At 35.1% G+C, this 144,179-nt stretch overlaps 2 protein-coding genes across 4 annotated transcripts in view; both read right to left on the bottom strand.

The window, feature by feature from the left end:
* Positions 1 to 6,309, bottom strand: part of spin (lysolipid transporter protein spinster) — a 69,519-nt gene extending 63,210 nt beyond the window's left edge. The window contains exon 1 of one of the 2 annotated variants that reach the window (XM_089098324.1): positions 6,061 to 6,308. Coding sequence is in view for 1 of the 2 variants with exons in the window: in XM_089098323.1 (XP_088954449.1) it covers positions 6,130 to 6,217 (88 nt within the window). In the remaining variant the exon portion in view is untranslated. Of the gene's footprint in view, positions 1 to 6,060 lie in introns of both variants that reach the window. The other variant, XM_089098323.1, reaches the window with a different exon arrangement.
* Positions 6,310 to 28,391: 22,082 nt separating this feature from the next.
* On the bottom strand, positions 28,392 to 103,554 carry LOC148946255 (transport and Golgi organization protein 6 homolog). 2 transcript variants are annotated; one of them, XM_089097884.1, is made up of 11 exons: positions 103,465 to 103,554; positions 92,429 to 92,626; positions 88,881 to 89,040; positions 83,179 to 83,339; positions 71,039 to 71,266; positions 58,411 to 59,292; positions 55,907 to 56,464; positions 54,069 to 54,252; positions 35,174 to 35,325; positions 33,617 to 33,730; positions 28,392 to 29,780 (listed from the first exon to the last, which is right to left on the bottom strand). In XM_089097884.1, exons 4-11 carry the CDS (start codon positions 83,302 to 83,304, stop codon positions 29,592 to 29,594), a joined length of 2,433 nt encoding a protein of 810 aa, XP_088954010.1. In that variant the 5' UTR covers positions 83,305 to 83,339; positions 88,881 to 89,040; positions 92,429 to 92,626; positions 103,465 to 103,554; the 3' UTR covers positions 28,392 to 29,591. The 2 variants fall into 2 exon arrangements, with proteins under 2 accessions (XP_088954010.1, XP_088954011.1); XM_089097885.1 differs by lacking the exon at positions 92,429 to 92,626 and having other exon boundaries at positions 103,465 to 103,553.
* Positions 103,555 to 144,179: the final 40,625 nt, after the last annotated feature.

Genomic DNA, 144,179 nt, shown 5'->3' on the forward strand with positions numbered 1-144,179 from the left:
ATGCTTTCTCCCTCCCAATTTTGGGTTTGAACCTATGTCATACCAACAAGGTTGAATCTATCCATGTAGTTTAGTAGGTTTCCCATAACACAAACAGGCATTGTTATGACTCTTTTGTCCACAAACTTCATTTTGTGAAGGACAAATCTTACAGACAAAAACCCTGTCACAACTTTGCTCAATCCCAATTTATGAGGTTTCAAAGATCTCTAAAAACATTTCCTAAATTTAGAAACAACCGATTGACATGGCTTTATATTTTACTCAAATAACAGGAATTTGATTTTCCAGAAATAAAGCCAGAAAAAAACAACTGAAAATTAAGGTATAGACATCATGTTATTTTTCTGAATTCCAATAGGTATAGCCAAGACCTGCCAAGTACCCTAGGCAAATTTCTATGACACACAAATCAGGGGTAAAGGTTAATATTAACTGATTATCTAGACAGCTAAGAAACAAACTTACCTCTATAGTTGGAATTGCATTCTGAACCCAAATTTAACATTTATTTGCATCGAAAATGAGCTTTATCCCCATCCCTATATATACCAGTTCAGGGTATGTATTTGCACATTAGGGAGGGAGGGGAGGGGGTAAATTTCATTTCCAATGCAAAGTAATGTTAAATTTGGATTAAGGATGCAACCCTAACTATAAAGGTAAGTTTGTTTCTTAGCTTAATTATCTGAATAATCTGTTTGATCTACTCCTGCCATTTACCAAAAGGTATAGATGTATGAGCAGTCCACCACATAAGGAGATATGTTAAAAAAAAAAATTCTAGCTTCATAAGGTGCACAATAATCCTAGTTAATATATTTTGCAGTGAGAGAACCTTTATCTTTGCTTCTTTATTGTCTTTCTAAGAAATTCACGAATTTCTAAGAACCAAGGGGGAAACCAGTCCACATTGGGATACCAAAATTCAAAAGTCCATTACTTCACCATTAATTGACCTTTTCTTCATATCTTTAGCTCAATATAATCATATTCAGCACATTTTGTCCCAGTCTTCTTAACCCTCTTTAAGAGTCTCTTTCTTACATTTTCTTCCAGTTTTATTTTTTCAGGGGCATCAGTAGCTATGAGGCTGCAAGCCTTTTGCAACAAAATTATGCAGTGTCCCAACGTGGGCCTATGGTGATGCCTTGAATTTCTTACAAATTACCAGTGTCAACAAAGGAATACAAACAAGTTGGAGGTTACAAATTTTAGTGAGTATATATATATACAATTATGAACTTACATGAGCACTGAATGAACTCAGAAAAGATGTTACATTTCTAGAAAACCAAATTTTCAGGCTAAAGAAACAAACTTTTAGTATGTCAGGAGCATGAAGTCAACAGTGGCTGAAACAATGATGTCTGCAAATAAGATATAGAACTACTAGTTGGACAGTGTTACCACTGCAAACCTTCACTGATTTTCCAAAACTGAAATTGTCCCAACATGGGCTGGTTTTCTCTATATATTAGTGGAGTATATACCCCTACCCTCCTAATGTGCAAATATATATCCACAATTGCATTCTGAATCTAAATGTAACCTTCATTTGCATCACAAATGAACTTTACCCCCATCCCTAAATATATCCAAATCAGGGTATATATTTGCATATCATGGGGGTGGGGGTAAAGTTCATTTGTGATGCAAATAAAGGTTGTATTTAGATTCAGAATGTAATTGTGGGTATATATTTGCACATTAAGGGAGTGGTGTATATGCTCTGTTAATATATAGGTTCTAAGAAATTCATGAATTTTTTAGAAAAACAAGGAGAGAAGTGAAGGTAAAGGTTCTCCTGCTGCAAAATATATTAACTAGGATCACTGTGCACATTATGAAGTAAGAATTATTTTTTTTTAACATGTCCCCTTATGTGATACTGCTCATACATCTATATCTAACAAAAAACTTGGAAAACTAAAGATCTCCCTGTTCACCTGCCAGTCCAGGGGACTTGTCTGTCATGAGTCAATCCTAAATATGGTAGTATGCCTGAGACTCTAAGCAGGAAAGCCTAATAGGCTTAGGTCATTTGTTGGCCTGTGAGTCCAAGCAAATTCATTTCCCCTCCTGCCCCCCTTGCATACAAGTCCAAGTCCCCTGGACTTGCAGGCAAACATGGATATGAACCTTTACTAAAATCAGAAGAGGGTTAAAATAAGCTCCATTTCCAGGCCACCAATACCCAACATGGGTTGTGCAGATCACTGGTTTGAGTTATGTGTTCCACATAGGTTTGCATCTTCTCAGAACATGTTTTCAACCATGCTATTCTGGCACATTGCAATTTAAAGGAACCTGTGTCCAACATGCTACAAACTTGTAAGATGAAAATGCTTTAAAGTTTGCCTGGGCTAAACAAAGAGAACTAGTGTTTGAAAACAACTATAGAAAGCTTGGCAATACCTTCCCAGAGTATGTTTTAGGCCCTGGATTCATTACTGAAAGTTTTATTTTCCTAACCTAGCCACTTTTCAAGATAGCAAAAAGGGTAAATACTTTGCAATTCATATTATTGACTTACAAATAAAGTGAACATACCACTCAATGCCTTTTGGTAAATTTCTAGGTGGCCCTGTAATTTAGCTAGGATGAAAGTGAAAACATCATTTGATGCCTTTTTTTATGCTTTTTCATAATTCAATAATTGCTTCTGGTGCTAATGTCATCTTAAGCCCTTAAAGGGGCCCCAAAGGTATTTTATATGAATTATGAAAGAGCATAAAAAAGCATCAAATGATGTTTCACTTTCATCCTAGCTAAATTATATGGCCTACAGCAAATTTACCATGAGCTACCCCACCACCCCCCTAATGTGCAAATATATACCCTGAATTGGAATATATCATGAAATGTTAACAGCAAAGTTCAGTGCTATTTTTGTCAATGGCACTTGAAAAACTTGAAATAGTAAGAAAATGGCTTGAATTGAAAATCAAGTATTTTGCAGGTTAGATTATAACTTCTTTGTGTGGTTACAAAATGAAATACCATTGGTACCCCTTCAAGGGGCTATGCAATTTACAAAAGAAGCAATTATTGAATTATGAAAGAGCATAAAAAAGGCATCAAATGATGTTTTCACTTTCTTCCTAGTTAAATTATAGGGCCACCTAGAGATTTACTGCCTCTTTTTATGCTCTTTCCAAATATAATAATCATTTTTGTCACAAATGAATTTTACCCCCAACCCTATATATACCAATTCAGGGTATATACTTGGGTAAATTTCTAGGTGGCACTATAATCTAGCTAGGATGAAAGTGAAAACACCACTTGATGCTTTTTTTATGCTCTTTCATAATTCAATAATTACTTCTGGGGATTATTGCATCTTGAGCCCTCAAAGGGCCCCAAAGGTATTTCATTTTTGTAACCACACAAAAAAGCTATCAACACTACTTAAGTTATTGAAAAGTTGTTAAAAACATATCACTAGTTTATAAATAAGTTGTTCAAGAGTAATATATTCTAAAAATACTTATTTATGACAATTCAAACCTCTTTTATTAGGCATCTACGATATAAACTGTTTTCCTACTGTTTCAAGTTTTTCAAATGCTGCCAACAAAATAGCATTGAATTTTGTAATTCAAAACTTTACCATCAACAATTCAGGATATATATTTGCACATGAGGGGGGGGGGGGGGTAAAGTTCATGGTAAATCTGCAGTTGGGCATAAAATTTATTCAGGAGGAAAGTGAAAACAATATTTAATGGTTTTTTATTTTCTTTCATTATCTATATAAATATCTTGTGAATCCAACTAAGGCCCTAAAATGCAATATGTACCAGAAGCAATTGAGCAATGAAAGGGCATCAAATGATGTTTTCACTTTCATCCTAGCCAATTTATAGTGCCAACTAGAAATTTACCTATATTTGTAAATAAGTGGAGGGGGGGGGGGTTAAGTTAATTTCTAATGCAAATGAGAGGTAAGTTTAAACTTTACCCAACTCTCTCCCTAATGTGCAAATATTGGTAAAATTCTACTTTAGCTACTTTTGGCTATCTTTAAAAGGGTTAGGTTAGGAATTTGGAACTTTTAGCAATGGATCTACAGGCTAAAGTATGGGTAAAGTTCTACAAAATCATATTATTGAGTTAGGACTAAAGTGAATACATAATTGGATCCTTTTTTTATTTCTGCTTACGAATATAAATCCATGTTCTATCGCTAAATAATTTCAGCCCCCCCCTATAGCGGCTATACCTACCCTACCCCGGACGGGACATATATCGGGGGGGGGGGCAGAAATCAATTTACAATAGAAATGCTTATTATATTTGTAATCAGCATAAAAAAAGGCATCAAATGGTGGATTCACTTTAGTCCTAACTCAATAGGCCTAATAAGATTTTGTAGAACTTTACCAAAGTATGTCTTGGGAAGGTATTTTGGTCAATATATACCAAATCATATTATTGAGTTTCAATATTATTCAGTTTACAATGGTCAATATATACCAAATCATATTATTGAGTTAAGACTAAAGTGAATACACCATTTAATGCCTTTTTTTTATGCTTATTATAAATTTAATAAGATTTTCTATCGGAGATGTATTTCAGCCCCCCCCCCTATTTAGGTCCTATATGTGGTTGGGTAGTTATATCCGTTATAGGGGGGGGGGGCTGAAATTCATTTACGATAGAAATTCTTATTAGGGTAAGACACCCAGTAGTCGGACACTTTAATCACTTTGAAAACTTTTTGACATTTAAACTGCTCTAATTACTGTATTATACCACCTAGAAATTAATTTTTGTATCAAAAAATTTCTGAAAAATTTCTGAACAAGTAGATTATTAATTCAAATAGTTTCACTTGTACAGCGCCTCCTATTTTCGAATTTACTAACAAGTGACAGTTCTGCCTAAACTTGGACATACAAATGGCTCATTGCAAATAGTGATTAAAATAGTATAAAAGATTATGTCCAAGAATAGGCAGGTGGCCGACTACTGGGTGTCTTACCTTATATTTGTAATCAGCATAAAAAAAGGCATCAAATGGTGTATTCACTTTATTTGAAACTCAATAATATGATTTGGTATATATTGACCAATCATATTATTGAGTTTACAAATATAATAAGCATTTCTATCGGAAATGAATTTCAGCCCCCCCCCTATATAGGCTATACCTAGCCTAACCTAACCCAACCTAACCCTGAATTGGCATATATTAGGGGGGGGGCTGTAATTCATTTCCAATAGAAATGCTTATTATATTCGTAATCAGCATAAAAAAAGGCATTGAATCGTGTATTCACTTTAGTCCTAACTCAATAATATGATTTGGTATATATTGACCATTTTTTTGAAGTAGGCTATCTACCTCCACTCTTCTTCTCTAAAGAGTCCTGAAATTTGCCTATATGACTGGTCTATACCTATTGAAATTGGACAAAACAACATTTTACCTTAATTTTCTGTTGTCAGTTTCTTTTCCTCTGGCCTTAGTTCTGAAAATGCAATTCCTGTTACTTCAGTAGAATTTTCAGCCATATCAATGCTTTTTTTCAAAATTTAGGAAATGTATTTGCATATCTTTAAAACTTTATAAATTGGGATTGAGTAAAGTTGTGAAACTGAAAACAATTTTGTTGTACTTCATTTAAGCAGAAGATCTATTTTGCAAGGTTTCACTTTTATAACACACAGATTTTTAAAGGTAATCAAAGGTTAGGACCCTCTAGAGGGAGAAGGAGCAGAGGTAGGTACTTCAAAATACCTTCCCAGGACATACTTTAGCCTTTAGACCCATCCCTGAAAGTTTGATTTTCCTAATCTAACCCCTTTTGAAGATAGCCAAAAGTAGCTAAAGTAGAATTTTACCCAAATATTTACCCTGAATTGGTATATAGGGATGTGGGTAAAATTCATTTGTGACAAAAATGATTATTATATTCATAAAGAGCATAAAAAAAGGCATCAATTGGTATGCTCACTTTATTTGCAAGTCAATGATATGAACAGCAAAACATTTACAGCAAAAAGTAACTTTTCTAGATTTTAATCGGGGGAATATAGCACTAATACCTTCAGAACACCTTGATTAATTCAAGGATGCTTTCCCCTCCCAATTTTGGGCTTGAACCTATATCATACCAGCAAGGCTGAATCTATCCATGTAGTTCAGTAGGTTTCCTAAGACATACACAGCCATTGTTATGACTCTTTTGTCCACAAACTTCATTTTGCTGGACAAATCTAACAGACAGATCCAATTGACTATTTTTTAATAAAGAGAATATTAAATTCTGTTCTTTTTCTTCACTATGGTTTACTGATCATAGAAAATAGAAATGTTGCCTTGGTTTTTGCCTTTTAATCGACGTCCAATCCTCGGTTTCACTAATAATGCTCGTTTGTATAACCTTGGTTTCACTTTGTGCTTATAAGCCGTTCTTTGAAATGCCATCCAATCGTCGTTCAAATGCTGTTCTAAGAGTGACGAACTGAGCTCCATATGCCGTTTCACTACTTTAACTTAACTTTTAACTGCAAAGTTTTAAAATCATACAACATGCAAAGTAAAACTGCTCTTATCATTTTTTATCTGAAGAATAAACTTTTCAGTAACATATTTTTTAATCATATTTGCCGCTTCGCTTACTATTTTTAAAGCATTTTTTTGCCAACAAAATATAAAATCTCATCACTTCACACCTTTTTTAATAAATTGTTCGCACAATTTGAATTTTAACTGCATATGCTCGTCATCTGACATGCCACTGATCATGGTTGTATTTGCCTTTTTTCGAATATCAGACTAAATTTTTATAATAAGATCCGTATCTCTACGCTATGTAATTAATGTAAGTCTTAGGGGAAGGCGCATTCTGTCACATTTGCCCCGGGTGCCCGAAAAGCTAGCTGAAAAATGAAGTAATTTTTTATGTTGATTCAACCGAAATTCATTACTGTTTAGGCATGGGTTTCCATTGCTATGGAGCCAGGCCATAATGTGACCTCAAAGACCTTTGTTCACCCCTACCGCATCCTGACGTTCTGAAGCCGGCTTTAAACAAGATTATGAAAGAAGAGAATTACGAAAGAAAGGGATAATTCTTCATGCTCAAATAGAAAATTTTCTTCCCCACCAGCAGCAACTGCTAAACATAACTACAAGGCTATTGATGTGACATAGTCTGCTCCAGCTTTCAACTGAAGTTTATTGAAGAGTAACTTTTTTCCTTCAGCAAAATAATCCTTTTAGAAGTATTATTGTCAAATTTATATACGGCTGATGAACACTTATAAGGTGTTTTTTTCAGTGTAGAATAACATTTCTAGAACGACGAAATAAAATACAATAGAGTAAAACCAAAAATATCTTAGTTGAACTAAGAACGACGGATGGCAAAAAAAACGCAGCTAATGTTATCGAGCAAAAACAAATTTATACCTGCAAATCAGTATATCTAAAGCACAGACATAAGGTATTAGCTTTATATGTACATTTTTTTTTGTTCTGTAACTGTAGCGCTTCAGAGACTATTTTTCGATTTATTCTGTTTCTGAAAATCATCTAGATCTATTCAGAAGTGACGATTTGAAAAATTAATCAAGGAAAAATCCGTAATTATAATAAAATGATATAGGTAATTATTCGATGAGAGAAAATAAAACTAGGTTTTAGCCCTACTCACTTATTCAATCATCTAGGACGAGGGTGCCACTAAGGAGGGATGGGGGGACCCCCCTCCTTCAAAGGGTCCTCAGAATCTTTTGAACGAAAAAAAATCAAATGCATTTACTGAAAAAATGTGCATTGTCAGTTTAATATATATATATGCTGATATTTATTTCTTAAAATCCTAATCAATTTTTCATTTCTTAAAGTTCTATAAGTGAAAACACTTAAAAGAGCATAAAGGTTTTGAACCCTACTCATATTAATTTCTGTTTTTAGTTTAACTCTGTTATTTATTCTATTTTCTGTTAGTTTTGGGTTTCATTTATTTATTGATACGGATTTGTGGTAGTTGTGTGCTTGGTAGACTGTTTTATTCTATTTTGTTCATTTTTGGTTTGATGGAGCTTTTTACTTTTTTTGAAAAAATTATTTTGTGGAAAAAGTTTTCTTAATTAATTTCCGTTCGTTTTATATTGACGTTGTCTTTTTCAGGGAAAAAGAAAATAATAGTTTGAATCTTTCAGGTTTTCTTTTAAAAATTTATAGTTTGGCCTACTTCTTATATGCTGCAGATAATTTTTCAGCTATTTTTACCAACAAAAACTCGTTTGAAAATCATGACACAAATAGTTTAATTTAGTTATATACGTCCTCTAGTTGACTTGATAAATGGAAGTTAATACCTTTCCCAAAAAATTATATTTATGCTCTTTCACAGCCTGGATACATTTAAGCTCTTTTGATTTAGAAAAATTTTAAGAGAAGAAGTAGTAATAGAAGTAGCCCCGAAAAATTTGAACTTAATATCCTCAGTCGTTTTTGGTATATTGCTGAGATGTCTTATTGGCAACAAACATACAAACAGTGTGTTTTGATTTAATTTTAAAGCAACATTTAGTTTTTAAGCATAATGGGCAAATTACCTAATTATGGGGGGTTGACCTACCCAATAACCCTAAAGATATATTTACTAGATCATTCATCTATGCTGAACAAAATGACTTTTTTAAAATTTTGATTGGAAGTGTCTGAAAAATTATGAGCTAAACAAGAGGGCTGATTGCCCTCCAATCACTTTTGACTCTTAAGAGGGTACTCAAACTTTTTATTTTACAATCAAATTAGCTCCTTTAAAATATCAAAAATACTACTAGCTATGGTATAGCATCGCTGCCTATGTCTTTATTTGCCCTATAGTGCTTATATGCCCTTTTAATACCTGTATGCATATAGGTTTTTCGTTTAATTGAAACTCCTCCTAGACGTTCATTAAAAGTGTCAATTTAATGCCATTAGTGTCTTTAGTTACAATAACAGTAGACGCAGCATTAAATGAATACACACAGTGTCTTCTAGCTAGCTCAAAATCCACAACCTATGAAGGTATGAAGGTGAAATTTTCAGAGAATTAACTAGAAAAAAAAACTTTCAGAAAAATAATTTTTTCAAAGAAAAGTAAAGGCCATTTTAAACTTACGCTCAGCAGATACAAATACCTGTTAAAACTGAAAACGACCAGAAATTACTATTAAAGAATAAATGAAACCCAAAACGAACAGAAGTTAAATAAACAATCATAGCAAAAAACATACAACAAGTAATAATGTAAAGGAATAAATAGATCTGAAAGCGAGTAATGCTTAGATTGGATATGAAAATCAAGCTTAAAAAAAAAAAATGTTTTGCTATTGAAGTATAAATGAAACTTAAAACGAACAGAAATTAAAAAAACAATCAATGCGAACAAACATACAATAGATATTAATGTAAATGCATAAATAAATCTTAAAACGAGTGAAACTTAAATTGAATATGCAAATCAAGCTTGAATCGAATAAAAATAACTTCAAACAAGAGTTTGGGTATCGCCTCCTTTCACTGCAGAAGCCTAAAACCTACTGCGTCATTGGCGCTTTAATTAAAACTATATGAGTCTTGAACAGTCTTGGAAAGCATAAACAAAATGAAATTGAATATTAGATATATGATGATATTAATTGTTGAAAGATCCATCAGTTCAAGATTTTTTTTTAACTGTAATTTTTATTTTCATTCTCAATGCTGTGAGAACTGGAAAAGAATAAATTTGTAATATAATTCGTTTTCAGTGAAGCGCCAATGACGCAACAGGCTTTAGGTTTTTACAGTTAAAGAAGGGGGCAGTGTCCAAATTTCATTTGTAGTGAAACTATATTTGTCTTGAACAATGTTGAAAAGAACTAATAAATTAAACTGAATATTTGATGTATAATAACATTAATTGCTGAAAGCTCATCAGTTCAAAATTTTACTGTAATTTTAATATTTATTTTCAATATTAAGTACAAAAGAAAATATTTGTAATATAATTTGTTTTCAATTTCCAATCAAATTAGCCCTCTTTGAAGTTAATACGAGCATCCCTTCCATAAGGCCCATATATGCCCCAGGGCATAACTTACAACACCTGCCCCCGGGCCCTAAGGGGTCGTGTCGACACCGGAATTTTTGTTATATGATCTTTGAACTATTTTTAAAAAAATAGCCATCTCAATATTTTTATCAAATGCATGTGGGAATAAAGGGTTTGGGGGAGGGGAAGCTGGTTACCCTCCGACATCTTTTGACGCTTAAAAAATGAACTAGAACTTTCAATTTCCAATCAAATGAGCCCTCTCTGAAGTTTATACGAGTATTCCTTCCATAAGAACCATATATGCCCCCATGGCATAACTTATAATCCTTGCCCATAAGACTGTGGTAGGAGGGTCCTACTCAAACATATAATTTCCAGAACTTTCAACTACGTTGAACAAAATGGCTATATCAAAATTTGGATTGGATGTGTTTGGGGAAATGGTGGGCGTGGTTGGGGTGTGAGTTGCCATCCAATCACTTTCGACTATTAAAAAGGGAACTAGCCATTTAAAATTCCAATCGAATGAGCCCTTTCTGAAGTTTATAAGACAACGCTTTCTATAAAAACCTTATATGCCCCCAGGACACAACCTACAAGCCTTGCTCTAAGGGCTCTGGGGGGTTGTTATTTTTAAAATCCTAATTTTCAGAACTGTCCACTATGTTTTACACAATGTCTCTATGAAAATTTGTAGCGTATGCGTTTGGGGATAACATTGCCGTGAGAGGGGGTTTAGTTGGTGTCAAATTACTTATGACTAGGAAAACTGGCACTAGCCCTCTGGATTCCCAACTTAAATAGCCCTTTTTGAAGTTTCTACGACAAAACTTTCTATAAGAACCCTATATGGCCCAAGGGCATAAATTACAACCCTTGCCCTGAGGGTTGTGGGGGAGTCTCCTCCTCAAAAAGATAATTTCTATTTGGGAATCAACTACGCTGAACAAAATCGCTATCTCAAAATTTTCATTGGATGGGTTTGGGGAAGTGATGGGCGTGGAAGGGGTGTTAATTGCCTTCCAATTACTTTTGACCCTTAAAAAGAGAAATAGAACTCTCAATTTCCAATTGAATGAGCCCCTTCTAAGTTTCTACGATGACCCCTTCCATATGAAGTGCCTCTGGGAGAAAATAAATAAATAAATAATAAATAATAATAATAAAACATTGGAACCGTATGGCCTTTACTATAGGCAACGCTATAGCATTGCCTCTGATATTTTTGTTTTAAGGATGACAACCTGCCCTGTAGGTTGTCAAAAGGGCATATCAGCAATTTCCTAGGAACAGTTTCGTGTGTGAAATTAAAACTTACAACGCTTGTTGTGGTGGATGTTGAACTAACCAAAAGACAATATTTGCATCATAATATTATTGCTTCTACTCCTACAATTAGTGCTATTATTACTATTGCTGCTACTAAAGCTAAGACTACTACTATTAACTGTACTCCTACTGCTACTAAAAACCTTATATGCCCCAGGGCATAATTTACAGCCCCTGCCCTGAGGGCTGTGGGGGGTTGTCATCCTCAAACACCTAATTTCCAGAACTTCTAACTACGTTGAACAAAATGACTATCTAAAAATTTTGATTGAATGTGCTTGGGAAAATGGTGGGTGTGAGAGGAGGGCTAGTTGCCCTCCAATCACTTTTGACTATTAAAAAGGGCACTAGTACTTTCACTTTCCAATCGAATGAGACCTTTTTGAAGTTTCTACGACTACTCCTTCGATACGAAGTGACCTGGTCTAAAAAAAAAAATAATGCATTGTACGAACATCGTTCTTTACTTAGGCAGCGCTATTACACTACCTATGATAAATCATTGCCAAGCTTAGTTAACACAGAGAAACTAATGAAAAACATAGAGTAAAAAAACGGAAGCAAAAGAGGGCATTGCAGTATATATATGTTGCTAGATGTTACCACCACTCTAGGTAAACAAGGGCTGGCATTTCATGGGAAGAATCATGACGGGGAAAATCCCGTTGAGCTAGCCAATCCTCTTTTGAGACACAACATCGAAATGGGCCATTGGATAAAAAAAACAGAACAAGCCGAATTTCACCAGCTATCTGTCGGGTAGTGGCCAAAATAAATTAATTATGATTGTCGGAACAAAACCAGTTCAAAAAATTGTAGCAGAGGTTAATGGAACTGACTTTTCTGGCGTCTTTGCAGACGAAACCTCCGCTTTCAGCCATGAAGACTGTTTGGCTGTAAGTACGAGCTGTAGGTAAAGAGCGTTTACTCGTCATTAGAGATTCTGAGTCAAAGAAAGGAGCCGATATTACAGAAGAAATTTGAAGAGTTTGGCGGAAGGCTTGTATAAACAACGGAAAACTGGTATTTCAACGCTACAATTTTGCAAGTAACATGAGTGGGCGCTTCGAGGGAACACAAAATCACATTTTCAAGAAATTAGGAAGATATATTCAGTACCTCAGATGCCTAGCCCGCAGAGGGATCATTATCATTATTTTTGCACAGATTTGCAAAAGCGCTGGAAGCATCATTGAGTTTTCCGAGTTTTTCTCTCTAGGGAAAAAGAAAAGACGAGGGTTGACTTTAGTTTACAGAGCATTCAATTTTGCAAAAATTATTCCAGTGGCATTGGCCAAAGGTGAACGAATATTTAGCAATATGAAAATCGTCAAGAACCGATTGAAGTCAACTATGGGAAACGATTGACTTGACCATCTCATGCTCATAATGTCAGAAAAAGGCCTACTGGAAAACAATGACCCAGGCTACTTGTAGAAAAGTGGAAAGTTGAAAAACCGCGCAGCCTTAAAGTTTATCTTGGTTTTACTTTTATACCTGAGTTTTTCTCTACAATATATGACAATTATCCGCAACTAATAAACATTATTTTAACCCAATAAAAATGAAGTAAAAAATGTCTGTTGTCGTCAGCACGTACCCTAATTCGTCTGCACATTTCGATGTCCCCCCCCCCCACAAAAGGTAAAAGGCTAGTGACATCCCTGCCTAAGAAAAACAGTACAGCGAAACACATTCAACCAAAAAGAACAATCCATAGACATATAACATTGTCGCTACAAAATGTAAGCCATAATAATCTCAAAAGTAAAAACACCTCAAATCTAATGAGTTATTCCCAATTGACCACCTTTCATCAGGGCTCTTCAGAGGAATGCACGCTTTCCTACAAGGGTTTTGGCACTTCAAATTCCTGACACAGGAAGAGCGGCATTCGTATCACGAGATCTTTAAACTCTGTAATAGGGGAGGCTTGGGAAATCCAGGAATATTACCAAAATCATCCAAAAATACATACAAATTAGATTAGATCCATCTGTGTTAGAAACCAACAAAGAAAGGAGCCCGAAAAACATTTTAAAGCTTTTTTACGTCCCAGAAACCCCATTGAGGATTAGAAGATAAAATGCTTTACTGGTCTCTGTAATCCATTATAATTTAACAGCTTCCAAGCTGGCACCGATACCATATACTTAAAACAACCCCAATAAAAATAAGAGAAATTACATAAAAATTCTATTTTAATATTACTTGGTTACTTTTTGAATATTTACTTAAAAGTAAATCATATTAAAAGCTTACTTTTCAGAATGGCCAAGTTGTTTTATCGGAGTTTTGAATGACCCCCCATTTTTACCATTCGACATGATTTTGGGTTGATCGATTAAAAGGAATTATTAGCCACATTCGAAATTCTGCTTCTTTTCCAACTGAATTCCAGAGATTACTTGAAGTAGTCAAGGAGTTTAGTATTATTATTATTATCGATTTTGATTGTGGTTAGCTCTTCCATCCTCTGCTGGCCTGCTGAGCCAACAACTAAGTCGATCCGTAAACCTTGTCTGTAGAAAAAATATTATTACAGGAGAAGCAAATAATTTATTTTAGCCTTTCCCACCATTCATGGTTATAAATGAGCCATTAAAAAGTTGGAAATTATCATATGAATATTTTAATTTAAAGGTTGATTGAAAAGGCATAAACCTTATAAACAGTCTCATGCGACATGTAATAGTATTTCCTATATTTGAAATAAAAGCAAGGGCTATTTTTTCGGTAATATTCTCTTTAGCTAAATCTCAGAAATATTTTGAGCTTTACAAATCACAACTCAACGCAGCTTGAAAAGTTTGTCTAGAAAAAGCCTGAAACAAATCATAGGCAGTGCAATAGAGCTGCCTAAGTAAACAACGATGTTGACACAATGTATTATTATTATTTTTTTTCTTTTTTCATACCAGGGCTCTTCGTATCGAAGGAGTTGTCGTAGAAACTTCGGAAAGGGCTCATTCAATTGGAATTTGGAGTGCTAGTGCCCTTTTTAATAGTCGAAAGTGATTGGAGGGCAACTAGCCCCCCACGCCCATCATTCCTCTAAACACATCCAATCAATTTTGAGATAGCCATTTTGTTCAGCGTAGTTGATTTCCAGATAGAAAATATGTTTTTGAGGAGGACACTCCCCCACAGCCCTCAGGGCAAGGGTTTTAAGCACTGGGGTCATATAAGAACGATGTTGGCACAATATATTATTTATTATTTTTTCCTTTGAGCAGGGCACTTCGTATCGAAGAGATTGTCGTAGAAAGTTCGAAAAGGGCTCCTTCTATTGGAAATTGGAATGGCTTGTGCCCTTTTTAATAGTCGAAAGTGATTGGAAGGCAACTAACACCCATTCCAAGCCCACCGTTTCTCGAAACACATCCAATAAAAAATTTGAGATAGCCATTTTGTTCAGCGTAGTTGATTTCCAGATAGAACTTACATTTTTGAGGAGGACAATCTCCCACAGCCCTCAGGGCAAGGGTTGTAAGTTAAGCCCTGGGGGCATTTAAGGTTTTTATAAAAGACGTTGTCGTAGAAACTTCAAAAAAGGCTCATTCGATAGGACATTCAAAGGGCTAGTGCCCTTTTTAATAGTCGAAACTGATTGGAGGGCAACTAACCTCTCACGCCCAACTTTTTCCCAAACACATCCAATCAAAATTTTAAGATAGCCATTTTATTAAACGCAGTTTTGAATTCTGGAACTTAGGTCTTTGAGGATGATAACCCCCTCACAGCCCTCAGGGCAAGGGTTGTAAGTTTTGCCCTGGGGGCATATAAGGTTTTTCTAGAACGTGTTGTTGTAGAAACTTCAAAAAGAGCTTATTCGATTGGAAATTGAAATGGCTAGTGCCCTTTTTAATAGTCGAAAGTGATTGGAAGGCAACTAACACCCCGTCCACACCCATGATTTCCCCAAAAACATATAATCAAAATTTTGAGATAGCCATTTTGTTCCACGCAGTTTAAAGTTCAGGAAATTATACCTTTGAGCAGGACAAATTTTGAGATAGCCATTTTGTTCCACGCAGTTTAAAGTTCAGGAAATTATACCTTTGAGCAGGACAATCGGCCCACAGTCTTCAGGGCAAGGGTTATAAGTTATTCTCTGGGGGCACATAAGGTTTTTAATGAAGTCTTTGTCATAGGAACTTGAAATAGGGCTCATTCGGTTGGAAATTTAAAGGGATAGTGCCCTTTTTAATAGTCAAAAGTGATTTGAGGGCAACTATCCTCCCTCTCACGCCCACCTTTACCTCAAACAAATCCAATCAAAATTTTTAAATAGCCATTTTATTCAACGTAGTTGAAAGTTTTGGAAATGAGATCTTTAAGGATGACAACCCCTCCCCCCCCCACATCCCTCAGGGCAAGGGTTGTAAGTTATGCCCTGCGGGCATATTAGGTTTTTATTGAAAGCGTTGTCGTAGAAACTTCAAAAGGGCTCATTCAGTTGAAAATTGAAATGGCAAGTGCTTTTTTTAATAAATGAAAGTGATTGGAGAGTGACTAATGCCCCTCTCACGCCCACCATTTTCCCAAACACATCCAATCAAAATTTTTAGACATACATTTTGTTCAAAGTAGTTGAAAGTTCTAGAAATTAGGTCTTTTAGGATGATAACCCCCTCAGAGCCCTCAGTGCAAGGGTTGTAAGTTGTGCCCTGGGGGCATATAAGGTTTACATAGAAATTTGTTGTAGAAATTTCAAAAAGGGCTCATTTGATTGGAAATTGAAATTGCCCTTTTTAATAGTCGAAAGTGAGTGGAGAGTGTTTACCCCCCCCCCCTTTCACACCCACCATTTCCCCAAAAACACTCAATCAAAGTTTAGAGACACTCATTTTGTTCAACGCAGTTGAAAGTTCTGGAAATTATGTATTTAAGGATGACAAACCCCCAGAGCCCCCAGGGCAAAGTTTGTAAGTTATGCCCTGGGGGCATATAAGGTTTTTATAGATAGAGTTCTCGTGAAACTTCAAAAGAGGCTCATTCAACTGGAAATTGTAAGAGCTAGTGCCCTTTTTAATAGTCAAAAGTGATTGGAGGGTAACTAACCCCCCTCTCACGGACACCATTCCTCCAAACATATCCAATCAAAATTTTCAGATAGTAATTTTGTTCAACGTAGAAAAAAGTTCTCGAAATTTGGTCTTTGAGAATAACAACACCCCCCCCCCCCAGTCCTCAGGGCAAGGGTTGTAAGTTTCGCCCTGGGTGTATATAAGGTTTTTTTTTAAAGTGTTGTCGTAGAAAATTCAAAAGGGCTCAATTGATTGGAAATTGAAAGGGCTAGTGCCATTTTTAACAGTTGAAAGTGACTAGAGAGTGACTAACGCCCCTCTCACACCCACCATTTCTCCCAAAACATCTAATCAAAATTTTGAGATGGCGATTTTGTTTAACGTAGTTGAAAGTTCTGGAAATTAGGTCTTAGAGAATGACAGCCTCCCTAACAGCCCTTAGGGTAAGGGTTGTAATTTATGCCCTGGGGCCATATAAGGTGTTTATAGATAGCGTTGTCGTTTCCAAAAGGGCTCATTCGATTGGAAATTGAAAGTCCTAGTACCTTTTTAAATAGTCGAAAGTGATTGGAAGGCTTGACACTTTTATAGTAAAGATCGATGTGGGTATAATGTATTATTTTTGTTGTTGTTGTTTAGACCAGGGCACTTCATATCGAAGGAGTTGTTATGGGAACTTCGAAAAGGGCTCATTCGATTGAAAATAGAAAGGGTTGATGCCCTTTTTAATAGTCGAGAGTGATTGGAGTGCAACTAATCCCCCTCCCACGCCCACCCTCCCATTTGCCCATTATGTTTAAAAACTAAATGTTGCCTTAGAATTAAATCAAATGCACTGTGACAATGCTAATTCCCAATAAGGCATCTCAGCAGTATCCCAAGAACGACTGAGAGTATTATGTTCAAACTTTCGGGGCTACTTCTGCTCTGAAAATTTAACCAAGTCAAAATAGCGTAAGTACATCCAAGCTATCAAAGAAAGTAAACTGATTTTTTGCGAATGTTATCAAGTTTTCCATTTCAGGTCAACTAGAGGAGGTATAAACTGAAATTAAATCCTTCTATTTTGTGTCCGGATTTTTAAACGGTGTATTCTGTTAAAAATTGCGGAAAGTTATTTTATATCATACAAATAGAAGGCCTAATTGTAAATTCTTAAAAAAACTAAAACATTTGAATAATTACTTTCTTTTTCCCTGAAAAGACTATAACAATATAAAACGAACAGAAATTAATTAAAAAAACTTTTTCCACAAAATAAGTTTTTCAAAGAAAAGTAAAGAACTCCATTATACAAAAAATGAGCAAAAATCAAATAATCTACCAAGTGTGAAACTACCACAAATCAGCATCGATAAATAAATGAAACCCAAAACGAACAGAAATTACAATAGATAACCAAGACAAACTCAAAACTAGCAGAAATCAACATAAGTTGGGCTCAAAACCCCTATGCCTTCTCAAGGCCAGAACAAAATTTGCACTTTGCTGAAAAAAATACAAACGAATGTGCATTGCCAGTTTAATATACATATACTGATATTTAGTAATCAAAATGTTAATATTATTTGATTTATTAAAGTTATAAAAGTAAAAACATTTATATTTTTTTCAGTAAAGTGCAAATTTTGTTCTGGCCTTGGGAAGGCTTAGATGTTAATTTCTACTCATTTTGAGTTTGACTCGGTTATTTATTGTAATTTTTGTTGGTTTTGGGTTTCATCTATTTATCGATGCTGATTTGTGGTAGTTTCACGCATGGTAGATTATTTGATTTTTTCTCATTTTTGGTTTACTAGGTCTTTTTTCTTTTCTTTGAAAAACTTATTTTGTGGAAAACAGTACAGCTTACTGTTTGAAATATGATCAGTCAGTCGGATACTCAAGAAAAATTCATAGGCTTTTTCTCTGGAAAACATATATATATATATATATATATATATATATATATATATATATATATATATATATATATATATATATATATATATATATATATATATATATATATATATATATATATATATATATATATATATATATATATATATATATATATATATATATATATATATATATATATATATATATATATATATATATATATATATATATATATATATATATATATAATATATATATATATACATATACATATATATATATATATATATATATATATATATATATATATATATATATATATATATATATATATATATATATATATATATATATATATATATATATATATATATATATATATATATATATATATATATATATAGTATATCTGTCTATTCTCTTTAAGCGAGCAATAATTGTGCGTGTATTTTTTTTATGTTTTTTTTTCGGAAACTACTCGATAATCTTTTCGGACAATTCAATCACTAGCATTTTTTGGCCTGAATAAACAATCTAGATTGGTCAAGACTTAGTAAAAACTCGTTTAGAGTCTTAATTTTGGAAAAATATTTTCGTATAAAATATTGCCATGGTGTTATGCAAAGTTTCCATTAAAAAAAAAATTGGATAAATCAGTATGACTTAGGAGAAATTGCAAATGATTTTTTTTTCAGTCGAACGTTCTGAATTAGACTTATAGAACGTCAATCAACTAAAAAAAAGAATTAGAAAAAAAATGTTATCTTTGTAATTAGGTTTGAATTAATGTGTTGAGTGTGTGAAGGAAAGAGCACTATAAGAAAAACAAGGACTCTGTCAAATGAAGAGCTAAAAACCGAAAATGAAGCACAATGAAATCTACGGTTAGAAGACATGCGAAAACAAGCATCACCACAAATTACAAACGGAAATGAAGCACAACCAAATTTGTGGTTAGAAGGCTTGTGACAATAACTATTTGCAAATTGCTGGAACGTGTTATTTTAGCGCCGCTCAACGAAGAAGTAAGTAAAACTAATGCTGAGACTGTCGATCATCTCCCAAGAGTATACAAAACTCATAAAATTTATGTTTCTGTGAAGGGGGAGAATTGAATCCACGGTTGGTGAAACTCATTCTATTCTCTAAGCATTTCACACCATGTGACAAACTTATGAGGCTCATACCAAGTGGCATGTATGCTTGCAATATCCTTATACTTAGCTTCTATTTAGACATTAAATTAAAAAAAGAAAAAAATTCAACTGAAAGTAAGGAGCAGCATTAAAACTTAAAACGAACAGAAATTATTTCGTACATGAGGGGGTAGCCCCGTCCTCAATCCTCTTTACGCTAAAGTTTGAGTTTTTGTTCCAATTATTTAAGAATAAATATTAGAATAATAAGCTTTTTTAAAAGTTCTAAAAAAAACTTTTGCGTAAACAGTGAGGTATTGAGGAGGGGACACCCCCCCTCATATACATAATAATTTCTGTTCGTTTCAAGTTTTAATATTGCTCCTTACTTTCAGTTGAAAAACTTTTTTTTATTTAATTTCTGACCGTTTTTTAAATAATACTGGGAAATTCGGCTCCCCCTCGTTAAAAAATTCCCTTTCCCCTCGAAAATTCATCCGCACAAAGATCCTCCCACGTATTCCACCCACTAGAAAAATCCACCCCAAAAAATATCTGCATATTTCCCGATAACCAATACTATATATAAACAATGGGCAAAGTTCTTAGCTTGCAGTCGGTCCACGGAGACTATGGAGGGGGAGGGTCAAGTCGCCCTCAAAAATATAGTTTCTAGACCTTTCGACTATGCTGAACTAAATGGTTATCTCAAAATTTTCGATTATATGACTTTGGGGAAAATAGGGACGTGGAAGGGCGTCTAGGTGCTCTCCAATATTTGTGGTCACTTAAAAAGGGATCTAGAACTTTTGATTTCCGATCAAATGAGCCCTCTCCAGACCCTCTAGGAACACTGGTTCGATACGATCACCCTTGGGAAAAACAAACAAATAAACACGCTCCGCGATCATTCTTCTGGCAAAAATGCAAAATCGTACATTTTTGTATATAGGAGCCTAAAGCCTCTACAGTATGATTCTCTGATATGCGGAATATGATGGTGTGATTTTCATTAAGATCACTTTATGTTTCGGGGGTGTTTCTTCTCTTTTTCGAAAATTGGGCAAATCTTGTCTGGCTCGTAGCTTTTGATGGGTGACACCAAACTGATGAGTTTTTCCCATTTTGAATAAGCATCAAAGTTTCATTGTTTCGATGTATCTATTGTTATCAAGACTCTGTTTCTTAGAGTTTCGGTTACTATTAAGTTTCTGTCTGGAAATCAACTATGCTGAGCGAAATGGCTATCTCAAAATTTTTATCTGATGCATTTAGGGCTTGGAGGAGGGGGGGTAGTTACCCTCCAATCTCTTTTGACTCTTAAAAAGTGAACAAGAACTTTCAATTTTCAGTCCAATGAGCCCTATCTAAAGTTTATACGAGCATCCCTTCCATAAGAAATAATGGGAAGGATTCGAAGAATCCTTAACTTACAACCCTTGCCCTGAGGGCTGTGGGGGAGTTGTCATCCTCAAAGACCTAATTTCCAGAACTTAAAACTACGTTTAATAAAATGGCTGTCTCAAAATTTTGATTGTATGTGTTTAAGGAAATGATGGGCGTGAGAGGGGGGTTAGTTGCCCTCAAATCACTTTCAACTATTAAAAAGGGCACCAGCCCTTTGAATTTTCAATTGAATGAGCCTGTTTTGAAGTTTCTACGACACCGCCTTCTATAAAAACCTCATATGCCCCCAGGGTATAACTTAAAACCCTTGCCTTGAGGGTTGTGGGGGAGTGTCCCCTCCTCTGGATCCTGCCTTACACTCTCAGTTTCTCTCCTTGCTAGAGAGGAGAGCAGATGCCTATTAAGTGTTTGTTAATATTAAAACATTCTAACTCTCATTGGGCCTTTCAGGTATAAACAGAATTAGTTCAAAGAGATGTGTGGGGAAAAAGGGCGTGTTGGGGGGTTATTTGCCTTTAGATCGATTTTGACTCTTAAGAGCTCGACTAGAACTTCCAATTTCCAATCAAACGAGCCCTCTCTGAAGTTTATACGAGAATCCCTTCCTGCCCCCGGGCCCTGGGGGGTTTAGTCGACGCCAGAGTTTTGTTACTTAACCTTTCAACTAATTTTAACAAAATGGTATTTTTAACCCTTGCATATAAAGCAGCTCTGAGGGGAAAGTAATAAAAAAATATTGAAGCTATATAAGATTTATTCATTTATTTATGTTTGCACCGGTTATCTTTACGTTTGTAAGATAGTTAATTTTAATTACTGTTCGTTGGTTTGGCCCAAATAATATCACTTTCGACTATTAAAAAGGGCACTAACCCTTTGAATTTCTAATCAAATGAGCCTTTTTTGAAGTTTCTACGACAATGCCTTCAATAAAAACCTTATATGCCAACAGGGCTTAACTTAAAACCCTTGCCCTGAGGGTTGCGGGGGATTGTCCTCCTCAAAAATATATTTTCTATCTGGAAATCAACTATGCTGAACGAAATGGCTATCTCGAAATTTTGATTGGGGGAATCATTAGCGTGGGAAGGGGGGGGGCTAATTGCCCTCCAATCACTTTCGACTATTAAAAAGGGCACTATCCCTTTTAATTTCCAATCGAATGAGCCTTTTTTGAAGTTTCTACGACAACGCCTTCTATAAAAACCTTATAAGCCCCCAGGGCATAACTTAAAACCCTTGCCCTGAGGGTTTTGGGGAATTGTCCTCCTCAAAAACATATTTTCTACCTGGAAATCAACTACTACTTGAACTTGAAGTAATGATGTTAGGGCTGTTTTAAAACATTTTTAAAAAAACCTTTTAGTTTTAATGAGTGAATTTTAATGTAAGTTTCTTTCATATTGTTTTTATTCTCTTCGTCTGTTTTGCTGAGGACGGCCCTTGGATATAGGGTCGAAATATTCATTTAAAGTTGCGTTCCACTGTCTTATATAAAAATTTCCCTTTTGTTCTACTTATTTGTTTATTATGGAAAGGCAGTGTGGTCTTCGTCGCTATTTATGAAATCAACTACGCTGAACAAAATGGCTATCTCAAAATTTTGGCTATCGCTGAACAAAATGGCTATCTCAAAATTTTTATTTGATGTGTTTGGGGAATGATGGGCGTGGGGGGGGGGCTAGTTGCCCTCCAATCACTTTCGACTATTAAAAAGGGCACTATCCCTTTAGAATTTCCAATCGAATGAGCCTTTTTTGAAGTTTCTATGACAACGCCTTCAATAAAAACCTTATATGCCCCCAGGGCATAACTTAAAACCCTGGCCCTGAGGGTTGTGGGGGATTGTCATCCTCAAAAACATGTTTTCTATGTGAAAATCAACTACGCTGAACAAAATGGCTATCTCAAAATTTTGATTGGATGTGTTTGGGGGAATGATGGGCATGTGGGGGGTTCTAGTTCCCCTCCTATCACTTTCGACTATTAAAAAGGGCACTATCCCTTTGAATTTCCAATCGAATGAGCCTTTTTGAAGTTTCTACGACAACGTCTTCTATAAAAACCTTATCTGCCCCCAGGGCATATCTTAAAACCCTTGCCCTGAAGGTTCTGGGTGAGTGTCCTCCTCAAAAACACATTTTATATTTGGAAATCAACTACGCTGAACAAAATGGCTATCTCAAAATTTTGATTGGATGTGTTTGGGGAAATGATGGGCATGGGGGGGGGGGTAGTTGCACTCCAATCACTTTCGACTATTAAAAAGGGCACTAGCCCTTTAATTTCCAATCGAATGAGCCTGTTTTGAAGTTTCTACGACAACGCCTTCTATAAAAACCTTTTATGCCCCCAGGGTATAACTTAAAACCCTTGCCCTGAGAGTTGTGGGGGAGTGTCATCCTCAAAAATATATTTTCTATCTGGAAATCAACTACGCTGAACAAAATGGCTATCTCAAAATTTTGATTCGATGTGTTTGGGGAAATGATGGGCGTGGGGGGGGGAAGAGCTAGTTGCGCTCCAATCACTTTCGACTATTAAAAGGGCAGTAGCCCTTTAATTTCCAATCAAATGAGCCTGTTTTGAAGTTTCTATGACAACGCCTTCTATAAAAACCTTATATGCCCCCAAGGCATAACTTAAAACCCTTGCCCTGAGGGTTGAGGGGGAGTGTCCTCCTCAGAAATATATTTTCTATTTGAAAATCAACTACGCTGAACAAAATGGCTATCTCTAAACTTGGATTGAATGTTTTTGGGGGAATGACGGGCGTAGGGGGGCTTGCTCCCCTCCAATCACTTTCGACTATTTAAAAAGGCACTAGCTTTTTGAATTTCCAGTTGAATGAGCCTTTTTTGAAGTTTCTACGACAACGCTTTCTATAAAAACCTTATATGCCCCCAGGGCATAACTTAAAACCCTTGCCCTGAGGGTCGCGGGGGAGTGTCCTCCTCAAAAATATATTTTCTATGTGCAAATCAACTCCGCTTAACAAAATGGCTATCTCAAAATTCTGATCGGATGTGTTGGGGGGACGGAGGGGCGTGGGGGGAGGGGGCTAGTTGACCTCAAATCACTTTAGACTACTAAAAAGAACACTAGAACTCTCAATTTCCAATCGAATGATCCCCCTTTGAAGTTTCTACGACAACCCCTTCCGTATGAAGTGCCTCTGGGAAAAAAAAAAAAAAAAAAATAATAAAACATTGGAGCCGTATGGCCTTTACTATAGGCAACGCTACAGCGTTGCCTTTGATGAAAAACATAATGCCGAACCTTTGTTTTTTTTAACAGAGCTGATGCAGTATCAGGTTCTTGGCCTATGTCCTTATAAACTGTAGTGTCGCTATTTATAGCTATTTCATAACTTGGAGCTTTAGTAAAATATTGAACGTCGACTTTTGCCTCGGCTTGTCTTTTGTCATTATGAAATACGTGTCGCCAGAACTTAATTTTTTAACAAAGACATGGTAAGCATTGATGACTTTATCCATGTCAAAATCCCAAACCCAATTATTATAACTACCATTTTCAATTTTGGCACTTTTTAACTCCTCTGTCGCTTATCTTCTAACCCTATTTTTGTTTATTCTTCATTTTGGATTTTAATTAATTCAGACAGTTTGCCAATGCCCTTCACTTTAGATGCCCTTATTTGTCTAGTTTTAAACTACGGTCCAGGTTGTAGATCTGTTAATTGTTCAGGTGGTGGGACTAAAGCTTTTTTTTCTTCCAACAAATTATTATTTATAACACTTGTAAATTTTTGTTTTTTGGGTCATATCTCATTTCATAGTCCAGGTTGTTGATTTTCACCCGTTGTGAATCTAATTTGTTTGGGATGTACTCTTGGTCTTATCACGGTTGCAAGTTGTGGTTCCAAAGAATCACAATTTTAATTCTCATCGCTATCATTTTCAATTTTGACACATTTGGTTCTCGCTGTCGCTTATCTTCTAACCCCATTTTTCTTTCTTCTTCATTTTTGATTCTCATTACTTCAGACAATTTACCAATGCCCTTTACTTTAGCTGCCCTCTTCGGTCTAGTCTTACAAAGTCATGTAAGTAGTCAAGTAAGTCATGACTAGACTTACATAACTTTGCTTGTGTATTTCTTTTTTATTTGCTATTTTACTTCAACTCCATTAATATTCTTCCCACCTTCCTGCTACCAAATTTTTTAGCTTATTTTGTTCAATATTTTATGGCCTCTTCTTACCCTTATATGCAACTTAATGTATATTTAATGAAAATACTTGAGATAATTGCCCCATAATTAGGTGATAATTTGAAACTTTGTGAGCCTGTTCTTCAAGATTTCCTTATTAGACATCCATTAATTTACTCAATATTTTTCAGTTTGTTACAACCTGCTGCAGTTGCAAATCACTGGTCTGTATTGTTTATCTAAAGTTAATACAATAGTTCATTTCTTTTCTTTAATCTTGCTTTTACTTCATTGTCTCTTTCTTTTCAGTGTTTCATCCCAAATTCTACTATTTTCCCTTCTACCTGCCTCCCGACCAGTTTTCTTTTTATATCTTCTGTTTGAATCATCTTGGCTATCTCTTTGGACCTGAACACAATTTATAACTTTCATTTCTCATTATTGTTATTTACCCTTTGCTGTTGTTTTTTTCTTCAAGCATCTCATATTTATTATTTTTCTTTTTCTTCTTAATATTTTATTCTTGGTTTCCTTTTGTTTCCCTATTCTTATTGTTTTTTAAACTATGCTACTTTATTTCTTATTTTTCTGTATACAATGGATCAACTATAGTAAATTCTCTCTCTTTCTTTTATCATCGTACTTCGTGACCTAATATCACACGGGTAGCTCGTTCCTGCACATTCTCAAGGTCATTTCTTTGCTCTTTACTTAGCCCCGGATGCCACACAGGGCAAGCATACTCTAAAATACTCCGAATGTAGGCTACAGTGTATAAAAATTCAACAGCGAAAAACGACTAAAACCAAATCGCCGCATTGTGACTAGATTACGCAACGCTATATTCGCCTTCTTAGTACAATTATTTAGATGATCCATCCATGACATTTTTGAGTTAAAAGTCAAACATAAAATTGTCATATTATTTACAATTGGCACATTTATATAAGTTTTACTAGGAACTTTTGACTTGCACTTTGACTTATAAACACAGTTCTTCATCCCAATTCCAAAAGAAATAACTTGCCAAATAAATTTATTTATAAGGGGGAGTAATAACTAATAGTAAGGTCATAATGGATGAATTTTGCTCTCACTGCATCCATAGGGAAATCAATTTCTGAAGATGTTTTTATTAGTGCTTCTTCTACCAGTGACTTTAAAAAGTACATAGGTCCGTCTTGTCAGAAATCGATGGCTTTAGATTCTGTTTCCGAGTTTGAAGTCCAAAAAATCGTCTCTGAGCTAACAGGATCTTCCTCTTGTGGACCTGACGAAATTCCTGCCAAGGCTTTAAAGTTTATATTACCCTCTATTCTATCTCCTCTCACCATTCTTGTGAACTTATCATTTTTTAATGAAACTTTTCCTAGTGCCCTAAAACCTTCCAGATTAGTTGTTCTCCATAGGGTGGTTCTAGAAATGATCGCTCTAATTATCGATCAATTTCTCTTTTATCAGCCTTTAGTAAAATTTTTGAAAAATGTATGTACTCTAGACTTTTTTCGTTTCTTGATAAAAAAAAAACAATTTTTCCATTACAATCAGTTTGGTTTTCGCCCTAAACACTCAACAGAACATGCTTGCATGGCCTTGCTGAAGTTCATTCACAAGGCACTTGATGAGGGTAGAACTCCAGCTGCAATTTTGCTTGATGCCAGAAAAGCGTTTGACAGCATATCACATACTATCCTACTCTCCAAAATGGAACACATAGGGATACGGGGAAACAGTTATCTGTGGTTTGAAACTTATTTATCTGAAAGGTCTATCAGTATTGACCCTAAGCTTCAAGATCAATTCCGTGTTGATTTTGGTGTCCCTCAAGGGTCTATCCTAGGACCTGTTTTATTCCTTATATTCATCATTTATCTTTTCACTGCTGTATCTGAAGAAACTAAACGAAGTTGTAGTATTTGTGATCACAATTTTGTTCCACCTAATGATTTAGCTCAAGACCCACTGCTATTTGCATTTGCAGATGATAGTACTCTTGGGTTTTCAGAAATTAAGGATTCTTCGCTTATCAAGAAAGTGCATTCTGTTCTAGAAAGATCCTTTGCTTGGTTCGATGCAAATCGCCTTGCCCTAAGTCTAGCTAAATCTAGTCTACTTTTTTTTTTTGCAGATCAGGTACTTCTTGTCCTTTGGTTCAAATTATTTCTACCGCTCATGGTGATATAACTCTTCCCCCTGATAGACATGTTCGATTCCTGGGTATTTATTGGACAAAAATCTTTCCTTAAAACATCACTGTGCTCTTGTGAAACTTCAGCTCTCAAGAAACCTAGGACTCTTTTCGGAAGCTTCGTCATTGTGAATGTGGTAAAAATATATATATATATATATATATATATATATATATATATATATATATATATATATATATATATATATATATATATATATATATATATATATATATATATATATATATATATATATATATATATTTTTTTTTTAAATCAGAGGGTCAATATATGTATAACATTGATTTATTTTCTTTTCAACTCTACATTTGTAAACATTCCCAAACAGTCCGAAAGGCACAAAATAATAGGTGCAGTTAGCAACTTACTATTATAGCAATCACAACTTACTACAATAGCAATCTCAGAAATAGGCCAAATTATGTTCATTACAATTGTTTTTTGATGTTTCCCAGCAGCTACAAACTTCGTGGGAAAACGAGCAAGAGCATAATCAGTTTATAGTAACCTACAACCGACCAAACAGGAGCGGCTATGGACCTTATAAATAAGTAGCCATTTTTTTCATAAAAAAAATCCAGTCAAAATCTGTGGACACACATTATAGACTAAATGGCATACCTTGTACATCTACAATATTCCTCTCTCCCCGTAAAATAATATAATTATATTAAGTATCTTCCCTTCTGTCCACTCAATTTGTAGAAGAACTATTCAAGCTAGAATCGTGAAGACCTATGCAGGATCATTTTAAAACCATGATAATGACACAAAAAAATAATGAAATGGGACGCTGTGATAACAACCGTGCAAGGACCAGTGACAATTGGCGACCATAGCTAGCAAAGCATGAGGAGAGAGGCCAAACGAGGTTATAACTGCTACATATATATATATATATATATATATATATATATATATATATATATATATATATATATATATATATATATATATATATATATATATATATATATATATATATATATATATATATATATATATATATATATATATTTTTTTTTTTATAGACTATAGCTAGCAAAGCATGAGGAGAGAGGCGAAATGAGGTTATAACAGCTATATATATATATATATATATATATATATATATATATATATATATATATATATATATATATATATATATATCAATCATAAAAGACATCAATAATAAATTTTTTTCCTGTTTTCTTAGAAAAAACATAAATTTAATTCAGGAGGGCCGTCGATTTCTCATAACTTGTACTCTGGAATTTTTAAAATTTGAATTCATCGAAAGGAAGAAACATTTTTTTTCCAGTTGGGAGGGACATTTTCCTAATTATTATTATTTCCCATATGCAGATATTTTTTACAAATGTCCCAATTTATGAAATTTTAAATTTCACGATCTACGATTTTTTGTAGATTTTATTTTGCTTGTTTATACTAAAATTTGTAATGTTTATTAAACAAATCTAATAAAGTATCTTACAGATGATTAGGTTTATGGACTTTGTTATTATTTTTATTTTTTTCTATATTGTATATGGCCAGTTGGTTGATTTCATTTTTCTTTATGGTTTCCAATTTTGGAAGTCATTTAAATGTCTGAATTTTGAATTGGATTATTTTATTTTCAATGACGAAATTGAGGAAACATAGAAACACAATTTAGATCTATTTAAGCTTAAAAAATTGAGAGTTCTACAATTAAAATCTGTTTAGTATCTATTTCTAATAAGTGTATAAATACAAGACAAATTACAACTCTGTCATTCAAAAGTACAAGACTTGCCACAGAAAGGATTTTTGAAACCCTCGTTTATCAAATTAGTCAACATTTTTAAAGTCTATAATTTTTATCCTGAAAAATTAAAAAAGATGCTAAACGCGACAAATCTGGTACAGAATTAAACAACTAGAAACTTGTCAAGCTAAGAATTTATAACATTAAAAATTATGAGATAATATTGTCATCGAACATTAGGGTGCTGAGTTGGAAGGCTGCAGACAATGGTTCATCTAAGGAATGAACATGTTGAAACTAGTGAATAATGGACAAACCTGGTTGGTCTTTATTTGTGGCTTCTATTCTATATTAACTATGTTTTGGCATAACTATTCGGTTTTTTATGCGCTACAAACTATTTATCTAGATCATAACTCTTTGTTTTTGAAAAATACATTCAATATGGCAATACCAAAAAAAATTTTTTTACTTATGAGTTACACTGAACTAAGTAATGTCAAAAAGGTTTAAAGAAATAGTGTTAAGAAAACCACTATAGTATAGTAATACTTTTCACTTGAGGAAACGGGTATACTGAATTCTCGACAACTTTTGAAATGTATACCCTGTAGACTAGTCTCAGATTCATGGTATCACTTAGGTAAACTAGAGATAAAAATGTCCTTTTTCATTGGTTGTTGACTAAGGTCCATAAAGGACTTCATGATAGTATCCACTTCATCCAGCGCTAGATTGGTGTGCATTATAAGTTGATTATCCTTTTCAGTAGCAAGAAGTCGGCGAAGTTCACGATGAATTTCTCCAATACTGTTTTTCAGAACCTACAAAACAGATTATAAGCGGATATGCAGATTTAATGAGGCATATATCCCAGTGGTTAAGCCAGCATCAAGCATGAAGTTACACAAAAGTAAAAATGAGTAACAAGCAACATCTGAGGAGGAATTAAAAACATTTGAATACGGAATTAAATTCCGTATATATCTTATATCTTTGGTAACGTAATTGGATTGAAAAGAGACAAAACCAGAAATATATCACTGAATACCAGGATCAACAGTAAATTATACACAAAAATAACCAACATAGTTTCCCCGTAAAATACTATGGCCAGGAAAAAACCGGGGAGAAACAAAACTAAAAAAACAAAAAAAAACAAATGCATTCATCAAACATTTTTTAAATAATAAACTCACATCATCAAACCAAACAATACCCCCCCCCCCCTCAAAAAAAATTCAAGCTAGGCAAGGGAGTAATACTTGATTCCCCCCACACAAATAAAGTGCAGAACCAATCCAGAGACATCAACTCATCAGAGAACCGGGGAAAAAATTAATTATTTGCAATACAATCTCTAATATACTTTTTGAAGATACCAAACGAGTAGCAGCCCCGTGCAGACTCCGGAAGAGTGTTCCAAATCCTGTTACAAGTAATCAGAGGATTAAAGTCAGACCGTATTGACGGAGTATAAGGTATCTGTAAATTATAAGAAGTGCGGAAATAATAAGTCGACTGCTCAGAAATAAAAAATATACTATTACATAGGCAGCAGGAAGCTGGCCATGCAACCTCAAAAAATTAAAAGAAGCACAAGACAGAAAATAGAGAGATCTCAAGTCAAGCAAGTGTTTAAGTAGGGAACAGTTAGTATCCTGTACAAGAGTCCTTGCCTTATCATACAGTTTTGAAAGTGGCTTTAGTGATGAGGGAAAAGTTGACATCAAAATAATAGAAAAGCATAAAACATAAGGCTGGACTAGGCTGTAAAATGGGAGTCTAAGAATTGACCCTGGAAGAATGTATTTCAATTTTTTAAGGATCCCAAGGCTTCTGGTGACTTTCATTTTAATGAGGTCAATACGAGGCTTGAAGGAGAGATTTTGATCAAGTAAGATGCCTAGGAATCGAATGCAACGATCTTTAGGCCTATTAAGGGAATCCCTCGATATCTGTATTTCATGTAAGCCAGAGCAAGCCCTGGAAACTCTTTATAAAATCAGAAAACATGACTTTCCAACATTTAAGGCAAGATAATTAACATCAAAACACTGAGTAATTCTTTCAAAAAGGGCAATCATGCTTGAACGGAGATCAGACTCAGTTCTACCGGCTGTGCTAAGATTACTGTCATCTGCAAAAGCTCGGAGAACGAGTTCTTGTCACAACTAGTGACAGATGCAGGTTGACAAAGATTTTTAACCGCATTTATGAGATCACTAGCATAAATTAAAAAGAGTATCGGCCCAATCACAGATTCTTGTGGAACATCAAACTATTTCAGACGGGTTAAAAAAAGAGAGAATCAACCGAGATAACTCCACCAGATAAATATGATAGAAACCAAGAATAACTACTCTATCGTATTCCAGTATGTGATAATTTCCAAAAAATTAAAGTGTAATTTCGTAAAATTCCTGCAGCAACATTTGCTGCCAGCCCTGATTACAGAATAAATTACTGCTTCACTCATTCTGCCATTGCTGTGTCCTTCAAAACAACAGATAACGAAAGTATCCAAAATCAACAAAAATTCGTGTTTATTTTTAGGTTATACAAATTTAAATTATGGTAATTTCCTTTAATTTTAAATTTGAATTCTTATATTAGTTAATTTCCTTGGTTTAAAATTTTTAATTTCTCTCCTTCTCATCATTAAAAAATAGAATTTTTGTTTAATTTTCTTAGTTTTAATTGGCATACTTTTATGACAAGAGCACTAGCGACGCATTAGCGCTTCCTCAGTAAAGCAAAATAGTATTTTTCCTTGGTAGTAATTCCTTACAATTTTTATGCTCGATGAGATGCTTCTAACATCTGTACAATAAAATATACGACAAAATTTGCGTATCAAAAACTGCAGCAAAATTTCTGTCCCACTATATAAAATATTGTAGAGGCGTTTGGTTACTTTTCTTCCCCCCCACCGAGCTTTGACTACAATTAATGCAGAAATTCACTACTTGGTTAGCACCAAGACAAAATTGGATTACAACCAAATACTTGATTAGCACCGAGACAAAATTGGATTACAACCAAATACTTTAATAAGTAGCTTTCCGAGTAAGGCTTCGACATTCTTTACTTCTTGGCTTGCAGAAATTCACTACTTGGTTAGAACCAAGACAAAGTTAGATTAAAACCAAATACTTGGTTAGCACCAAGACAAAATTACATTACAACCAAATACTTTAATAAGTAGCTTTCTGAGTAAGGCTTCGACATTCTTTACTTCTTGGCTCATTTACATCGACAAATTAACTTCTTAACATTCCTTACTGGACTATATCGATTTTTACCTCACTATATCGCTACAGTGATAGGTCTCTATAATCTTCCTACAGTCACCATGGTAATGAGTAGTTTTTGTTACGTTCGTAAGAAATGTGAATAGTCACAAGATTAAAACACTCACTGACAAAGGGTTAAAACATACACAGAATTAGATATAAGCCCCATTGACCAGAGCCGTTCCTAGGGTTAGTGGTGTCCGGTGAAAAATTTATTACAGCGTCCCCCTCCCGTCTCAAATACAAGCAAAAAAACCGAATCAAAGCGAAAAATTTAAACAAAGTGGGCAATTCCCGGTATTAGCAAAAATGTCGTTGTGAATTGGCCTATAGTGTTTAAATCTAGGATATCTGGAGATCCATCAAGAAAACCTTTTGAAGAAATAGCTGGGCTTTAGCAGAAAAACGAAGGTTGTTTTCCGTCAAAGTCTCTCAATTTTGCAGGAAGTTCATGTGTCATTGGCAAGGCCAACTATGGCGTCAAACTATGGCTATGGTGGCTGTGTCAACTATGAATGTGTGATTAAAGGCTTGACGAGTCAGTTTTAATATTTCAACCACGCCACTGAAAAACGAAAGCGTTAAAAAATAAATGGATTTCTATCCAGTTCCATGTATTTAATTCTTTTATATCATGATTTAAAAGATAGAATGAACCGATTTGATGCCAACAGTTTTTGCACTTTTGCGGCCTCTACTGTTTTTCAGGCGCATTGCATCAGAAAAAACGTAGTTTCATCAACCCAGGGTTAAACCAATGTTTTGTAATTCCTTGCTCATTTTGTAGACTCCTTTTGGTAGGAGTTAACAACATAGTGGATCTTTGGGAATTTAAACAGAAGTTTAAATGAGTTTTTCTCCTTTCTTTTTTGTCCTGAAAGTGATAACAGTTGGAGGTACACTTGTTAAAATTTTGTCCGTGTGACTCCACATTTTTCACTTTTAAGCTTCTTATCTTTCTGCATTGATTCTAATTTTACTCTGAATTTATTTTTAGTCTTTATTAGATTTATACCGATTTGCCCTGGAAATCCCTTATTTTGAGGCTTATGAGAATTGGTCTAGACTTCCTCAGTTTTTCTTCTTTTTATTTTTCCTCTATTTATTTTCTTATATTTATTTTTTTGTAGTTATTTGTTTATGAATAAATATTTCGTTTTCTATTTCTCAAAATCATCACCCTTGAAGTTTACTGTACCTTTCAGTTTGTACAGTTTACTAAAGACACAGAGGATTTATTTTCCTTTTATTTTGGCTCTAAGGCACATCGTATTTCCAATTTTTGAATTCTTTTTGACCTATCGACTTTAAATCGAATCACTTATGTGTCACTATATGTTGAACAAGAGCGTTGAGCTACTCACCTCCAAAGCACTAGCACCCTGTCCCTGTAGTAGGTATGTAATGCAGAAAACTGCAGCAGATTTGACAGAGGATTCATCAAATGACCGTAAAACACCAAGCAAGCAGGTCGTTATCTGAAAAATAAAGATATTCAAAGTTGGTGAAAAACAAAGAACGGCAGAAAACAAAAATGCTTAGCAGCTACAAATATCTCGCTCAAAGGTGTCAACTGTTATTCTCAGATTACAAAAATAAACTTTGCAAAAGTTGTATCAATTTCAGAACAGACCGTATCAAACGGATAACCTAGGTGTGGCTCCCAGAACCGACAAAGTTTGACAAAAAAAAATTGGCAAAGTTGAGCCAATTTAAAAAAGAAAGAAAAAAAAATATCCTAATACAACTCAGTTTGTTTAACGGTTCAAACAATATTAGATACATAAGATTTTATTAGACCCCCTCCACCTCCCAAAAAACGACGAAAAAGGTCCAGAGATGGATAAAGTACAGAGATGGTTAAAAAAGATCAACAGGTTTAAAGTACAAAGGACAGTGAAATGAAATCTAATTGTGAACTTACACAACTATACAACTATACACAACTCGGTGGTAATTACGTTTTATCATATAGTGGTAAGTGGTTTTATCGAATACCACATTTTAAGCCTCTCTTTCTCTCTCTTACTGCTTCAATAACTGACTTAGTCACTCCTCACAGACTCACACTCTCTCGGTCTTTAAATATTTCTCGAATCTATCTTAGACAAAGCCACAACAAAAAAACTTTTATAAATACCATGCCATGCTAATCCAAACCAGTTCTTGTAACTCTTAAAAATCACTCTTGCGATTTTCCTTTAAAAAAAACAAACACACAAATAATACACTATGCAGTAACCAGCGTTCATTTCTTCAACAACAAACCGTGTTAAATTTCAATGAGGAGATAATATTTTGCAGACCCTTTGGATTCGTATATCTCATTTAATGGTTTGAGGCTACCATTCTTTTTAAACACATCTACGGTATAAGCTTATCACATCCTCTTTAGATACCTTCTTCGCCAAATCATATATTTTTATATAGCGACATCTACTTTCAAACTAAATTTTGTCGCGACTGGAATAAAAATTGGACTCTATTTCAAAGACTATAATACAGTTACCCCGTCTGCCTGAAAGTATTTGCCAATAGATCGCTAACTAGTAAACCAATCACCAAGGTAATTAAAATAAAAGTAATCAGAGAATTGTACAGCCTGCCAACTCAGTGCCGTGAGATAACATTATTTGGATTGCGTACATAAACTAAGAAAGAATTCCATTTTTATTTTTAACCTCATATCATGGATTACTTACGTTTACTAGACTTATCAAGAGCTAAAAAAAATCACTACGAACAAAAATTATTGTGAAGCTAAAGAATACCTAAACAAGGGTAATAGCTACCCAAGGGTAATAGCTGGGTATAGCTACCCAGTAGCAGAATATAAGACCTCGTTTCAGTTTTAGCAGTAACGGAACGTCAATAGGTATAAAACATTGATTCCGTATAAATAAGTATAAAATAAATCTTACCTCTTGGCAAATGGAGCCAACTGAATCTTTTAAATTTTTCAGAGCTTCCCCAAGGGCTGACAGCGATGAAACACGCACCGAGACTGATTTGTCCCGAACTCCAGCTAACAACAGGTTCAGAATTCTATCTTTAAACTTCGGAGTTAATTCACCTAAAAGATTTTTCTTTGTAAATCCTAAAAGAATTCACCCAATTATCAAAATTAAATTTGTTGAAGAATGTCTTCAATCCAAAAGTTTGTTTAATTTTGAGCAGTGCTGCACCATTAGAACAGACATTGTCTTGATGAATTAGCACACAGCTCTTACAATGAGCTGGGCTCCGTCCGTCCACCCTTTTTCGAGCCGTCCTAGAGAAGTGGTTAGCCCATTGGAATTTAAATCCAGAGAACAGGGGTTCGAGTCCTGGTGTCGTTGGTTATTTGGTTTGGAACGGCGATTAATGGTGTGACTCTGTAAACTCAGCCAGAGTGTACCCAGTTCTAAATGGGTACCTGGAGAAATCACGGGGAAAAACACGGGAAGCGTCGGATGATTTGCCCCCAACCACGTATTGCACTCCCAGTCGAAGGCAGTGAATCAAGAGATCGGCACCTGCGCAACGCCGACCATTGGTCAGCATGCAAAAAAAGTTTAAAAGTAAGTTCTTAAAATTACGATGGGTTCAAGTTATAACATTAGGGTAGAAGGTTTTCAAAGTGAATGATTTCTAATGAGTGTCATTTTAAACATACGAGGGTTTTTTGAAATTTTTCTGGCACAACAAAGATGCAAGAAATATTTTCTTCAAATTATCTTCATTTTCTACACTGTCTATTTGCAAGCCTACATACTTTTCTCATCAATGTTTCCATCTCTTTAACCCGTCCAAATAGAACCCGGTACCTTCACCTGCAAAATGACTGTTTACGAAGGTGGTGGATTCCTCTTTTAGCTAAAATCTTTGTCCTTTAGGCACTGTTTTTAGATTAGTGAACAAAAGAACAAAATGTGCATTGTCTCGGTAGAACAGACTTTAGTTTCTTGAAATCTGACCGTGTCTCTGCAGTTTGTCAATTAAAGATGCATATTATGTTCCTGCAGCAGTTTTTCCCGTTTGAATCAATTAATGTAATTCATGGCAATCCCATAAAGGAGTTTCGACGGGGGTCTCCGTCTCTTTCCCAACCGAGAAAAAGAAGTTTTTGCAGCTTTTAGAGGTGATTCTCCCTTTGCAGTCCATTATTTTGACAGTATCTTTGTTTTGGGTGCAAAGTAATGTAAATAAGTGTCATCCAAAGTATCAATCGACGTTAAAAAAATGATTGATTGTACCTAAACTGTTCCAAAGAGATGGAAATCTTCAATCAGACACGTTTTTGGTCTAAAGTGAGCAAACGCGACACCCAACATAAGGAAAGCTTTTTGCGCCAAAATCTTGACTGATATGGAGTAAACAAGTTCTTTGGACGTTTGCATAACCTCTGTTATTTCTTACTTTAATTCAACGGTCATTTAGCACCATTTCTGTGAATTTTGGTAACATTATTGCCACTGGTTGCAATTTTAGGCGTCCTGAACGTTCATCGTCTAAAAAGCTGGTAAGGCCAAATTTGAACTTGTGCTGCGTAAAATTAAGGCTGGTCAACGAGGGGACAGAGTCCCTGCTGGCAGCATCAACCCCCCCCTTTTTATTTGTCTAATCGTATTGTCTTTGGAAAACAAATATTTGATAGCAGCTCAATAATCGACTATATCTATTTTCAAGGAAATATGACATCCGATTTATTATAGAGAAACATCGCGTCCAGAATGGCAAAAAATTTTGGTCAGTAGTTGTCAGAAGTTGTGCAGCCGAATTGATCAAACTTTATTGACAATTTTTGCCATCTTTATGTTAAGACTGGAACTTTTGAGACATACCTCGTAGATCCTGTGAGACCAGTGTAAGGAGTACAAGAAGGATATTTGTCCACAAGAAATACCCAAGGACTATCCCTAATGGAAAATTCGAGAAAAAAGTTGGAACTATCAACATTGGAATTTTTAAGCTTAAAATCCTACTTTTATGGTGAAGTAAGAAAAATAAAACCTCCATCCCTGTTTCTCGAAGTTAGAACTGAGTGAAGATATAGGTAATATCGTCTTAAGTTGAACCTAATTTATACGCCACGGATTAGATTGGAGTGAAAAAGATATGATTGCGGGTTAAACGACAGTTGCAGTTATTTTTAAATTGCACTTTGGGATCAATTTTTTTTTATCTAAAAATTGATTTAATTACCTCATCCCCTTCTATTAAAACTTATCTAAGTTTTGATCAAACACAAAACTTTCCTGGTTAAAACTTAAAGGAGGAAATAAAAACCTTTCTTAGAATAAATTTACTAACTGTATGCTTAGAGGTTTGCAGAAAAATTTCTCAATTATTTTCCAAAATTCAGCTGGCTATAGCAATTGAAAGTAAAATAGCCTTTCATTCAGTTGGTATGACAGACGTCACAGCTGACAAGCTTGCAGGAACAAGGTTGACAATTTCTCTACGCCAAATACAAGGTGAAAGGTGATACATTTTATTTTCAAGGTTACCTAAACAGCATTCAAATACTGCGACTTTAATTATGAATAATCTAAATTACAATAGAAATTAATTCCAAATGTTAATTTATATGGTATAGAGATTCTCCAATTTCCCCACTTAAGTTAGCTCTAATACTTGCTTCAACCACACTTTAAACACTACTAGATTATGTACATGTCAAGATCTAGGTTTAAATTATCGCAAGATTAGTTCCGACGAATATCACAAAGTCACACAAATATTTGAAAAACTCTAGCACCAACTGCACTTACACAGCTTTGCTAAGTAGCATAAATATCATTTTCACTAAGTATATCTCAAGGCATATTTTTTTTACCTAAACTAGTGATTAAAGTAGGCAAAAGAAAGACCAATTCACTGAATGTCGCTTTCTTTATGTTTTGTTGAAAAAAAACTTATTTTTTTAAGAGAAATCAATTTATAAAACATAAAAACATCCGGACATGCTACTTGATAAGTTAGTCAGCTGTGACGACCCGCGTTATTCTATATAATTAAAATAACAAAAAGCAAGTAGTTCACAAATAATTTTTTTTTCTATGTTTAAGCAGCAAGGGCTAGAAGGATTCAATGAAATGAATACCACCCCTACCCTTACTATCTGTCGCCTAGAATTTTATCTAGAAAAACACAGATATTTCATTTATTTTTCACACTATGGTTTGAGAAAAGCAGGCATTCAGAACAAAGTTATATTGAGCACCACTTTCCTTGTCATTAATTAGAAGACCCATTTATTGAAGATAAAGAAACATTTTGAATGATTTTTTACTGCTTCCATCTTAATCAAATACTTAGCTTCCGCTAGACCAGGTTGGCCGATTCAGGACTTCTCCTCTAATGGCACCATAAAAATATTTTCGGTATGCCCTGTTTGTTGCAATCCTCAGCAGTACTGGGATGGGGTGGTCAGAAAACTGTCTCCTCCAGTGCTTTCGAGGTCGTCCTCAGTAGAGTAGTACCTACCATTTTGCGTAGACGTATAGCCACTACTCTTTTCTTCCTCATTGGTTTAATATCATGAAGAAGGTTTAACGGCGATTCCGTAAATATGACAGTTTGAATTCTATGGAAGCTCTACACCTTTTCAAAGAGAGTGATTACTACGCTGTACTTCGTCGGTGTGTTCTGTATAAAACGCAAGTGGCGTTTGAACAGTGTTGTCAATTTAAAATAGTGTATAACATTATAGTATTCTAAAAAGTTGATACTAAGAGAGATGTAGATGGCAAGAAAAGAATTTTAATAATGGATAGCTTTACTTCTTCGATGTGTTCTGTATAATACACAAGTGAGGTTTGAACAGTGTTGTCAATTTAAAATAGAGTTTAATAATATAGTATTCTAAAAAGTTCATGCTAAGAGAGATGTAGATGGATAGAAAAGAATTTTAATAATGGATAGCTTTACTTCTTCGATGTGTTATGTATAATACACAAGATGCGTTTGAACAGTGTTGTCAGTATGAAATATGGTCTAACGTTCTAGTATACTAAAAAGTTGATACTAAGAGAGATGAATATGGCAAGAAAAGAATTTTAATATAGAAATTCAGAACAATCCATAGAAATCCTTACAGATCAAGTAGTGAGGTATACATTAGTATGAACCATCATGGATAATAAGCACCAACGACCCTAACCACCAGGGACTTCAACCCTCCAAAGGTCCCCTATCCCCAAACTCCAAGGGGCCCCTCCCCTCCAACTTTTTACCCCCCCCCCCTTCTTTTTTCTTTTTTTTTAACATGATATATTTTTTTTCATTTTTTTTTTTGAATTGCAAGAGTTGGAATATTTCAGTAGTGTTTTGTTATGCTTTACCTTGTCAAAGTTACATTCTCTTGATTTTTCAAAGTTCATTTTGAATTTATTTCGTGAAATGCAAGAGTTAAAATATTTCAGTAGTGTTTTGTCGTGGTTTACCATGTCACGGTTACATTCTCTTGATTTTTCAAAGTTCATTTTGAATTTTTTTCGTGAAATTCAAGAGTTGGAATATTTCAGTAGTGTTTCATCGTGGTTTACCTTGTCACAGTTACATTCTCTTGATTTTTCAAAGTTCATTTTGGATTTCTTTCCTTGAAATGACAGTTGGAATATTTCAGTAGTGTTTTGTCGTGGTTTACCATGTCACAGTTACATTCTCTTGATTTTTCAAAGTTCATTTTGAATTTCTTTCATTGAAATGTAAGAGTTGGATTATTTCAGTAGTGTTTTGTCGTGGTTTACCTTGTCACAGTTACATTCTCTTAATTTTTTAAAGTTCATTTTGAATTTCTCTCGTTGAAATGCAAGAGTTGGAATTTTCAGTAGTTTCTTGTTGTGCTTTACCTTGTCACAGTTACATTCTCTTGATTTTTCAAAGTTCATTTAGGATTCCTTTCGTTAAAATGCAAGAGTTGGAATATTTCAGTAGTGTTTCGTCGTGGTTTACCTTGTCACAGTTACATTCTCTTGATTTTTCAAAGTTCATTTTTGGATTTCTTTCGCTGAAATGCAAGTTGGAATATTTCAGTAGTGTTTTGTTATGGTTTACCTTGTCACAGTTACATTCTCATGATTTTTCAAAGTTCATTTTGAATTTCTTTCGTTGAAATGCAAGAGTTGGAATATTTCAGTAGTGGTTTGTCATGGTTTACCATGTCACAATTACATTTTCGTGATTTTTCAAAGTTCATTTTGAATTTCTTTCGTTGAAATGCAAGAGTTGGAATATTTCAGTAGTGTTTTGTTTTGGTTTACCTTGTCACAGTTACATTCTCTTAATTTTTCAAAGTTCATTTTGAATTTCTCAAGTTGAAATGCAAGAGTTGGATTATTTCAGTAGTGTTTTGTCGTGGTTTACCTTGTCACAGTTACATTCTCATGATTTTTCAAAGATCATTTTGAATTTCATTCATTGAAATGAAGAGTTGGATTATTTCAGTAGTGTTTTGATGTGGTTTACCTTACCACACTTACATTCTCTTGATTTTTCAAAGTTCATTTTGGATTTCTTTCGTTGAAATGCAAGAGTTGGAATATTTCAGTAGTGTATTGTCATGGTTTACCTTGTCACAGTTACATTCTCTTAACTTTTCAAAGTTCATTTTGAATTTCTTTCGTTGAAATGCAAGAGTTGGAATATTTAAGTAGTGTTTAGTTGTGCTTTACCTTGTCACAGTTACATTCTCTTAATTTTTCCAAGTTCATTTAGGATTTCTTTCCTTGAAATGCAAGAGTTGGAATATTTCAGTAGTGTTTTGTCGTGGTTTACCTTGTCACAGTTACATTCTCTTGATTTTTCAAAGTTCATTTTCGATTTCTTTCCTTGAAATGCAAGAGCTGGAATATTTCAGTAGTGTCTCGTTGAGCTTTACCTTGTCACAGTTACATTCTCTTGATTTTTCAAAGTTCATTTTGTATTTCTTTCGTTGAAATGCAAGAGTTGGAATATTTCAGTAGTGTTTTGTTGTGCTTTACCTTGTCACAGTTACATTCTCTTGATTTTTCAAAGTTCATTTTGAATTTCTTTCGTGAAATGCAAGAGTTGGTATATTTAAGTAGTGTTTTGTCGTGGTTTACCATGTCAAAGTTACATTCTCTTGATTTTTCAAAGTTCCTTTTGAATTTTTTTCGCGAAATGCAAGAGTTGGAATATTTCAGTAGTGTTTTGTCGTGGTTTACCTTGTCACAGTTACATTCTCTTAATTTTTCAAAGTTCATTTTGGATTTCTTTCCTTGAAATGCAAGAGTTTGAATATTTTAGGCGTGGTTTTTCTTGTTTTACCTTGTCACAGCTATATTCTCTTCATTTTTCAAAGTTCATTTAAGATTTCTTTCCTTAAAATGCAAGAGTTGGAATAATTCGGTTGTGTCGTGTCGTGGTTTAAACTGTCACAGTTACATTATCGTGATTTTTCAAAATTCATTTTCGGATTTCTTTCGTTGAAATGCAAGAGTTGGAATATTTCAGTAGTGTTTTGTTATGATTTACCTTGTCAAGGTTACATTCTCTTGATTTTTCAAAGTTCATTTTGAATTTCTTTCGTTGAAATGCAAGAGTTGGAATATTTCAGTACTGTTTCTTCATGGTTTACATTGTCACAGTTACATTCTCTTAATTTTTCAAAGTTCATTTGAATTTCTTTCGTTGAAATGCAAGAGTTGAAATATTTTAGTAGTGTTTTGTTGTGCTTTACCTTGTCACAGCTACATTCTCTTGATTTTTCAAAGTTCATTTTGGATTTCTTTCCTTGAAATGCAAGAGTTGGAATATTTTAGTAGTGTTTTGTCGTGGTTTACCTTGTCACAGTTACATGCTCTTGATTTTTCAAAGTTCATTTTCGATTTCTTTCGTTGAAATGCAAGAGCTGGAATATTTCAGTAGTGTCTTATTGAGCTTTACCTTGTCACAGTTACATTCTCTTGATTTTTCAAATTCGTTTTGAATTTCTTTCGTGAAATAAAAGAGTTGAAATATTTCAGTAGTTTTTTTTTGTGCTTTACCTTGTAACAGTTACATTCTCTTGATTTTTCAAAGTTCATTTTGAATTTCTTTCGTGAAATGCAAGAGTTTAAATATTTCAGTAGTGTTTTGTCGTGGTTTACCATGTCAAAGTTACATTCTCTTGATTTTTCAAAGTTCCTTTTGAATTTCTTTCGTGAAATACAAGAGTTGGAATATTTCAGTAGTGTTTTGTCGTGGTTTACCATGTCACAGTTACATTCTCATAATTTTTTAAAGTTCATTTTGGATTTCTTTCCTTGAAATGCAAGAGTTGGAATATTTCAGTAGTGTTTTGTCGTGGTTTACCTTGTCACAGCTACATTCTCTTGATTTTTCAAAGTTCCTTTTGAATTTCTTTCGTGAAATGCAAGAATTGGAATATTTCAGTAGTGTTTTGTCGTGGTTTACCTTGTCAGTTACATTCTCTTAATTTTTTAAAGTTCATTTTGGATTTCTTTCCTTGAAATGCAAGAGTTGGAATATTTCAATAGTGTTTTGTCATGGTTTACCTTGTCACAGCTACATTCTCTCGATTTTTCAAAGTTCATTTTGAATTTCTTTCGTTGAAATGCAAGATTTGGAATATTTCAGTAGTGTTTCGTCATGGTTTACCTTGTCACAGTTACATTCTCTTATGTTTTAAAAGTTCATTTTGAATTTCCTTTATTGAAAAGCAAGATTTCGAATATTTCAGAAGTTTTTTGTTATGATTTACCTTTTCACATTTACATTCTCTTAATTTTTCCAAGTTCATTTTGGATTTCTTTCGTTGAAATGCAAGAGTTGGAATATTTCAGTAGTGTCTTGTTGTGCTTTACCTTGTCACAGTTACATTTTCTTAATTTTTCAAAGTTCATTTTGAATTTCTTTCGTTGAAATGCAAGAGTTGGAATATTTTAGTAGTGTCTTGTCGTGGTTTACCTTGTCACAGTTACATTCTCTTGATTTTTCAAAGTTAATTTTGGATTTCTGTCGTTGAAATGCAAGAGTTGGAATATTTTAGTAGTGTTTTGTCGTGGTTTACCTTGTCATAGTTACATTCTCTTTATTTTTCAAAGTTCATTTTGAATTTCTTTCTTTAAATGCAAAAGTTGGAATATTTCGGTAGTGTTTTGTCGTGGTTTACCTTGTCACAGTGACATTCTCTTGATTTTTCAAAGTTCATCTTGAATTTCTTTCATTGAAATGCAAGAGTTGGATTATTTCAAAAGTGTTTTGTCGTGGTTTACCGTGTCACAGTTACACTCTCTTGATTTTTTAAAGTTCTTTGTGGATTTCTTCGGCGCACCGAAGGGGGTCATTAAACAGTGGAATTTATGAAGAAACTAACTCTTGCATTTCAATGAAAGAAACCCAAAATGAACTTTTAAAAATCAAGAGAATGTAACTGTGACAATGTAAACCACGACAAAACACTACTGAAATATTCCAACTCTTGCATTTCAAGGAAAAAAATCCAAAATGAATTTTGAAAAATCAAGAGAATGTAACTGTGACAAGGTAAACCATGACAAAACACTACTGAAATATTTGCAACTCATGCATTTCAATGAAAGAAATCCAAAATGAACTTTGAAAAATCAAGAGAATGTAACTGTGACAAGGTAAACCACGACAAAACACTACTGAAATATTCCAATTCTTGCATTTCACGAAAGAAATTCAAAATGAACTTTGAAAAATCAAGAGAATGTAACTGTGACATTGCAAACTACGACAAAACACTACTGAAATATTCCAACTCTTGCATTTCAGGAAAGGAATCCAAAATAAACATTGTAAAATCAAAAGAGTGTAGCTTTGACAAGATAAAGCTCAACAAAACACTACTGAAATATTCCAGATCTTGCATTTCAACGAAATAAATCCAAAATGAACTTTGAAAAATCAAGAGAATGTAACTGTGACAAGGTAAAGCACAACAAAACACATTTCAACGAAAGAAATCCACAAAGAACTTTGAAAATCAAGAGAGTGTAACTGTGACACGGTAAACCACGACAAAACACTATTGAAATATTCCAACTCTTGCATTTCAACGAAAGAAATTCAAGATGAACTTTGAAAAATCAAGAGAATGTCACTGTGACAAGGTAAACCATGACAAAACACTACTGAAATATTCAAACTCTTGCATTTCACGAAAGAAATTCAAAATGAACTTTGAAAAATAAAGAGAATGTAACTATGACAAGGTAAACCACGACAAAACACTACTTAAATATTCCAACTCTTGCATTTCAACGACAGAAATCCAAAATGAACTTTGAAAAATCAAGAGAATGTATAACTGTGACAAGGTAAACCACGACAAGACACTACTGAAATATTCGAACTCTTGCATTTCAACGAAAGAAATTCAAAATGAACTTTGAAAAATTAAGAGAATGTAACTGTGACATGGTAAAGCACAACAAGACACTACTGAAATATTCCAACTCTTGCATTTCAACGAAAGAAATCCAAAATGAACTTTGAAAAATCAAGAGAATGTAACTGTGAAAAGGTAAATCATAACAAAACACTACTGAAATATTCCAACTCTTGCATTTCAACGAAAGAAATTCAAAATGAACTTTGAAAAATTAAGAGAATGTAACTGTGACAAGGTAAACCATGACAAAACACTACTGAAATATTCCAAATCTTGCATTTCAACGAATGAAATGCAAAATGAACTTTGAAAAATCAAGAGAATGTAGCTGTGACAAGGTAAACCACGACAAAACACTACTGAAATATTCCAACTCTTGCATTTCAACGAAAGAAATTCAAAATGAACTTTGAAAAATAAAGAAAATGTAACTGTGACAATATAAACCATTACAAAAAACTACTGAAATATTCCAACTCATACATTCCAACGAAAGAAATCCAAAATGAACTTTGAAAAATCAAGAGAATGTAAGTGTGATAAGGTAAACCACAACAAAACACTAGTGAAATAATCCAACTCTTACATTTTAATGAAAGAAATTCAAAATGAACTTTGAAAAATCATGAGAATGTAACTGTGACAAGGTAAACCACAACAAAACACTACTGAAATAATCAGACTCTTACATTTCAGTGAAAGAAATTCAAAATGAACTTTGAAAAATTAAGAGAATGTAACTGTGACAAGGTAAACCACAACAAAACACTACTGAAATATTCCAACTCTTGCATTTCAACGAAGAAATTCGAAATGAACTTTGAAAAATCACGAAAATGTAATTGTGACATGGTAAACCATGACAAAACACAACTAAAATATTCCAACTCTTGCATTTCAATTAAAGAAAATCAAAATGAACTTTGAAAAATCATGAGAATGTAACTGTGACAAGGTAAACCATGACAAGACACTACTGAAATATTCCAACTATTACATTTCAAGGACAGAAATTCAAAAGTAGCTCTGAAAAATCGTAAGAATGTAACAGTGTTAAGGTAAATCCCAACAAAACACTAGTAAAATATTCTCACTCTTGTATATCCTGAAAGAAATTCAAAATGAAATTTGAAAAATCAGGCGCATGTAGCTGTGACAAGGTAAACCACGACAAAACACTACTAAAATATTCAAACTCTTGCATTTCATGAAATAAATTCAAAATGAGCTTTGAAAAATCAATAGAATGTAACTGTGACATGTTAAACCACAACAAAACACTACTGAACTATTCCAACTCTTGAATTTCAACGAAAAAAATCCAAAAGGAACTTTGGAAAAATCAAGAGAATTTAACTGTGACAAGGTAAAGCTCAACAAGACACTATTGAAATATTCCAGCTCTTGCATTTCAACGAAAGAAATACAAAATGAACTTTGAAAAATCAAGAGAATGTAACTGTGACAAGGTAAACCACGACAAGACACTAGTGAAATGTTCCAACACTTGCATTTCAAGGAAAGGAATCCAAAATGAACTTTGAAAAATTAAGAGAATGTAACTGTGAAAAGGTAAAGCACAACAAAACACTACTGAAATATTCCAACTCTTGCATTTCAACGAAAGAAATTCAAATGAACTTTGAAAAATTAAGAGAATGTAACTGTGACAAGGTAAACCATGAAGAAACAGCACTGAAATATTCCAACTCTTGCATTTCAACGAAAGAAATTCAAAATAAACTTTGAAAAATCAAGAGAATGTAACTCTGACAAGGTAAACCATAACAAAACACTATTGAAATATTCCAACTCTTGCATTTCAACGAAAGAAATCCAAAAATGAATTTTGAAAAATCATGAGAATGTAGCTGTGACAAGGTAAACCACGACAAAACACTACTGAAATACTCCAACTCTTGCATTTCAAGGAAAGAAATCCAAAATGAACTTTGAAAAATTAAGAGAATGTAACTGTGACAAGGTAAACCACAACAAAACACTACTGAAATATTCCAACTCTTGCATTTCACGAAAAAAATTCAAAAGGAACTTTGAAAAATCAAGAGAATGTAACTTTGACATGGTAAACCACCACAAAACACTACTGAAATATATCCAACTCTTGAATTCAATGAAAGAAATTCAAAATGAAAATTGAAAAATCAAGAGAATCTAACTGTGACAATGTAAAGCACAACAAAACACTACCGAAATATTCCAACTCTTGCATTTCAAGGAAAGAAATCCAAAATGAACTTGGAAAAATCAAGAGAATGTAAATGTGACAAGGTAAATCACGACAAGACACTACTGAAATATTCCAACTCTTGCATTTTAAGGAAAGAAATCGAAAATGAACTTTGAAAAATTAAGAGAATGTAACTGTGACAAGGTAAAGCACAACAAAACACAACTGAAATATTCCAACTCTTGCATTTCAACGAAAGAAATTCAAAATGAACTTTGAAAAATTAAGAGAATGTAGCTGTGACAAGGTAAACCATGACAAAACACTACTGAAATATTCCAACTCTTGCATTTCAACGAAAGAAATCCAAAATGAACTTTGAAAAATCAAGAGAATGTAAGTGTGATAAGGTAAACCACAACAAAACACTACTGAAATAATCCAACTCTTGCATTTCAATGAAAGAAATTCAAAATGAACTTTGAAAAATCATGAGAATGTAACTGTGACAAGGTAAACCCCGACAAAACCCTACTGAAATAATCCAACTCTTGCATTTAAATGAAAGAAATTCAAAATGAACTTTGAAAAATCAAGAGAATGTAACTGTGACAAGGTAAACCACAACAAAACACTACTGAAATATTCCAACTCTTGCATTTCAACGAAAGAAATTCAAAATGAACTTTGAAAAATCACGAAAATGTAATTGTGACATGGTAAACCATGACAAAACACAACTAAAATATTCCAACTCTTGCATTTCAACTAAAGAAAATCAGAATTAACTTTGAAAAATCAAGAGAATGTAACTGTGACAAGGTAAACCATAACAAAACACTACTAAAATATTCCAACTCTTGCATTTCAACGAAAGAAATCCAAAAATGAACTTTGAAAAATCAAGAAAATGTAACTGTGACAAGGTAAACCACGACAAAACACTACTGAAATATTCCAACTCTTGCATTTTAACGAAAGAAATCCTAAATGAACTTTGAAAAATCAAGAGAATGTAACTGTGACAAGGTAAAGCACAACAAGAAACTACTGAAATATTCCAACTCTTGCATTTCAACGAGAGAAATTCAAAATGAACTTTGAAAAATTAAGAGAATGTAACTGTGACAAGGTAAACCACGACAAAACACTACTGAAATAATCCAACTCTTACATTTCAATGAAAGAAATTCAAAATGAACTTTGAAAAATCAAGAGAATGTAACTGTGACATGGTAAAGCATAACGAAACACTAATGAAATATTCCAACTCTTGCATTTCAAAAAAAGAGAAAAAAATATATCATGTTAAAAAAAAGGGGGGGGCGCAAAAAGTTGGAGGGGAGGGGCCCAGTGGAGTTTGGGGATAGGGGATCTTGGGAGGGTTGAAGGCCCTTGTGGTTATGGTCGTTGGTGCTTATTATCCATGATGGCTAATAATCAATCGTAACTCTCTATTTTATCTGTACTGATTTATATGGATTTTTATGATTTTATAGTTGAAAATTCTTTTCTTTCCATATTCATTTCTCTTAGTATCAACTTTTAGTATACTAGAACGTTAGACCATATTTCATACTGACAACACTATTCAAACGCCACTTGTGTATTATACATAACACATCGAAGAAGCAAGGCTGTCCATTATTAAAATTATTTTCTATCCATCTACATCTCTCTTAGCATGAACTTTTTAGTATACTATAATATTAAACTCTATTTTAAATTGACAACACTGTTCAAACGCCACTTGTGTATTATACAGAACACATCGAAGAAGTAAAGCTATCCATTATTAAAATTCTTTTCTTGCCATCTACATCTCTCTTAGTATCAACTTTTTAGCATACTATAATGTTAAACTCTATTTTAAATTGACAACACTGTTCAAACGCCACTTGCGCATTATTCAGAACACATCGAAAAAGTAAAGCGTAGTACTCACTCTCTTTGAAAAGGTGTAGAGCTTCCATAGAATTCAAACTATCATATCTACGGAATCACCGTTAAACCTTCTTCATGATATTAAACTAATAAGGAAGAAAAGAGTAGTGGCTATACGTCTACGCAAAATGGTAGGTACTACTCTACTGTCCTCTTGGGTGAGAGGCATTTATTCTTCCTTCAAAGGATATTTTGGGCAGTTGGGTTGGGGACAAACGCTGAACGTGTCCTAATTATCGAAGCTATTGGAGCTGGATGGTCTGCATGATGGTTTGAGGGTAGTTCAGGCACGGCAGTAGTCGCTTGTTTGATACTCGGTTAAGGCAAGTGATGCCAGTGAGCTTTCGGATCGATTTAGTTTAAAGGGCCACCAGTTGGTGCTTGTCATCGGCAATACGGCTCTTGAATCATAGTTAGCCTTAACGCTCCGAGTTTTCAATCATAGGCAGCACGCTAGCGCTGCCTAAGTAAAGAACGATGTGGGCAAAATGTGTTTTTTTTTCTTCAACTGGGCACTTCGTATCGAAGGAGTTGTCATAGAAACTTCGAAAAGGGCTCATCCGATTGGAAATTGGAGTGGCTAGTGCCCTTTTTAATAGTCGAAAGTGATTGGAGGGCAACTAGCCCCCCACCACGCCCATCAATCCCCCAAACACAACCAAACAAAAATTTGAGATAGCTAATTTGTTCAGCGTAGTTGATTTACAGATAGAAAATATGTTTTTGATGAGGACACTCCCCCACAGCCCTCGGGACAAGGGTTTTAAGTTATGCCCTGAGAGCATATAAGAACGATGTTGGCACAATGTACGATGTATTATTTTTCTTCGTTTAGAGCAGGGCACTTCATATGGAAGGGGTCGTCGTAGAAACTTCAAAAGGGGCTCATTCTATTGGAAATTGAGAGTTCTAGTGCCCTTTTTAATAGTCGAAAGTTATTGGAGGGCACTTGCCCCCCTTCCCACGCCCATCCTTCCCCCAAACACATCCAATCAACATTTTGAGATGGCCATTTTGTTTAGCCTAGTTGATTTCCAGATAGAAAACATGTTTTGAGGAGGACACTCCCCCACAACCCTCAGGGCAAGGGTTTTAAGTTGTGCCCTGGGGGGATAGAAGGTTTTTATAGAAGGTGTTGTCGTAGAAACTTCAAAAAAAAGGCTCATTCGATTGGAAATTCAAAGGGATAGTGCCCTTTTCAATAGTCGAAAGTGATTGGAGGGCACCTAGCCCCCCCCCCACGCTATTCATTTCCCCAAAGACATCCAATCAAAATTTTGAGATAGCCATTTTGTTCAGCGGAGTTGATTTCCTGATAGAAAAAATGTTTTGAGGAGGACACTCCCCCACAACCCTCGGGGCAAGGGTTTTAAGTTATGCCCCGAGGGTAAACAAGAACGATGTTGGTATAATGTACTATTTATTATTTTTTTCCTTTACAGCTGGGCACTTCATATGGAAGGGGTCGTCGTAGAAACTTCAAAAAGGGCTCATTCGATTGGAAATTGAGAGTTCTAGTTCCTTTTTTAATAGTCGAAAGTTATTGGAGGGCAACTAGCCCCCCCCCACGCCCCTCCTTTCCCCAAATAACTCCAAGCAAAATTTTGATATAGTTATTTCATTAATCATAGTTTATTTCAAGATAGAAAATATGTTCTGAGGAGGACACTCCCCCACAACCCTCAGGGCAAGGGTTTTAAGTTATGCTCTGGGGGCATATAAGGTTTTTATAGATGGCGTTGTCGTAGAAACTTCAAAACAGGCTCATTTGATTGGGAATTCGAAGGGCTAGTACCCTTTCTAATCGTCGAAAGTGATTGGAGGGCAACTAGCCCCCCACCCCCAAGCCCATCATTCCCTCAAACACATCCAATCAAAATTTTGAGATAGCCATTTTGTTCAGCTTATTTGATTTTCAGATAGAAACTATGTCTTTAAGGAGGACACTCCCCCACAATCCTCAGGGCAAGGGTTTTAAGTTATGCCCTGGGGGCATATAAGGTTTTTATTGAAGGTGTTGTCGTAGAAACTTCAAAAGGCTCATTTAATTGGAAATTCAAAGGGCTAGTGCCCTTTTTAATAGTCGGAATAGATTGGAGGGCAACTAGCCCCCCCCCCACGCCCATCATTTCCCCAACCACATCCAATCAAAATTTTGAGATAGCCATTTTGTTCAGCGTTATTGATTTCCGGATATAAAATTTTTTTGAGGAGGACACTCCCCCACAGCCCTCAGGGCAAGGGTTTTAAGTTATGCCCTGGGGGCATATAAGGTTTTTAAAGAAGGCATTGCGTAGAAACTTCAAAAAAAGCTCATTTGATTGGAAATTCAAAGGGCTAGTGCCCCTTTTAATAGTCGAAAGTGATTGGAGGGCAACTAGCCACCCCAAGCCCATCATTCCCCCAAACACATCTAATAAAAATTTTGAGATAGCCATTTTGTTCAGAGTAGTGGATTTCCAGATAGAAAATATATTTTTGAGGAGGACACCCTTCAAAACCCTCAGGGCAAGGATTATAAGTTATGCCCTGGGGGCATATAAGGTTTTTATTGAAATCTTTGTCGTAGAAACTTGAAAAAGGGCTCATTCGATTTGGGATTCAAAGGGATAGTACCCTTTTTAATAGTCGAAAGTGATTTGAGGGCAACTAACCCCCCCCCCCGCCCCTCATTCCCCCACACATCCAATCAAAATTTTGAGATAGCCATTTTGTTCAGAGTAGTTGATTTCCAGATAGAAAATATATTTTTGAGGAGGACACTCCCCAGCGAACCTCAGGGCATGGGTTTTAAGTTATGTCCTGGGGTATATGAGGTTTTTATAGAAGGCGTTGTCGTAGAAACTTCAAAAGCGGCTCATTTGATTGGAAATTCAAATCGCTAGTGCCCTTTTTAATAGTCGAAAGTGATTGGAGGGCAACTAGCCCACCCCCGCGCCCATCGTTCCTCCAAACACATCCAATCAAAATTTTAAGAAAGCCATTTTGTTCAGCGTATTTGAGATCCAGATAGAAAATATGTATTTGAGGAGGACACTCCCCTACAAACCCCAGGGCATGGGTTTTCAGTTATGCCCTGGGGGCAAATAAGGTTTTTATAGAAGGCGTTGTCGTAGAAACTTCAAAACAGGCTCATTCGATTGGAAATTCAAAGGGCTAGAGCCCTTTTTAATAGTCGAAAGTGATTGGAGGACAACTAGCCACCCCCCCCCCCCCCCCCCCCACGCCCATCATTCCTTCAAACACATTCCAATCAAAATTTTAGAGATAGCTATTTTGTTCAGCGTCGCTGATTTCCAGACAGAAAATATATTTTTGAGGAGGACACTCCCCCACAACCCTCAGGGCAAGGATTATGAGTAATGCCCTGGGGGCATATAAGGTTTTTATTGAAGGCGTTGTCGAAGAAACTTCAAAAGGGGCTCATTCGATTGGAAATTCAAAGGGCTAGTGCCCTTTTTAATAGTCGAAAGTGATTAGTGATATTTTTTGTTGTTGTTGTTTAGACCAGGGCACTTCATATCGAAGGAGTTGTCGCGGGAACTTTGAAAGGGGCTCATTCGATTAAAAATAGAAAGGGCTGGTGCCCTTTTTAATAGTCGAAAGTGATTGGAGGCAACTAATCCCCCTTCACTTCCACCCTCCCATTTACCCATTATTTTTAAAAACTAAATGTTGCCTTAAGATTAAATCAAGATGCACTGTGATAATGCTTTTTCCCAATAAGGCATCTCGGGAGTATCTTAAGAACAATTGAGGGTATTATGTTCAGACTTTCAGGGCTAGTTTTGCTCTTGAAACTTAAACAAATCAAAATAGTGTAAGTGTATCCAAGCTATCAAAGAAAGTAAAAAGATTTTTTTGCGAATGGTATCAAGTTTTTCATTTCATGTCAACTAGAGGAGGTATGAAACTAAATTAAACAGAACTATTTGTGTCCGGATTTTTAAAAGAGTATATGTTGTTAAAAATTGCTGAAAATTTTTCTCCAGCATACAAATAGCAGGCCAAACTAGAAAGTCGTAAAAAACAAAAGGATTTAAACTGTTATTTTCTTTCCTGAAAATACTTTGTAAATATAATACGAACAGAAATTAATTAAAAAAAAAAACTTTTTCCACAAAAAAGGTTTTCAAAAAAAAGTAAACAACTCCATTTAGTAAAAAATGAGCAAAAATAAAATCAAATAATCTACCAAGCTTGAAACTACCACAAATCAGCATCGATAAATAAATGAAACCCAAAACGAACAGAAATTACAATAAATAAGCGAGTCAAACTCAAAACGAGCAGAAATTAACATAAGTTGGGCTCAAAACCCCTGTGCCTTCCCAAGGCCAAAACAAAATTTGCACTTTACTTAAAAAAATACAAATGAATGTGCATTGTCAGTTTAATATACATATACTGGTATTTAGTAATCAAAATGTTAAAATTATTTGATTTATTAAAGTTATAAAAGTAAAAACATTTATTTTTTTTTCAGTAAAGTGCAATTAGTCCATCAACTTGCTTTAATTATGGCCATAAATTTATATCCGTTTCGCTAAAGACTGCCCTGTTGGGCACAAACCGCCTCTTCTTTTCCGCATTCTCTAGACTTCAAATTGGGTAGTGCAGAAGAATATAGACGTGATATTTTTTATAGTTATATCGGAAAATATTTTCCCTTTTTGTGCACCTCCTTCCCATCCATAGCTTGGGTCTACGGCCCTCGCAGATCGATGATCATCACGCGATTTGTTTGCTTCGCTTGTAGTGATTGGCAGCTTGGGTCTCCCTCATATAAATAAAGATATCCCTAAGAAAAATTACACATACAATTGAAAAAAAGCTTAATTCAAGGAAGTCAGCAGAGTTGACAGCAGCAGAATACACATAAGACACTAAATGTTGAACAATTAGAACATAAATTTTTTCAATTATAATCGTTGATGTTTTCGGCCAAGTTTTTAGTGTTTTTTTCTGATTCTTGTAGCCCACTAAGTACATACCTTATAATCTAGTATATGTATGCAATATACCTACTTAACTTTGTAAGGACATATCAATCCAAATAGGCGTAAGCCCGTTTCCAAAACCTGCAACCTTCCGCACTATTATATGTAAAATTTGAAGCTGTTTTAACACTACTGCTAAGATCTTAAATTTTCAAAATAAAAAAACCTTTTGCAGCTTTAATTTAGTGTTTTTGTCGTGTGTGCGGAGTCCATAAACAAGCAGTAGCAACCCCTCAAATCAAAAACTGGAAGGGGGACAGGGTAATTAAGCATAAACAGAGGAAAAGGCTGTTTTACTGAAATTCTCGAATTACCTAATGATCGCAGTACTCCAACCAGAGCCTCAGCAAATTTTGCCCTGACGTCTTCTGGTCTTTTCGAGTTACTAGCTTCTTGTGAGATGGTTGATATAACATCATCAGGACACTGGTCGCCCAATACTACTAACCCACGAATTGCAGCTAGATATATATATGAATCCTCGTGTGATAAGTGTTCCTACAATCAAAGCAATATATCGTTATATTACTAGTCATGAATGTAACATTGTAACAACTCACGATATCACCATTCAACGTTAGTAAAACTCAGCCACATATTAAAAAAAAAACACTCTTTTAATAATAAAAAAGTATGTATTACATAATACTGGAAAAAAAGCTAATGATAAACGATCTGCATTTTCGAATTTGTTGGGCTAATTTCAAAATTCAGAGGGTACTAGTAATCGATGATAGTTATTATTGTTGTAACTTATAGGGATTACAAAAATGTTTAGTTTTTTTTGCTACTACTGCAGTTGCTACTGTTTTTAGAACAGAACATTTTTCGAAGATTCAAAAAGAGGAATAGCCCTGGAAATAAACTTGGTGAAATTTTACTATAAATGCTGATGATATTCCTAATGGTAATACAATTAAACTACAGAAGTTGTTTGAAACACTTCCTCCTCAATTTGCACGCTGAGGTAAAAAGAACGAAAATACTTCATTCACAACTAACTATTATTCACATTCTTTGCAATAAATTTGAATGTTCCCCTAAGCCACATTATCCTAAATTTGAATGTAGGATAAAGCAAAATTATCCTAAATACCTTTATGACTAAGATCGAAGGACACTCGAGCGAATTTATCAAAATATGGGGGGGGGGGGGGTAAATTAAAAGGCGAAAAAGGAATTTTAGGCTGAAGAGCGTGGTTGTTGCTATAATATCTCAATCTGACTAAGGGCTCAATCATATACTAGCTTTATCATTTCCCTTAAGACGCTACTTTGGCCAAATGAACTGGGACGAGTTATTACTACTAGGCTACTGTATCTGCTCACTGATGATGTTCTAAGGGTTTCTAGGATTACACTCCCCCCCCCCCCCGGTGGAAATTCTTTTAAACCGGGTTAAATGTGCAAAATCCGAGTGATTGGTACCGAAAAACAAACCATCATTCCAGCTTAAAAATGAAAACTATAATAGTTCAATTTGAATAATAATGATTATCATAATACAATTCAAAAAATATTTGTTAGCGAAATAGCCACACTGGACAAGTATTCCATGGTGGGAAGAAAAAAAAACCAAAGATAAAAAAAATTAACATTGGAAAATGTTTTGGAAAGGCTAGACCCCATCGGTGTTTCAAGGGGGGCGGGGGGGGGGGAGGGGAGTCAAAAACCCATATTAATTATTATTTTGATAACAATTCTTCCCTAGAAATGTTTGCCTTTGGAAGCGCCCTTCCATTACTACAAAACAACAAAAACTACTTATGTTAATGATTGGTTACAATTAGAAATTGCAGTTTTTTTTAGAGTTTAAATCATTTGACAAAAAAAGCACAAAAACGGACTTTTCGACTTAGCGCTGTAATTTTGTTTTCGCGCATCTTTGTCGAAATTTTAGCCTAAAATTTTACGAGTTCATTCAATAACCTTCTCTTGTTTCATCTTACACAATACTTGCAAACAAGGAAAGAGAGAGAAGAGGGAGGGGGTCCCCACGAGTTGAGTACGACGGACTAGTCCCCCACCCCAATGCAAACCTTTCGGTCTCACCCATGTTAAGGTCATACTTACATACATACACTTCTGTATGCATCATAGGTCTATGAAGCCGATCAAGAGAGGGGTTTGCATAAATTAACAGTTCCCTTACCTTGAAAATATTTAACACTTTTTCTTTATCCTCTATAGTAGGCGTATCTTTGTTCTGTACAAGTTTTGAGAGGAGTATCAAGCCATGTCCTTTAACAGGTATCATTGGGTCATTCAGATGCTCCAATGCTTCTTTAAATCCCTCTTTGGTTGGTTCATCGCCCTTTTTGTTGGGATACAAGTTCATTACTTCTTCTTTCAACTTCATTGCAGGATCAATTACCACTTTTTTCATATCTTCAAACACAGCCTCCTTATTACTCAGTTCTTCAACTAATTTCTTTTCCCTCTCTGATTTTGTCTTCTCCTTCCTCATTCTTTTAGCCATTTCGTTAGTATAAATTCCACGTGAAGCTATAACAATTTTTAAATCTTCTGCACATTCTCGAACTTCTAGGTCTGGATGCCTGTTCGTAAGATTATCAAGGTCTGGTATCACTGTTTGAAGCTGATCCCACAGTGAGTTCTTGACCTTCGAAGCACTTGAGGTTAAAGACGCTAAAACTCCTATAGCTAGACAGACGGATTCCTTATCTATTAGCTGACGCTGTGCTGATTCCTAGAAGAAAGAAAAATGGTTGAATGTTGTTGAATACCATGAAAATTTTATTGCAATGTACTTTTCCACAACCATTGTACGTGGACGAATTTTGGTCCCCAGAATAACAAGAATATTCAGCCTTGGTATACCTAGTATCTGCCGAGGGATAACTGCCTAGGAGAGGCTAGGATAACCTACCGCTTTTCAGCCGTCCCATCTAGTATTATAGTTTCTGTTGATGGCGAGGTCTTGCCACCTATGCAATAAACAGAGTATTTTTTCTAAGGAAAAACACAGATTTTTCGGCGTTTATTCAGAGATAAAAAGAAAACCTTATTTGTTACTTTTTGTGTGCGGATATATACAAAAATGATATTTCGTTTTATTTGATACCTGGATAATAGGATATCTGAGGTTTTTACCTTTTCTTACCACTTTTAGTGTAGAGATACATATTTTTAGACTACGGACAACGAATTAAGGACTACGAAGTTGCTACAAACAAACTACGGACTACAAATTTACCTATTCAAAAAGAAACGCATCAGCCACCACAGACCGTCTGTGCTCAAGGCTTAGCGCTCAAAAATAAATGAAAATGCAAAAAAAGGAAAAAAAATGCTTACTATCAAATCATACACAAAGAAACTAGACATATATCTCCTTCTGCTAACAGGGCAAACAAGAGAATCTGAGAGAAGTCTACGATCTCAAAATAACTGTAAATAGGACAAGCCCAATGATAGCAAAACAAATAGCGGATATTTCAAAAAAGGATGAGCTTCGAAAAACAAATAGCAGATATTTCAAAAAAGGATGAGCTGCGAATTTTGATCCAAAATATTTTCGTTTTGGTTCACTATTATTCACCAGGTCTCGCTGATCTTTACTCTAGATTTCTTCTTTTCTGTTTATTCGTCATAAGTTTGATGAAGGCATAACTCGCCCAAATACTAATAAGATATTTCTTATATAAGCTAAAAAATCTATTCTTATTTTGTTTTTTTTTTTAGGTCACTGAGATATAGTTGGATTTTTATGACCAACAACGGTACCTTACATTTGTTTCTGGCATGTCAACAGTCTAGATTCTCATGGGCGTCAAAAATGAACCTGAATAAAATCAAACCTGAATCCAAGAAATATAATATTTTCAATGACAATGTTGACGTAAGGAGTAATTAAAGAGGAACAACTCCCCGTTAGGAGTAACTAAAATCCGGAGCAGTACAAAAGGTGAACAGAAACTGGGAATTATTTTTATAAGGCCGTCATCAGAAAAAGAGACATTCCTGCTTCCAAACTTTTTGAACTCAAGATTTAAAATAACAAACTAAGCTATTTAGTATATAATTAGCTAAAACGTGGTACAGCCAAATATTTTAGTTTATCAATTTAAAAAATTTTAAGATTGTGCCTATCTATAAATCAATTTTTATCCACAGAGCTACTTTATAGGCCAAATTTAAGCTATAAACTACCAAAATCCTGAGCTAGTAGTTTTGTTAGAAAGAATTTGATAAAGAAATTTTTTTTTTTCAAAATTCAATTTAATTTAAAATTAGAATAAATAAAAATGTATAACCAAACTTATGTATTTGGACAGTCGACTGTACAACGATAACACAGGACTAGAACATATTAATAGATTGCCAGGATCTATGGGTATTGATTTTTCTGGCATCAAAGATTTTCGGTGATCGATTCAAGTTTAATGTTAATACATTTAGTTCATCGTCCCCCTTAATTCATTTGCTATCAGAAAAGAGGGAAGCAAGTGAGAAAGCCTGCTAATTAAAAAAAAAAGTAAGTTTTGACTCTTTTTTTCTGACGGTCTTTTCAGATGTCTCTTCTGACGCTGGGATCCGTATTAAATATCTTTTATTAATTTAATCCTGTTTTAATATCTTTACAAATAATATTAATAGATAAGATAGAAATTATTCAATAGAAAAAAAAGTTACCTCTATCTGGATAACGACTCTTTGCAGGGTCATTTTCGTAAATTCAATGACTTTCAATTGATCTTTCATGATCACATCTTGAATTCCATCTGATTCAGACAGAAGGCTTATGAGTCGAACAACCATCAGCGACTCTTTCAGTTTAAGCATTTTGTCATCCAATTGTTTCTCAATTCTAAGCAGCTTTGATTCAAAGTCATCCCCTTCCGAATCCGAATCTTCCTCCAACGGGTCAATTATTGATCCCAGCCTCTTCAGTAGATGTAAGAAGAACTGACTCAGTGTTTCACTATCACCCTGTTTTGTCATGAGATCAACAATCATAATAGCCTTTTCATCATCACTAACAAGCCAATTTTCTTCATTTTCATCAAAAGTGGCTACAATACCTCCCTCTTCACCAGATTTAAAAGTCAGTCCTTTTTTAAGAGGGAACATCTTATTTTCTAATCGGTTGAACGCAAGTAGTTCGAAAACCTCAATATTTTCAGCAGCTGAATTATTCTGGAGTGAACGAAGCAATATTGCTTCGACTATTGACCGCAAATATGAGGCACCATAAAAAACACATGAATAGATTTTAAACAGAACTATCAAGATTGACTTGAGATAAACTTGGACTGCTTCCCCTGGCTGAGCACTGTCCACAAAAACCTTTTTCACCTCTGCAAGGCACTGTGAAAGCTGAAATTCATCCGGGATTTCACATTTTCCACTCTCTGTGTTTTCTAAACATTTTAGAAGAGGCATAAATATCGGCTTTAAAAGAAATGCATAAGCTAGTTCACTATTTTTTTCCATCATAAATTGAATAATACGAAAACCTAGCTGCAAAAAAGCCGGCCTTGTCTGCGGATTCGAGGTTTTCAGTAAAGAGACGACCTGAAAGAAATAACACACCGTAAAAACAAATACTATTAAATGATGTTCGTTAAAAAAAGAAACAGAAGAAATTGAAAAACAGGAATTAGATGGCGTATCTAGCTTGGCATGCTTGATTGATATGGATCTAAACTGGCATCAAAATTCAAGACTGATTGTAAAAAAGGAAAACAATGCTAACGAGTTGCTAAAAACGCTAAAGAAATTCCGGGTTCCAGAGGATAACCTAAAATTAATTTTATGCATGTTCATCCACCCACTATTAGATTATGCATGTCCTGTTTGGCATTTCGCTCTGAAAAAAGTGACAAAATTGAACGGGTTCAGAAGAGATCTCTACAAATCATATAAGGAGGAACCCTGTTGCCTCACTCTTTTTATCTAAAAGCATTTGATCCCTTTTTTGTTCGTCGTGAGAAACTGTGCCTGTAATTTGGCTCAGCGTACTGCTCCATCGTATCTGCAGAACTTCATCCAGCCTCCCTTTGTCCCTCTTAGATCCCTAGCTCCCAGAGAAGCGGCTGCGAAAGTTCACAGTTTTATTCTTGGAAATTTCAGCCGAGTTTTGCTCGTGCTTTAAACTGTAACTTGTGCGTTTTGACAAATGTAGTCGTAAATTTTGTGCTCGTTGACGAATTTCTCTTGTGGTGACTGAATTTTAATTATTATAGCATTTTTTTTTACTTTAAAATTAATTGATTGACTAAAAGATACCGAATTTGGTCCATGCCTATGAGACTGTACCTTGTTTACAGTAAATAATTTCATTAGATTTTTGATTTGAAGTTATTTTCAATAGAGGCTAATTTCTAATGGTAATCATAAGTTTTTTTTTAAATAATCTTCAATTGTCAATAGTAATCAATAAAATCTGTGACTCAACTGTCAAAAAATTTCTTCAGATAAAGGACTACTTTACAACCCACGAACAGCTGGGCACCATCCCTGAAAATTGTCTGGTATTTTTTTCAAGAGTGATTTTAGAAATTAATCTTCGCGAAGGGTTGTCAAATGCTATTCTCTGATGAACAGAATAGTTCGATCCCATTCTGTAAATGTTTCACGAAATTGCGGTTTAATTGGCTTAGACATTCCTTAGAATGGCAAAAAAAAGTTTGCCAACTTAATTTTTATTAATTAGCCTTTTACTAGAAAGGTTTTACTAAGAGATAGCAAGAGATTGGAGGAAATTTCAAAAAGTAGTGGTTTTTACGATTTTAAAAGGGTGGGTAAATTTATTAGAATGGGTATGGCGCATAGAAATTTTTTTATTTTGACAAATTATGAATAGTTTTAGGTTAGTGAAGTTTTGAGTTGTTAATATTTTTGTTATCATTTTTGTTATTTTCTGTAAGAGTATCGTGTGTTATTAAGGCATTATGTGTCTTATTACGTGTGTTCTGTTATGCTGTGTTATTATTACGCTACGGAAATCGGTAGGGACAAAGGTAAGTCCGTAAAAGTTTTTTTTTTCGCTTTTGCCATGGCCCGATGAGGCTTTTTTAGCAATAAATATCTATCTATCTATTTATAAATGCCAGTTAACCGGTATTTGACTTCGACGAAACTATAAAAATGGTTTAAGTTGTTTGGAGAAAAATTACAAAAATTCTCAGGAAATTTCTTGGAAGCTGAACAAAGCAAAATCTAAGGATAGGATCCCAGTATTTCGGTCTCAGACAGCTTAGCACTCCAGCAACTTTATAGCAAAATACGTACTCTTTCTAATTATAAGAAAATCTGTAGATTTACTTCTTGCTGTTTTAGTTTCATTAAAGTGCTGGATTCATTATGACCAAAACAAACTTGAAAAATCAAAATTCCGAAACTATTTACTAAAGTATAATAGTAATTAACCATAGCAAGCTTTATTTCAGAAATGGTGCAACTACTAATTACAGCAAAAAGAAACAGAGCATACAAGTAAAAAATAGATAATTAAGCTCAAATTATATTTTATTACAAGAGGTTTTTTGTGACTAACACTATTTTTTATAAATTGGAGGGAGGGGATTCAAAGATAAAACAGATAATTAGACTTGAATTAGTATTCACTATTTGTGAGTCTTGAAGTGACTAACTCCAGCTTTATCGATTAGGAGGGGGAAGTAATAAAATAGATAATTAACCTTGAAATACTATACATTATATGAGGATCGTGAGGGGACTGACATTCTTTTTCGACTGTCAGCGAGGGAGTCACGACACTAAAAAGGATGGTAAATGATGCTCTAGCAACTCCTTATCTTCCAGTTCATGCTTACTGAGGCATCCTTACTTTATGGGGCGTATGGGGACTAACAAGGACAGAGGGGAAAAATCTTCCGGCCTCACTCTCTTGTTCAACATCAATTATAATTCAAAACACTATATACCAATGTGAAGCTGAATTATTCTGAGGTTAAAGCAATATAAAATTATGCAGCTACAAAATTTTGAGAAAAAAAAAACCATTCCCTGAACAATCAGCTGTTTCTGTTAAATGCTTAAAGACTTCATTTTAATTCTCAGCTCATTTCACTTCATTTAAAACACAAAAATGAGGGGAACAACCCTTGACTTTTGACATGAAGCTTAAACACTACTTAGCACTTAAACATTAACACAAGCTAACACAAGCTTGCACACATCATTATGGCTCTCATATAACATCACGAAACTGAGAGACATACCCTTTGGTTTTTGCCATGAAGCTTAAACACTAGTTAGCACTTAAAGCTTAACACAAGCTAGCACAAGCTTACCCACGTCATTATGGCTCTCATATAAAATCATAAAACTGAGAGATATACCCTTTGGTTTTTGCCATGACGATGTGTAGCCAACACTCAACCTTTCATCTGAGTAACCCTACCTAAATATCACGGGAGTGTAAGCAAATATTTAATATAGTACGCGTCAGCCTAGTACGTTTCAGAATTAATCTGAGCTAATGGCAATTGCGATAGCAATGAATAAATCACAGCGCTGGTATATAAAAAATGTCAATACACGTTGGTTGAAGTTTCATTTAATCTTCTTACTGTTCTCTTTGTCAAAGATGAAAAGAGTCCCCAGAAGCGGGGGGCTGAAACATCAGGCATTGTTTTTCTTTATCGCTGGCTATAAACATTCTTTTTTTCGGTGTGCTAGCTTTACATTAAACAAAACAGAATACTCGACACCAGTCAATTTGGACCATTCAGTTCATACTTAGAAAAAATTACTCGAGCATAGGCTAGTTTTTGGATCATTGATGTCTATTCAGAGTTCTGTCATATGGTATAATAGAAACAGGAGAAAAATGGGGTAGACCTTCACCAACTTGCAAATTTTTTTTTATACTATTCAATACAGACAAAAAAGCGCTTATTAGCACATCCAAAACCGATATCGATTTTGCGAAATGAGCCAAATTCACCCTTACACTGCGGAGGAGGGGGTTAAAAGCCATAAATTCAATATGCGAAAACACATAGAAAAAGATGTCTTCTATGGGGTTATTGAAGTAGTAGATAAAAGAAGTAAAAGTAAAATAAGTCATCATCAGTATAACGGGGATCTTTTTAGAAATTCATCTTTAGTATTTACGTGTGAGGGGTTATCTCCAAAAAAAAACAACGACATAGCCTATTTTAGCAAGTATGGTGCTCTTTCTATGGTTTACTTGTTTATTGATGACGAATAAGGGGAAGAAAGGACTTGGAACCTACAAAAACGAACACCTATGCTATGTAATAGCAAAAACAAAAATAGAAATCGTAATAATAATAATAATAATAAGAATAATAAGAAAAAAGTATTTTCTGTGAGTACAGGGATTGGTAACAGGTAACAGATTTTGTTACCAAACATGTAAAGGCTGCTCTCAAACTGCATGAAAGAAGGGTGAAAAAATATATAAATGGGGAAACTTGTTGGAAGAAATCACTTTTATGGAGTTATCGGAGTCGCAAAAAAGGTGAAAGAGACATGAAAACAATACTTTTGAATAAATTAGCATGTGCTTTAAATTCTAAAGATCAGTCTTAAATTCTATAACTGAAACGTTAGTTAATCTTCCCGGTTATAAGTTCGTGTGTAAGACCCACCAGAATAATAAGCAAGGAGGACATGGACTTTTTGTCAAGTCCTCAATACCTGTTACATATTATTAGTGATGTGGAGCATTTGAACGTGGAGATTCTGTTTGAAATATTAGCGATAGAAATTGAGATTAACGATGAGCAAATAGTTTGTTGTATGTGATATCGTCCTCCCCGTGGAAGCTCGAAAAGGCGTACTGAAATTTTACAGGAATGTCTTGATATATTGTCCCGTAAATACCGTAAGTCTATCATTATGGGTGATTTTAATGTTGATATATATTTACTACGTAGCCGTAGTACGAGTAATTTACACACTTAAGACGTAGCATCGGAAATTATGTCTACGTTTTTAGCCGTCTGATGTTTCCCTGCATGTCGTATACCGACTAAAGCTACCGAAACTTCCCAGTCTCTTATTGACAATATTTTTACGAACATTCAAGTTCGAACATGTAAGGTCGTCGTAGACGATCATTTTATGGTGGTGTGTGATCTAATTATCGGTTATTACGCCATCTACTACCAGGCAACAGCGAAAAGTAAGAGTTATGGATACCGCTAAACTAAAGGAGATGCTAAGGGACGCCGATTTTTTACCCTGTTATGAGTCTGAAGACCCGGATGAGGCTGCAATGAGGTTTATAGAAATCTTCAAAAATGTGTTTGACCAAGCGTGTCCTTACCATCTCATTACAAACAGAAGACGTAAACACCCTCCAAAACCTAGGATTGCATTAAGGATACTTAAGTCTACAATTGTAAAGAATAAGTTGTATCGGAAATACTTTTTCAAATTCGACCGAAGAAAATGAGCAAAATTTTAAGAATTATAAAAATGAATTAACAAAATTAATTCGGGCATCAAAGCAGAGTTATTACAACGAAACATTCCTGGAGGCGGAAGGGTCACCGAGAAAGACATGGAAATTAATTAATGATTGTCTAAATCGGACGAAACAAAATGAAATCCCCGAAGAAATTTCAGCAAAAGATGGGACAACTGTGAAAGTGAAAAAAGAAGCGATTACACCACTTAACCACCACTTTGCTACTATGAGTAAAATGACTTCAGCGCCAACACTGTATTGCAGTCAGCTGTAGATACTGATTTCAAGAAGTATTTACCTCCATCGAATGACCTATCAATATTTCTTTCTCGTGTATTGGCTTCATAATTATTGGTAATTTCCAGGCTTTTGAAAAACGCAAAGTCAGAAGGGCCGGATGGATCTAGTACAAATTTACTGAAGACGATTATCCTAAGCACTCCTGCGGAGTGCTTTGCTCTTACTATTAACCTTTGTTTTAAGTACGACAAATTCCCTGATTGCTTTAAAGCTGCTAGAATAGTTGCGTTACATAAGGGAGGTGATTCAAAAGATCCAAATAATTATCGTCCAATTTCGATTTTATCGGCTTTTCTAAACTTATTGAACGTTGTTTATATAATCGTCTGGTTTCGTTTCTAGGGAAAATTAATTTCTTTCTCGTCACAATTTGGTTTCAGGAGAAACCATTCTGCCCAACATGCGTTTTAGTTGTTACTCAGTTTATTCATGACGTTTTAGATAAAGGTGACATTCCAGCAACTGTGTTTTTTAACATAAAAAAAGCATTCGACACAATTTCCCATCGTATTTTGTAACATAAACTGCATCATTATGGGATAAGAGGGCCAGCCTGCTCTTTAATTATGTCGTACTTATATGACTGGACATAATTCGTTGCCGACGGTGACTCCACATCAAGAACAGTGCAGCAGTCGAACAACGTTGGGGTCCCTTAAGAATCTGTACTTGGCCCCCTGCTTTTCTTGGTTTATATCAATGACTTGGGTGAGTCGTCAAAGGATCTCGGACTTATTGTGTTGTATGCTGATGATACGGGGTGTAGTGTCTCTGGACCCAATGATCTGATACTTCGGCAAAATTTACGTCAGTTAATTGATAGAATTATGTTGTGGTTTAAGTCTAATCGTCTGACAGCAAATTCCAAGAAGATGAAACTTATTATTTACTCTCGGACTTCAACTTCTTGTCCTGGACTCCAGTCAGTTGAGGCTTCAAACAACGTGCGTATTAAGCGTGCTAGCTTTGTACGTTACTTAGAAATTATCATTGACGAAAGCCTGTCATACAAGCACCCTATTAGCCATCTTCAGTTGAAACTAAGCACAAATGTTGGAATGATGCGTCACCTGAAGTTTAGTTTACCTTATAATGCATTGAGGTCCGTCTATTTTAGCTTAGTATATTCTTATGATAATTATTGCCCACTCGTTTATTCCAATATATCTAGTAGCCATATACTGCCACTCCAGAGACAACAGAATACAAGTACTGAAAGAATATGTTCCATCTCCTGTTTCGTCACCAAACAAATAAAACAATCTGAACATGTATGTTATATTGAATATTCTTCCAATTAACTAATTTTTAAAATTTCAGTCAGTTCTATCTGTTTTTCAGTTTCGTAAGAAGGTATTGGCTGTGTACTTTTATGAATCTGAGCTGTTACAGGTATTGGATGGGGTGGATTCATGTCGGCAGTCCAGGAGGCGGTGGATGGTCCGTCAGCCACTAATTAAATCTGAGAGATCACGTTTTCACTAAGAAATAGTTTAGTTACAGCATGGAAAAAGTTTGGTAAAAATTGTAATCTATCTCTTCCACTATCCACACTAAAAAGTAAAACTAACAAATGCTTAATGAGGATGTAATTTGTTAATATGTGTATGCGTACATATATGTATGTGTATATTGGTAAATATATGGGTATGTGTTTGTACATACATCTGTACGCCTCATTTTGTATGGCGTGTTTGGGAAGGAGTTGACCCCTCTTCTCCTGTTGATGAGAATAGAGTTAATAAATTTTTTTGGAATATTTTATTTGACTTTTTTCTGGTGGGTTGAGGAGTCTGGAAAGGTGAGTTACATATTGTTTTGTATTTTATTATTTTTAAGGGTATTCTGAAATAGAAAATTGCATATTTCGGTTTAAATCTATATAAGTTGAATATCAGTAGACGCACAATTAATTTAAATTTATGTGTTAAGTGTTTTTTTTCCCGACTCTGTCGAGTTTTCTCTCTGTCGGGAATTTAATATGTTGTGTAAATATAGTATTAATAATAAAACCTTGAACCTTGCCACCGGCCTGATTTTCTATCGGTATAAATTGAACTCAGTACTTAGTCCTTCACCTCAGGAATTACACCAGTTAATACAAATGATTTCCATATACTAGCCTCCTGACTAATTTCACACAATGCCATCTAAAAAAGAGCCATATCCACTATAATTCTGTTGATCAAACCTTGGGCAAAATCTTGAATATTCTTGATTCTAAGCTTAGACCATGGCAACGATTTGCCGTAAGCGTACGAATATTTCGCTTTATTTGCCTGATTCTATTGAAAATATAATATGGGTGCTAGAAAAAAGTGGGTCTATTGTGGTAGCTACTTCTCCATAACTTTTGTGTTAAGCGCTATCTAGTTTTTCAAAAAAGGTAATTAGCTCAAGTTCTTGTTTTAAAGGAGTTGCTTGCTTTGCCAGTGAAATCAATGAGCGTATTCCAGTTTTTACACGAAAAATCGGTTTTTAGCCAAAAAATCTTTTCACAGATTTTTTTTTTTAGATTTTTAAGCATAATTGAAGAACGGTCATTAATTCTTTTTGGTAATAATTGAATTTTCTCCTTCAAATACTATCTAAGGATCTTCTATTGTATTCCTTTTATAAAACTGCGTTATATTTTCACTTTTCTCCATTTTTTGCTCCTATGACGATATTTTATTTGCACGATGATTCCTTGCCCATTACTCTTCTTATTTCTTTTCGGTAATGTTAGAAGAGCTGGATCTTTTATAGCTGGAGGAAATTATCTTTCCTCAATATAATTGTTTATTCTTTATTAATCATTTTACACTATTCTCAACGAAATTGGAGTTTTTGCCAAAAAAAGAATTATTTCTACTTCTGACGTTTGACTTTTTTAAATGAAATCTGCCGTCTTTCTTATATGCCTCAAAAGCGTAGATAGCTCTGGCGCAATAAGCGTCATCAATCTACATAATCCTTAAAGACATGTCCTCTGAAGAAGAGCCGCACAAGTATATACCAGACAGCTTAGAATGGGCACTCCAGATCTGCCCATTACAGGTTACGGAATTTATAACAATAGATCACTTGGAGGCTTTGCATGAAGGAGCCATCAATAATAGGTTAAGCTTGCAAGATATATGTAAAGATCAAGTACTAAAAGATCTTGGAGCTGCATTTGAAAAGCAGAAGGAAGAACTTTCAGTCGATGGAAACAGAACAATCAGCTTTGGATGCAGTGACTCGATATGTTTGGCATAATTCAGCGGTTCCCAAGGGAAGAGAAACTTGGTCTACGGGAAGAACATCTAAGCGTAGTAAAAGCTTGCTTTATTATCTCACAGCAGCATGTCATAATTAGTATGTAAAGACTATGAGAATTTACCTTTAAAAAACGGACAAGCTATCCGTTTGTCACCCGAAAATTTACAGTTCTTCTTGAGGCAATGACCTTCATACGATAAAGCACTCCGAAAGGCATGGGATAGCGCTCAGAAGGGTCTTGAGACATCCGGAGGCCATATGGTTGAAACCGAATGACAGAAATTTGGCAAAATCTTTGGATTATATCACGTCCTGCTTGCACCGAAGCAAGCTAACTCATGCAGGAGCTTACAAAGAAGAAACACAGGACTAGTAAACAGCACAAGGACATGGGTCCCTCAAGGCAAAAGGAGCCACAAAGACACATTGCTTATCATGGAAATCCTTGAAAGTCAAATTTATTCGAAGATTGTGAACAACTGAGAAATATAGTGATTGAAATAATGGCTCCTTCACAATCAAACACGGAAGACGCTTTAAAAGTGGGAACAGCGATTCATGATAGTACGGTCAATGAGTCAGTAAAGGATTACGTTTTAAGAAAAAAACATTACAATTAACCCTCATGACAGCTAGGAGAGCTGGCTAACCCGACATAACACACATAGATAATAGCCTAATCTTACTAAGGTCGTTGGTTGTTGCAAAACGTTCAATCATACCAGAAAGAGACTGCTTCAAACCAGAATTATCTGCTGTTCCTTCGTCACCCTTCGACAGCCATGGGCTCATGAGGAGACCGAACAAGCCCGATCTTGTGAAAGCTTTATTTAGAGCTAGTAGACGCCGATAACCTGTGCTCAAATAAGAAAGAACTAATAGAGCCCCACCTTCACCTTCTGGCTTGTTGAGCTCTTTGTCACAGACTTCGGTGAAAGATTGGAAGCATCTTCCCAATGATGTTTGACCGATCATTACTTGGCGTATATTGAAACGCAATACCCACACCCTACAGTACTTTTTGACGGATGCGGCGGAGGACCTAAAACACATGGCCAAAGCAGACGCAGACACAAAGCAGACTTTTGAAATTCAACGGAAGAGAGGTGTTGTTTACTGCAGATACATACCTTCAAATCTCCAAGGACTAATTTCTATTTAAAAATAAATAAGACGAAAGTTAATCTGCAAGCTTGATAGAAGCTTATAAGAGAGGGGGGTCGAAGTTATTCTCGCAGAAGGCCTCGCAGATGTTAAGATTGTTAAACTGTTGTCAAGAAGTCTAATATTCCGCCTACTGTGCTCGTTGTTGATGATACTACCAATACCTATATGATACTATACCTATATACGAGGCGTGTTTTTAGTCAAGACCCGTTGGATCATAAGTACACAACGAATGATTATTTAAAAAAGCAAATCTATTCTCTAAGAGTACGTGCTTTACTCTATTTGTAAGCATAGTTGGCAAGTTTGTTGTAATACTCATCAGACCTCTCAAGTAATTTTAAAGTAACCTCTGTACAAAAAATTGCCGCCTGTTCTGCTAACCAGGAATTCACATCTGTGAATTTTTTTTTTTTTTTCTTTTTTTTTTTTTTTTTTTATCGCTCTGCGGAGCTTTTTGAGGGCTAGGCATTATGCTTCTGAATTGATAGTGGTTCCTCTGTTTCATGAAGTCGACCATAGAAACGCCATGCCTATTCCCAAATACCAATGCAATGATTTTGCGCTGGGAGAGAGGATGTTCGACCATCAAATTTTCAGGGGAGTGTGTGTGTTTCCATTCCATGTTCTGTTGCTTCGATTGGGGCGTGATATGCGAAACCCAAGTTTTGTCTCCAGTTCAAATGGTTACCACCTCAATGGCAACCGTTAAAAAGACGGCGACGCCGTAAAACAGCAATGAACTTTTAGCCATCGGAGCTGACATCAAGTTATTATGAAGTCGATACTTTAAGATTAGTTGAGAGGCATGATAAGTATTACAAAAAACTTGGTGACTATGCCAAAGACCAGAGTAAAGTATGTACTTGCTAAAAAAAAATTTACTTTTTGGAAATAATCTTTCGTTGTGTACTGATGGTCAAACGGACCTTAATTAAAAAACACGCCTCGTACCTACTATGATGCTACCTCTACCTAAATTATTCTCCAGAAGCGAAACAAGGCGGTATATGTGTTACGTGGGACATATACATGATGAAACTAGCTTGGGAATAAAACTCTACAATTCCATACTTTTTTGCCATGCGCTACCTGGCTACAATACCACTTCCTATATACATGGTGTTAGAAAAGGGAAGTGTAGAAGCATATTTAAGGAAAGAGGGGTTCTGAAAAAGTTCTCAAGCTTTCCTGAAGGTGAGCACAAAGGAGGAGGTAGTAAGTGCTGGAGAACGTGCTTTATCGTCCATCTATGGACAAAAGAGTGATCAAGACCTAAACTCAGCTCGCTATCGTATCCTTTATTCTCCAATTTTTATATTAATCAATTTTGATACATTATTAAATGAGTCATACTTTATATTTATTGAAGCCTTGGACTTGTTTCTCTTGAGCAGGTTATTCAATTGAGTTGTTTTCTAGGCCTTAGTCCGTCTGTTCAATCTTAAAAAATACTTGTGTCAATTTAGGGTTTCAGCAAAGGTAGTCAATTCTAGAGAAGAGGCATGTAATTTATAATCCGCAATGTTGCAATCGTGGGTATTTTGCAGGTATAATGCTTTTTCTTTTCCTCTTTTGTTATAAACGATCAAAAATCCCTAGAAAGGACCCTTTGCTCACTAAAATAAGATATTTCCCTGATTTTCGGACTTCACCTCTCTCACCACAAACTCTAAGGGGGAATTTGAAACAATATCCTTGAGTAAAGGTGATAGACCCATTTTGCCTTCATTTTCGTTTTCAACCTCAAAACCCTATAGAAGCCACCCCTTTCTATGCATTATCAGAAATTCACTTTATAGCTTTTGCCCCTTCTTCCGTACTTTAAGAGCAAATTTTACTCATTTCGCCTCGAAACAGTGACAACTATTTTAGATATGTTAACAATCTCACTTTGCCCTATCAAATGATATAAAAATCACTTTTGTTACTATTTGTTCAAGGTCTAATCTTTGGGGAGAGGGAAACTATAAGCCAAAGTTTCCCGCGTCACTTTTAGGACGAGCTCTTTCCAACTTATTTTAGACGAATACCCATGATTTCCCAACCTTTTCCCGCAGATACATTGTTTCCACGTTTAAAATCTTTATATATCGATTTGCAAGACGGCAAGTAACTTGATAAACAGCAAAGATCTCATACCTGAGGAGATATAATATGGTAGTATGATTGAATTCTGACACCTTCAGGGGGTGTAGCGATAAGTCGAGAAACAGCATTAATTCGATTGGAATCAACAGAACCCTCCAAATAATCACCAACAGTAGCTTCTGCAACGGAAATAACTCCATTGTACTGCATCAAGCATGAGGTCAGCTTTTCAGCACAGGCAGCACGGAGCCAGACGGGAGCAATTACTAAAGGTCCAACCTGAAAGATAAATCAGTTTCAAGGAGGCACACTTGTGCCTCTATAAAGAGGCGACCCACCACAATGTTAAGCGATTTCAGGTCCTAGAGGTCGCAGAGAGACGGCGGTAATTGCATTTTGTAGCCCAAGCTCAAACTAAGAAACTTGCAAAATTTCATCCTCCTCCGACTTTATCTTCATGGGGTAAACTGGGCCGGAAGTTTCAACCCTCCCACCACAACCCCCCTTTAACGTTGTCCGATTGGGCTGACATTTAGAGGTTAAGCTTTCCTAGGGCCCGGGAGCTTATCCTCGAAATTTCAGCTCAATCCGATCACTCCTTCCCTGTTTTCAAAAAAACCAAATATAGCCACTTAAAATTCATCATGACTTTTTTTTTCTTAGCCACGCCTACAGGCCACAGTTGGCAACTGATCCGGGTGAATGAGGACTCATTCGAAGCAGAATTCGACCTGTTAGGGCCTTTTGATATTTTCAGACCGAAAAAATTATCCCCCGAATTTACATTTACGAAAAACCTCGTTTTCCCATAATAGCCAATGTTAATTTTTCCCACCACAACCCCCTTTAACGTTGTTTGATCAGGCTGAAATTTAGAAGATAAGCTTTCCTGGGGCATGGGAGCTTATCCTCAAAATTTCAGCTCAATCTGATCACTCCTTCCCTGTTTTCCAAAAACCAAATATCAAGTTTCGTGGGAATTTGCTTGCGTCGAAAATAGCTTCCATTTACTAAAAAACAATTACAGTTGTAGTAGTCCATCGGTTGATACTCCAGACTGTCAGGCGGAAAACCCGGGTTCAATTCACTGTCAGAGCAAATTTTTTATATACTGAATTTAAACTTTAAAAAGAAACTCAGTTTCTTTTTTAAATTATTTGAAAAAAATTACGTTTTCTAAAGAGTTAAAGAGGCTGAGTTACAAGGTCGACCCTTAAAACGTACAGGGATTAGGAGGCACAGTTGTGGGGCTGTTAAAGAGGCTGAGTCACAAGTTCGAACATTAAAACGTACAGGGATTAGGAGGCACCCTGTACGACGTGATTTGAGTATTCAGGAATTAAAAGCCTTAACACAAGAATGTTCAAGAGCGGGGGGTTTGGGGGGCGGCAGCCCCCCAACTTTAAATCCAGACACGAACAGCAAACAGATACTCAAGCAAAAAAAAGTAATAAACTGTAAAAAAAAGGGCAGAAATTAATTTAAAAAAAATAAGTTTTCTAAAGATTTAAATTGGCTTAGTTACCAAGTCGAACCTTAAAACGTACAGGGATTAGGAGTCACAGTTGAGGGGATGCCGTCCCCCAAACCTCCCGCTTTCGCAGCCTTTAAATAAAAAAAAAATTCTTTAAACTGAAAGTAAGGAGCGACATTAAAACTTAAAACGAACAGAAATTATTCCGTATATGAAAGGGGCTGTGCCCTCCTCAACACCTCGCTCTTTACGCTAAAGTTTTTATTGTTTAAAAAAAAGAGTTGTGAGAAAGTCAAACTTTAGCGTAAAGAGCGAGGCGTTGAGGAGGGCACAGCCCCTTTCATATACGTAATAATTTCTGTTCGGTTTAAGATTTAATGTTACTCCTTACTATCAGTTTAAAGAATTTTTTTTATTTAAAGGCTGCGAAAGCGGGGTGTTTGGGGGGCAGCAATCTCCCGACTGTGCCCCCCAATCCCTGTACGTTTTAAGGTTCGAACTTGTAACTCAACCTCGTTAACTAGTTAGAAATCCTAGTTTTTTTCAAATAATAGTTATAAACATCGACAAATAGGCAAAGTACAATATGGATTTTTTTCAGCAAAAGCCTAGAGATCTTACTGGAGAGAAGGAAACATGTAAGGAAAACAATTCTTGCTTCATAATATGCGGAATAATCATACTTAACACATTTTGCATGCAGCCAACCATTTTCTTCACTTATATCAGTGTTTTTCCACTTTTTTCTAAGAAATTTATCAGTTTTTCGCAACAACCTTTATTTAATTTTGAAAAGTCTGCGAAATGCAAAAATGTCAACTGAAGATTCTGGACGTTTCTCTGAAATATAGCGCTATCTATATATATTTTTTTTTCATAGAATTGTCTTTAGTAAATAGACTTTTTTCATGAATTTTGTTATACTTTAACGTCCTCTACAAACAAATTTTGTACAGAGTGCTCTGTTTCAGGGATGGCTCAAAACTAAAGAAAAGCTATTAAAAAAGTATAAATAGATAAGATTGGAAAAACAGTGAAATAAGTGAAGATAAAGGTTAGCTGCATGCAAAATGTGACAAGTGTGATTATTTTGCATATTATGAAGTAAGAATTGTTTTCTTAACATGTTTCCTTCTCTCCAGTAAGATCTCTAGGCTTTTACCTTTTTCTCGTTTGAATAAGAATTATATTAACATTAGTTACATCTTTTTCAAAAGAAGATGAATTTTCAAACTAAGGCTTTACCTTCTTAAACCAATTTTTCCTTGTTCTCAAACCTTCACTAGGCCTCTTAGAGACCCATATCACCCAAGTCATAATTAGTGTGTCTTAAAAAAAAAATTTAATTCAAAAGGCTGTGTTTAATCCAGTCTTCATTCAGTCGTTGGACAGTTAACATCTTAAATATAAATTACATCTCACGGATTAACTGTTTACCTGTGATAAACCTGGACAAGGAGCCTATTGATTTTTGCGTGGAATGAAAGAAATATGTTAAGCTAATATATGATTACACAAGTAACGAATGACCTTGAAAAAACTTTACCAATATTTTGAAGTGGTTATGCAATCATTCCGTTAATATAGTTAATGAAGTGGGTTAGTAGTGGCCAGTGAAATGAACGAATAAATAATAACCAAATGTCTCAGTAAATATGAAAATGTAAAGAACTTTTGAACCGTGTGGCATATATTGATTGAAGGTTGCCTTTTTTTTGGAAATTTATTTTGCCGTAATCGTCCACTAGAATGGGGAGAAAGAGAAATGATAAGAAAGTAAAAACTGATGGTGGTAATGAGAGCGGTGATAAATCAAATGAAAGCCTAACGTCAACCCCAAAATCTCTAACGGGGAAGAAAATGCCTTCGCCGGAAGATTCTATTCTGGATTCGAGTGGCGAATGCTTACGACAGGAATGTGAGAAAACAAATGCAGAAAATATCGTAAGAATTTTGGAGCTGTTGAAAACTTTAAAACCAGACGTAAAAGAAAGTCCCTTTATAATGTGAAGATTGACGCGCAAAATATACAGAAAACTGCTCGTGAAGTGGGAGAAAGATGCTCGCGTGCGGAAGGTGATGCAAATGAAACAAATAATAGTGTAGATAATTTGAAGTCTAAGATGGAAAATTAGGATAAACTCGTGAATGATTTATTTACAAAAGTTAAATCACTAAAAAATCAGTCTCTTGTGTTGCAGCATACGGAAAGAAAAAACAACTTATTGTTCTGGAATGTGAGGACTGATTCATTTTTAGATGCGAAAAATACCATTAAAAGAGTGCTGAATGAGGGATGGAAATGGAAGTGAAGGATATTCCACCATTTTCAGTGATACAAGAAGCGAGTAACTTTATAAAAATCAAAGTTACTGATTATAAGGACCGATGCGGGATAATGAAAAATGCAAACAAATTAAGAGGAAAGGACTTGCAGTCTGGAAAACCAGTTTTTATTAGTTATGATGTTAGTAGAGAGGTGCGCCAAATTAGAAAGGAATTGGTGTTGAAAATAAAATACTCGATGGAGATAGGAGTTGAATGCTGGATACCACTCGTACTACCACCAGTTCTTTATGTTAAATCTGCATTTAACGTTGGAAGAATTGATTGGCTCAAAGCGTTAAAAATGAACAGAGTGGTTTTGAGCTATTTATTTACTGTGTTTGGAAATTATTTTTTTTAGAGTATATAGAAGAAGTTATTTGATACGACGGTTCTTAAATTTTGGTTTTTTTATAAATCAAGTTGTGAGCCATATTAATCCCACTGAATTTTTTTTTGGGAGTTGATATGCGTATAAATATCGACCGGTTTGTTTATTTGTTTTGTTTAATTTTTGTTTCTTATGTCCGCTTTGACGGAATATATTTTGTTATTTTTTTTTGTATTTATCTAGGTCTAGATATATGTTTAGTAGATAATGATTTTTTTCGCCACCGCAACCCTCTACCGTCACATACATTAACTTTTATTGATGATGGTTAGAGAGATCGTTTTACCTCCTGGGAACAGCAATGTCCTGCAACTTGAAAGTCGAAGGGTTGATTTTTCCAGCTAGTTTAATGTAAGAATAAATATAAATTTATATATTAATGCTACTGAGATTTTCACAAATGAACCATCAAGGTACATTTTTAAAGAAGGGACACTACCCTTGTATTGTGATAGGGGCCATTTTGGCCTTAACATTTTTCATTTGAAATGTCAGGGATTGAATTCTGCGTATAATTTTTTATCGGAATTAATCAATACTAATGTCTTTTAGGTGATCGCTTTAACTGAAACGTGGTTAAATGATAATAACTCGCAACTACTCGCACTACTCGCAACATATGCCTGGTTACATTTTACGTGTAAGGACTCCAGAATATTATCAGCATAGAGGCCAACCAGCTTACATTTGGGCTGATTATAGGGTTTCAATGAAAGATGATCATACAATATATAGAGAAAAAGTTTACGAGTGTTTGTTCTACATATAACTAGAGAGAATTTGAATTTTTGTATTGTTGTAGTATATAGACCTCCACAGAGCCTGCTCCAAGACTTTATGGACCTATTTGAAGAACAATTAATGAAACTTCCAATTAACTCTATGCCATGTTTTATTATGGGGGATTTTAATATTGACCTTATAGATCAGTCATCTGCTAGCACTGAATTTATTAATACAAGTTTATCTAATGGGTTTCATCCTTGTGTAAATATCCCTACAAGAATTACGGGAACATCAGCTAAGCTTCTGGATAACATCCTTTGTAATGTACCCTTGAGTCTTCCCAGGGTCCTTATCAACGATGTATCTCACCACTTTGGAGTTTCAGCTAGATTTAGAATTGTCACGAAGGTGGAGGCAAAAAATCAAGGATTCCAGTGATCAGTAAAAATGCGATGGTAAAACTTAAAAATGATATAGAAAAGGTGGATTGGTACGATGTTCTAGGCGAACTTCAAGATGCAAATTCAAAGTTTGTTTTATTTTATGAAAAGTTGCAGAGTTTGATAAGTCAAGCGGTCATATTGAAACCATTTAATAGAAAGCACTCAAGTAAAAAACCTTGGATTAGTCCTGTGATTTTGAAGCAAATAAATGTAAGAGATAAATTGTTTAGAGCTCATATAATTAACCCGACACAAGAAAATAAGCAATTATATAAAATTTATCGAAATAGGTTGAATACAATTTTAAGAAATGAAAAAAAGAAATATTTTGAGAAAAAGTTTAAGGAGGTCGAAGGATGCCCTAAGAAAACCTGGGGACTAATAAAAGAATGATTGGATTAAAAATAAAAAGTGTACCTGATGAATTAGTTAGTGTAATGGGAAAGACTTTGAATTCTGAAAAGGACATATGCAACGAATTTCAGAGTTATTTTTCGAATATTGGTCTGAATTTAGCTATGTCAGTTGTACCTGATAGTGGTGATCCAACATTCGAGTCCTTACTGAGGGACCCGATTGATGTATCTCTTCACCTTACACCTGCAACACTTTATGAAATTAAAAAAAATATTAATGGCTTGCGTAGTAATTTATCTGGTAGCGATCATATTACTCTAAAAACACTTAAATTTATTTTTCCTGTTATTGCTGCAGTTTTATGTGGGTTAATTAATGAGTGTATTCGTGAAGGAAAATTCCCAGACTGTTTTAAAGTTGCCCGTGTAACCCCATTTCATAAGGGTGGTATTCAAAACGACCCAGGAAACTATAGACCGATATCTGTTTTACCCATCATTTCCCATGTTTTAGAGAAGTGTTTTAGTATTAGAATGATGAGTTTTTTGGAGGATCATAAGTTACTGGTAGAGACACAATTTGGGTTCCGTAGAAAAAGGACAACGGAACAGGCGATGATTTATTTGACAACTATTATTAATGAGGTATTAGATAAATATTTTAAAATAGGTGCTATATTTTTAGATCTGATGAAAGCTTTCGACACTGTGGATCATGAACTTCTACCTAAAAAGTGTGAGGTGTATGGTTTGAGGGGTAAATCATTAAATTTTTTAAGAAGTTTTTTAAGTAATCGTTATCAGTATGTCCAACTAAATGATTCTTCTTCCGAAAAAAAGCGTATTGAAATACGTGTTCCGCAAGGATCAGTTCTCGGTCCTATATTATTCTTGATATTTATTAATGATTTACCAAATTGTCTGAACAATTTTTGCTATAGAATAAATGAACTAACGGTAAACCCGACTAATGAAACAGTTTCACTTTTCGCTGATGACATAACAGCCATTAGCAGAGCTAAGACAGAAGAGCTGCTGCAGATTTCCATGAAGGAATCAGTTAATAGAATTATAGCATGGCTGAGGGTAAATAAATTAAGGATTAACATGGCTAAGTCTAACTTTATTATTTTCTCGCGATCATCAAACTTTTACCCATGGATCAAGGAATTAGATATGCCCAATGGTGTTATAAAACAGACTGCGTATTTTAAATACCTTGGGATTGCAATAGATGAAACTTTATCTTTTAGGGAACATGTAACTTAAGCTAGCAAAATTCTGGCTAGAAATCTCAGTCTAATGAAGAAACTCCAACATTTTTTTTCAAAATATGTTCTCCGCCATCTTTATTTTCTTTGAATGCAGCTGTAAATACTTTATTGTTAGTGCATTTGGCTCTCTACTTTATCTTTTATCCTAAAATCAATAAGAGTTCTACAAAATCCTGCCGTAAGAATTTTAGTCGGTATATTTCCACGTATGTCTGTTCGAGAAATTTACCCAACTTTAAAAATTTTGCCGGCTGCAGGCCTACGTGAATTCTATATATTGTGGTTTATTTTTGGACTGCAGCAGGATGTTCAGCCTCGTTGTTTTGGTGATTTTTGTCCGTTATGTCTACTGTTCATTCTCATGATACAAGGGGTAGCGCGGACTTCTGTGTACCTATAGGTATATCTTCCCGTTCATGTTTTTCTGTTTTTATAGAGGTACACGGAAATAGAATAGTTTGAATAGTGATATTAAGACTATTGTTGACCCCAATATTTTTAGAAAAATCACTAAGGTACTGCTTTTTGCTGAATATGAGTTTTGATTGATTGATTTATTTATTTATTGTGGGGGTTTTGTTGATATGATGTTCCCAGAGGAAGTATAATGTATGATATTATTTTGTATTTATTGATTAGTGTGATGGCATTAATGGTATCGGTGGCAAAGTGTTCTTTGTTTTAAGGATTTTGTTTTCTCTACCTCCCCCACGGACAAGCTTTGCTTTTTAGGGGAGGAAGTAATAATTTTTTGTTGATATCTTTTTTTCCAATAAATCATTCTTTCTTTAACAATTTCTTTAAATTTTTATTTGACCCAAAATTGTAAAATTTTGAACGATTGGGTTTAGTTGGGGGTTCACTAGAGAAGTTTTGGTGAATTATCAAGACGTCACAAGAAAGACGTTATTTTTTTGATTTGATTTCTCAAGTAAGAAAAATGCTTTTCTCTGACACTGATTCAAAATATATTTCTCTTCTTAAGTTGGGCTTAGCACTCAATTTTTATTTTTTTATTTTTTAATAAAAGTTGTTTGGGAATCCCGCTTTCTCGACAATACTTTTTCTAATAGATAACTTGATGTTAATATAACTTATGCATACAAAATTCGCAAAAGATTAGATTATTTCTTTAATGACTGATATATTAAGGGAAAACCTCTCAAAACCAATTTTTTTATTATAAAATTTCCTGATTTTAATAACAGTTAAAGAAAAAAAAGTCTTGCTAAATCTACAGAATTCATGCATTGTTTATTTTTATCTTGTTTATGAATTTTTATTTATTCATTTTTCTTTCTTTTATAGGTCATGATATCAAATTCACATGGAGGACAAGGTATTCTTTTTTCATTAGCAGGCATGAAAAAGTGAGTATTATCTTGTCTGACACTTATGTTGTCTGTAAACTCTTGTTAGTCTGAGCTACGCTCTTTGTCTGAGTGTGTGAGAACTCTCCTGCCTGGAACAATTGGATGTCCTCCGTCGTTAATGCAAGAATGTACTGTCTCTTCAAAACCGACCGATGCAGTTATTCTAAAAAACCCACCTACTGACCTCAAAGATCCTATTGAGCGCAAAGAGACCCTTGATACCCTGGATGGTCATGAGGGTATCATAAGGGTGAGATCCGATACTGTCAAGAAAAGGTGGGTAGTCCATACCAGACATAAAGACTCAGCCGTCTCTCTCTCCACCGCTGCAACTAGTCAGCTAAATGTATCCACTCATTTCCTTAATCAAAAAGTGCTTGGTATTGTGAGTAATATCCCTGTTGTTGTGCTAAAATAAGACCTTATTAATATGATTCCCGGCCTTGTTGATGGAACCAAAATTGGAAGTTCTGGATCCTTCCGCCTTGAATTTCTAGACGATACTGCCTTAAATAAAGCTATAAACGAAGGTTTGTGTTTGGGATACGAGCTTTTTAAAATTAAAATTTTTCAGAAGTTACCTCCTAGATGCTACCGTTGTCAATCGCCGAACCATATTGTCGGAAATTGCCCACTCCCATCGACTAATCAAAAGTGTTCACGGTGTGCTGCTGGACATTGTAGCACACGTGATAATCCTTGCACTGAAAGCCCAAATTGCGCCAACTGCGGGGGAAATCATGTTTCCTATAGTATCAGATGCCCAGAGTTAAAAAAAGCTCTGAACAAGGATAAAAAATGATTATTAGTGGGAATAGATCTTACTTTATTTCACTTAACATTAACGGAAGCGAAGACAAAAGATTTTCTTATTGAAGAGCATCATGAGTATGAAATAGTTTTTCTAGAGGAACATTTTCTAACTAAAGCCAATAGAGACACTCTCAAAGGATCACCAACCCACCACACAGTTGTACGTGAAGCTAAAAAAATGCGCGGTCAATCCTCTTGGGGCCTTGCAAGTTTAGTTCGTCTCGCTAAGAAACCTGAGCTTATTTCTTCTGACCATAATTTACTGGCAATAAAATGTGGTAATATGGTCATCAATGTCTATATGCCATGCAATCGCAAGAACATTTCTTCCCTATCTGTCTTCGCGGGTTCTTGTAAGCGACTCAGGAGACTTATGCTAAGAGTGACCAATCAGGGATTAAATAGGATCGTGGCTGGTGATATTAATGCCAATCTTCTGTCCGAATCTGAAAGAAGTGACGTGTTTTTTGATGCTTTGCCTAGTGGCTATCAGTCAGTCAATAAGGATAAACAGTTTAACTACATTCATAACCGTGATGGTTCTAGATCAAACCTTGATCATGTCATAGTTTCAAGAGGATCTATCGTAGTTCTTCTGTCATTTTCTTGGATGATAAAGTTGAAGATGATCACTTACCTTTAACTTATGAAATTGAGTCGCCTGCTTTACTGGCCTTTATCTGTTTTTCTTACCATAATAAATGGTTGGATAAGCCAAATTGGAAACGAGTAAATTCTAAAGCTTATTTGTACGTTCTTTGCTCGTTATTATCAAGCCTGAAAGTGCCTTTTCACCTTTTACAAACCTCTGTAAGGTCACCGACAGCTAAGATTGATTTAAATTGTTACTGTTACCAGATCGTGCATTGTTTAAAGTCAGCTGGTTCAATTGCAGCTCCTGTGGACCGTTTTAAAGTGGACGCCATAAAACTGTTATGGAATGGGTGTACAGATGTGAAAAAAGCTAGGCAACTTACGAAGTTTTGGCATCACCTTTGGATTGCTTGTGATCGGCCGAAGTCTGGTGAAGTATTTAAAATTAAGCAAAATTCGAAACGTCAGTTTAGATCTTCTTTGTGTCAAGCCCGCCTGAATGGTTTGGATGGCCCTTCGGATCGGAAGTCTTGGTCTAATGTAATTAATAGCAGCAAGTGTGAGCCTGCTACCGTTTCGATTATCAAAATCAGTGATTTTGTTGCTCATTTTACTCGTGTTTTTTCTACATTTAATCATTCTATCCAGTCCATGTTTTCCTCCTTATTGCATATTACTGCTCCTCGAGTTCTTCGGTAAGTCCATATATTGTCAATGTCTAATGGTGATATCTATCGGGCTTTTAATAATGGTAAGAATTCAAGTGCTCCCTATGAGAATAGTCTACTCGAAAATCACTTCGCTGTTAAACATCTGCTTTTTCTAACATACAAACGTCCCTTGGTTTAAAGGTTTTTAGTCTAGTTGTGCGTTATATATAGTTTTCTTTCAGAGATTGCAAAATCAACCCCGTCCAAAGAAAAAGGTGCACATAAGATTCACAGTTATCGAATATTTACAGTGTCTTGTTTCATGAGCAAGCTGTTCGAGTTTGTCGTATTGCCTGAAGTTTTGACTAAATGTGATTTTTCTGATTATCAAGTTGGGTGGGTTCAGAGCCGGTTTTGGTTGTTCTCAAGCCCAATATATACTTGGTCAGTTGCTAGTCTCGGCAAAAATATAAAAAAAGCCACTTTAATTTTGCTCGGTTGATATATCGGGCGCTTTTGACCAAGTTGTACATTCGCAAACGCTTCACTGCTTAGTTAAAGCAGGAGTTAATTCTTCCGTAGTAAAAGTTCTTCAGTATTGGTATTCCAATTCGTTGGTTTGGTTAAAATGGATGTCTGATATATACGAGTCTATCTCAGTAAAGAAAGGAGTCAGGCAAGGTGGTGTGCTGTCTCCATATATTTTTAAAACTGTGCTTGCGGACTGTTCGCGAATGCTGTCTCCTACTGTGTTTTTAGAAAATACTGCTGTTAGTCACATTACCTATGCTGATGATGTTCTGCTAGTTAGTCATACTAGGTCAGGCCTCACAAAGAACCTAAATGTTCTGATTAATGCTTTGAGTATGATTGGGCTTTCTGTAAATGCTTCAAAATACGAGTTTCTGTATTTTAATATTTCTAAGCCAGCTCCTTCTTTACATGTGGGTACAATGCTACTCAAGTGTGTCTCAAAGTTGAAATGGCTTGGGATTACTTTTCCTAATACACTTTCGACTACATGCTCGTCTCTGGTTGCTAGTGCTTTGCAGTGCATTTGATTCTCATATGGTAAAATGTCGCCTAATAGAGGGAGGTAAAGCCGCCACGGCTTATGTAAATTTTACCATAGTTTTGTTCTCCTGTAATTCTTTTTCTTCCCGGTTTGCAGCCTCTAATGCGCAAAAAAGACCGTCTTCAGCTAAGGAGAGGTTATTTTAAATATTGTAAATTCCTGCTATATTTACCAACGTGGTACAGAGATCAGGAGATTATTTCTTACTTTGGGATTATTGAACTTCTATGATTACTTGACAACATAGCTAAGGACCTGAGGACCAACACTGAAAATCACATATGTGTCAGTGAACCCCCTACTTATTTTTTTCCAGATTAGTGTTACTTTGGATATAGTTACGTCATTTACCTTGAGTTTTCCTTATTATATCCTTGTGGATAATATTATTTAGTTTTGTCTTTTTGTATTCCGTGTTTATTTTATATTGCGGGTTACAAATAAAATTACTTACTTACACTATTAGACTTTTACCATAGGTAGAACAAGCTGCCATAAAGTTTAATTAAATAATATTAATGTATTAATATATAAATTACATTAATTAAATTATTGTAAAACAGTCATAACATTTAGTCGACCACTGGAATCTTTATGTGTAAGAAAAGAAGAAACCAAGTGCCATGAATCCTCGCCTATTCGCCAAAGGGCGCACTTTGTATTCAAATTCAATATTATAATTTTTACATATTCAAACCTTGGGCAAAGTGTCCAGATTTTTGGGGGCTCCTTGAAGAAGAAGAAAAGATTTGATAAGAGTTGGTCGGTAAACCATGCAAATTAGATGATCCAATTGGCTTTTAAACTCCTGCCTTTCTGCCATGAATCTGGAGTATAACACAGGTGTGACTAGTGTACCTGAAAACATGGTTATTCTATAATTTGGAGGTTATAATAACAAATATAATAAAATATAGTTTCCTGCAGAAAAAAGTCGAAGAAAACTTCACATCTTTTTACCCAACTTAAATGAATAAACCAAGAGCTAGTATACCAAAATAACGTAAAGAAAGACAATCTGAAAAAAAGAAGAACAAAGAAATGAAGAAAAGAAGAATATTCCTCTCATAAGTTTTCCTATTATTTGCAATGAGTCCTGAAAGGACATCGGCTGATCGACTGGTAGAAATTCAAAGCGACTGAATTTAGAATCAATTATCCGGTCTATTTCAAAGCCACGTAAATCATTGGCATTACAATAGCACTGCCTAAGTAAATAGCAATGTGGGGCCACAATGTATTATTTTTCTTTTCTTTTCACCAAGGCACTTCGTATAGAAGAAGTTGTCATAGAAACTTCGGGGGGTCCTCATTTGACTGGAAATTGAAGGCCCTGGTGCTTTTTTTAAGAGTCAAAAGTAATTGGAGGGCAAACATTCCCGCTCCCACGCCCATTAATTTCCTCAACACATCCAATGTAAGTCTTGAAAAATCAATTTTGTACAGCATAGTTGAAAGTCCAGAAACTGTTTCTCTGGTGATGTCTCACCCCCCCCCCCCACAGCTATTGGGACAAGGGCTGTAAGTTAGGCAATTAGTCCATTTTTCCATTTAGTATTTATTATTGAGAAAGAGGGCATGTTTGACCTTTGGTGTTTAAAAAGACCAAGGGCATTCAGGTGAATCTTTCAGATAATGTTGAGGGAAATGTTGAACTAAACCAAAACACAATACGTGAATACATGCTGTCAAACAGGCGTAACTCAGGAATGACTGAGGGCATTAAGTTGAAACTTTCAGGGAATGACAAGGGGGATGATCAACTGACTAAAAAGAAAATATTTGCACGCTACTACAACTACTACTACTATTTCCCCAACTGCTAGGACTACTACTACTGCTGTTACAACTACTGCTTTTATAGCGACTACTACTACAATTACAGCTACTGCTTCCGTAGTGACTACTGTTAAGGCTGAGGACACGGAGGTGATGATTTAAGAAAATGTTGAAAGGAAAAAAAAAAAACTAAATCAAAATACACTATGTGCATACAGATTGTCAGAAGGGCGCATTAGCAATATCTTAGGAAAAGCTTACTGTATCAAGCTGAAACTTTCAGGACATCATGAGGGGGATATTCAACTGACAAAAAGACAATATCTGCGTACTACTTCTGCTACTAATACAACTTCAACTACTATTACTGCTGCTACTAATACAATACTAATACTAATACTACTGCTACTTCTGCTACTACTACTACTGCTACTACTACTAATACTACAGCTATGATACTTGTACTACTAAGGCTAAGAGAATAAAGGTGAAAACTTAAGAGAATATTTAGGAAAAGTTTGAATACATCAAACTCACTATGTGCATACAGGTTGTCAAAACGGTGTATCTCAGGAATGGCTTAGGGTATTAAGTGGGAACTTTCAAGGAACGCTTAGGGGGAAGATCATTTGACCAAAAAAGCAATATATACACGCTATTACTAATACTGCAGCCACTACTACTAATACTACTCCAGCTACTGCTGCCATCGTAACTACTATTAAGACTAAGAGTATTAAGGTAAAAATTCAGGAAATGTTAAGTGAGGAACTGAACTAAACCAAAACACACTATGTGCACGCAGGTTGTCAAAAGGACATATCAGTAGTGCCCCAGGAAAGGTATACGTAAATAAGTTGCAGATTATTAAAATAACATATCGACAACATCATAGCAACGGCTAATCCTATGAAGTTGAAACTTCTAGGAGTTGATGAGGGGGATTTTCAACTGATAAAAAAGGCATTCATACTTCTCCTACTGCTGCCACAAGTGCTACTACCCATGGGCGTAGGCAGCATTAGGCAGCATATTGTCTAGGGGGGAGGGACAGTTTATAGTGTGATGGAGTTTTATCAACTGCTTTTTCCAAACCATCTGCTTTTTCAGGCATATCTAATGTAAATTTGAAGGTCTAGGGGGGCAGCTGCCCCCCCTGCCCCCCCGTCCCTACGCCCATACTACTACCATCAGTACTAATACTGATCCTACCACTACTATTATTAGTACTCCTACTACTGCTACTGTGACTACTACTACAACAAAAACTAAAGGCATAAAGGTGAAAATTTCAAGGAATAATGAGGGAAAAGTTGAAAAGAATCAAAACATGCTGTGTGCATGGACGGTATCAAAATTGCATATCAGCATTATCTTACGAACGACTGTTGAATACACCAAAAGGTGACAAAAGTAAAAAGCAAAGTGTCCGTAACATAGTAGAAATTCTGGAAGGAGCTCATTTGATTAGAAATTGAAAGTTCTAGGGCCTCTTTTTGATAATGAAAAGTGATTGGAGAGGAATCAGCCCCCTTCCTAATCCCCTTAATTTTCCAAACACATTCAATAAAAATTTTGAGACAGCCATTTCGTTCAGCATAGTTGAACAGTCCATGTCTCTAGGGATGTCAGACCCCTAGAGAGCTCAAAGGAAGGGCTGTAAGTTATGTAATTTCCCATTGTTTACTTTGGTGTTCATAAAGGTCAAGGCCATAGAGGTGAATTTTCTGAGAATATTCAGGGGAGTGTTGAACTAAATAAAACCCTGTTATAGGCATGCAGGTTGTCAAAAGGACATAATTCAGAAATGACTGACAGTATAAAGTTGGAACTTTCAGGGAATGATGACAGGACTGATCAATTAACCATTAAGGCAATATTTGCACGCCACTACCACAAATGCAACTACTACTACCACTACACTGCTGCCTCTGTAGTGATTACTACTAAGGCTGAGGATATTGAGATGAAAAACTGAAGAAATGTTGAGGGGAACACACTGTGTACATACAGATTGTCAAAAACGCGTACCAGCAAAATTTTAGGAACGGCTTGCCGTGTCAAGCTGGAGCTTCCAGGGCATGACGAAGGGGATGTTCAACTGACCAAAGGCAATACATGCATACTACTACTGCTACTAATACTGCTGCTAGAACTGTTACTACTACTACAAATGCAACATGACTATTACTACTATTTCTTCTACTACTAAGATGATACTGGTAATACTAAGGGTATAAAGGTGAATATTTGAGAGAATATTGATGAGAAAGTTGACCTTAACCAAAACACACTAATTGCATGCAGGTTGTGAAAAAAGGTGTTTTTCAAGAATAGCTTAGGGTATTAAGTTGAAACTTTATGAAAATGCTTAGGGGAAAGATCATTTGGCCAAAAGAAAATATGTAGACACTCGTACGTGCTAATGCTACTACGACTTTTGCTACTACTCCAATAACTACTTCTACTGCAATTAATACTAAGGCTAAGAGTATTAAGGTGAAAATTAAAGGAAATGTTGAGGGGGAGTTAAACTAAATTAAAACTAGCATTAATACTGAATTAATACTACAGGCATACAGGTTATCAAAAGGCCTAGCGGCATTATTATAACAACTTATAATAATAAGTTGAACCTTCCAGGATCTGAAAAGGGGGATTTTCAACTGACTAAGAGGCAACATACTACTACTGCTACTTTAATACAGCTACTACTATTAGTACTACTAATCTTACTGCTACTACTACTACCAGTAACACCCCTACTACTACGGTGACTACTGCTAAAACTAAGGCTAATGCTATGATAGTGAAAATTTCAGGGATTATTGACAGGAAAGTTGAACTGAATCAAATCACACTGTATGAATGCAAGTTGTCAAAAGGCGTATAAGCAATGCATTAGGAACGGCTTTGAGTATGAGGTTGAATCTTTCAGCGTATGTTGAGGGAGATGTTAAAAAAAATATACTATGGGCATACTGCTACTAATGCTACTACTACTACTACTACTACAACTGTTGCTACAATTGAAACTAGTGGTATTAAGGTGAAGCTTTCAGGGGGAATGTTTTGAGGGATATTGAACTTAACCAAAACACACTATGAGCACACGGATCGTCAACAGGAAGAACCAATAATATCACTATTGTTGCTTCTTCTTCAACTCCTAATGCTACCACAGCTGCTACTATTAAACTAGATCAAAATAGCTTAAGTTCTTCCAGGTTGTCAATATATCCAGGCAGGAATACGGTATAGAGTAGGGTATAAAGTGCAAGCTTTCACGAAAGGCTTACGTTGCTTTAAAACTACATCAAAAGACACTACGCGTATGCTGGTTGTCAATAAGACGTCTCAGCAATATCAAGAACAACTGATGGTATTAAGTTGAAACTTTCAGGACTGCTACTATTATAACTTCTGCTCTTACAATTGAACTAAATCAAAAAGTGTAAATGCATGCAGGTTGTCCAAGAAGCATAGATACAATGTTTTAGAAAGGGTATAAGGTTTTGTTTTTCAGGGAAACTTGAGTAGGTGTAAAACTAAAGCAAGGGATACTATGTGTGTCTTGATTTTCAAAAGGGTGTATATTATTGACAATTGTTGAAAAACTTCGTCCAACATACAAATAGTAAGCCAAAATATGTCGTCTTATAGAAAAAAACATAAAGATTTAAAATTATTTTCTTTACTATTGAAAAAGACTATTTCATGAAAAAAGAACGAAAAAAAACGGTTTCCACAAAATAAGTTTTCCAAAGAAAAGTAAAGAGCTACATTAAATCAAAAATGAGTAAGCCTAAGCCCAAAGACTTTTAGTTGGTGGCAGTAAAAACGATCAATTGGGAAGTTTTCTTTCAGGGCCCAGAGGAAAGTATGTTAAAATCTGATAGGAGAAGATTTTTCAACTCTGTTTCTTTTTCATCTTCTATGACCTAAAAACGGTAGTTTTTACTTTACCAACATCTGTTACTAAAAATATGTGCCAGAGACGTCAATTGAAATATACATATATATATATATATATATATATATATATATATATATATATATATATATATATATATATATATATATATATATATATATATATATATATATATATATATATATATATATATATATATATATATATATATATATATATATATATATATATATATATATATTATATATATATTATATATATATTTTTTTCAGAAATCTTTGTTATGATGGTTTCCTCTTTTTTGATATTATGAGAAATATAAACATTCAGCTCGAAATAAAAGTTGCTTGAAAAAAGTCGGCAACAATAGAGTAATTTTAATCCATAGTAATTGCCTAGGCTCTTAAAGTTCAGCTAGATAATTTCCTTGCTCTAAAAACCCCTTTATTCATATGGTCGTGAGGAATCGACTTAACAGTTGGGACCAAAAACATATTAGATTAACCTCAACATTGAATGAAACGACTGAATATACACGACTGAATACTGAATATACACGACCAATATACACGAAACAAATGAGATAATATGAATGCTAATCTTACAGTTTGCTTGAATCGTACTTTTAATACTGGCCATTCAGTACGATGATTTTCTAGTCAATAAATTTCAGTTTAAATGCTTACGTGTGGATTTGGGATCAGGCTCCTTAATAGGAGCATAGCAGAGCTGCAGAAGAGCCGCAAGGATGTCTAAAAGGCTGGTTGAATAAATCAGGGCACCCAAAGTTGGTTCGGACGCTATTTTTAGTAAAGCTCGTGTTGTAAAGGACAGTCGATCGTATTTCTGAAAAAAAGAAAACATTACAGACATATAAAACGTACCATTTCTCAACCGACCACAATTTTCTTTATTACTCAGAAATCCTGAGATATTGCCAATTACTGGTAATTGGTAAAAAAAAATTATCAATTTAGACATTATTCTTGTCAATTTGGAATTCAGACCTCAAATTACTATTTGGACACACTTAGGTTCCTAATCTGCAATGTATTAGTTTTTCATATTTTTGGAAAATGCTTTTCTGGAGGCCAGGTGTATTTTTTGGGGGCCGAAGGCCGATCGCATCAACATACCAAAGAGAACAATTCAGGTCATTAACTTTCAAGGATGTGATTCTGGTAAGGTCAACCAAGATATCCGAAATTCCAAATTCTTATGCAAGTTACGATTTTGACTGAAATTTCTGAAAATTAATATGTACATATAGGTCAGATCCACAAGTAAACTTCGGATATCTATGTCATAGGCCGACAATAGTAAACCCAACTCCAATACTATCAACAGCGGTGCTTCTAGAAGCAAGTGCCACCACATAAGCGTCATTTGTCCGATTTTTGGTTATGGTATGTCAAAATATCCAGAAACCAGGAGTTTTACAGACAGTCCAAAATCCCCAGGAAACTGTTCTAGGTCATTACATAGATCAAAAACAGAAATTCTGTCAATTAAGTCTTCAGAGAATCCGTTTAACCATTGCTTCGAGTCCATAAATTTTTTATGTCCTTTTTAAGTGACCCAAAACATTTTGCCACTGGAAAGTGGCATTTTTGTTATTTTATGGCACAAACTAAAGTTTTGCTCAAAGAGGACCAAGTTGCTATCTACTGAAAATTCTGAGACAGTCTATCGATTTAAGAGCATCAGAAAACTATACATTTATCTTTCCAGTTGCAGAGGAAGTAATACCGCACGGTGGCAAATTTGTTCCGGAATAGTTACGTAGTACATTTAAGATAAATGATTAATATTGGCATTTATCTTAATGCTTAATTCAACTAAGCTGATTCAGTTGATATATCACGAAATTATGTGCAGTGATGTATAATTATGCATCAGCTATCACGAAGGAGAGGCAGTTAGTCATTGTGTAAGCGGGAGTATGGCTTACATACTCCCCATACCCTTGAGACTGGGGTTTGGGGGGGGGGGTAGGATTAATCTTTCATTTCCATTCAGTTTAAACTAAGCCTGAATAAGGGTGCTGGGAGGCAAAACAAATGATGCAAAAAAAATGTTTCTAAAATGTATTTAAAAATTAATTTAACTACTGATTCGATTCATTTTTAATAAATAACATTATACATAGGGATGTATAAGTGTGCATCAGCTGATGTTCACCAGGTGAAGGAGGAAAGCTGGGTTATTTGTAGGCGGAATAGGCAGATACTTCAAAGAGTATCCGAACATCCCACTCCCTTTTAAACTTCAAATGAACTCAGAGCAAGTTTAGGCGAAGAAGGGGACCAACTGTTATCTAATCCCTCTTGGTTCGGAAAAAATTTGGTCTATGCCTTTATTACTGATGCTAGCAGGGGAACGGGGGGTTGTAGTATCCGTCCCATTCCGAAAATCTTTTTCTGTGTAGAATAAAATATAACATTAACGTAGCCAATGGCACACAGATGGAAAAGATAAGCCAGGGCATCGAGGGTCTCGCCAGGAAATTTCTTGGGGTGGGGAGGCAGTCACGTGCTAACTGGAGCTTTGTTTTCAGTGATTTTAAATGACAATAGTTATCTTGTCCAATCTATATACAATGTTGACTGCGCTGATTTTGAATTGAAAATCAAGTATTTTGCAGTAGGCATCAAGACATGGCTAATTGTAGAAAGAAAAAGCCAAGACAGATAGTCCAAGTAATTCAGAGGCAAATGTTTAAATGGCTGCATGCACGGGTAAATGGCGGGAGTAAGCATGTTTACACAAAGTATGTTTATACAAAGTATTTAAACATCAGAGAACCCTATTTTATAGGTACCCATGGCTTCAGTGCAGTTAAAAATCGGAAGTCACATCGAATTCTCATCTATATGAGCAACAATACCCCTTTCCGTCCACCCAAAATTCTGTAGTGAAAGTGTTATTAATTAATTATTCAACAAGCTTGTATTTATTGAAAATTTGACTACATATTCAAATTTTCTCTTGAATTTTAATTGTAGTCCAACATTTTAATTCTTAAGCAGGAGAACTGAAAAAAGGAACGCCAACAATTAATTTACACTTATTGATCGAAAAAATTTAATGACAAGAAATAAATTTAAAATTTAACGACAAGGGTACGATAATAATACCCTGAAGAACCCCGGCCTTTGCTAGATTCTAGTGCCAGAATAAAATGAGAATGTAGTTTATCTGGAGCTTCTACTGAATTTCGCTTATGTATGGATACTTACAGCAGAAGGAGATAAGCTTAAAGCAATTTGGACATAAAAAGGCATATTCATGAGTAAACAAGCGCAACACAACAAACTAGTTTTGAAAAAAAAATCTAGTAAACATTTTAGTCTGGATGCCTTGAGTGTACATTTACTGAAATTCTCTCTAAAAAAAGACTCTGTCTATCTTGTATTAATTCCTTAATTGTTTTAAATCCTTAGTTGTTAAACTATTAGCTATTAATTCCTTAATTATTTTATTACTGAAGAAATAGAGTCAATTTACCAACTACTTTCGAACTTTTAAGATTCTCCTCCGATAGCACCCCAAAGTATCTATTTGAACATTATTTTTCCATAAAAGCTCTTCTCACTCCAAGTAGTAGTAGTAGTACTCATTGCAAATTAAAACACAAAAAATAATCAATAGCACCTTAAAGCTGATTTTGCGAGTGCACACAAAAAATCTAAGAAAAATTACAATAAGCAAAAAAATGAGTTTGTGATTTTAGTTTTAAGAATTAAGGATTAGGAAGTGAAATCAGGGATTGAAAATGTGTTACATGTTGAACTTCTATGTATCCAAACATACGAATAACATAACATGAACAAGAAAGCACCAGATTTTTCATAACTAGTAAAATTAAATATATCAACAATATATGAAAAGAAAACTATACTACAGGGAGCTAATCCCATTCAATTTATTTTAAGATATAGCAGGCCTAATCCAGTAGCTCTATACATGATTTAGATTTGAACTGATCTATATAATCTAATTCCTTTATGCTTGGACTAATCTTATTCTAAAGCTTACATGCTTTAAATACAATTGAGTACCTCTACTTGAAACCGAGCAAGGAGCCTAAATTTATTTCCCGCCCCCCCCCCAGAAAAAAACTGATTCACCTCTGAAATTTTGACCTGAATAAATCTTTAACTGTTCGATTGTGCACACAAGAAAAATATCTAATTCTGCCTAACATTTTTATTGAATAAAAATGCGAGTTTACCTCAACGTCTGAAACTTCGGATGCAGAAGTCTGGTCCAACAATTCTTGAGCATATTCCGATCGCTTCTGCAACGGAATTCCAACTCCAGGAAGTAAGTTGGGAAGAACCTCCAGGGCAATGACATACTGTGCAAGCTTAATTACTTTGTCTCTTTGAGAGACTGATATTAGAAAAGGAGGAGCTAAGACCGGTGTAGCCTAAAAAAATAAGGTACTGTTTTTTGAACAGAGGAAATCTAGTCATTGAGGTCTATCTCTTGTATTCTGGCGTCCAATCTTTTCAAAAGAACTGGCTGTTATAATAGTAATTATTTTTACCCTATTTACAAACATTAAAATGCATACGGGAGTAAATAAGGGAAAAAAGAAGACAAACAAACAAATAATACAACATTAGAAGTAAGGAACACTGAAAAATGAATTTACGTTGATGCAAACTTAGGTTATGGAATCGCTCCAGTAGAACGATAGAATCACATCTAAAAGAAAAATACAACTTTTCCAAATTGAAGGGTAGCCTACATTAAAAAAAAAGAAAAAGAAAAAAAAAGAGGTAAACTTTATAAAAAAAAATTGAGATAACTGACAATAAAACAGTTTACTAAATGAAAAATCTTTAAAAATTTGACGCTAAAAATATAAATGAAAATACGGACCAAAAGATAAAAACATTCGAGCAATTTCCAAGATGATAACATTTAATATTGTAAGAATGTGGCCTTTTCTGCCACACAGTGCTGAGAAAGTTCGTAAAAACCGTTTTTACAGTTGTCTATGACTTGGTAGCGTGCATAGTCCGGTAGCTTGCCCAAACTCGGTAAACTAGTAATGCCACCTGCTGTAAAATAACTAGTAGTCACCCACTAAACAATTAAAGCGTACTGTTGGGGCACTGTTGCCACACCCTTGTCTGAACCAGATCTATTGTCGTATAGTACCCCTTAAAATTATTGTCAAATCAAAATCTCTCTAGCAGCGTTTAAATTGAACTCTGATGTCAAGATAAGCTTTAAAAAAAACCTTATTTTACTAACAACTAAGTTACTAAGAAGATTTTTTAATATATTTGTAAAGAATTAATAGCTAAGTTATTAAAAAAGAATTCATGTTAGTTTGGTAGAAATTCTCAATCTTCTTTGTGTCTCTGGCTACCACCTGGGAAGAATGACGTCCATTCAGGGCCATGAACCCGCTTGGTACCGATGTTTGGAAATATCGCCAAAAAGCAAGAGGATTTGGTTATCAGAAAAATCGATTTAGCTTCCAGGGCCAACTGTCTTGTTTTAATGCATCGTATTATCTTGTGAAAGTAGATAGCCCCTGATCAAGTTGTACTTGGGGTCCAAAGGATACACAGAAATTGAAGGGGAAGGAGGGACGGGTAGAGAGAGATTGGGGAAAATGAAATTAGATGAGGAGTTAAATTAATTTGTCCTTAGATATATGACTTGCAGTTTTCTTTAACCGATAAATTTATTAAGAGTGAACAGTTTAATCTAATGACGCTCTTGCATGCTCATTTATGTCCACAGCTTCTTATTACCTTTTCTGCTGTCGAGTATTCGTCCTCTCACTGCTTCCACGTGAGTATATCTCAAGTTGAAAAGGATGGTCTAAGACCCCCGACTGATTATCCTCGCTTAGGTGATTAATTTGCCAATTTTACTAATTTGACTATACCCCAAGGTGAAGAAAACAGTGGAAAGTCTGCCCCAGGTGCGATGCAGTCGCTTCTACCGCACAGACTAAGTATACCGCAGTTTACACAGTGAAGGGAGGGGGATATGTAGTGAGAATAGATGGGGGAAACCCAGGGTTGTGTTTATCTGTTGGCTCGGAATACCCTTAGGTCAAATCTACACGCAAAAAGAAAGAGAGGAAGTATCTCACTCAAAGGCAAACTACTCTTCAAATTGATGGGAAATTAACCAACTGGTTACAATAAGCAGATATAATAACAGATGGGAAGTCCCAAACAGGAGTTAGCGACTCATGTTAATTAGGAGGTGGTGTCGAACTTAAGACATGACATAAGCAATTTGTTGAAAGGTCACTCCTTTCTACTTTGGTACAAAGCAGCCAGCTGTCCTATGATTATTCATGGTCCTTAGTCATCTGTTATTCTTGTTTAAGCAGCCCTTTTCTTATTTGTGAAGTCCTATTCTTATTCAAGCAGGCAACAGCCTTATTCTTATTTGTGGTGCTTGATCAAATCATATTCTTATATAAGCTGCCAGAATCCTTATTCTTATTTGTGCTCCTTGGTCAACTCTTGTTCCTATTTAAGTAACCATCAGCTGTATCTTTATTTGTTGCCTTTATTTATGTCCTTGGTCAACTATTCTTATTTAAAAAGCCAGCAGCCTTATTCTTATTTATGGTGCTTGATCAAATCATATTCTTATACAAGCTGCCAGAAGCCCTATTCTTATTTGTGCTCCTTGGTCAACTCCTGTTCCTATTTAAGCAACCATCAGCTGTATCTTTATTTGTTGCCTTTGTTTATGTCCTTGGTCAACTATTTTTATTTAAAAAGCCAGCAGCCTTATTCTTATTTGTGGTGCTTGATCAAATCATATTCTTATATAAGCTGCCAGAAGCCCTATTCTTATTTGTGCTCCTTGGTCAACTCCTGTTCCTATTAAAGCAACCATCAGCTGTATCTTTATTTGTTGCCTTTATTTATGTCCTTGGTCAACTATTCTTATTTAAAAAGCCAGCAGCCTTATTCTTATTTATGGTGCTTGATCAAATCATATTCTTATACAAGCTGCCAGAAGCCCTATTCTTATTTGTGCTCCTTGGTCAACTCCAGTTCCTATTTAAGCAACCATCAGCTGTATCTTTATTTGTTGCCTTTGTTTATGTCCTTGGTCAACTATTTTTATTTAAAAAGCCAGCAGCCTTATTCTTATTTGTGGTGCTTGATCAAATCATATTCTTATATAAGCTGCCAGAAGCCCTATTCTTATTTGTGCTCCTTGGTCAACTCCTGTTCCTATTTAAGTAACCATCAGCTGTATCTTTATTTGTTGCCTTTATTTATGTCCTTGGTCAACTATTCTTATTTAAAAAGCCAGCAGCCTTATTCTTATTTGTGGTGCTTGATCAAATCATATTCTTATATTAGCTGCCAGAAGCCCTATTCTTATTTGTGCTCCTTGGTCAACTCCTGTTCCTATTAAAGCAACCATCAGCTGTATCTTTATTTGTTGCCTTTATTTATGTCCTTGGTCAACTATTCTTATTTAAAAAGCCAGCAGCCTTATTCTTATTTATGGTGCTTGATCAAATCATATTCTTATATAAGCTGCCAGAAGCCCTATTCTTATTTGTGCTCCTTGGTCAACTCCTGTTCCTATTTAAGCAACCATCAGCTGTATCTTTATTTGTTGCCTTTGTTTATGTCCTTGGTCAACTATTTTTATTTAAAAAGCCAGCATCCTTATTCTTATTTGTGGTGCTTGATCAAATCATATTCTTATATAAGCTGCCAGAAGCCCTATTCTTATTTGTGCTCCTTGGTCAACTCCTGTTCCTATTTAAGCAACCATCAGCTGTATCTTTATTTGTTGCCTTTTTTTATGTCCTTGGTCAACTATTATTATTTAAAAAGCCAGCAGCCTTATTCTTATTTTTGGTGCTTGATCAAATCATATTCTTATACAAGCTGCCAGAAGCCCTATTCTTATTTGTGCTCCTTGGTCAACTCCTGTTCCTATTTAAGCAACCATCAGCTGTATCTTTATTTGTTGCCTTTGTTTATGTCCTTGGTCAACTATTGTTATTTAAAAAGCCAGCAGCCTTATTCTTATTTGTGGTGCTTGATCAAATCATATTCTTATATAAGCTGCCAGAAGCCCTATTCTTATTTGTGCTCCTTGGTCAACTCCTGTTCCTATTAAAGCAACCATCAGCTGTATCTTTATTTGTTGCCTTTTTTTATGTCCTTGGTCAACTATTCTTATTTAAAAAGCCAGCAGCCTTATTCTTATTTTTGGTGCTTGATCAAATCATATTCTTATACAAGCTGCCAGAAGCCCTATTCTTATTTGTGCTCCTTGGTCAACTCCTGTTCCTATTTAAGCAACCATCAGCTGTATCTTTATTTGTTGCCTTTGTTTATGTCCTTGGTCAACTATTTTTATTTAAAAAGCCAGCAGCCTTATTCTTATTTGTGGTGCTTGATCAAATCATATTCTTATATAAGCTGCCAGAAGCCCTATTCTTATTTGTGCTCCTTGGTCAACTCCTGTTCCTATTTAAGAAACCATCAGCTGTATCTTTATTTGTTGCCTTTGTTTATGTCCTTGGTCAACTATTCTTATTTAAAAAGCCAGCAGCCTTATTCTTATTTGTGGTGCTTGATCAAATCATATTCTTATACAAGCTGCCAGAAGCCCTATTCTTATTTGTGCTCCTTGGTCAACTCCAGTTCCTATTTAAGAAACCATCAGCTGTATCTTTATTTGTTGCATTTGTTTATGTCCTTGGTCAACTATTTTTATTTAAAAAGCCAGCAGCCTTATTCTTATTTGTGGTGCTTGATCAAATCATATTCTTATACAAGCTTCCAGAAGCCCTATTCTTATTTGTGCTCCTTGGTCAACTCCTGTTCCTATTAAATCAACCATCAGCTGTATCTTTATTTGTTGCCTTTGTTTATGTACTTGGTCAACTATTTTTATTTAAAAAGCCAGCAGCCTTATTCTTATTTGTGGTGCTTGATCAAATCATATTCTTATATAAGCTGCCAGAAGCCCTATTCTTATTTGTGCTCCTTGGTCAACTCCTGTTCCTATTTAAGTAACCATCAGCTGTATCTTTATTTGTTGCCTTTATTTATGTCCATGGTCAACTATTCTTATTTAAAAAGCCAGCAGCCTTATTCTTATTTGTGGTGCTTGATCAAATCATATTCTTATATAAGCTGCCAGAAGCCCTATTCTTATTTGTGCTCCTTGGTCAACTCCTGTTCCTATTTAAGCAACCATCAGCTGTATCTTTATTTGTTGCCTTTATTTATGTCCTTGGTCAACTATTTTTATTTAAAAAGCCATCAGCCTTATTCTTATTTATGGTGCTTGATCAAAATCATATTCTTATATAAGCTGCCAGAAGCCCTATTCTTATTTGTGCTCCTTGGTCAACACCTGTTCCTATTTAAGCAACCATCAGCTGTATCTTTATTTGTTGCCTTTGTTTATGTCCTTGGTCAACTATTTTTATTTAAAAAGCCAGCAGCCTTATTCTTATTTGTGGTGCTTGATCAAATCATATTCTTATATAAGCTGCCAGAAGCCCTATTCTTATTTGTGCTCCTTGGTCAACTCCTGTTCCTATTTAAGCAACCATCAGCTGTATCTTTATTTGTTGCCTTTCTTTATGTCCTTGGTCAACTATTCTTATTTAAAAAGCCAGCAGCCTTATTCTTATTTATGGTGCTTGATCAAATCATATTCTTATACAAGCTGCCAGAAGCCCTATTCTTATTTGTGCTCCTTGGTCAACTCCTGTTCCTATTTAAGCAACCATCAGATGTATCTTTATTTGTAGCCTTTGTTTATGTCCTTGGTCAACTATTTTTATTTAAAAAGCCAGCAGCCTTATTCTTATTTGTGGTGCTTGATCAAATCATATTCTTATATAAGCTGCCAGAAGCCCTATTCTTATTTGTGCTCCTTGGTCAACTCCTGTTCCTATTTAAGTAACCATCAGCTGTATCTTTATTTGTTGCCTTTATTTATGTCCTTGGTCAACTATTCTTATTTAAAAAGCCAGCAGCCTTATTCTTATTTGTGGTGCTTGATCAAATCATATTCTTATATAAGCTGCCAGAAGCCCTATTCTTATTTGTGCTCCTTGGTCAACTCCTGTTCCTATTTAAGCAACCATCAGCTGTATCTTTATTTGTTGCCTTTCTTTGTCCTTGGTCAACTATTCTTATTTAAAAAGCCAGCAGCCTTATTCTTATTTCTGAAATAAGAATCTCATTTCATACTATACTGTCGTATTCTTATTTAAGCATACGACAGCCTCATTTTTAATTGTGGTCTTTGGTCAACTCCTATTCTTATTTAAGCAGCTAGTAGCCATATTCTTATTTGAAGCAATATTTAGGGCTGTTGCATCAATAGATGACTTTCCATACATTTGAAAGGAGTGTGGTTAAAATACAGGAAACATATATAAAAATTTACTGCACGCCAGGCAAAGTAAACCATATTGAATGTTTAAAACAGATCGATATTAATTCCTGAAAGAACGAAATTTTTTTTATTTTCAATATTATAATCATTAATGGGAATCAGTTAAAAAAATATATTGACTTCAGTAAAGTGCCAATGATGCTCCTGGCTTTTAGGGCGTTTAAGCAGTCAGCAGCCCTATTCTTATTTGTGGTTTTTGGTAAATCCTTTTCAATTCCTATTCTTGTTTAAGCAACCATCAGCCCTATTATTATTTATAGTCCTTGGTCAACTACAATCCTTATTTAAGCAGTCTTATTCTTGTTCATGAAGTCCCATGTTTATTTAAGCAGCCTTACTATTATTTATGGTCCTTGGTCGAGTCCTATTCTTATTTCAGCAGCCTTGTTCTTATTGGTTAAATCCTATTCTTATTTAAGCAGAAAGCGACCTTATTCTTATTTGTGGTCCTTGTTCAAGTCCTATTCAAATTTAAGCAGCCAGTAGCTCTATTCTCAATTGTAGTCCTTGGCCAACTCCTATTCTTATTTAGCTCTATCATTATTTCTGGACCTTGGTCAAGTCCTTCGTCATATCCTATTCTTATTCAAGCAGCTAGCAACCCCAATCTTATTTGCAGTCCTTTTTTAACTCCTATTCTTACTTAAGCAATCCGCAGCCCTATTCTTATTTATGGTCTTTGGTCAACTTTTATTCTTATTTAAGCAGCAAACGGCCCTTTCTTTATTTGGTGATCTTTGGTAAAGTCATTTTCTTGTTTAAGGAGCCAACAGCCCTATTATCATTTGTGGTCCTTGGTTGACTCCCATTCTCATTTAAGAAGCCAGCAGCCCTATCCTTGTCTGTGAAGCTCTACTCTTATTTAAGCGGCCAGCAGCCCTATTCATATTTATGGTACTTGGTCACGTTCTATTCTTATTTAAGCATCCAACACCCCTATTCTTATTTGTGGTCCTTGGCAAAGCCCTTGTCAAATCATATTCTTATTTAAGCAACCAGCAGTCCTACTCTGATTTGTGGTCCTTTGGCAAATCCTAGTAAATTCCGGCTATCATTGAAGCAGCCACCAACCCTATTCTTATTTGTGGTAGTTTCTGTTCGTTTTAAGTTTGGGTTCAATAATTTCTGCTTGTTGTAAGATCTATATATTTATAGGCGATAATTTATTTATTTGCTAAACTTACTGAAAAATGTTTCAGTTTCCCAAATATATTGTTTGAGTTTTAATACGGCATTATTTCTTGAAACCAGTATTTGCAAAACATTCGTAATTACGGATGTAACCACAGACAGTCCTTTTTTGTTCTTAAATAATAAAACAAGTTTTTCAACTAAAAGTAAGAAGCATCATTAAAACTTAAAACAAACAGAAATGATTACGAAAATTAGGGGGGTTGTCTCCTCCTCAATCCCTCACTCTTTACGCTAAAATTCGAATCTTTGGTCCAATTATTTAAGAATGACTCTTGAAACACAAGGCCGTTTCGTTGGAATAATTAAACAAAAAAAAACAAGTTTTTTTAACTGAAAGTAAGGAACGACGTTAAAACTTAAAACGAACAGAAATTATTCCGTATATGAAAGGGGCTGTCCCCTCCTCAACGCCTCGCTCTTTACGCTAAAGTTTGACTTTCTCACAATTTTCATTTTCAGTTTTAAAGTTGCTCCTTACTTTCATTTCTAAAAACTTTTTTTTTTATTCAATCTCTGGTAGTTTTTCAAATAATGCCGCAAATCCCTATCCATAATGCTCCATGGAAAATTCCCTTCACCCAAGAAGATTCCACCACGGAAAGATCCTCACATGTAATCCCCCCATCGAAAATATCCCCCCCCTCAAAAAAAAAATGTCTGAATCCTTCCCAATAACCACTACTATATGTAAAGAATGGGCAAACTTCATAGCTTGCAGCCCTTCCTTCCGAGAGGGGGCTGTCGATAATAAAGTCATCTTAAAAGACATAGTTATTAGATCTTTCGACTATACTGAAGAAAATGGCTATCTCAAAATTTTGTTCAGGCGACTTTGGGGCAAAAAGGAAGTGGAAGGGGGGCTAGCTGTCCTCCAATATTTTTAGTCAATCAAAAAAGGCACTAGAGCTTTTGATTTCGATCAAATGAGCCCTCTCCCGATCTTCTAGGATCACTGGTTCGATACGATCACCTATGTGGAAAATAAACAAAAAAAAAACAAATAAACACGCCTCTGGGATCTTTCTTCTGGCAAAAAAAAAAAAAAAAAAAAAAAAAAAAAAAAAAAAAATCAGAATTCCACATTTTTGTATATAGGAGCTTGAAACCACTACAGTAGATTTTCATAAAAATTCTTTGAGTTTTGGGGGCTGTTCCCCCTTTTTCGAAAATCAAGCAAATTTTTCAGGCTTGTAGCCTTTTATGGGTAGCACTAAGTTTAATGAATCTTATACATTTGGAATCAGCATATTAAACCGATTCTTTTGATATATCTACTGTTATCAAAATTCCGTTTTTAGAGTTTCGGTTACTATTGAGTCGTGTCACTTCTTATTTACAGTTCGTTACCACGAACTGTTTGATTAAGGTATTTTGTTATTCTGTTATGATTCATGGTGAGCAGTAGTCTACCGTTAGACAATATGTTTCTTAATTGGGGGATTTCTATCTGATGTCCATGGTTTTTTAGTGTATTTTAGTAGTAGTACATCTCTTGTTGTTGCCAGTTGTTCTATAACAGATTCAACTAATAAAAAGGGAATCGGGGTGCTCTGTTTTGCTCGAAAACAAATCTGATAACTGTATTTCGTAATACTTCAAGCTTATTTGGCTGCCCTTCTTTGAACTTCGGTGTTAAAATGGTTCTATATTTAATCCTTGGCCAAGAATACTTAACATCAGATTTCCTCACTACTGCTGGATTAGCCCCACACCTTCCCCCTGCCATCATTTTCATCAGATTCATGTTTTTAATGCAAGAGAATTTCAGATTTTCGATGTGCTCAGCAGACCTTACCCTACTGTTCAACATTATTCACAAAGCTTTGTAATTTTGAGCAGCTGAAATTAACAACAGGTGATCTTGCATTTCATATCTGTGTTATTACCATATCGTATGGTACTGTATCGCATTAACGACATTTCTTGACAACCAAGGTCCTTGAGTCGGCCCTGGAGCGTATTGCTACAGCTGAGTTCAAACTCTGGGTTCCGTGTTATCAAGCTCAGATCAAACCATACGCCACCTCATGACAAGTCATTACTATGTGTTGTATTGTATCAGATTAAGGACGCTTCTTGACTACTAAGGTCCTTGTGTCGGTCCAGCAGTGTATTGCTACAGCTGAGTTCAAAATCTAGGTTCTGTGTGATCAAGCTCAGATCAAACCCACTGCGACACCACAGGACAAGTTATTACTATGTATTGTATTGTATCAGATTAACGACGCTTCTTGACTTCTGAGGACCTTGGGTCGGCCATGCAGTGTATTCTTACAGCTGAGTTCAAACTCTGGGTTCTGTGTGATCAAGCTCAGATCAAACCCACTGTGGCACCACAGGACAAGTTATTACTATGTATTGTAACTGCTTCAGATTAAGGACGCTTCTTGGCTTCTAAAGGTCCTTGCGTCAGCCCTGAAGTGTATTGTTACAGCTGAGATCGAACTCTGGGTTCTGTATGATCAAGGTCAGATCAAACCCACTGCGGCACTACAGGACAAGTTATTACTATGTATTTTGTTGTGTCGGATTAACGACGCTTCTTGACTTCTAAGGTCTTTGCGTCTGCTCTGCAATGTATTGCTACAGCCGGGTTCGATCTCTGGGTCCCATATTACCAAGCTGAAGTCAAACCTCCACCACAAGAGGATATAAAAAAACACATCCGTGGTTAAAACAAAAGAAGAAGTCTGAAAAAAAATCCCAAGAAACGCCAAATACTAGATGGCATTGTTGAGTCTTTTGACATTAGCATCAGTTTCCATTCTTATAAGTAACCTATGCTCTTTAGCTTAGTGCTTGATTGACACTTAACTTTATAGAGTTACATGGATAAATGCTTAAAAACCCTGAAACACAACGCTTAATGCAAAAATGACAGAATTTTTGTGTCTTCAAAGATAAAGCAATTATTTTAGAAGCGATGCTAAGTCAATTCTAAACTCCATTTGAGAAAATTTTCCATGTTTATCCAAATAAGAAAACACAAAAAATTCTGGACATTCTGTTCCCCAGATGATTTGTAAACAAGTAAAGTTGTCTTGAATTTTCCTCATTGTTGCTTTTAATGTCTTGATTACATTGATGTGTGAACGATTTAGGTTTAGCTTCTTAATTCAGCAAAATATGTAAATCGAAGAATAAATGTTTACAAAAAAGACAAGACGATAGATACTTACATCTCTCAGCTACCCAGTGGTGCAAAAAATATGTATTAATATTTGATACTAACTATAAAACTCAAATCAAGTAACATTCTCTCTTGCCTCAAATGGAATAAAATAAAAAAAAAATGTGGCAAGATCTTGGGTTTCCTTACTTAAAATGAAAGTCTCATTTATGCTAAATAACTTATTCATCAGTGCAAAGCTTTAGACACTTTACTCCTTTCTAACGAGAAATTACGTTTAAAAATATAAATATCTCTAGAGCACAGTCTAGATCAGCCCTATTAAGTAACGAGGCCTTAGCTTTTATCGTGAATGTACAAGGGAGGATTTCCCTCCTATGCTCGCGCATGATTTAACCGTTAAATAAAATAATTTTCCTGACGTTTTTTGACGGTCAAGCAATAATAATATACTGTGCTGCTACTGCCCCACCCATTGGTTTTTTAATAGACATAGAACTTACTGATTCCAAATTGAATTTTCTAACTAGTTCGGTTATTTCTGTTTGCAATCTGAGAAGTTACACAATTGCTGAGCAAACATAGGATAACCTAAAAAAAAAAAAAAGGAACGAAAATGGAAAAAAGAAAAGAAAAAGTTTCAAAACAAAGGAGTAAAACAAAAAACATACAACTAAGACAAACTAGCCAGCAAACAAAAACAGTTCCAATACTCTATGCCCTCAAAAGCGAATACACAAAGAAAAAGAATATTCGGAACAATAACAGCCAACGCAAAACTTTTTTATTACTGTATCATTTAGTACCAAAAAAAGAAAGAAAATAAACGACAAAATCCCAGAGGGAATTAATTTCTTGTGTTAAATGCGGATTGCAAAGATCGAATCGTTTTGATTAATTTTAGCATGTACTAGTTGTGTACTTGGTTATTACTCAAAGCATGTCCCCCTCTTCCTTCTCACTGGAGGAAGGAAGGTAAATTGGGTCTATAATTTTACACAGAAGAGTGCATATTAAGATATTAAGTATATAGTACATATGAGCTATGGACTTGCTAAAACATTAATGTTCAAAAAACGGAAGAACTTTTTTTTTTTTTTTTTTTTTTTTTTTTTTTTTTTTTTTAATCTGGAGGCCACCTTACCGGAAGCGGCTTTTTACCTTCTGCCTTTAAAAGCGGCGACTATCATGTATATTTGGCTAGGCAAGACTCATAGTGCAAAATATCTCCTGGCAAGATGCCGCATGTCTAACCAATCCGATAATTACCAGCTCTATGGCCTTAGAGGCCACACAACAGAAAATAATTAGTAATTGTCTCCTTACCATTAATCATTAATATATAAACCAAACTTTAAAAAATAAGGGCAGAATACAAATACAACATTATCAATCAAATTTCGTATAGCTAAATCTCACAGAAAAGCAGTGGGGAGCAGCCTATATAGAGGTAAAGATGGAGCAAATTCTTGACGGGTCCAAGAACTTTCCTTGAATTTTTTTTTTCTTACGAAAAACACATGAAATGAAAGATAATGTGGTATATCTTCATAAAATTCCAGCAATTTGCAGTCCTTACGTATCGTTTCAGACTAATCTCATCTGGGGTGTCAAGCCTTTTCATTACCCACTATTAAGTAAATTACCCACTATTAAGGGGGCTATTAAGTAAAATTATTTTAGGTATGTGGCCTTTTTTAAACTCCCCCCGTCACCTCTCATTGAACTTTTTTACATTCCAAGACTAACAGCTGCATTTAAGTGTCACTTACACTAACAGACAAACAAATTTAAAAACAGGACCACCTCATTTTTTTTTTTTTTTTTTTTTTTTTTTTTTTTTTTTAATCGAGCAGTTAAAATTAAACAAATGCAAATTTGGGGAATTCTATAGCCAATTGCTAATATTAAGCATCTGCCTAGTCATTTTGCAGGGAGCTCTAACATCTTAAAGCAACCCTTCCACGGTGGCACCAAAATAAAAAATGGCTTATTTTTTTTAGTTCTTACTAACGTTTATTTCTTGACTGTTGCAATATAGATGCATCTTGGTGTTATTAAATTAAAAAAAAACAAGTATTTTTAACTGAAAGTAAGGAGCAACATTAAAACTTGAAACGAGCCGAAATTATTCCGTATATGAAAGGGGCTGTGCCCTCCTAAACGCCTCGCTCTTTACGCTAAAGTTCTTTATTGTTTTAAAAAATAGAGTTGTGAGAAAGAGTCTGACTTTAGCGTAAAGAGTGAGGCGTCGAGGAGGGGACAGCCCCTTTCATACACGGAATAATTTCTATTCGTTTTAAGTTTTAATGTTGCTCCTTACTTTCAATTAAAAAAAAAAAAAATTTTTTTTATTTGATTTTATTTGCGAACGTTTTTGAATTAATGCAGGTTTTGATTTTGGCTCACCGTACAAGAATAAAACAAAATTTGCATATTAATTTTACTTTCATTTGTTTAAATGGCTTTCTCGAAAGTTGTTTAATTTTATTTACGAACATTTTTATTAGTAACAAATATACGTAACTTACAAATTAACTTATGTAACGAACTTCTATATTCAGATATTTCTATTACGTATATTAGGGGTCCCCCCCCCAGTCAATACCTCGCTCTTTACGCTAAATTTCGAATTTTGTTCCAATTCTTTTAAAATGACCCCTTAATCACAAAGGCCGTTAATTAGAAAAAATAGCTCTTACGTAAGTACTAAAAAAACCTTTGACTTAAAGAGCGAGGTATTGACTAGGGGGTGAACCCAATCATATATGTAATAATTTCTGTTTGTTTTAAGTTTTTGATGTTGCTCCTTACTTTCAGTTGAAAAACTTGCTTTTTTATTTACTTTCTGATCGTTTTTTTTCAAATAGAGCTGGGAAATCCGGCGCCACCTTCAAACCAATGTCCCTTCCCCATGAAAACCTCCTCCATGGAAAGATCCACCCACCTAACACCCCCCCCCCCACTATCAGGAAAAAAAACTGAAAACGTCTGTAAAACTTCCCAATAACCAATACTGTATCTAAACACTGGGTAAAGTTCATAACTTTCAGTCCTCCCCCCCGGGGACTTTGGGGGATTAAGTGATCCTAAGACATATTTATCATATTTTCGAGCATGCTGAACAAAATGGCTATTCCAAAATTTTGATCGGGTGACAATTAGAAAAAAATGAGCGAGGGAGGGGGCCTAGTTGCCCTCCATTTTTTGGGTCACTTGCAAAGGGCACTAAAACTTTTAATTTATGTTCGAATGAGCCCTCCCACGATATTCTAGGACCACTGGGTCGATACGATTACCCCTGGGGAAAAAAATATATAAAAATAATAAATAAACACGCATCCGTGACCTTTCTTCTGGCAAAAAAAATACAAAATTCCACATTTTTGCAGATAGGAGCATGAAACCTACACAGTAGGGTTCTCTGATACGCTGAATCTGGTGGTGTGATTTTCATTAAGGTTCTATGGCTATTGGGGGTTTTTCCTCCTTTTTTGAAAATCAGCCAAATTGTCTCAGGCGCGTAACTTTTGATGGGTAGGACTAAACTTGATGGAAATTATATATTTGAAATCAGTATTAAAATCTGATTCTTTTGATGTATCTATTGGTAGTTTAGAATTCTGGTTACTATTCAGCCGGGTCGCTCTTTACTTACAGTTCGTAACCACGAACTGTTTGATGATAATTACCAGTGGATTTTTACTTAATTATTGGTGTTTCAAACAAATTTAGTTGAAAAACCTTTATGTAAAACCATGAGGGCTAGGAAAATCTGCTTCTATCTTTCAATTCAGAATGCAAAACTGAATTATGAGACTTTTCAAAAAAAATTAAACTTAAAAAAAAGTACTGCTACAAAAATTGCAAGCAACGTAAAATTTAGAACTCAATTCCGAACAGTAATGACATATTGTAGTTCTTGAACCAGAGCAAAGCTCAATTTTGTTTTTAGTGGAACTGAATTGCCTCTTCGAGGAAGAATCATCCTTCAATGGATATCATAAGGCTCCAACATAATATGAAAAAAGATCACAGCACAAAATACCCTGAGGCAAGGAGTAACGCAAAGCTGTGTCACATGCATTCCTAGGCAGTGTCACCACCAGTGGTGTATTTGTATTACTTTAGCTTTTTCCGTAACGGTGACTTAGCAGTACGTCTAAAAATTTTTTAGTACATCTAAAAATTCCTTTTACTGTTTTCACTTTTATAACTTTACGAAATCTATAACTAATTAGGATTTTAAGGAATAAATATATATATATATATATATATATATATATATATTTATATTGAACTGACAATGCACCTTCATTTGAATTTTTTCAGTAAAGTTGAATTTTTAAAGAATTTATAGTTTGGCCTGCTAATTCAGGTGCTATTGAGCCGGGTCGCTCCTTACTTACAGTTCGTTACCACAAACTGTTTGATATCCACTTCAAAAGCCTTATAATATGATATTTGCAATATTTTGAATAAAAGGACTGTCTCAAAATATCTATTGGATAAATCTCGGGAAAAGACGACGTGTTTGTGTGTGTGGGGGGCGGGGGGGGGGGGATTAGCTGCGCTCTGACCACTTTGAATTTTAAAAAAGGCAGTAGAACTTCTTATTACCAGCTCAATAAGTCCCCTCCGAAGCATATACGACCACCCTTTCTATAAGGACCTTATATGCTCCAGGGCATAACTTACAGCCCTTTCCCTGAGAACTGTAAGGGGGGGGGGAGGTTGCCTTCCTCAGAGACATAAATTCCGAAATCTTCAACTACGGTAAATAAAATTGTTATCTCCTAATGTTGATTGGAGGTGTTAAGGGAAATGATTAGCGTGGAGGGGGGTTGGTTGCTCTCAGACCACTTTGACTCTTATAAAGAGCATTATAACTTCAAATTTCAAATCTAATAAGCACCATCTGAAGTTTATACGACCACCCGTTCCGCAAAAACCTTATATGCCCTCATGGCATAACTTACAACCCTATACCTAGGATACTGGGGGGGGGGGGGTCACTCCTGGAGATATTATTATATGTTCTTTGAACTATTTTGAACAAAATCGCTATCTCATTTTCAATCAGATGCGTTTGGTGAAAAGAGGGGTTTCCGGGGAGGGGGTCTAAATGCCCTCCATCAATTTTGACGCTTCAAAAGGAACTAGAAATTCCAATTTTCAACCAAATGGATCCTCTTCTAAAGTTAAACAACCATCCTTTCCATAAAAACCTTAAATGCTCCACGGCATAACTTACAATCTCGTTACAGCCCCAAAAGCCTTGTTATACGATCTTTGGAATATTTTAAATAAAATGACTGTCCTCCAATCACTTTCGAATATTAGTAAGGGCACTAGCCCTCTCAATTTCCAATGGAATGAGCCCTTTTTGAAGTTTCTAGGACAACACTTCCTATAAAAAACCTTATATACCTCCAGGGCAAAACTTATAACCTTTGCCCTGAGGGCTGTGGGGGTTTGTCATTCTCAAAGACATAATTTCCAGACCTTTCAACTGCGTTGAACAAAATGGCTATCTCAAAATTTTTGACTATTAAAAAGAGCACTAGCCCCTTCAATTTTCAATCGAAAGAACCCTTTTTGAAGTGTCTATGACAACTCATTCGATACGAAGTTCCTTGGTCTAAAACCAAAAAATAAAAATAAATAATACATTGTGCGAACATCGTTCTTTACATAGGCAGTGCTATTGTGCTGCCTATGATGATGTATGACAGAATGCCGAAAATTGTACTTTTTGGTAATACATCAAGAGCCAAACAAACAGTTCGACTTCCTCAAAGAGAGTTAGAAGTCATGACTAAGAAACAGAATAGAAACTTTAAAAGTTCGTAAAGTGTAAAGTTCTGAACAGACTGAGGTTAATTAGGAGCGTGTGCGAGTGTGCTTGCCCCCTGGCATATCAGTACTATAATGCGTTTTCAGCAGTAGTAGTTGTATCTATCTGAATCAACCATTTACTTAATCGAATAGTTTATTTTGCCAGTTCAAATAGCAAGAGTTTAACACCATAAACTCTATTTGAAAAAATTCACTTCTAGTATATAGTTATTTGTCATTGATGTTATCCGACACAGTTCTGACATGACATTTGCAATAATGTATCCCTAATCCGTTCTGGGCATTTTTTAAAGATTAACTAGAACCTTAGCTCTTAACCCCTAAAACCTTTAATTGATATTTGACAGTCCTTTTTGTCTGTTGACAAGAATGTAACCCTCCCCTCATAAAAGCTGAATCGAGCATGTATGCACAAAATCATAACTTTTAGTCAGTTTTGGCTGATATTTGCCGGCCTACCGAGCAATGACCATATAGCTCCCCTCTCGACCATATAAGTTGGTTCAGGTGATGAAACGCCCAGTAAGAACGGTAAAACTATGAACCTCGTTCTTACTTCCCACCAGTTTCCTTAGGACCCAACATCTCCTTTAGGTAGAAATGCTGATGTCAATAATTTATAAGCCTCCCTTACCCTGCAGCCCACAGAGGAATGACCGAGATACAACAGTCTCTTGATAGACCTGAAGACTATGTTTCAGGGACCGACTCTACACCATTGAGGATGTCAGAGGATTGAGGATGCACATTACAAGTTTCTTCTTCATCTACCACCATGGAAAAGCAATAATAGATTTACAGAAACCTGTTATCGAAACAAAAAATTAGGAGAGAAATAATAAGTTTATTGGGAATTTTGTCACTAGAACCTAACCTTGTAGACAATAAACTACACAATATCACATTGTGACCAGCCTTTACATTGGTCAACTAAAACTATGTCATCTATCAGAAGCTGCTTTACATACTACGACCAGGAACGATAAACTCTAGCGAAGAAAACCACTAATACTTTTACTTACCATATTTATACTATGCTCAACAACTTCAAAGCCTTACAACCCCTTTTCAGACTTTGAGCAGAAAGGATAAGCTTTAGTGAGGAAAAATATCACTATTACTTTGTTTTATCATACTTTCCCAAATATTTATTTTAGAAGAAAGGCAGTAATACCTGGGGTCAACGGATTTACAATATCGAACACCAAACTCTTGCAATGAAGCATCCGTCAGGATACTTTCGGACGTTTCTTTCCCAGTAGCTTGGCAAAACCTGAGGCATCGGTCTTGACAGAGTGTATCGAGATTGTCAACTAAAATTCAGAAAATATTTAGACGAAGATCCTAACTAAATGATATAGAAAAAATTTAGATATAGAGGAAGAAGTAGATGCAAAGAAAAGGCATTGAGAAAGAGGGACCGATGGAGAGAAAGCAAGAAAGAGAGAAAGAGAGAGATGGAAAGAGAGAACAGAAAAAAAACAGAGAGAGTGAGTCAGGAGAAAGGTCAGAAAGACGGCAATAAGACATGCAGAGAGAAAACAAGACAGGGAGAATAAGACAGATGGCGAGAGAGAGATAATGAGAGAGATTGGAAGAAAGAGGAGGATAAAAGAGAGAGAACCGAAAACCCAGAGATACTAAGTGAGGAAAGAGATAGGGATCAGAGAGGCAGCAATAAGACATGCGTCATCTACGCAAATGACACAGAGAAACTCACGTATGCACTGAACAGAAACAAAAGAAAACAATTAATAGCAAACTCGAAAAGAAAATGAAAACTGCAAAAAAATCCTTTGCAGTTGGAAGCTATTTCAGCAAACTAAATATGAAACGGTCACAAAAGGAAAAAAAAAAAAATCAATCAATAATCTATTATGTTGAGGTTTAGCATCTTATTAAGAACTAGCTTTTTAAATTAAGGTGCTGAAATAATACTAATTTATCAACATCTTAAATGTTAGCAGTGAAATATAACACACGATAAAGTGAGAAATGTAATTGTCTTTATTTGAAAAATGACAATATAAGTTGAGCGTTGAAAATAAATAAAATTTCTTTAGATCTACATAATTCGATCATTAAGCTTTTACAAGATTTAAAGCATCTTTCTATTCTCTAACTTACATTTTTTGTTTTCTTTATCAACACGACTATGTTCCAGCGACCCTCATAACCATCGATTTCTTGCTTCTAATCATTGTCATTCTGCTAATCATCATCGTAATTCTGGGAACACTTGAAATTCCATTCACTCCATCGGTCAAATTTGATTTTACCCTCTTCATCTCTAACACGTTGCCGGGTTACTCTGCCTAAGTCAGCTTAAAAAAAACTTCAGTTGCTTGGTACCTTTCAGAGTTCAAATATTCATATTTATGGACCTTTTTTTACTACCCCAATGTGGTGGAGGTCTCTTAACTAAGTCAGAAATGGGTAATGGTATTGATTATTACGCTTACCCCATAACTCTGGCTTCGTTTTCGGTGATGTAGGGAGTGGTGGGCGGCAGTTTATAATTTCTTTAACGAGCGTGTGTGTTTCTTTTACTGCCCTTGCCTGGTGGATGGCTTTGGATCAAGTTCGAAATATATGCTGGTATTATTTATTGGACAATGCCCCTCACTCTTGTTTGGTTTGCAGTCGTGGGCGGCAGTTAGTCATTTTTTTCTTCTCCTTCCTGCATTACCGGGCAAAGCTTTGAGGGAAGGAATGCGATGGCATATATCTTTTACTGTCTAAATTAATAGCTGAATAAATCTATCCACACATCTATCAATAAATACACCACAAAAGAGAATACTGTCAAGATCAAGGAAGTTTAGACAAAACCAGACTGGCAATAGAGTCTCTTGGCCTGTAAAATTACCATGAAAGACAGATTCATGCTCGGAATAATCCGAATAGGCTGGAGGCAGGTGCATTTTGTACTGTATATATGGTTACTAATATACTATTGGAAGATTTTTAAGAGCCATCACCAAATTTTTGTTCTTCTTCATCATAAGGATGCCTCTAAAGAGGAAGGAAAACTAAGAAAAGAGTAACCTCATAAAATTAACAATAAAAATCGAAGAAAATTTTTAGCTGTGTTTATTTCTCTTTTGTCGCTTTTACTTTAAACTCGGCCAAAGATAAAAGAACCTCTTTTACCAAAATGAATATGAATATTTGTGTATACCTTTTTGACTTAATTGTGCTCCGCATACAAAACTATCCGTAACTATTTTAAAATCAATCAGAATAGTCTTGAAAGCAAAAAACAATATGCATTCTTTCATAAATTTTAGATTGGATGAAAAAAAAAACGACTTTAAACTGAAGTCAAAATTTTAATAAATCAGACTTAAGTTTATTTGCTGTTTCTAGTTCTACTTAGCAATACTGCAATATAATGGTAGTAGTATTTTTTGGTCCATAATAAATCCTTGTTAAAGCACTGAATCATCTTCTCCCAGCGGTCTCCCATACTCTTTGGGCTGGTCTACATGAATAACAACAGTGCAAACCTCCCAGCCAAAAGCTAAACTTTTAGTTTGTGCTTTTTTCTTTCCTTTTTTTAACCCTCTTTTTTATTAACCCTCTTTTTTTCTCATTGTTTTTATTTTTTCACCAGTTTTCTAATATGTTTAGTCTAATTTATAATATTTTAGACTTTTCGGTGGGGAAGGATTGCTCCCCATCTAAGCAATGGTTTGTACAGGCTGGGAGACTTTTTTCTCCAGTTAGACTGAACTTACCACTTAGAAACGGTAGAGTTATGATCCTAGATAAAGAAATCACTGTGTAAGGCCTATGAATTTAGACATTCAGTGTTCAAGATGATATAAAATAAAAGTGGTGTACAGATTTTTCAACCAAAACCCTGTTCAACGAGATAAGTTATGACTCTATAGGCCTACACAGTTAAGGATTATTAAATGATCATAGCTAAATTTCATTATAATAATAACAGGGAAGAGCCAAAGCCAAAACAAATAGGTCGTCCTACCATGGAGTGGAAAGGGGTCATAACAAAGGATTCAAAGGAAGCTGAAACTTCACAAGTGGGAAAGAATGAGGCTTTGGACAGACTGAGGCAGAGGAGGAGTGGCCATAGCTGTTTTGAACTCAGATGACTTAGAGCACCAGTGAGCTGTTAGTGGTATGAGTAGTATATGACACTACATAAAGTATTTCAAAACATTTTAATTATGATCATGAAATATTTTAATAAATTTTAGATTTGAATATAGAAATATCCACATAAAATACCTGATGTGTCAGCTTCGGTTTTCCCAGGATTCACAAGGATGTCAATAAGTTCGAACGACCCCATTATTCTGCAAATATAAAACATCAATTCGCAAAGCAAAACAATTGATTTTATCAATCAAATTAGTTCCAAGTACAGCGCTTATGAAACTCCATTCGAAGGGTAAGAGGGTTTGAGGTTTGTTAAAACAATACGCATAAATGTTAGTTGTCCTGAGGGAGAAACACTTTGGTTTAGTTATGTTTTTTTTTAAATGCAACCACTTTCAGTTTACTGCAAGAAAGTTGTAGCCTTTGTTGTAGGCTGGCAGCCTTTGATGGATACCCCTTAACCCAATACTTTTTACTTACTTAAAGCTCTTGCTCGGCAGCGTCGCCAGCGTAGAGGGAACCAGTCGTCAGCGCCGTCAGTCTTCTCCAGAGTGGTCGGTTCAGGGCGAGTTAACCCAATAAACATTATATATTTGAAATCAGCATAATAATATAAATCTGCTGATATCAAAATTCATTTGATATATCTATTGATATAAAAATTTAGTTTTTTAGAGTTTTGGTTACCATTGAGCCACATTACTCCTTAATAACAGTTCATTACCATGAATTGCTTGATTGACAAATACAACATAGCATTTTGCAAGTCTATTTATGATACTTTCCTAAGACCAAAAAAGATTGTATTTTGTAATATTTGGTGGGACGGATTCATAAACCTTTGAGTCTAGGCTCATACCTCCACCTCATCCAACCCCTTGTGCAAAACAATAATATTGGCATGGGGAACCCATAATAACATTGACACTTCCACCCTTGGCATATATTTTGTCAGTTTTTGGACCCTTCAACCAAAATATCCTCAAGCAAAACATTCAAAAGATGAAAAAACTACATCTAGTGTCTACTCCTAGCTTGACATACAGTCTTGCATTTTGTCATAAAGGGCAATCAGCCCTGCAAATGCAGGCATGGTGCTTCTATAATTTATAATTCCTTTTATGGCTTCTGCCACTATTCTTATCTCCAACCTTATTAGTCATAATAAGTATTTAGTCAGCATGGGATATTTTTGTATTTCATTGTCAAATAAAAGAATTTTCCCGATTGAACTGTTATTTGTATATATTGCTTCCAGCTTTTACATTTTTCTTTGTTCACTGACTTTTTGACATTGGCTGTGGTTTTCTATTACTAGAGATAGTTCTCAAGAGTCTGCTTTAAATCTGCTTCTTTACCTGTTTGCAAGTATTTGTTCCACCAAGTGATGTCTTTATGTTTTGCGTGTTTCTGTTTTACTTGTTATTGTTTGCTCTGCCGCTTGAATCAAGCTATTTTGGATGGCTCCAATAGTTTTTTCAGCATAATTTATATTTTTAAAGGTATTTTCTAGATCTTGCAATTCTAAAATGTCATGGAATTTTTCCTGCTTTAAAGATTTGATGATTACTTGTTTTCTGAAGTTCACATTTTCACACTTTGAAAATTGATATTTGACACCATGCATTACTGGTAGGTTATCACTCAACAGTGATCTTATTTGCTGACCAGATAGACTGTCTTGGAGTTGGAATAGCTGTTGTGATTGATAAGTCCATTGTAGATTAGGTATTTGTTCTTTTGCAATGCTGTGTTATCAGATGTTTTGGTGTTATGCAACATACTTCTAAGTTATCCTGTAGAAAAAAAAATTCCATAGAATTCCAAGCACTATTTGAGATCCTACACTCACACCAAATTTCATTACATGCATTTAGGTTGCCCTTGATTAGGTAATTCTCACAGGTTGGGAGCGTTTTGAATATTTTCTCAATGATGTTGCCAATTTTCTTTTTTTCACCTTTCAGGTTGTAAATGTGTTGACAATGTTAATTTTTGTTGTTGTTTTTCAGACATACTACACATTTTATTTTTAATCATTTGGTAGTTTTTATCTTGAATAATATCTACATTTATATGCTTAAAATGGCACTTTTTGCTTATGGCTATAAGAGTAGCTCCTCCATAATCTTCTCTTCTATCTTGTTTTATGATTTTAAAACCAGCAAATAACTAAACCTTTTATATGGGCCTAGACAGGTTTCCTGTAGGTAGATTACATCTACTTTATTATCTAGTTTGAAGTTTTTTTATGTTTCAGTTTTTGCTTGTTACTGGTTGTGAGTTCCATGAGACTACTATCATAATGAATGGACAAGTGTACTTCCTGTAAAAACTTTGGATACTCATTCGTCTGTTTCTGGTTCCTTGAATTCTGCTAAGCTTACTTTGACATCCATGATTTATTCAGTATCCTTGCATAAACTATTGATTTTCTCTTTGGCAGGAAGCAAGTTTGCACAAAATACTCTTTATTTTTTTACAATTTTTTTAATTATCTTGTTTATCATTGTTTTTAGAGCTCTAAGTTTTTTAATTCTTTGTCTGTTGCTACTGGGAGGAATTCTTTTTTATTTAGAATAAATGGCTTGGCTTATAACAGTTCTTTGTGTGCAAGTTGTACATTTGACTTATTTGCTGACACAGCCCTTTTTACACCACCTGACAGGTGACAAAACAACTTACCACATGATTTGGGTTTCTGCAATCTTTATGACAGTATGATTGCTTCTTCCCATTTAATATGTTCTTCAAGCTTTTGATAATTGCTCTGGTTAGGAAATTGCTTGTTTTGTTCTAGTGATTATATTTATACCACAATGATACTACTTGCTTGGATTAATAGCTATAATCATTGAAAGACTTTTTTTGTTATTAGCTATGTTTTCCTTGTTTTGTATTTTGATGTCTTTTATGGATTCCAAGTGTGTCTGGCACTGTTAGAGACAAGATTCTAATATTTTCTTCTCTACCCCTTTTGTTATTTATGTCCTTGCTCAGGTTAAATAAATCTGTTGCCAAAGGGCAATGCATGACCCATATAGCTCTCATTGTCACCCTCATTCATGGGCCCCCATAAGAGTGGGGGGGGGACATTATACAGCATTGGAAGTGCTGATTAGACCAGGTAAATCAAACATGTGCTTGCCAAAAAATTAGTCAAAATGTAGAAAGTGCATAAATAGAAGTCTTGTAAGTTTGTGGCAAATTCTGACTTCTGTTTAGGTTTTGAGGATCGAAAACGCGCAAAACGTTTATAATTAAAACGTTTATTATTAAACGTTTATTATAATATTAAACGTTTATAATTAAACGACTGATAACACAGAAAATTGTACTTTTTGTGTTTCAAAGAGCATTAAATTCTGTATCAAATACTATTTAGTATTCGACTTTTTAACATTTTGGTTGATTTTGATTTTTCGAAATCAACCAAGCCATTTATCTGCAGTCTATTTTCAAATTTGAGCCCTTTTTTTTTATCAACTTGGCTTCAAAGCTGTTTCTTTGTTTAGTTTTTTGCTTGCAACTCCTAAGCGACGCGTCCCACATAAAAGTATGCTAACAGCTTTTTTAAGAACATTAAGTTCTAAGTTGTACAGTTAATAGTTTATCAAAATCGGCTGAGCCATTTAGCCGCGATACTCTATTGCCAATAAATTTTTAAAGTTAGAACGTTTTACCAGTTGGTAAACAAAGTTCATGGCCAAGTTTAGCTAAGAAGTTGATTTTTGTTTAGTTCTTATTTTTGTAACTTCCTAAACTAAAAATTAGAAGGTTATTTTTCTTGCAGATCAATATTGATTGCTAAGCTGAATTAACTCACCTGTGGCTGTTCAGTATATAAAATCTAATTAAGAGGGAGATGGTGGCGCTGTGGAGCAAGTGCTGCTCATGTCAAATGTTGAATTTTGGTTCATTAAGCCCATATCACACCGAACAACTTTTGTGCAAATTTCGTGCAAAGGGAGACTGCACGAAACTTCGCTCAATGTAATAGGGTCACAATGAATTTAGGACAAAATCATTCGACATGTCAATAAATTTCGCGCAAAAGCGCTAGAGTCTTGTGGCCAGTTTGCAAACAAATATCATCTGTCACTCTCTGTTTCTATTATCTGTATCTGTTTCTATTTTCTGTATCTGTTTTGGCTCTCTGTCATTCTCTGTTGTTCATTTCGTTGTTCCTTTACGGCTCCTTGCAGAAAAGGATTACAGATTAACTTTGCGTTTATGTTAGATAGGCATATGTGAAGTACATTAAATATTTATATATGGTATAAAAGCGTCAAAATTTTGCAAAATTACTGTCCTCCCTCATCTTTTTTGTTCTGTCTTTAGGGCTCCCTGTACCCTATGATCTCCAGTTAATTATGATTTTCTGTTACCCTGGACTGTTCTAAATATTGTGTGTGACTAGCCTATAAAGAAAATAGAGGTGGGAAAATGTGTCACCATTGGTTGTTTTCATCACCCATGTCTTCCCTCTTCATCTTTGGTTCACTCTTGCGACCCTTTCCACCTTCAGATCTTTAGTTAATTGTAAATTTTTATTACCCTAGACTATTGTAAATATCATGTGTGATTAAAAAAAAAAAAAAAAAAAAAAAAAATCGAGATTGGGAAACATGTCATAATCAGTTGTTTTGTTTGCCCGTGTCTTCCCTCGTCATGTTTGATGTACTCTCATGTCCCCTTAAGCCTAAAGATTTTTATTTTATTGTATTTTTCTATTAACCTCAACTACTTTAAACATTGTGTGCGTTTACAAATAAAAACGAGGAGGGAAAATGTGTCACAATGTTTTGTTTGCCCGCGCTTTCGTTCTTTGTCTTTGTTTCACTCTCAAGACCCTTTCCGCCCTAAGATCTTTAGTTGATTGAGAGTTTCTGTTACCCCAAACTATTGTAAATATTGTGTGTGATTACAAAGTAAATTGAAGTGAGAAAATGGAAAAATATGTCACAATCAGTTATTTTCTTCATCTGGGTGTTACTCATACATCCTTTATTCTTGATCATAGCTCTCTGCTCCCCACAATCTCCTGCTGTTGCTTTTTTTTTTTTAAATTAACATTAGCAGGGATGATAACCCCCATGCCCTCTCAAGACCAGAACATAATTTGCGCTTTACTGAAGACAAAATATGTTTAAATGTTTTCACTTTTTTTTTACTTAAATAAGTAAAAAACTTTTTTTCCTCACTTTGTTTACCTGTTTTTATTTTAAGGAATAATTATCAGTATAGGTAAATTAAACTAACATTCCACGGTCATTTATTATTATTATTTTTTCTTAGGCTCTACTTAAAATAAAAAAAAATGCGTCTTAATAAATAAACAAATGTCTCTTTGGAGTTTGGACTCATTCACAATGAGTTTCTACAGATATCAAGATTTAGCTAGCGCTAATTTAAGCCAATCAGATTTCCACAGAATTTTCTGATTGGCTGAAAAATTCTTATTGGGTAAAATTAGCACTCGCTAGCATTTGTAAATTCTCATTGTGAACGAGCCTTTGAGAGGAAATTGTTTTACGCTTGGAAGATTATTTGACTTTATTTCTGCCCATTTTGGGCTTAATAGAGCTCATTACTTTTCTTTGAAAACTTATTGTGTGGAAATCTTTTTAAATTAATACAAATATATGACACAGTCATTCAGCCAGGGGGTGGGGGGCAAACGCCCCCCCCCCGTATGGGCGCCCATGGACACATCTGTTCTACTTACACTACGTTGTCTCTGACCTTTAGTTTTCTAATATTTTTTAACTCATACAGTCAAAGAAATGTTTTGGATCTTTAAGTTTTTCATTCTGATCTCTATTATACACTGACATGTAAATATACAATTTTTCGTGATATTTAAATGTTGTCTACATGTCTTTATCAGTCTTCTGAAAAGAGGATTGAAAGGCACAACAAGTTCCCAATTATATATTTCCAAAACATTTATAGATCTATAATGGGGCATTACAACCTAACTGTGTCATCCTTAGCAAAAAATTCAAGAACATAAAAGTTGTGTCAATAGTAAACTTTTTTGAAGTGATATTTTAATTTATTTATTTAATATGACCAATGAAAAAAAATCAAATAACGTTTCCACCCTTGGAGTCTTGGTCTCATTAAAGAAATAAACTAATAGTAATATAATTTACAAAATACTTTAAGATATACTTTGCAATATTCTTTTAAGATTGGTAGATTTAGCACTTTCCACTTTAGGTTGATACTTAAAACTGGTGATAAAATTTTATCTATAAATATTCCTATTTAAATCTACACAAATAATGTTATGTGGCATTAGTTAATGGCGCCTAAACATTATTAATTTCCTAGACGATTTCGCTCTTTTCTAGAAAACGTGTTCCATTTAAGTCAAAATCATTCCTTGCTCCAAAACAACACTAACTCCATCTTACTAATGAAGCAGTTCTAATGGATATATTTTCTTTGTTTTAGAAAAACGGATATCTGGACGTTTCTGAGTAGAAAAAAACATGAGAAAACCTTGCCTCCAGAAAATTTGTAAGATCTGCAGTTGCCTGATTTAGATGCCTCGTCATCGGCAGCCACAAAAATTGTAATGGGACAACCTTCAACTTTAGGAAGATTTTTGGAGCTTCACCAATCTGGAGAATCCAAAAACACAAATGTTAGTGACAGTGTGGTTGAAAGTGTTGATTTAGGGAGCTTTTAGAAAAAGCCAGGTATTTCTGATTATGAACAATGTGAATTGCTAACAAACCCAAGTGTAAAGTGATATCCTTAATATTTCAACAAAGATGTTTCTATTATTAGTAAAGATAACAGTCAATTTCATAAAAACTGGCTGTATGCTTATCCATGGTTTAGTGTGTTCAACTTCACTAAAAGGTGGGCTTTGAAAATACTGCGTGTTATTCAAGCCATCCATGAAGAGAGACCTTTTTGGTTCTTTTGTGATAAAAGCTCACAAGGACTTCATACATTTCCATGAAGACACAGGGGCTCATACCAAATCCCAGTGCACACATGAAGCTGTTTTTGATTCTAATAACTTCTGTGATTCAATGATGACGAATAGAAAAACATCAAAGAACAACTGGATTCTGCTACCTCTGATCTCATACAGATAAACCCAAGCAAACTTACATCTACTTTAAAAGCAATAATATTTTGTGGTGCTCATGACCTTTCTCTCCATGGAGGAAACTTTGAAGACCTACTTTGTTTTTGCATTGAAGCAGGAAATCAAGTCCTTAATGACCACGTAATAACTCATCCAGGAAAAGCTAAAAATACATCTCATAGAGACCAAAATGAGCTGATAAATATTTGTGGGACTATACTGCAAGACATAACAGTCAAAGAAGTAAATATTAGTAAAGTGTTCTGTTTGCTAACAGATGAGATTGCTGATATTAGTGGGAAAGAGCAAATGTTAACAGGGGTGCATTACATGCAAATGGATTCAAATATTGGATGGGCAATCAAAGAAGAACTTATGGGGTTTTCCAAACTTGAAAAATTAGACGCATGAAGTATTTCTGGTGTAATTTTACATTTAACAGACAAGATAGGTAAAGACAAGACCAATCTAATTGGTTTAGGCTTTAATGGATGTTCAACAATGACTGGGAAACATACTAGAGTTCAACAAGAATCCAGGAAAAATATATACAAAAGCTGTGTATTTTCACTGTGCCTTTCATAGATTAAATTTAGTTGTCAATGACCTCAATATTGTACCAGAAATTGGGAAGAAAATTTACATAATAAAATAAGTGATCTGATCCTTCAGGGAGAGAACTCTTAGAAGGAGGAAAAAGATTCCAAAAACTTATTTTCTGTGTGAGACAAGGTGGTCTGAGAAGTACAAATGCATATGCAACTTTTCAAACAATTTTATAGTTATCAAGAAAGCTTTGAGTAAACTTTTCATTGACAATTAATTAAAAAAAATTTTCCCAAAAAATAAGTTTTTCAAAGAAAAGTAAAGAATTCCATTAAACAAAAAATGAGCAAAAATAAAATCAAATAATCTACCAAGCATAAAACTACCACAAATCAGCATCAACAAGTAAATGAAACCCAAAACGAACAGAAATTACAATAAATAACCGAGTCAACCTCAAAACAAGCAGAAATTAACATAAGTTGGGCTCAAAACCCCTATGCCTTCCCAAGGCCAGAACAAAAGTTGGACTTTTATAACTTTAATAAATCAAATAGTATTAAAATTTTGATTACTAAATATCAGTATATGTATATTAAACTGACAATGCATATTCATTTGTATTTTTTTCAGTAAAGTGCGAATTTTGTTCTGGCCTTGGGAAGGCATAGGGGTTTTGAGCCCAACTTATGTTAATTTCTGCTCGTTTTTAGTTTAAATAGGTTATTTATTGTAATTTCTATTCCTTTTGGGTTTCATTTATTTATTGATGCTGATTTGTGGTAGTGTCACGCTTGATAGATTATTTTATTTTGTTTTTGCTTATTTTTTGTTTAATGGAGTTCTTTACATTTCTTTAAAAAAACTTATTTTGTGTAAAACTTTTTTAAATTAATTTCTGTTGTTTTATATTGACATAGTCTTCAGGGAAAAAGAAAATAATACTTTAAATCTTTTCTTTTTTTTAAGACTTTATAGTTTGACCTGCTATTTGCATGCTGGAGAAAATTTTTCAGCAATTTTTAACAACATACACCCTTTTAAAAATCTCGACGCAATTAGTAGTGTTTAATTTAGTTTCATACCTCCTCTAGATAACATGAAAGGGAATACTTGATACCATTCGCAAAAAAATGTGTTTACTTTCTCTGATAGCTTGGATACACTTGCGCTATTTTGATTTGGTTGAATTTTAAGAGCAGAAGTAGCCCCGAAAGTTTGAACATAATACCCTCAGTCGTTCTTGGGACTGTGCTGAGATGCCTTATTGGGAATTAGCATTAACACAGTGCATTTTGATTTAATCTTAAGGCGACACTTAGTTCTCAAACATAATGGGCAAATGGGGGGGGGGGGGTGGGAGGGGGACTAGTTGCCCTCCGATCACTTTCGACTATTAAAAAGGGCATCAGCCATTTCGATTTTCAATCGAATGAGCCCTTTTCGAAGTTCCCACGACAACTCCTTCGATACGAAGGGTCCTGGTCTAAACAACAACAAAAACAAAAAAATACATTATACTGACATCGATCTTTACTATAAAAATGTCAAGTCTTCCAATCACTTTGGACGATTAAAAAGGGCACAAGGCATTTCAATTTCCAATCGATAGAGCCGTTTTTGAAACGACAACAGTTTCTATACACACCTTATATGCCACAGGGCATAAATTACAACCCTTACCCTAAGGGCTGTTAGGGTGGTTGTCATCCTCTAAGACCTAATTTCAAGAACTTTCAACTACGTTAAACAAAATGCCTATCTCAAAATTTTGCTTGGATGTGTTTGGGGAAATAGTGGGTATGAGGTTAGTCGCTCTCCAGTCACTGTCAACTATTAAAAATGGCACTAGCCCTTTTCAATTTCCTATAAAATGAGCCCTTTTTTGAAGTTTTTATGACAACACTTTTTATACAAACCTTATATGCCCCCAGGCCATAACTTGCAACCCTTGCCCTGAGGGCTGAGGGGAGGGTTGTCATTCTCAAAGACCTAATTTCCAGAGCTTTCTACTACATTGAACAAAATGGCTATCTGAAAATTTTGATTGGATGTGTTTGGAGGAATGGTGGGTGTTAGTTACCCTCCAATCACTTTCGACTATTAAAAAGGGCACTAGTCCTCTCAATTTCCAATTGAATGAGCCCCATTTGAAGTTTTACGCCAACTCTATAGAAACCTTATATGCCCCCAGGGCATAACTTACAACCTTTGCCCTGGGGGCTCTAGGGAGTTTATAATCCTTAAATACATAATTTCCAGAACTTTCAACTACGTTGAACAAAATGGCTATATCAAAACTTTGATTGAATGTTTTTGGGGAAATGTTGGGCGTGAGAGGGGGGTTGATAACTCTCCACTCACTTTCGACTATTAAAAAGGGCAATTTCCAATCAAATGAGCCCTTTTTGAAATTTCTACAATAACTTTCCATATAAACCTTATAAGCCCCCAGGACATAACTTACAACCCTTGCACTGAGGGCTCTGAGGGAGTTATCATCCTAAAAGACCTAATTTCCCAAACTTTCAACAATGTTGAACAAAATCAATATCTCAAAATTTTGATTGGATGTGTTTGGAAAATGGTGGGCGTGAGAGGGGCGTTATTCACTCTCCAATCACTTTCAAATATTAAAAAGGCACTAACCCTTTCAATTACCAATTCAATGAGCCCTGTTGATTTCCAATTGAATGAGGTCTTTTGAAGTTCCTACAACAACGCTTTCAATAAAAACCTTATTTGTCCCCAGGGCATAACTTACAACCCTTGCCTTGAGGGCTCTTAGGGTGAGGGATTGTCATCCTTAAAGACCTAATTTCCAAAACTTTCAACTACGTTGAACAAAATGACTATCTCAAAATTTTGATTGGATGTGTTTGGGGAAAAGGTGGGCGTGAGAGGGGGGTTAGGTGCCCTCAAATCACGTGACTATTAAAAAGGGCACAAGTCCTTTGAAATTCCAATCGAATGAGCTCTTTTTCAAGTTTCTACGACAAAGATTTCAATAAAAACCTTATATGCCCCCAAGGTATAACTTATATCCCTTCCCCTGAAGACCATGGGGGGAGTGTCCTGCTCAAAGATATAATTTCCTGAACGTTAAACTGTGTGGAACAAAATGGCTATCTCAAAATTTTGAATGTATACTTTTGGGGAAATGGTGGGCGTGGAAGTGGTGTTAGTTGCCTTCCAATTACTTTTGACTATTAAAAAGGTCACTAGCCATTTCAGTTTCCAATCGAATGAGCCCTTTTTGAAGTTTCTATGACGACGCTTTCTTTAAAAACCTTATATACCCCCCAGGGCATAACTTACAACCCTTGCTCTGAGGGCCGTGGGAGGGGGGGGGGGCTGTCATCCTCAAGACCTATTTTCCAGAACTTAAACTAGGTTTAATAAAATGGCTATCTCAAAATTTTGATTGGATGTGTTTGGGGAAAAGGTGTGCGTGAGAGGGGGGTTAGTTGCCCTCCAATCACTTTCGACTATTAAAAAGGGCACTAGCCCTTTGAATTTCCTATCGAATGAGCCTTTTTTTCTACGACAACGCCTTCTATAAAAACCTTATATCCCCCCAGGGCATAACTTACAACCTTTGCCCTGAAGGCTGTGAGGGAGTGTCTTCCTCGAAAATGTAGTGTCCCTCAAGAAATCAATTAGGTTGAACAAAATAGCCATACCAAAATATTAATTGGATGTGTTTTGGGAACTTGTGGACGTAGAAGGGGCGGTAGTTGCCTTCCAATCACTTTCGACTATTCAAAAAGGCACAAGCCATTCTAATTTCAAATCGAATGAGCCCTATTCGAAGTTTCTACGACAACTTCTTCAATATGAAGTTTCCTGCTCTAAAGGAAAAAAATAATAAATAATATATTGTCCCAACATTTTTCTTAAATGCCCCCGGGGGATAACTTAAAACCCTTGCCCTGAGGGTTGTGGGGGAGTGTCATCCTCAAAAACATATTTTCTGTCTGTAAATCAACTATGCTGGACAAAATGGCTTTCTCAAAATTTTGATTGGATGTGTTTGGAGGGGGGGGGGGGGCGAGTTGCCCTCCAATCACTTTCGTCTATTAAAAAGGGACCTAGCCACTCCAATTTACAATCAAATGAGCCCTTTTCGATGTTTCTATGAACAAATCCTTCGATACAAAGTGCCCTGGTATGAAAAAAAAACAATACATTGTGCCAACATTGTTCTTTACTTAAGCAGCACGATTGCGCTGCCTATGATGAGGCAAACAAAGAAACATGTTCACAAGCCTTTCAGTTGGACATTACAACATCATCAGTAATTTTTATTATATGTCTAAGAAATCATTTCCTGATACTCTTTGTATCTTAAGCCAGTTGTAAGAAAACTGCAGTCATTAGATTTTGACCTACATGATGTAGGGAGAAAGCCCTGCACTTGAAACACCTCCATACTTGGGACAGGCTTAACATACAGTGAAGCCATCTAGCAAAAAATATACAAATAATTGTAGGGAAGTATCTCTCTATCAGATGGCATCTGCAGAAGTTTGAATTTGAGACTAGCCATTTTGTTCTTTTGTGCAAGGATCAAAAATTTCAGGTAAGACATCAAAAGTTTATGTGGAGTTCCATGAACAGTCTTGGAAAATGTTAGATTTACAGTAATCATTTACTGGCTCTGGTTTGTTGAGTAGTATCTTTATGAACTAGAATCAGCGTTCTCATTGTGTTTTTTTCATAATTATCAAAGAATTGTATGATTGCAGTGATACACAAGGATCCATACTTGGGACTGTCCCAAGTATTGGTACTTGAGACATGTCCCATGCATGGGCGTAGGCACGGAAAGGACATTTGCCCCCTTCCCCTTTTTTATTCTGGACTTCCTGAAAAATTTTTCTTTATGTATTCTCTCCCTCTCTCTCTCTCCCAAGCATTGTGAATACAAAATACTACAAGATTCCTTTTTTTTCCAGGCAAAGATGCATAAGACAAAGCAACCAGTTGATGAAAATAACCTTAATGCTGCCATCACTGAAGTTGTCAAAAATAAAATGAGCATAGAAGATGCAGCAACTATCCATTGCGCTTCAAAATCATCCCTTCAGAGTCATCATAGTCAGTACTTAAAGAAAATTAAAAAAGATCCAAATGCTATGTTCAAATACAAGTCAAAAATTCAGCATAGCAAGGTTTTTTCTGCTAACCGGGAAAACAAACTCCAAACTTACTTAATAGAAGCTTCTAAACTTCATTATGGTCTTGGCATTTCAGAGGTTCACCAGCTAGCCTAAGAATATGTAAAAACAAATGGATTGTCATATCCTTCAAGCTGGGGAGACAAGAAAAAAGCAGGAAAGAAGTGGAATTATGGCTTCATGTCACAAAATTCAAGCCTTTCGTTAAGAACGCCTGAAGCAACTAGCCTATCTAGGGCATCCAGTTCCAATCATTAAAATGTTGGGATCTTCTTTTCAAAGTTTCGTGATGTCATGACCAGGTATGCCTTTCCTCCCCAAAGTATTTGGAACATGGATGAGAGTGGCTAAACTACAACGCAAAAGCCACACAAAATTTGTTGCTGAGACAGGAGTCTTGTCAAGTTGGAAGGGTGACTTCTGCTGAGAGGGGCCAGACCACGACCATTCTTGCTTGTGTTTCAGCAGCTGGCAACTCTATTCCACCAATACTTGTGTTGCCATGGAAAGACAACACCAAGGATAACTCTAGGGGCTCCGCCTGCTACTGTTGCATGTGTTAGTCACAGTGGCCAGATTATGGCGTCTGTATTCAACAACTGTCTGCTTCACTTCATTGCCACTGTCTGGCCAAGCCATGACAAGCCACGGTTAATTATTATGGATAATCGTGAGTCCCATTTATCCATTGAAGCTATTCATGCATCCAAAGATAATCATGTAATCCTTTTGATCTTGCCTCCACAAACGTATAACAAGCTGCTACCACTTGATCTTGGAGCGTTCTACTCTCTCAAATCCCATTAAAACAAAGCAATTTCAAACCAGAAGGTCAACAATCCAGTTATTCCAGTTTCTCTGTATGAAAATTCCACAGTTTCTTAGTGTTACTTCTCCACTTTCATTTACTCCAAACAACCTCACTGCAGGGTTTTGAGTAACAGGAATTTGCCCATTTAATGATGACATTTTTGTTGATGATGATTTTTCAACATCAGCTGTCACCAATAGACCACTGAGTAAGCCTGCATTGGAACCCAGAGATGAAGACTTGCTATCCTCAGAATCAGTAGAGGAGGGTGAAGCCCCTCATGATTCAGGAATCACCTGCACTTCAAACCAGAGTGTTTTGCCTGCCATAACAAGACCCCATCCTAAAGCTCATCCCAGAAAGGCTCCAACAAGTGGCCAACCAAAAGGGGTCTGTCAAATACTGACAGATACTCCCAAAAAACAGAAAATCGAGGAGGAATCTGTGCTTTGACCAACTAGGAAATCTAAGGGAGCTCTCAGAAACCCTAGTCAAAAAAGGAAAAAGCCTCGGCAGTCCTTTTTCACTGAAAGCAGAAGTAGTTCAGAATATATTTCAGACTTGACTGAACAGATCAAACCAGATGCTCATGAAGGACCTTCAGCTGTGAGAAACCCTCTATTTGGTGCTATGAACACTGGAGACTTTGTCTTAGTATTTGCAAAGGACACCAAAAAAGAAAAGTGCCACAGTATTGGTGAAATTGTTTCAGAAATGGCAGAGGAAAAAAGAAATACAGGTAAGTTATTTCAAGATGATTGCTCCATACTTGAAATTCATCCCCACTGATGCTTCATACTGGTATAGTTCTACTGAAATCGTGATGATCTTGCCAAAGCCTGAGCCTTCCAGACAGGCTGGATATTTTGTTTTCCCCCTTGATTTGTCACTACTTAACGTGTTGTGGACAAGTAAACGACTTCTGGCTTAAGCTTGTTTTATAGAGCTGTGCTTTGTTCTTCAATTTTCTATGTTATCTCTATTAAATAATTGAGTTTTACATCAAATAAAAGTTTTCATTGTATGTCCCAAAGAAGGTTTCCACTTGTCTCATCTATGGTGACCAGTTCCATACTTGGGACAAAATGGGTAGTTGTCAAAAAACATATTTTCTTGAAAACATATTAATTTCACGACTTGAAAACTTGACAACTTCCTTGATTAATGCAGATGATGCTGAGAAATTTTCGTTTCAGCATTTGCAAAGTGTCAAGGAGTAAGAAGCAAATAAAAAAATTGTCCCAAGTATGGGGCCTTCCTCCTATATGTACACATAAAAGAGAAATTGTTAGGGGTTGTTCAAAAGCATAGGATAGAGACAGTCATGGAATTTTCATGGAATTACATGAAACCTGTGATTTACTGGAAATTGATATCAAAACACCAAGGACAACTGCAAGACAAATTCATCACTCAAACATTTCTATGACTAATCCAATAGATTACTATAGATTAGCTGTTTTTATTCCTTATTTGGACTCACTGATTATGTAACTTGAATCAAGATTCAATGACCATAACAAAACCCTATTCAAATGAATTCTTATGCATCCCAACATTTTAAAAAACAGATAGAAGGATACATTTGTTAAGGCCATGAAAGATCTATCTAAGTTCTATGACAATAAAAATTTAGAAGTGGAAACATAAACCTGGTTTGATGTGTGGAAAAGCAAAGACTGTGGAGAAGAAGGGAAGCTCATAGATCTCATCTGTGAAATTACATTTCTCCCTTCAGAGACTTTGTTAACTATCTGACCATCCCACCAACAGCATGTATTGTGGAGAGAACTTTTAGCACCCTGAGGCAAGTAAAACATGGCTGAGGAGCAATATGAGCGAATAATGCCTTTCAAGTTTGTGCTTAGAGAGATAGATGGACAGATAAACTTTTATTTTCACAAAAATCTTCATGGCACTGCCAAATTTCTTTGGTTTAGTCACATTAAAAAGCAAATATTAAAAAAAAGAAAACACTAATCAATCCTCCTGATTTTTGTTATGAATATTTACTAAACTAGGTATAAAACTTTTTGCTAACCACTGACAGGCACAGCATACCAGCTGAAGTTTCTCAACAGGCACTGCAACCCTGTGCGGGAGTCGTGTTTTTTTTGGATTGAGGGCGGGTAAGAGTTTTGTAGATTGGTTAGATCAGAGACATTTTTCTGAAATCCATGCAGAGTTTATCTTTTCTATTTTTCAGAGTTTGCATTTTAAACTTTGTCAGCAGCTCTTCATATGAAATTTCTGCCTTCTTCAATTCTATCATTAGAGCTCTTTTGAGCCTGGTGCTTTGCTCAGCCGTCAGTCCAAAATGTCATACAGGAGCTGCATACTCCAGAATTGGGCAAATAAAATATGTAAATATTTGGAGGTGCTTATCTGGAGGGGTGCCATGTTTAAACATAAGCTTGAGCATCTGCAGCCCAGCATTACCTCTTTACTATGCTAGATGTGTTTGCTTTCCATTTTAAATTGCTGGTAATAATAACTCCAAAGAGTTTAATCTTCCTGACTTTAAGAGAATCAGAGATAGTTGGTAGAAAATTTGGTTTAGAAAAATTAAAAAATTAAATAGTTAAAATTGAAGATTTACTGTGATATTTGAACTGGAAGCTTTAGTCTTCATGTTATCAATTAAATATTGAGCTTTGCTACATTCATTTGCTTCACAAATTTCTCCAAGGGTAAGGTTGCCAACATGTTTCCAGCATTCTTCACAATCATTAGCAATAACATTGATCATAACTAGAAAAAGAATAGACCCAGAATGGTACCTTGAGGTACACCACAAACAGCTGGCTCTGGTTCAGAGACTTCTTCTATTTTAAAATATGGAGTCTATTTATTAAAAAAATCTGATTCATTTTCACAGCAGCAGGATTCACTCTAAAATCAATTAAAAGCTTAGAAATTAAAATGTTATGAACAATCAAATCAAAACCCTTTTTAAAATCAATTATTATTAAGTTTAGCCCTCTACCAGGCTCATCAACATGCTTAAGAATAAAAATTAAAAGACTGACTAATAATGGGATGTAGATGTATCCTTTCTGTTACCATACTGATGAGGATCAAGGAGGGGTTCAACTGCAACTTTTAGCCAATTTGCCACAAAACTTTTGTACAGTTGTTGAACAAAAAGGTCAAAGTGATTGGCATCACGCCATCAAAATTAAGTTAAGTATCTTTTTAGGGATTGCAGTAACATACCCTTTCTTCCATATTTGTGGGTAAACTGAAGAAGTTGAAATGTAATTAAAAATTTGTGTTAGTGGCTTAGTCAATTTGTCAGGAAATGCTTTTATCAGTTCAATCAGAATATCTATTGGAGTTATAATAGTTTGATTAAGTTTCTTCATTTTACTAAATAAAGAGTACAGAGTAAAATATATAAAAATAAAGAGCAAAGAGTATGTAGAGTATAAGAACTCAATTTGGAAGAGACAAGTTTAAAAAAAAAGCAAAATCTATAATTTACTTTTTCTGAAAAGTTTATTTTGTGATTTAAAGTTCATATGTATGTTTCTTTTCCTGAGTAATTACTTTTTTACAACGTAACATAATTCCTTAGTTATTTCTACTTGTTTGAAAATATACTTTTACTTCCTGGTTATTGTTTGGTTGCATACATCCTTAAAGTTATGCTTATTTAGGAGATTTTGTTATTTATAATAATGTTTATGGTTTTGCTATATAATGAAATGTAAAATTTGTTGTCTTATGTCAATGCTTTTTAGAGATAAATAGGCCTAAACCGTTTTAAAAGGATCAATGGTTTGGGCACCAATGAAAGGTCTTCAAAATTTAGGAAGCCTCTGGGATGTTTGGCCCTACGTTCACTTTTCTTAACATAATTTGCACAATGCATTCTTAAATTAATTTTTTTGTTAGCTCTTGTTTTGGAATTATAAAAAGTTTTTAAACTTTAAATGAATAAAAATTTGTGATTATGTTGCAAATTCCAATTTCACTTATATGGTTCACGGTAGAGAATGTTGCTAATGGTGCAAATGTGATTTTGGCAGAACCAACCAATGCTGGCTAAATTTTCTGCCACCATTGTGTTTTTTTGTTTCTGTTTTCATTGGTTTTAAATGCAAGGCCAAAATCAAAACTATATTTTTCGTTTTTAAATGGAAAATCATATGTTTGTACAATAAGGCGCTCTCTAGGGAAAATAATGAAGTAAATGGGGATATTCAAGGATATACAGTATTTTTCATAGCCCCACCTCCTCCCCCTAAAATTAAGCTATTGGGAGTATTATAACTACTGGGGTTCTTCATAAATATCCTGATTAGCTTGTTAATAAGATAGCTAAGAAATATACATTCCTTTAGAATCAGAACTTCCCTCTATTCCAAATATATCATTCATTTAGCCTAGGTCAAAAATGAACTTCACCCCTACTCCCCTAATGTGCAAATACATACCCTGAATTGTATATATGCAATGATTTTTCCATAATTTTAACTGATAGTTAGACAAACTTGAAGAAAGGCATTAATTATGGACCATCCAGTGAAGTTCATTTCTGACATAAATCAATGCTATGTTTGGATTCATAGTGAAATTATGATTCTAAACATATGTGCATTTCTTAGCTGCCTTATAAGTGAGTTACTTGGAAATGTTACTGAGGTCTAATGATTCCCTCTCTAATCCCCTTGGTAAATTTTAATCATTTTTTTCGAAATTCCTTGGTGAATTTGGGGAAATTTATATTACTGACCACTCAATGCTGTTTTTTCAAATATAGTAATCATTTTACACAGAACTTCAACTTTAAACTGTTTATGGACCCTTGAAGATGATAATTTTTTCTATATTTTTGGGGCATTAAAAAGAGCTAAAACATTGGTTTCAAACTAACTATTTGACTTTGTTAAAGTTACATAATCCACAAGTATTGATTTGTCATAATAAAGTTCAATAAAAACAGCATCAAATTAATTTTGTCATGTAATGCCTTCTTCTTTGTCTGTTATGTCACTTAAAGACTGTTTTCAACTAAATGTAAAAAAATATCAAATTTCCTTCTGAGTTGTACTCAAATTGTCCTGCATAACTAAAATGCCTTCTGATAGCCCTCCCCCCTGTCCTCCAGGGCAAGGGCTTTAATGTATGTAAGCTACTCACAATAAAGTTTATCATAGTAAAGTTCAATAAAAACAGCATCAAATTAATTTTGTCTTGTAATGCCTTCTTCTTTGTCTGTTAGGCCACTTAAAGACTGTTTTCAACCAAATGTCAAAAAATATCAAATTGTCGTCTGAGTTGTACTCAAATTGTCCTGCATAAATAAAATGCCTTCTTATAGCCCTCCCCTCTGTCCTCAGCAATCCCTCCCCTTAAAGCCCCAGCAAGGACTTTAAGTTATGTAAGCTGCTCATTGTTAACATAAAAGGTTTTTATGGAAGACAAGATCACATAAACTTAAGAGGGGCTCAATCTATTGGAAATCAGAAGTTCTAGTTTCCTTTTTAAAAGTCAAAAATGATTTGAGGGACCCCCCCCTAGTGCCTTTTTTCTTCAAATGTATGAAGAGTGGTCATAAGAATATTGGAGGGGAACAGTTAATCAGAGGGCAACCACCCCCCCCCCCTTCTACTCTCTTTTTCACCTAGGAGGTTCAATCCTGCTTTTGATAAAAATTTACAATTGCTACTCTTGATAAGGAGACATGTTAAGAAAATAATTCTTACTTTCAAATATGTATAATCATCCTAGTTAGCATATTATTCAAGGGAAGAATCTTTATCCTCAAGTCTTTCCTATTTTTTCTTCTTATTCCAACTTAAAAGAAAAGAATTTTCTATTTTTGCATGCTCTCAGCTCAATGCATGAATCTTTTGAAATTGCTGCTATAAATTGTTTTTTATAGATAACGTTCATCCTGGGCATTGTTAGTTCCCCCTTTTTAATGATAGATAAAGCAGTGGCAATTTTGTATTTTGTCTCACCATTTTCAATCATTAAAAAAAATTATGGTAAATTTTGTAAAAATTATGCCAAATCATATTATTAACTTACAAATATAGTGAATATACCACTTGATGCCTTTTTTTATGCTCTTTAAAAATATAATAATCATTTTTGTTGGAAATGAATTTTACCCCACCCCTATATATACCAATTCAGGGTATATATTTGCACATTAGGGGATTGGGGGTAAAGTTGAAACTTACCTCCCATTTACATCAGAAATAAAATATACCCCACCCCCCTAATGTGCAAATATATACCCTGAATTGGTATATATAGGGGTGGGGGTAAAATTCATTTCAAATGATTATTATATTTGTAAAGAGCATAAAAAAGGCATCAAGCAGTATATTCACTTTAATTGTAAGTCAATAACATGATTTGGTAAAATTTACCCAAAATTATTATGCCCATACCCCCCTAATGCACAAATATATAACCAAAATTGCATTCTTATTCTAAATATAACTTTCATTTACATCACATATAAATTTTATCTGTACCCCCCTGATGCACAGATATATACCCTGATTTGGATATATTTTGGGGTTGGGGTACAGTTCATTTGGTTATATTTAGGTTCAGAATGCAATTTTGGTTATATATTTGCACATTAGGGGGGGGTATATACTATGTATGTATATAGCAATATTTTGTATTTTTGCCACTGCTCTATCTATCATTAAAAAAAATGGAATTAAAAATGATTGAGATGAACACTATCTATAAAAAACAATTTATGGCAGCAATTTCAAAATATTTACACATTACACAGGGAGCATGGCACAAATTCTAATTTTTTCTTTTAAGTTGGAAAAAGAAGGGAAAAAGGGAAGAACTTGAGCCCCTTAAATAATATGTTAACTAGGATCATTATGCATATTTGAAGGTAAGAATTGTTTTCTTAACATGTGTTCTTATCAAGAGTAGGAATTGTAAATTTATACCCTGCTTCTATGGCTGTAATGAGAGAAAGCTTGAGATGGCTAGGGCACATTCTGCAATGAAGGATAACAGACTACCAAAGATTATACTTTTTGGGCCAACAGTCTAAGGCTAAACAAGAAGCAGGTTGCCCCTAGTTAGGACCAGAGGATGTTGTAGGTCAGGGAAAGTGGAAGGGGTGCTTGCAAGCCTGGAGTTGTGGTTATTGGAGTTTAGAACTTTTGAATAAAATGGCTAGGCCTATCTCAAAATTTTGCGTAAATTTTTACCTAATCATATTATTGACTTACAAACAAAGTGAATATACCATTCAATGACTTTTTTTTATGCTGATTACAAATATAATAATCATTTCTGTTGGAAATGAATTTTAGCCCCCCCCCCCTATATATAACAATTAATGGCATATATTTCAACATTAGAGGGGGTGGGGGCAAATTTTATTTCTGATGTAAATGGGAGGTAATTTTAAAATTTGCCCCAACCCTCCCTAATGTTGAAATATATACCCTGAATTGGTATATATAGGGGGGGGCAAAAAAGATTAATATATTCGTAATCAGCATAAAAAAGGCGGTAAAATTCTACTTTAGTTACTTTTGGCTATCTTGGAAAGGGGTTGGGTTAGGAAAATGAAACTTCAGAGATGGGTCTACATGCTAAGGTATGTCCCAGGAAGGTACTTTGAAGTACCTACCTCTGCTCCTTCCCTCCCTCTAGGCTATATAATGGTAAATTACTGCACATTACTTGGTGTTTTAGCTCACATTTCATCCTATATTACCGTCATAATTATAAATCACTACTTACTTTACACAACTTCTGCTTTTAATCTTGTTCATTAAAATATATTCCAAAATCCTATTTTCATTTAACGATCCATTTAACTTATTTACTATATAGCTGACATTGCTTATCGAACCCGTTTTTGATGTCACAACTTTGCTTATCATAACCCTTTAACAGTAGCATGCAGGTGCCATGGGATAGAAGGCAACTCTGTGTTGATAAGCCATTTAAACTTTATTAATTAGGGAAAGGATTTGTCAAGAGATAGAACAGTAAAGAAATCCAAATTGTTTTAGAGGGAAAATTATGCTATGAGAAGATGTTTTTATTTTTATAGGTCCATGTACTCATGGAGGGAAGAGGTTTTTAAAATCCCCCTTCCCCCCAAACTCAAAATTTTCTAAAATTCTACTTTAGAAGTTTTTTAAATATTTCTAAAGCAATAATTGATAGAGCGATACAAAAATCAGAATAGACTTTAGAAGACAAGTTATGTCATGGGAAGATGTTTTTGAAATCCCCCGTCCCCAAAACTCAAAAATGTCAAAAAATATAATTAAGAATCTTTTTAAAAATATATAAATCTCTTATAGATAGAGCGCTACAAATATCAGAATCGACTTCAGAGGACAAATTATGTTATGGGAAGATGTTTTTGAAATCCCCCTTCCCCCAAAACTCAAAATTTTACTTTAGAAGCTTTTTTAAATATTTCTAAAGCGCTCAGACATAGAGCACTACAAACATCAGAATCAACTTTCAGAGGACAAATTATGTTATGGGAAGATGTTCTTGAAGTCCCCCTTCCCCCCAAACTCAAAATTTTCCAAAATTCTACTTTAGAAGCTTTTTTAAATATTTCTAAAGCGCTAAGACATAGAGCGCTACAAACATCAGAATTGACTTTAGAGGACAATTTATGTCATGGGAAGATGTTTTTGAAATCCCCTTTTTCCCCATACTCAAAATTTTCCAAAATTCTACTTTAGAGGCTTTATTAAATATTTCTAAGCCGCTAAGACATAGAGCGCTACAAAAATCAGAATCAACTTTAGAGGACAAGTTATGTCATGGGAAGACAGTTCTTGAAATCCCTCTTCCCCCCAAACTCGAAATTTTCCAAAATTCTACTTTAGAAGCTTTTTTAAATATTTCTAAAGCGCTATGATAAAGAGCGCTACAAACATCAGAATCGACTTTAGAGGACAATTTATGTCATGGGAAGATGTTTTTGAAATCCCCTCTTGCCCCAAACTCAAAATTTTCCAAAATTCTACTTTAGAAGCTTTTTAAATATTTGTAAAGCGCTAAGAAATAGAGCTCTACAAACATCAGAATCGACTTTAGAGGACAATTTATGTCATGGGAAGATGTTTTTGAAATCCCTTTTTGCCCCAAACTCAAAATTTTCCAAAATTCTACTTAATAAGCTTTTTAAATATTTCTAAAGCACTAAGACATAGAGCGATACAAACATCAGAATCGACTTTAGAGGACAAGTTATGTCACGGGAAGATATTTTTGACATCCCCCTTCCCCCCAAACTCAAAATTTTCAAAAATCCTACTTTAGAAGCTTTTAAAATGTTTCTAAAGCACTAATAGATAGAGTGTTAAAAGCACCAGAATCAACTTCAGAGGACACGTTATATCACGGAAAGAGGTTTTTTTAAATCCCCTTCCCCCCAAACTCAAAATTTTCTAAATTTCTACTTTAGAAGCTTTTTAAATATTTCTAAAGACCCAATTGATAGAGGGCTATAAACATCAGAATTGACTTTAGAAGACAAGTTATGTCATGAGAAGATGTTTTTGAAATCCCCCCTTCCCAAAACTCAAAAATGTCTAAAATTCCACTTAAGAAGCTTTTTAAATATTTCTAAAGCACTAATAGATAGAGCACTACAAATATCAGAATCGACTTCAGAGGACAAATTATGTTATGGGAAGATGTTTTTGAAATCCCCCTTCCCCCCAAAATCAAAATTTTCCAAAGTTTACTTTAGAAGCTTTTTTAAATATTTCTAAAGCGCTAAGACATAGAGCGCTACAAACATCAGAATCAACTTTAGATGACAATTTATGTCATGGGAAGATGTTTTTGAAATCCCCCTTTGCCCCATACTCAAAATTTTCCAAAATTCTACTTTAGAGGCTTTTTTAAATATTTCTAAAGCGCTAAGACATAGAGCGCTATGTCATGGGGAGATGTTTTTGAAATCCCCCTTCCCCCCAAACTCAAACTTTTCAAAAATTCTACTTTAGCAGTTTTTCAAAATTTCCAGAGAACTAACAGATAGCGCGCTAAAAACATCAGACTCGACTTTAGAGGCCAAATTAATTCTACAATAATTGCCCCTTCCCCCCTGTTGGGGTTCCACCCCTGTTTCTTTTCCTTTCAGATAAATGACCTGTTTTCCTTTTCTTAATTACATTTGCTAATAGTATAATTTCAAAAGACAGGTTAAATTCCCGTTACTAAGCGATAGTGGTTTTGCAATAGGGAAGTTGTGAACCAAGTTTATTTTTACTTCCTGGTTTGGGAGTCATTGAAAGATAAATCTAAGAGGTAAAATTGGGTTTGAATGAGGATGTAGCTGATTGGCTGGGCCAAGCGGATGTCCACCCATACAAACAGTGCTGTAAAAATTATTATTATGTTTTTAGTCTATGTTTTGACCCCGGTTGGGGAAAGAGTCTACGCTTTGACCCCAGTCGGGGATATATATATTTTTGTGGTATTTTTGACCCTTTTTTGAAGAATACAAGTAAGGTATTTTCTACAAACTGTGTACTATTTTCCGTAACCCAGGCAGGGTAGGTATAGACCCACGAGGTACCGTCATTATTATATTGACAGGGAGGTTTGTTACCTCCAAGGAGACAGTAGAGATTGTTAGCCGTAACCCAAGGCGGGTACATTTGGCTTTAGAAAGTGGCCATTTGACCACTCGATCGCGTTATCATACCCTGGGACAGGGTATACTGAAAATAGGGTAGTACCAAACCAGATATTTGCAGAACCGTTGGGGTAAGAGCGGGAATCTCACTAACATTTGGGCCAACAAGGGGTTCTCCCCTTCGAGTAAGTGGCAAAGTAACCTTTTTGCGCCATTTTTGCATCAATAAGTGGCGACACCCGTACTTACACCCCAATAAGTGGTGCCAGCGGTAGTTAGCCCTACGAACATTGGCGGCAGCGGCATAAGTAACTACGAACATTGGTGGCAGCAAGAACAGGAATTATTAACAGTGTTGATAATAAAAGAATTCTACGTTTTCGAAGAGACAAGTAATTTAGCCTACAAAATTAGCCTATTGTGGTTAGATAAAAAGAGAAAAGAAAGAAATACTGAATCAATTAATACAATTATGAAGATCTATTAAGGGCTATGCCTTGTGAGATCATAATTGGAAAATTTACGAATCAATATATCCTGCAACTAATTAGTATTCAAAAATATAAGGCTAAAATTGTTGCGTGTCAAAACAATTTTCCGCGAGAGAACCGGAAGTTAAATGGATAAAAGAATTTTCATTTGAACAAAAGAGGTTAAATAAAGTTTGAAATTATGTCGGACAGAGATGAGATTAACTCAAGGGCGAGTGAAGCCCATAGAAAAAGTAGGAAAATAGAAAGAAAGGCTAAAATAGAGGCTTTTCAGAGAGAGTACCAAGAATATAAGGAAAAAATGCAGGCTGAGAAAGATGAAATTAGAAAGAATAGAAAACAGGACGAAAGGGCTAGAGTAGCCTATAAAGAAAGAGACAATTCGGATAGAGAACGAACAGATTCAGAAAATTAATTAAGAAGAAATAATGACAGACGGAATCAAAGTAGTCTGAATAGAAGGAGTAGTGTTGAATAGAGATTCAGCAGAGGCTCGTGAAAAAGCACTCGAATAGAAATAGCACATCGAATATTAAATTTCATGGAGGAAGGAAGAATAGCTAGAGAAAAAAAGGAAGAGTTTAAAAGAACCATGATAGGCCTAATCGAAGCCCGCTGGGGAATTCTAGAAAGTGAGATTTTATTACAACCAACTTCTAGGCTGTCAGATAGCCATAATAATTTGTCTAAGAATCAATCGCGAGAAAAAGAAAATTACCAAACATTAAACACTTTTACGAGAAAATATGATACTTCGCTAACTACGGGGGGAGATGAACCGGCCCATAAAACAAATGGGAAGGCTGTGCCACCCTGTCGGAAAAATGAAATACTTGATACGCGTGTTCAAAATATTGATAATCCACAAAAATGGGATGCGTAATAAGACCAAAAAAATACCACAAAATATTGAAAATAAGACGCGCGAGAATGATTTTTCTGGAAAATTTCCAGAAAACGGAAAACTTGAGAACACTTTTAATGAATATGAGACACTAACAAGTACAAGCCAAAATGAAGTGCTGATTGTACCAGAGAATAAGGAGACGAAATTTATTGTACGCGCTTTTCCGCGTAAAAATCGAGAAACTTTAGTACAATATGAAAAACCAAATGTCGGAATTCAGTTACCATTTGATAACGAACTATTTGTTTCGGCGATAAGAATAAAGAAGACTAAAAGAGAGAAAAGAGATATTAAACAGAGCTACAATGAAGTAATGCAGTCAAAGATAGTGGACACTGGAGTCCAAATCACATATAACAGTGATATATTATTTTGCACGAATGACAGAATTGAGAAAAATAGAGACGAAAAGAGGAATGCAAAGAAGAGACAAAATTTGGAGATTCAGCCTGCAGTGGCGAAAAATAAAAAATGTTGGATGGGCTTGGCCTTGAAAACATAAATAATAGGGAGAAAAATAAAATGTTGGAGGGGCTGTGCCTTGAAAACATGGATAATAAGGGGGAAAAAGAGGTCAAAGACCCATGGGGAATAAAACAAGATGGTTACAAAAGAGAGATGAATGACCTACAACGGGTTGGGGGAAAGTTGGGAGATATTGAATGTAGAGTCGGATTGGAAAAATTTGGAAAGGAATCGGATATTGGTTTGATCAACTGAAAAGAGGGTTTGTTCCTTTATGTGGGGGAGGAATCCCTTGGGGAAGATCCCCTGCGGGAAGTCGCGAAAGATAGCCCTTTTCCTCAATGCACAACTGTTGGACCAGTTGTGATCCCTTTACCCAGATTTTGCCTTTCTGATCTGGAGTCCTTGGGGGATACTCTCTCTCAGTCACTTCATACTTCACCCAAACCTTTGTCCAGTAACCCTAATCATAGTTGTTATTCTTCATGGGAACCGACAATTATTTCCGGCAAATTGTATTCAGCGGGAGATTTATCTAAGTTTCATCTTCAATTAGCATCAATGTATATTCTGAAGTGAATTATCCCAGGGAAAGAAACTCAGAAAAAAGAAAATATCATGTTTTACGAAAAATTTTACTTCATATCCAGTATCCTTATCGTTTTCATAGGACTTTGTATTTTCGGCTTTAGATTGTCTGAAATTATGCCAAGGGGCAATTTACTTTTTGATTGAGATGTGGGGTTGTTTCCACAGATGGAAATTAAGAGGCTAGTGCAGCTAATTTTTCACAATGGCTGGCATCATCACATGTTCCAGAAACTGATTCTCTGCTCCTCTCAAATGTAAATTCGTGAGAGCGAGAAATTTTTTTGTTTTGATTGTGCTACGCACAATCATCATCTGTGAATCTTGAAGACTTCAACTTGCAAAAGTTAGTGCAAATGCTATGCGATTTAGACCATGGTGGTCCTACAGTAGGGACGTGTCGAGGACGACCGATGCAGAGCCAAGCGGTGGAAGAGAGAAGGCACACAGATTTTGTAAAGTTGAAGTTATGTGTTAATGTTTGTAAGGGTGGACCAAGGTCGCGCGTGGAAGGTCATTTATCTTACGGGGGAGGTGTTGGGGTTCCACCCCTGTTTCTTTTCCTTTCAGGTAAATGACCTGTTTTAGTTTTCTTAATTACATTTGCTAATAGTATAATTTCAAAAGACAGGTTAAATTCCCGTTACTAAGCGATAGTGGTTTTGCAATAGGGAAGTTGTGAACCAAGTTTATTTTTACTTCCTGGTTTGGGAGTCATTGAAAGATAAATCTAAGAGGTAACATTGGGTTTGAATGAGGATGTAGCTGATTGGCTGGGCCAAGCGGAGGTCCACCCATACAAACAGTGCTGTAAAAATTATTATTATGTTTTTAGTCTATGTTTTGACCCCGGTTGGGGAAAGAGTCTACGCTTTGACCCCAGTCGGGGGTATATATATTTTTGTGGTATTTTTGACCCTTTTTTGAAGAATACAAGTAAGGTATTTTCTACAAACTGTGGTCTATTTTCCGTAACCCAGGCAGGGTAGGAATAGAGCTACGAGGTACCGTCATTATTATATTGACAGGGAGGTTTGTTACCTCCAAGGAGAGAGTAGAGATTGTTAGCCGTAACCCAAGGCGGGTACATTTGGCTTTAGAAAGTAGCCATTTGACCACTCGATCGTGTTATCATACCCTGAGACAGGGTATACTGTGAATAGGGTAGTACCAAACCCAATATTTCCAGGACCGTTGGAGTAAGAGCGGGAATCTCGCTAACATTTGGGGCCAACAAGGGGTTCTCCCCTTCGATTAAGTGGCAAAGTAGCCTTTTTGCGCCATTTTTGCATCAATAAGTGGCGACACCCGTACTTACACCCCAATAAGTGGTGCCAGCGGTAGTTAGCCCTACGAACATTGGCGGCAGCGGCATAAGTAACTACGAACACCCCCAAACTCAAATTTTTTTTTGAAATCCCCCTTCACCCCAAACTCAAAATTTTCAAAAATTCTACTTTAGAGGCTTTTTTAAATATTTCTAAAGCTCTAAGATACAGAGCGCTACAAACATCAGAATCGACTTTAGAGGACAATTTATGTCATGGGAAGATGTTTTTGGAATCCCCCTTTGCCCCATACTCAAAATTTTCCAAAATTCTGCTTTAGATGCTTTTTTAAGGATCGACTTTAGAGGACAAGTTACGTCATGGGGAGATATTTTTGAAATCCCCCTTCCCCCCAAACTCAAAATTTTCTAAAATTTTACACTACAAGCTTTTTCAATATTTCCAAACCTCTAATGGATAGCGCGCTAAAAACATCAGAATCGACTTTAAAGGCCAAATTAATTCTACAATAATTCCCCCTTCCCCACAAACTCAATTTTTTTTAAATCCCCCTTTGCCCAAACTCAAAATTTTCCAAAATTCTACTTTAGAAGCTTTTTTAAATATTTCTAAAGCGCTAAGACATAGATCGCTATCCACTGCCCCCGCCCGCCCCCGCCCCCTGCTATCAAATCCCCTTACAGCTAACCTTTCCACCCTCGAAAGAAAATTTTTATATAAGTTTCAGCATTTTTTACATATTTTAAATTGCGGATGTAAAAAAGAAAGGCACAATTTTTCAACATCATAGGATTTAGCTATTTGAATATGTTTTAAGTCTTTTTCTAACAAATACCCGTTTGTCTGGTTTATTTGTCTAACAAATACCCGTTTTTCTGGTTTCCTTGTACAGTTTATAGCGGTGGGTTATTTATAATGCACAAGTACTAAATAATCTATATTCGTTTTGATTATTTTTTTGGAAACCCCTTAACATTTTGAGTTGGGTAACCACATAAAACATATTCAAATAGCTAAATCCTATATGTTGAAAAATTTTTCTTTTTTTTACATCTGCGATTTAAAATATGTAAAAAAGGCTGGAACTTATATAAAAATTTTCTTTCGAGGGTGGAAAGGTTAGCTGCAAAAGGATTTGATAGCAGGGGGGGGGGGAGGGGGGGGCGGTGGTCAGCAGCCTGCTCGTGGTGCCCCTGCTTATACTAATCTAAGCTGAACATTTGGTTGCAATGTGTTGCACCAGAATCATACTCTAAAATCTGGTTGATAATTTGCCTGTCTAAAAAATTTGTCTGAGTTTTGTAAAAGGGGGAAACAACCCCTAAAAGTCAAAGATTTTAATAAAACTCATACCATCAAATTTGTGGTTCTTGGCAAATACCCGCCGAAAAATCCCCCCTCCCCCACGGGAAATACCCTCATGGAAAATCCCCCCCCCCCCAAAAAAAAAATACCCGCGTGGAAAATAAGGCTTTTCAAATTTCAAATTATCAACCAGATTTTAGAGTATGAAGGGGGAATGGGATGAATGGTATGGAGGATTTCAAAAACTTTGAATGACCTTTAAAAATCTGTGAGTTATAGCAATGGAACCTTGAAAAATAGATCTTCTGTTTAAATGAAGTACAACAAAATTATTTTAGCTTCAAAACTTTGCTCAATCCCAACTTATAAGGTTTTAAATATATGTAAATACATTTCCTAAATTTTGAAAATAAAACATTGATATGGCTTAAAATTCTACTCAAATGATTTTCAGAACTAAAGCCAGAGAAAAAGAATCTGATAACTGAAAATTAAGGTAAAATTTTGTTTTGTCAAAATTTCAATGGGTAATGGGTATTTCAAAAACATCTTCCCGTGACATAACTTGTAAAATTGATATGGCTTAAAATTCTGCTCAAATAACTGAAATTGCGTTTTCAGAAATAAAGCCAGAGAAAAAGAAACTGATAACTGACAATTAAGGTAAAATGTTGTTTTGTCAAAATTTCATTGGGTAATGGGTATTACAAAAACATCTTCCCATGACATAACTTGTCCTCTAAAGTTGATTCTGATGTTTGTAGAGCTCTAGGTCTTAGCACTTAAGAAAAATTTAAAAAAGCTTCTAAAGTAGAATTCTGGAAAATTTTGAGTTTTGGGAAAAAGGGGAATTATTTTAGAATTAATTTGGCCCCTACAGTTGATTATGATGTTTGCCGTGTTCGATTTATATGTGCTTTAGAAATCTTTAAAAAAGCTTCTAAAGTAGAATTTTGTAAATTTTTGAGTTTAGGGCGAAGGGGGATTTCATAAACATCTTCCCATGACATAACTTGTCCTCTAAAGTCGATTCTGATGTTTGTAGCACTCTATGTCTTAGTGCTTTAGAAATATTTAAAAAAAAAGCTTCTAAAGGAAAATTTTGGAAAATTTTGAGTTTGGGGCCAAGGGGTATTTAAAAAAAAATTTGAGTTTGGGGGGAAGGAGATTTCAAAAACATCTCCCCATAACATAAATTGTCCTCTAACGTCAATTCTGATGTTTGTAGCGCTTTAGAAATATTTAAAAAAGCCTCTAACATAGAATTTTGGAAAATTCTGAGTATGGGGCAAAGGGGGATTTTAAAAACATCTTTCCATGACATAAATTGTTCTCTTAAGTCGATTCTGATGTTTGTAGCACTCTATGTCTTAGCACTTTAGAAATATTTAAAAAAGCTTCTAAAGTAGAATTTTGGAAAAAATTTTGAGTTTGGGGGGAAGGGGGATTTCAAGAACATCTTCTCATAACATAAATTGTCTTCTAAAGTCAATTCTGATGTTTGTAGCCCTCTATCAATTAGTGCTTTAGAAATATTTAAAAAGCTTCTAAAGTAGAATTTTAGAAAATTTTGAATTTGGGGGGAAGGGGGATTTTAAAAACCTCTTCCTGTGATATAATGTGTCCTCTGAAGTCGATTCTGATGTTTTTAGCATTCTATCTATTAGTGCTTTAGAAATATTTTAAAAGCTTCTAAAGTAGAATTTTTGAAAATTTTGAGTTTGAGGGGAGGGGGATTTCAAAAACATTCTCCCATGACATAACTTGTCCTCCAAAGTCGATTCTGATGTTTGTAGCGCTGTATGTCTTAGTGCTTTAGAAATATTTAAAAAGCTTCTAGAGTAGAATTTTGGAAATTTTTGAGTTTGGGGTAAAGGGGGATTTCAAAAACATCTTCCCATGACATAAATTGTCCTC

This window comes from Artemia sp. Qi Xiang Cuo, chromosome 12, assembly GCF_049724085.1.
Source record: "Artemia sp. Qi Xiang Cuo chromosome 12, ASM4972408v1, whole genome shotgun sequence".
In the NCBI taxonomy this organism is placed as follows: Eukaryota; Metazoa; Arthropoda; class Branchiopoda; order Anostraca; family Artemiidae; genus Artemia; species Artemia sp. Qi Xiang Cuo.

Coding starts and splice junctions, on each gene's coding strand:
- LOC148946255 (XM_089097884.1), bottom strand. CDS start 83,304: ATGGCAGAAAGGCAGGAGTTTAAAAGCCAATTGGATCATCTAATTTGC. Junction 33,731..35,173: donor TTGGCTCCATTTGCCAAGAG/GTAAGATTTATT, acceptor TTTATTTTTCAG/ATAACGACCTGCTTGCTTGG. Junction 29,781..33,616: donor AGGGTGCTAGTGCTTTGGAG/GTGAGTAGCTCA, acceptor TCTGTTTTGTAG/GTTCTGAAAAACAGTATTGG.